The 119683-nt window shown below is 46.4% G+C and overlaps 3 protein-coding genes across 4 annotated transcripts; all 3 read right to left on the bottom strand.

The window, feature by feature from the left end:
• Nucleotides 1-16714: 16714 nt before the first annotated feature.
• Nucleotides 16715-26604, bottom strand: Psma4 (proteasome 20S subunit alpha 4). Its single transcript, XM_070042798.1, has 9 exons — nt 26497-26604; nt 24837-24862; nt 24549-24591; nt 23799-23961; nt 22663-22740; nt 21725-21813; nt 20764-20894; nt 19441-19564; nt 16715-17097 (listed from the first exon to the last, which is right to left on the bottom strand). Exons 2-9 carry the CDS (start codon nt 24837-24839, stop codon nt 16943-16945), a joined length of 786 nt encoding a protein of 261 aa, XP_069898899.1. The 5' UTR covers nt 24840-24862; nt 26497-26604; the 3' UTR covers nt 16715-16942.
• Nucleotides 26605-29222: 2618 nt separating this feature from the next.
• Nucleotides 29223-39542, bottom strand: Hykk (hydroxylysine kinase). Of its 2 annotated transcripts, none has more exons than XM_070042796.1 (5): nt 39486-39542; nt 35261-35611; nt 34836-34975; nt 32474-32657; nt 29223-31537 (listed from the first exon to the last, which is right to left on the bottom strand). In XM_070042796.1, the coding sequence occupies exons 2-5, from the start codon at nt 35604-35606 to the stop codon at nt 31053-31055; spliced, it is 1155 nt and encodes a 384-aa protein (XP_069898897.1). In that variant the 5' UTR covers nt 35607-35611; nt 39486-39542; the 3' UTR covers nt 29223-31052. The 2 variants fall into 2 exon arrangements, with proteins under 2 accessions (XP_069898897.1, XP_069898898.1); XM_070042797.1 differs by lacking the exon at nt 39486-39542 and adding an exon at nt 39089-39356.
• Nucleotides 39543-42479: 2937 nt separating this feature from the next.
• Nucleotides 42480-93528, bottom strand: Ireb2 (iron responsive element binding protein 2). The gene is made up of 22 exons (XM_070042795.1): nt 93395-93528; nt 91254-91343; nt 77395-77560; nt 74136-74273; nt 72261-72479; nt 71666-71735; nt 70503-70686; nt 68877-69016; nt 65368-65539; nt 64276-64373; nt 59887-60003; nt 58260-58419; nt 57346-57481; nt 55198-55282; nt 54676-54832; nt 54274-54398; nt 52556-52660; nt 52320-52462; nt 49994-50141; nt 49783-49905; nt 46168-46353; nt 42480-45587 (listed from the first exon to the last, which is right to left on the bottom strand). The coding sequence occupies exons 1-22, from the start codon at nt 93411-93413 to the stop codon at nt 45477-45479; spliced, it is 2892 nt and encodes a 963-aa protein (XP_069898896.1). The 5' UTR covers nt 93414-93528; the 3' UTR covers nt 42480-45476.
• Between the last annotated feature and the right edge of the window lie 26155 nt (nt 93529-119683).

Here is a 119683-nt window from a genome sequence, read left to right as displayed (position 1 = left end):
GATCATGGTTCAAAGCCAGCCAGCCCAGGAAGACACATCTATGAGATTCTATCTCAAAGGAACCACCGAAGGAAGCCAGAATTGGAGCTTTTGTTCAAATGGTAGAGCACCAACCTTGAGTATAAAAACTCAGGGATAGCACTAATGTGGAGTTCAAGTCTCAGGAACGGCACACACACACACACACACACACACACACACACACACACACACACACACACACACACACACACACACACACACACACACACACACAAAAGCACGAGGTAGATCTAGATTAGCCACCTCAGAAGGGCAGCTGTGACTCCAGGTCTGACACTCGTTCACGATGCCATCCATGGATATGATGTGCAATTGCCTGAAACATGGGCAATGCCCACCATGTTGCCATCAATTAATGTGTGTGGGTATTAAGGCCTTCATCTGCCCCAGATGCTAAGCAACTCTGCTGGAGATTGATGCTGACTCCTGGAATTGGGTCTCAAATCCCACTGGACCTATACTGTAACTCATTTCCTCCGTCCATAATTGATTAGAAGGCTTCATTTGGTCGAATAGATTCAAGGCAAATTATGTTTAAACCTTTGTGACAGAGCGTGCCACAGAGTTTTCACAGAAAGTTATGGAGTTGACACCTTTAAAATTCATTATGATCATAAATTTCATTCCAAGCTTCCAACTCCATAAATCTGTTAAAAAGCAAAATCTGGCTACAAAGAATCTCCATGGCACCAGAAGCTGGTGGCTCACGCCCGTAATCCTAACTAATTCAGGAGGCTGAGATCTGAGGATCTCAGTTCAAAGGCAGCCCCGGCAGGAAAGTCCATGAGCTTCACCTCCAATTAACTATCAAAAAGTGGAGGTGTGAGCCGGGCGCTGGTGGCTCACGCCTGTAATCCTAGCTACTCAGGAGGCTGAGATCTGAGGATTGCGGTTCAAAGCCAGCCCGGGCAGGAGAGACTGTGAGACTCCTATCTCCAATAAACCACCAGAAAACCGGAAGTGGCGCTGTAGCTCAAGTGGTAGAGCGCTAGCCTTAAGCTGAAGAGCTGAGGGACAACGCCCAGGCCCAGAGTTCAAGCCCCATGACCGACAAAAAAAAAAAAAAAAGTGGAGGTGTGGCTCAATAACTGAGCACTAATCTTAAGGAGAAGCTAAGGGATAATGCTCTGATTTCAAGCCCCAGTACTGGCATCACACACATACACACACACACATTCTCAACAGCAAATTTCATCTAAGGCTCCAAATGCAGCCAGGAGAATGGAAACAAGATCCAATGAAATTGATCTGTTTAAGCAGGGCTTAACTAAGGGAACCACAGGGAAATTTTGCAGAAGATGTTAACAAGGGGAGTCATTAATTAATTTCTGCACAGGAATAAAAAACAGCACTGAGGGCTGGGAAGGTGGCTCAGTGGTAGAGCGCTTGCCTTGCATGCATGAGGCCCTGGGTTCGACTCCTCAGCACCACATAAGCAGAAAAAGCCAGAAGTGGCGCTGTGGCTCAAGTGGTAGAGCGCTAGCCTTGAGCTAAAGAGCTGAGGGACAGCGCCCAGGCCCAGAGCTCAGGCCCCATGACTGGCAAAAAAAAAAAAGAAAGAAAAACAGCTCTGAACCACAACACACTGCAAATTTGTATCGTGCTCTGAAGGTTTTATAGGCTGATAGGCACATACAACTCATCCTGAAGTGTTTGGGTGACATCAAAGGGTTTTTCATGAGCTGGGTGCCCATGGCTTATGCCTGCAATCCTAGCTACTCAGGAGGCTGAGATGTGAGGATCACAGTTCAAATCCAACCCCAGCAAGAAATTCCATGAGACTCTTATCTCCAATGAACAGCCAGAAAACCAGAAATGGAGCTGTGGCTCAAAATGGCATCACACTAGCTTTGAGTGAAAGAGCTCAGGGAGGGGCTGGGAAGTTGGCTCAGTGGTAGAGTGCTTGCTTTGCATGCATGAAGCCCTGGGTTCGATTCCTCAGCACCACATAAGCAGAAAAAGCTGGAAGTGGTGCTGTGGCTCAAGTGGTAGAGCACTAGCCTTGAGCTGAAGAGCTGAGGGACAGTGCCCAGGCCCAGAGTTCAGGCACCATGACTGGCAAAAAAAAAAAAAAAAAAAAAAAAAAAAGAGTTCAGGGAGCCGGGCACCAGTGGCTCACGCCTGTAATCCTAACTACTCAGGAGGCTGAGATCTGAGGATCAGGATTCAAAGCCAGCCTGGGCAGGAAAGGCCATATCTCCAATAAACCATCAGAAAACCGGAAGTGGCACTGTAGCTTAAGTGGTAGAGCGTTCACCTTGAGTTGAAGAGCTGAGGGACAGCGCCCAGGCCCAGAGTTCAAGCCCCATGACCAAGAGCTCAGGGACAGTGCCCAGCCCTGAGTTCAAGACCCAGTACCAAGAAAAAAAATATTATTTTCAAGAAAGGAGTTGAATAATCACTGAATGCCACGTAACTGTCAGTGGCAAAACTAGAATGAAATGAGCTCAGCCATGGCAAGCATCATTAGAACCCTGTCATATTCATAGTTACAAGAAAAGGGTTCTCTCTCCATAATTTAGAAACTTCAGTGAAAGACATAGTGTGTCATGTGTTTAGGTATTTTTCAAAGCCAAACAAATAATCCTCAACTGTTATATAAGCATTTTGGCAGGATTTTGCTCCCTTAAAGGGATTTGCTGATTGTCCACGGTGGCTAAGAGCAGTGGCCGCACCAGACTGGCATTTTCACACTGCTAGGAGACACTTACTGACCAAATGGCCATGTACACGGCTGCCATTGCTGGAACCACTACGTACAAATCCCCAACGCGGAATCTGTCCATCAGGCTTCCGGGGATTTGACCATAGGTTTTGTTTCTTGTGATAGACTCTTGCTGTAGAGCCCAGAATGGCTCAAATTTGCAAAGTCCTGCATGCTGGGATTGTAGGTATGTACCACTATACCCATACCAGAGTCTTCCTTCCTTCCTTCCTTCCTTCCTCCCTTCCTCCCTTCCTCCCTCCCTTTCTTCCTCCCTCCCTTCCTTCCTTCCTTCCTGAGCACTATCTCTCAGCTTTTTCTTTCAAGGCTGGCACTCAACCACTTTGAGCCACAGCTCCGCTTCCAGCTTCTTGGTGGTTCATTGTAGATAAGAGTCTCAAAGACTTTCCTGCCCAGGCTGGCTTCAAACTTTGAACCTCAGATCTCAGCCTCCTGAGTAATTGACTGACATTCATATCAGAGTTTTAACAATACACATGCATGCAAATGCCATGATTTTCTGTGAAGATGGTTTGTTTTGTTTTAGTGGAAGACTGAACAAAGATCCCAATGTAGCTTCAGCTAATGCTCTACCACTGACTCACACCCTGGCCCAAGGACAGGCTCCCGTACATAATCTCTCCCCATATTACAGTATTTTTTGAATCCTTTCCTGTCCTCATTGAATCTGATCTTTTTTTTTTTTTTTGGTCGGTTGTGGGGCCTGAACTCTGGGCCTGGGCGCTGTCCCTCAGCTCTTCAGCTCAAGGCTAGCGCTCTACCACTTGAGCCACAGCACCACTTCCGGCTTTCTGGTGGTTAATTGGAGATAAAAGTCTCATGGACTTTCCTGGCTTTGAACCATGATGCTCAGATCTCAGCCTTCTAAGTAGCTAGGATTACAGGTGTGAGCCATCAGTGCCCAGCTTTATTCATGTTTGTAAATAGTATTTTGGCATAGAAAGGAATTTATAGGGATTGGAGGTGTGGCTCAGTTGGTAAATCGCTAGCCATTGAGTGCAAGTGGCCGGTACCAACTTCAACTCCTGGTCTTGGACCTAAAAAATAAAGAAAAGATGCCTGTAATCCTAGCTACTTAGGAGGCTGAGATCTGAGGATAACGGTTCAAAGCCAGCCCGAGCAGGAAAGTCCACAAGACTCTTATCTCTAATCAACCACCAGAAAACCGCAAGTGGCACTGTGGCTCAAGTGGTAGAGCTCTTGCCTTGAGCTGAAGAGCTGAGGGACAGCGCCCAGGCCCAGAGTTCAGGCCCCACAAAAAAATAAATAAATAAAAATAAAGAATTTATAATTGTCATATTAACCTTGCTGATTGATGGAGAATATAATAAGCTAAACCAAATAATGTATCTATTTTCTTTTGCTGGTATTGGAGCTTGAATTCAGGAACTTACCCGATTGGTCAGCTTTATTTCTTTGATGGCTGACACTCAGCACTTGGGCCATAGCTTCAGGTCAGCTTTTGTGCTAGCTAAGTGAAAACAGTTTTGTCACTGGTATGCCCTAGCTAGCATTGATCCCCATCCTCACTTCTCAATTTCCTGAGTAGCCTTGATTACAAGAATGAGCACCCAACCCCAGCTGACAAATTTTTCTTTTTTCTTTCTTTCTTTTCTTTTCCTTTTTTTTGTCAGTCATGGGGCTTGAATTCTGGGCCTGGGCACCGTCCCTGAGCTCTTCAGCTCAAAGCAAGCACTCTACCACTTGAGCCACAGCACCACCTCTGTTTTTTCTGGTGATTTATTGGAGCTAAGAGTCTCACAGACTTTCCTTTCCACGCTGGCTTCGAACCGCCATCCTCAGATCTCAGCCTCCTGAGTAGCTAGGATTAACAGGCGTGAGCCATTGGTGCCCAATTTACTAATTTTTTTTTAACTATTAAAACTGACCTCACTGGACACTGGTAGCTCACGCCTGAGATTCTAGTAAACTCAGGAGGCTGAGATCTAAGGATCACGGTTCAAAGCCAGCTAGAGCAGGAAAGTCTCTGTGACTCTTACCTCTAATGAACTAGCAGAAGTAGAGCTGTGGCTCAAGTCATAGTGTGCTAGCCTTGAGTAAAAAAGCTCAGGGACAGAGCCGAGCCCCTGAGTTGAAGCCCCAGTACCAGAGCGCATGCATGCACTTGAGTGCATGAGCGTGCACACACACACACACACACACACACACACACACACACACTCACGCTCTAAATCATACTAGCCACGCTCATCACATCTTGTAATTCCATCTTCTGATTGCCCCTGCATTACTGGCACCAGCGAGGCAGCAGCTGCATCTGTTTTATTCACTGATGTGTGCCCAGTCCATTGAACACATGCAACACACTAAAAATACTGGCTGGATGAATAAATGAATATTAATTAGGTAGCCCAGATTTGGAGAGCCAGTGAACCAGAAAATGAGCTGTGGGGCCAGGGTTCCACATAGAGACTCTGCCTTGAAACCCACACCTCTCATTTGCTAAATTCAACATAAGCTCTTTCTAATCCTCATTAGCAATCTATCCCACAGGCCCTGAAAACCCTGCTGTAATAGAGATAAAGTCTGTGGATGCTTAGTACGCAGCCCAAGTGTTCTACAGGGCTAGCTATTATTACTTACATGGCAATTATTCGCTGGTATGAGTGTGTATATGTGTACGTGTGTTGGTACTGGGGCTTGAACTCAGAGCCTGGGCACTGTCCCTGGGCTTTTTCACTAAAGGCTGATGCTTTACCATTAGAGCCACACCTCAATTTCTGGCTGTTTTGTAGTTTAATTGGAAATAAGAGAGTCATAGGCTTTCCTACCCAGGCTGGCTTCAAATCACCATTCTCAGATCTCAGCCTACTAGCTGCTGGCTGATAACTTTTTTTTTTTTTTTTTTTTTGGTTGGTTGTGGGGCTTGAACTCTGGGCCTGGGCACTGTCCCTCAGCTCTTCAGCTCAAGGCAAGCGCTCTACCACTTGAGCTACAGCGCCACTTCCGGTTTTCTGGTGGTTTTTTTAATTGGAGATAGGAGTCTCACGGTCTCTCCTGCCCGGGCTGGCTTTGAACCGCGATCCTCAGATCTCAGCCTCCTGAGTAGCTAGGATTACAGGCGTGAGCCACCAGCGCCCGGCTTGGCTGATAACTTTTAGGAGTTATGAAACTCCCAAAGGAAAAATGGGTGGTGCTCTGGAATTGAAATAGGGTGCAAGGGAGGGAAATTAGGAGATCAAAGAACAAGAAATAGTAGGAATTAAAAATAAAGATTGTCATCTGCAAGTGGTGAGGCCTGATGAGTTGTCTTTTTATTGACGTAGTTGTTGGCTTTTCTCTTCTCTAATGGGGTCAAACTGAGCTAAATTCAGAGCCAGCAGCATCTTTAAGTCTTCCATTCATCACTTCTGTTATGGTGTGGTAACCAATTCTGCTGTGAACCTTTAAACTGCAAAGTTAATTAAAGATAAAAATGGATGCTTGGCGCTGGGCACCACTGACTCACGCCTATAAAGCTAACCACTCAGAGGGATGAGATCTGAGGATCCCAGTTCAAAGCCAGCCTGGGCAGGAAAATCCATGAGAGTATTTTATCTCTAATTAACCACCAGAAAATTGGGAGTGGTGCTGTGGCTCAAAGTGGTAGAGCACTAGCCTTGAGCAAAAGAAGCTCAGGGACAATGATCAGGCCTTGAGTTCAAGCCCCAGTACTGGCAAAAAAAAAGCCAGGAATGGAGCTGTAGCCCAAGTGGTAGAGAACTAGCCTTGAGCAAAAAAACAAAAAACAAACAAACAAAAAAAAACGATAAGGGATAATGCCCAGGCTCTGAGTTCAAGCTCTAGTACCAGTACCAAAAAAAAAAAAGGATGCTATTGATTTTACTGTTGAAATTAAATGCAATTTTCACAGATTAAAGGAAGGAGAACAAACTATTGATAAGGTATTAAAATTTAATTTTCAGAAGAATTTTTCAAAAAGGCAAGGTCCCTGCAGGGCGCTGATGGCTCACGCCTGTAATCCTAGCTACTCAGGAGGCTGAGATCTGAGGATCATGGTTCAAAGCCAACCTGGGTAGGAAACTGTGAGATTCTCATCTCCAATGAGTCACCAGAAAACCAGAAGTGGCGCTGTGGCTCAAGTGGTAGAGCACTCACTTTGAGCTGAGGAGCTCAGAGACAGCACCCAGGCCCTGAGTTCAAGAACCATGACTGACAAAAAAAAAAAAAGAAAGAAAGAAAAGAAAAAAGAAAAGAAAAAGTCCCCTGTCAAAGATCTATTTCATTGGCTGCCATGAAAATACAAAAGTTCCAGCATATTTTAATAGACAGAGATTTGGAAAGAAAATTAACTGATCCTATTTTTATCAGATAAGAATAACTAAATAGTAGTGCATGAAGTCAGATATAAATTTGTAAGCCTTATGTAAGACTTGGCTGTGTCCTAATATAATTTAATAATGGTATGTATACCACAATGACTCTGCCCCAATCACTCACAAAAAAAAATAAGGAAATTCAGCTACAAAACAATTAATTATAATATATCCTGGATAATTAGCTCTCATTAAACAACAAAGCCACCGCGCCACTTCCGGCTTTCTCTGTGTATGTGGTACTGAGGAATATAGAATCCAGGACTTCATGCACACACACACACACACACACACACACACTCTCTCTACAAATATTATTTCCAAAAAAATATTATTTCCACCTTCAGAAGGTACAATATATTATCCTGTATCCTCTAAATGTTGACATATTTCAGTTTTTATGTATGTGCTTATAACTGGACCAGTCCTGGGGCTTGAACCCTTCAGCTTTTTTTTACTCAAGGCTGGTGTTCTGCCACTTGAGCCACAGCTCCACTTGCAATTTTTTAGTGGTTAAATGGAGATAAGAGTGTCATGGATTTTGCCAGGCGCTGGTGGCTCACGCCTGTAATCCTAGCTACTCAGGAGGCTGAGATCTGAGGATTGCGGTTCAAAGCCAGCCTGGGCAGGAGAGACCGTGAGACTCCTATCTCCAATAAACCACCAGAAAATGGGAAGTGGCGCTGTAGCTCAAGTGGTAGAGCGCTCGCCTTGAGCTGAAGAGCTGAGGGACGGCGCCCAGGCCCAGAGTTCAAGCCCCACGACCGACCAAAAAAAAAAAAAAAAGAGTCTCATGGATTTTATTCTGCCTGGGCTGGCTTTGAACCATGATCCTCAGATCTCAGCAAGTAGCATAGCTGTATTATAGACGTAAGCCACCAGTGCCTGGTCATTGACAGCTTTATCTGAGCATGACAAATCCCACCATGGAAGAATTTTTCTTTTGAAGACAAATCTGGATTTCTGTAGCTAAAGTTCTTCAGAGATTTGCAAATTACAGCCAGGCATCACTTAACACCAGAAAAATGTTCTGCAAAGTTTGTCCTTGGATGCTCTCATTGTGAGACTGTTCAGAGTATTTACATAAGCTGGCATCTCTGACTTCACAGTGTGACACAGTCCGTGGGGTAAGCATCCAGGGCTCAGCCCATTGTTAACTAAAGTGTGGGCATCTGGGATGCCAGTGGATTGAATACACCAAAAGCTCAATATTAGCCAGCAGGTGCAGGCTGCTACCTGTCATCCCAGCTACTCAGGAGGCTGACATCTGAGAATCTCTGATCAAAGCCAACCCAGGGAGGAAAGTTCATGAGACTCTTTTTTTTTTTTTTTTTTTTTTTTTCATCTGTCATAGGGCTTGAACTCTGGGCCTAGGTGCTGTCCCTGAACTCTTCTGCTCAAGGCTAGCACTCTACCACTTGAGCCACAGCTCCACTCCCAGTTTTCTAATGGTTAATGCCCAGGCTGGCTTTGAACCGTGAACCTCAAATCTCAGCCTCCACCCGGCTGAGACTCTTATCTCCAATGAACCACTTCCAAATCCTGAAAGTGGAGCTGTGGGTGAAGTGGTAGAGCACTAGCCTGGAGTCCTAAGCTCAGGGATAGCACCCAAGCCCTGAGTTCAAGCCCTAGGCCTGGCACCAAAACAAAAGCAAAACCCTAAACATTTATATAAATAGAATTTGTAAGGAATATGTATTTGTGTTAAGTCACTTGGGTGACATTTCTTATAAATTTAAATATGAAAAATAGGCCACATAATATATTTATTTTGACATTACTGGAGGTTTGAACTCAGAGCCTCTTGCCTGCAAGTCAAGTATTCTACTACTTAAGCTATGAGACCAGCTCTGCTTTTACTTTTTGTTATTGGTGGTGATCATGGGGCTTGAACTCAGGGCCTGGGCACTGTCCCTGAGCTCTTTTACTCAAGGCTAGTGTTCTACCACTTTGAGCCACAGCACTACTTCCAGTTTTCTGGTGGTTTATTGGAGATCAGAGTCTCAGGCTGACTTTGAATAATGATCCTCAAATCTCAGCTTCCTGAGTAGATAGGATGACAGGTGTGAGCCACTTGCATAACACATTTACTTAATTTTTAATAGTATCTCATGCTTTTTGCTGCCAGACATGAACAGCAACCCCTCTATCCAGACATCCTGTGTAGTTAGGAATACAGGCATGAGCCACTACACAGAGCTTTTTTTTTTTTCTTTTTTAAATAAGGGTTCACAAAACACAATGGCAGGGGCTGGGAAGGTGGCTTAGTCGTAGTGCGTTTGCCTAGCATGCATGAAGCCCTGGGTTCAATTCCTCAGTACCAAATAAACAGAAAAAGCCAGAAGTGGTGGCTCAAGTGGTAGAGTGCCAGCCTTGAGCAAAAGCTCAGGGACAATGCCCAGGCCCTGATTTCAAGCCCCAGGACTGGCAAACAAACAAAAACACAGTGGCAAATAGTTCTGTGCACCAGACAGAATTTAAATATTCTTGCCAAATATATAGCCTAAACCTGTGACTTTCTAGTCTAGACATGATAGATATTTATAGACACTGCAATACATACCTAGAGTGACTCCAAAGTACAAATTACATCAAGTATAGACCACAAATGTCCCCAGTGTTTACAACTCCACACCAGAAATGTCATCTTAGAATTTAACTCACTGATTACCATTTGTTGCCTAATTATTTCCAGTATCAAGTAACATTATGAAATTATGATCTCAAAAGCACAAAAAAGCTAGGCATCCATGACTCACACCTGTAAATCCTAGCTACTCAGGAGACTGAGATAAGAGGATTGCGGTTCAAAGCCAGCCTGGGCAGGAAATTCTGGGCAGGAAATTCTCATCTCCAATGAGCCACCAGAAAACCAGAAGTGGTGCTGTGGCTCAAAGTAGTATAGCACTATAGCCTTGCGCAAAAAGAGCTCAGGGACAGTGCCCAGGCCTTGAATTCAAGTCCCACAACCAACCCAAAAATAAATTAATTAAATAAAATTAATTTTGCTCCCACATATAATTTCTAAATTACCTGATAGCATTTTCAGAGAAGATAAAACCAAAATGGAGCTGCTTTTCTAAGATGGGTTGAATCTTATGCCAATTATCCACTTCCCTGATTTATTTAGCTAAGGGTCTCTTTGTGACCTAGCTTCATTTCCCATGGAATCCTAAATGACATCCAAGTCTCTACATAAAAAATAAACGAGGCCAAATGAGCAATCTCTTAGCAAGACAAAAAAAAAATTCTCTTGGAGGATTAATGTATGGCATTGATTGCTTCAGAGAATTCATTTTTCTTAATCTAATTCTAAACCACTTGACCCACGGGTCTTGAAATTGGAATTTTGCCAGGCATGGGGGTTCAAGTTTATAATCCTACTCAGGATACTGAGATCTAAAGGCCACAGTTCGAAGCCATGTCAGGCAGAAAAGTCCATGAGACTCTTATCTCCAATGAACCACCAAAAGGCTGAAAGTGGAGCTGTGGTTCCAGTGAGAGAGCTCCAGCCTTTAGTGAAAAAGCTAAGGGACAGCGTCCAAGTCCTGAGTTCAAACACTGATACCAGTACCCATGTGTGTGTGTGTGCACGCGTGCACGCATGAACACACCACATGCACACACACAATGCAGATACTAAAATGAGAAAGTATTTATGACACAGGGGACAAAGAGCTATCTTAAGAAAAACTCATAAATATATTTTGGAAAAGTCCAGCACTGGGATAGATAAAAGGAAGATAAAGAGTACCCACAAGAATGCAAATCAACACAGCCTGGCAGAAACGGAGTGGCATCTGACCTGGGTTTGCCCCTATGTGGAATGTTCAGTGTTAGAGTTCTTTCCTACCCAGAATATATCTCTCCCCTCTCCCCTTCCCCCTACCCCGTCCCTCTTTCCTTCTCCTCTCCCCATTCCCTCCTCCTCCCCCTCCCCTTCTCCCCTCTCCTCCCTACTCTCTCCTTGGCTTCAGATGACTTCAGCAGTAACAAGGCAGATACTTGTTCACCAAAAAAGAAAGAAAAAGAAAAAATCGGAGTACTGGTAGCAAGCCAGTAATCCTAGCTACTCAGGAGGCTGAGATCTGAGGATTGAGGTTCAAAGCCAGCCTGGGCCAGAAAGTCCTGGAGAGTCTTATCTCCAGTTCACCAGCAAAAAGCTAGAAGTGGAGATGTGGTTCAAGTAGTAGACTTGAGAGTTAAAAGCTAAGGGGAATGTGAGGCCCTGAATTCAAGTCCCAGTCGCCAAATAAAACAAACAAGCAAGGGGGTGTGATTCAAATGGTTGAGCACTTGTAGCACAAGGTCCTGAGCTCAAACTCTAGTACTGAAGAAAAAAAAAAAAAAAAAGAAATACTGATCCTTAGAACTACCAAGCACTGGTGGCTCACACCTATAATCCCAGCTACTTAGCAGGCTGAGATCTGAGGATCAAGGTTCAAAATCAGCCCATGAAGAAAAGTCCTGAGACTCTTAGCTCCAATTAACCACCAAAAAGCTGGAAGCACAGTTGTGGCTCAAGTAGTAGAGTGCCAGCCTTGAGCAAAAAACTCTCAGTCCCTGAGTTCAAGCTCCAGGACCAACACAAACCAACCAACCAATGTGTCTTCTGAGTGGATTGTAACTAGTGTGAATTGGACCCCACATCTACCTTTGTTCTTTCTCCTTCCTCCTTATTTCATTAGCATCCTCAACCATAACCATTTGCTCATCCTCATCTTTTATAAGTATCTTCCTAAATTATTTCTCCCTGCTTCTAGTCTTCTCCCACCTAATTCAACATCTGGACTCTCATTGTGTTTTTGCTTGTGCGTGTGTGTGCTGGTCCTAAGGCTTGAACTCAGGGCCTGAACACTGTCCTGAGCTTTTGGTTCTCAAGGCTAGCCTTTTACCACTTGAGCCATAGCTCCACTTCCAGCTTTGTGGTAGCTGATTGGAAATAAGTATCTCAGCAGGGCCGGGTGCCGGTGGCTCACGCCTGTAATCCTAGCTACTAAGAAGGCTGAGATCTGAGGATTGTAGTCCAAAGGCAGCCCCGGAAGGAAAGTCCACAAGACTCTTACCTTTAATCAGCCACTGGAAAACTGGAAGTGGCACTGTGGCTCAAGTGGCAGAGTGCTTGCCTTGAGCTGAAGAGTTCAGGGACACTGCCCAGGCCCAGAGTTCAAGCCCCACAACTGAAAAAAAAAATTTTTTTTCATGTACTTTCTTGCCCAGGCTGGCTTTGCACGTTGAGCCTCAAATTTCAGCCTCCTGAGTAGCTAGGATGACAAGCTATCAGTCCAGCATCACTGTTTTAAGTGTTATATTAATTGCTTTCTCATTCAAAAATCTCAGTGGAGCCCAGTGCTAGTGGCTCATACCTGTCATCCTAGCTATTCAAGAGCCTGAGTTTTGAGGATCGAGTTTCAAAGCCAGCCCAGGCAGAAAATCCCCATGAGACTCTTATCTCCAATGAACCACTCAAAAACTTTAAAAGTGGTGCTATGGCTTAAGTGGTAGAGCACTCGCCTTAAGAACAAAGAGGCTCAGGGACAGCGCCCAGCCCCACAACTGACAAAAAACAAACAAAAACCTCAGTGAAATCTGCACTGGAGAACTGGATGGCACCGGGCTGTCACGGCCTCTCCTCTTCTGCCAGTCTGAGCTCGAGCTATATAGACCCAGCCCATACAACTCTCTGCCTGTCCTCACAGCATTTCCTGTCCAGGCTGGCTTTGAACCGTGGTCCTCAGACTGATCAGCTTCCTGAGTAGCTAGGATTATAGATATGAGCTACCTGCACCTGGCCAAGAAATTCATCTACTGTATTTTTTCCCCCAGAATGTGAAATCTTTTTGTACTGCCAAAAAATAAAAATGCCTTTACAGAACTTCTGAAGTGCTAGACTATAGAAATTCCAGCTCTCTACTTATTTTCTGATTAAGAAAAACACCAGAAGTAAAAACCTGATTTTTTTTTTCCTTTTATGGCTTATTTTTAAAATCATGACTTGAAAGTCACCAAAATGAAACCATCTTAAGACTTCGATTTTTTTTTTTTTTGACTCAGGATTTAAAATCAAATGCTACAAAGTTCTGGTGGCTTCTCCCTGGGATTATCCCAGCTACTCATAAACCTGAGATCTGTGGACCACAGTTCAAAGCCAGCCCAGATAGAAAAGTCCATGAGACATCTATCTCCAAGTAACCACCAAAAAGTTGGAAGTGGAGCTGTGTGTGGCTCAAGTGGTAAAGCACAAGCCTTGAGTGAAAAAGGTAAGGGACGTGCCCAAGCCCTGAGTTCAAGCTCCAGGACCAGCGCGCGCGCATGTGCACATGCACACACACACACACACACACACACACACACAGACACACAGAGGATTTAAAAAATAAGCTATTTTGTTTCCAATTTAGTTGTCAAAGTACTTTTGAACTGGTAGCACACACCTCCTTATGAGCGAGCACACATTTACTCCCAGTGAGACCTCTTTCACCTGGAAACATAGCTCTGTCACCCGGGTGAAAGTGTGCAACAGAACTTAGGGAAAACGGGGTACAGCAAATTCTAGGCTGAGCAGACAGCTCCGCAATGGAAAAACATACCATAGCTCCCATCTACCTTTTTCTTTTCTACCCAGTATGAGTTTCACAAAAGGGTGAATGTTAATAACTGTCCTTTTTTTAAAAAAGTACTTACTTTTGTAGGTCACAGGGCTTAAGCTTAGGTCCTGAGGGCTGTTCCTGGCTTTTCTGCTCAAAGTCAGCCTTCTACCACTTTGAGCCACAGCTCCACTTCGTTTTTGAGTCCTGATTAGCGATAAGAATCTCACATTTTCCTGCTCCAGCTGGCTCCAAATTGTGAACCTCAGACCTTAGCCTCCCAAATGGCTGGGATTATAGGCATGAGGCACCAGCACCTGGCCATGAACAGAATTTCTGTACTAGGACTTGGCTATTGAATGCAGGCCCAGTCTGTCCTGTTCAGAAGCTATGGCCATAGCTCAAGCGAGGACCACAGTGTCTCAATGCCCTGGTGCCTGTGGTGGTGAATGGTTAGATCCTGGGCAGGAAATGGAGAGAAGGCCAGCAGGACTTAGGGGTCACTCCTCCACCTGCCTTACTTTCAGGGGTAACAAGATTGAAGGAAGTTTCCTTCAAGATGTACAGCCAATCCTTCTGAGAGCAGGCAGGGCCTAGTTGGGCAATGAGGGCAAAGGCCTCTTCCACAGAGGTTCCATATCCCTGAGCAGACCTGTGTGCATACCCCTAGACACCCCATATCACAACCCTGAGCAGTACCCTGTGCACACCCCTACACACCCATAACCACAGCTCTGAGCAGTCACGCACACAGGCCCCCGGGCATTATGTCATGGCCAGTTGTCCCTGGAAGAGTTGCATGTGAATAGCAGGCTGATTGAACCCTAGAGCTGTGCTCAGGCAAGTGTGTGTGTATGGGGGGTGGGGGGGAGCATGAGAGGGATCAAAGGATGCATGTGGAGCTGGTGCAGGCGCGGGGAGCCTCTGATTGGGCCTGGGGATGCTATGGCTGCAGGATCTCCAATGATCTTGCCATATAACTCTCCAAGAGACCTTATTCACCCCTGCACCACGTGCCCCAGGCGGTGCCCTCCTTTGGGACCCCTTCTGTCTGGCAGGAACCTTTTCCTTCCATAAACTTTTGCTGTTTTACTTCTGTAGGTCTGTGGATTCATTCTTTGAGACTATGGAGACCAAGGACCTGATCCAGGAGTTGCAGTTTTTCAGTATCACTCACTCAGATTATCAATTTGAGGATTTGCCTCCTCATAGAAATGTCTTTGTAGGCTGCCACATGTGGCTCATGCCTGTAATCCCAACTACCCAGGAGGCTGTGATGTGGAGATCATGGTTCAAAGACAGCCAGGGGCAGAAAAATCTTAAGATTCTCATCCCCAAATAACCAGAAAAAAGTCAGTAGGAAAAGTATGGCTCAAGTGAGAGCAAGACAGCTAAGAACGCAAGAAGCTTTGTTCAAGAGGGATACACATGTACATATATCATATATGTGTACAAATGTGTATATGTTCTTTAAAATTCTTGCCAGTCTTGGGGCTTGAACTCAGAGCCTGGACACTCACTGTCCTTGAGCTTTTTTTTTTTTGTCATTCCATCTCCAGTCTACCTTCCCTGCCATGGAGATGGCTTTTACTGCCTGTAATGCCAGTGAAAATTTGGGCATTTGTTTTTTTTTTTTTTTTTTTGTCAGTTGTGGGGCCTGAACTCTGGGCCTGGGCGCTGTCCCTCAGCTCTTCAGCTCAAGGCCAGCACTCTACCACTTGAGCCACAGCACCGACTTCCGGTTTTTCTGGTGATTTACTGGAGAGTCTCAAAGTCTTTCCTGCCTAGGCTGGCTTTGAACTTCAATCCTCAGATCTCAGCCTCCTAAATAGCTAGGATTATAGGCTTGAGCCGCTGGCACCTGGCTGTCCTTGAGCTTTTTTTGCTTAAGGCTTGAACTCTATCACTTGAGCCACAGAGCCACTTCTGGCCCTTTCTGTGTATGTGGTACTGATGAATCTAACTCAGGGTTTCATGTATGCTAAGCAAGCACTCTGCCACTAAGCCACATTCCTAGGCCTGTGAGACTCTTTTTTTATTTTTTGGTCAGTCGTGGGGCTTGAACTCTGGGCCTGGGCGCTGTCCCTGTGCTCTTCAGCTCAAGGCGAGTGCTCTACCACTTGAGCCACAGTACCACTTCCAGTTTTCTAGTGGTTTATTGGAGATAAGAGTCTCACGGACTTTCCTGCCCAAGCTAGCTTTGAACCGCGATCCTCAGATCTATCTCAGCCTCCTGAGTAGCTAGAAATACAGGTGTGAGCCACTGGCGTCCTGCTTATTTTTTAATTGTGAAAATACCGTACAGAGAGGTTACAATTACATGGGCAAGATTGTGAGACTCTTATCTCCAATAAACTACTCAGAAAAATCTGGAAGTGGTGCTGTGGCTTAAGTGGTAGAATGTGAGCTGTGAGCAAAAGCAGCCCAGGAACAGAGCCTAGGCCCAGAGTTTTCAAGCCTCAGGACTGGCAAAAAAACAAAAACAAAAAACCAAGCTGGAGATGTTGCTTAGGGGTAAACCTTTGGCATAAGGCCCTAGGTTCAAAAGCCCCACACTGGGCTTCATGCCCAGATAGTTGAGCTCAGTAGGTCTGGGGTGGAACACTCCATCTGCAATTCTAGCCAAGCCCTTGCTGCTGCAGAGGCTGCTGCTCTGTGCGCCAGACTCTTAAGTGAGCAAAGTTCAGCTGTGGGGCTCTCTTTGGCCCTGGTCCTTGCTCTCCACAGCTCTAACCCCCACATCCATCTTCTTTGTGGCTTAGGCCGCGGCGCACAGCAGCCTTGGTGCCAGCAGCCAGGGCCCAGCAACCTCTCATACATCCATGCTGTTTGCGAGGCCCACGTGCTGTTCTCAGCCAACCTTGGCAAGCAGGACAGGGATGGGCAATTGCTCCAGAAGGGGGAAACACGCACGCTGTGGAAGCGCCAGCCACAGTGCACCTGACACACGCAGCCAATCCCAGGCTCTTCCAATGCTGGGGCCGGAACTAATAGTTATCCGACATTTCTCTTCACTACTCCCATTCCATTCTTTCCAAGTTTTATTCCAAAAAAAATAAGGGTGAAAGAGTAAGGTGTCCATAAAGAATAAGTCATCATTTACAATTAGTAATCAACTAGACAAAACACCAAGGCCCCAACTGGGCGCACCATGTCCTGTTTGCCCAACGCCCAAGTCTGAACAGCCGCCGGGCGGAAGATGCTATTTTTACCCAGAAGTAGAATGTGACAGAGTCACAGACCCCAGTCCTCTATTTGTCCTTTTCCTTTTGCTCCTTCTCCTTCTTCTCCCGCTCAGCCTTAGCTTCTTCTTCCTCGTGTTTTTTGATCAGCTGTTCCACCTCCTTTTGTTTGAGAACTCTGATCACCGTCTTCCCATGCTCCCTGGTGAGCGTGGCAATTTCCACTGCAAACAAGCACACACATCACGTGACACACACATCACAGGCCACAAAGCTCAGTCTACTCACCTTACGCTGAGCCTTAACTACTCTGCGTGTTTATGATTAATATGATTAATATTCCCATAGGTACCTTTTTTTATTTCAGTCTGGGACTTGAACTCAGGGCCTGGGTGTTGTCCCTGAGCTGCTTTTGCTTAAGGCTAGTGCTCTATCAGGAGTCACAGCTCCTTCTGGCTTTTTGGTGGTTCATTAGCGATAAGAATCCCACTGTCTTTCCTGCCTGAGCTGGCTTCTGTGATCCCCAGATCTCAGTCTTCTGAGTAGGATTACAGGTGTGAACCACTGGGTCCTGGCTTCATAACATCTTTTCCATTTTTACCTCAATATTTTCTCCTCACCCATGCCAACTTTCTCAGCAACGATTCTCTCTCCCTTAGATGTGTAGTCAGCAGCAGCTCTCTCACAGACTTGTTGTGAGCAGTGCTGACAGAAGGAACCCTCATCTCCTTAATGGAACCCACCCATGCTTCGCCAAACCTTCTCCCAGTAACGGCACTTAACCCTTCATGGGCTTTTCAGACCACTGGCAAGAAAGGAAGTTTCCAGGGCTATGGGCAAGAAAAATCACCTGAAACCTGCAAGGGAGGGATTTCTGGTGTGGGGAAACAGAATGGGGGCTTCCTTCATGGAAGAGGGCAACTTTTTTGTTTGTTTGTCCAAGACCAGGACTCAAACTTGGTATCTGATGCTTTTGTTCACTGGGTGGTGCACCACACCACATGAGCCACAACCCCAACCCCAAGTGGACAACTTTTTTTGTCAGTCATAGGGCTTGAACTTGGGGCCTGGGCACTATACCTAAGCTCTAAGCTCTTTTGGCTCAAGGCTAACACTCTACCACTTTGAGCCACAGTGCTACTTCTGGTTTTCTGGTAGCTAATTGGAGATAAGAGCGTCAGACTTTTTTTTTTTTTTTGGGGGGGGGGTCCGGTCGTGGGGCCTGAACTGTGGGCCTGGGCGCTGTCCCTCAGCTCTTCAGCTCAAGGTTAGCACTCTACCACTTGAGCCACAGCGCCACTTCCGGCGTTTTTCTTTTTGCTTATGTGGTGCTGAGGAATCGAACCCAGGGCCTCAGGCATGCAAGGCAAGCGCTCTACCACTGAGCTACCTTCCTAGCACCAAGAGCGTCATAAGACTTTCCTGCCCACACTGGCTCTGAACTGAGATTCTTCTAAAAAAATAACTTTTGACCCTGGGAGTGAAGTAACTCTCCACTAACCCATTTGTTCATTAACCTCAACCTTCTGTGCATTACAGGAGATCATGATTTAAACTGAATACTACTTAACATAAGAGATGAGCAGGGGCTGGGACTGTGGTTTAGTGGTAGTACTTGCCTAACATGAATGAGGCCCTAAGTTCAATTCCTTTGTACTAGCTACTGAGGAGGCTGAGATCTGAGGATTGTGATTTAAAGCCAGCCCATGCAGGCAAGTCCGTAAGACTCTTATCTTACCAAAAAGTAGAGCTGTGGGGCTGTGAAAGTGGCTCAGTGGTAGAGTGCTTGCCTTGCATGTATGAGGCCCTGGGTTCGATTCCTTAGCACCACATTAGCAGAAAAAGCCAAAAGTAGGGCTGTGGCTCAAATGGTAGAGCACTAGCCTTGAGCTGAAGAGCTGAGGGGCAGGGCCCAGGCCCACAGTTCAGGCCCCACAACCAACCAAAAATAGTAGAGCTATGGCTCAAAGTGGTAGAATGCTACTCTTGAGAGAAAGAGATCAAGGACAGCATCTAGTCCCCAAGTTCAAGCGCTATAACGAGAAAGAGAAAGAGAGAGAGAGAGAGAGAGAGAGAGAGAGACAGAGAGACAGAGAGACAGAGAGACAGAGAGACAGAGAGAGGGGGGGTATATGTAGCAAAGCAGGGAAGTTTCTGAGGACTCATGGTGAATGTTCCATCTTGGACAGGATGGAGTATATATGGCCTACACATACACACACAGCCATGCATGCATTCTTTGTCACACACATAGAAGCATAGGTTGATACAAGGTCTTGATTATCTACTACCTGGGACAGGGTCTCTAGGCTTTTGCTCACCAGTACTAACGGAATTCAGGCTCAAGTCCTAAGCTGTCCACAGGGTACTGGACTGTGGTTGTACAACTCTATCAGGGCTCCACTTAAGCTCACTTAGGGAGCAGGTGCAGTGCCACATGGCTCATAAGCGCTGCTACAGAGGAGAAGGGCAACACGGCAGACAGAGCTCCGTGCACTTGATCACCCTCACTACGTCATTGGTTCCCTGGCTGATCTACTGGGAGAGGGCAAGACAATGGGAGTTACCTTTTTCAGCAGACAGTTTACTAACATCCATGGTCTTATTCAGCACTTTGATGGCCAAAGCAAGTGCCGACTTCAGAGTCATTTCCCCCTCTTTGTAGTCTTGTTTTAACATCGACACAGCTGCCTAGAAAACAAGGAATCAACACAGAGATTTTTCTTCAACTTTTGCATATGTTAAGTAATAGATCTGTCTAAAAGAACAACATATAAGCCGGGCGCCGGTGGCTCACGCCTGTAATCCTACTCAGGAGGCTGAGATCTGAGGATCATGGTTCAAAGCCAGCCCAGGCAGGAAAGTCTATGAGACTCTTATCTCCAATAAACCACTAGAAAACTGGAAGCGGCGCTGTGGCTCAAACGGTAGCGCGCTCTCCTCGAGCTGAGGAGCACAGGGACAGCGCCCAAGCCCAGAGTGCAAGCCCCACGACCGACCAAAAAAAACCCCAAAAAACAAAAACAACACCTGTTCAATGTGTATCCAATGAAACCAGGAAAACTGAGAGAAGGAAGGTTGGGGAATGATGGGGAGAATGATGAAGGGTGACAGCGATGAAGACACAGTATATTCATAAACTGATTTGATGAGTGGTAACTCCTTTGTACAACTACTTAAGACAGTGAAAATATAATTTAAAAAAAAAAAAAAAAAAACATGCTAGGCACTGGTGGCTCACCTTTGTAATCCTAGCTACTCATGAGGTTGAGATCTGAGGATCGTGGTTCAAAGCCAGCCCAGGCAGGAAAGGCTATGAGACTCTTATCTCCAATAAACCACCAGAAAACCGGAAGTGGTGCTGTGGCTCAAGTGGCAGAGTGCTTGCCTTGAGCTGAAGAGCTGAGGGACAGAGCCCAGGCCCAGAGTTCAAGTCCCACAACTGACAAAAAAAGACAAATGCCTACTTTTTCACTGGCATTGCAGGCAGTAAAAGCCGTCTCCATGGTAGGGAAGGTAGACTGGAGATGGAGTGGAATGGGGCATGGATACTCTGTGAAGGAAAGCTTTTGTGTGCAGATACTGAGGTGGAACTTGGGGCCAGAGCACTGTCGCTGAGTGTTTGTGTTTACTATTTGAGCCACAGTTCTACTTCCAGCTTTTCTGAGTGGTTCATTGGTGATAAGAGCCTCAAGGACCTTCCTGCCCAGGCTGGCTTTGAACCATGATCCTCAAATCTCAGTCTTCTGAGTAGTCAGGAAGACAGGTGTGAGCCACAGGCATCCAGGACAACAGAAAGCAGATAGTGTCCACGGCATGGAAGCTGTGTAGCGATGATCACTGCGGTCACACCATCTCTACTCGGGTTTCAGGGCGGCAGACATACTCACAGCACTGTTATTTCCAATGCATGTGGCTTTCCAGCCCCCGTAGTTCCCACTGGGGTCACTCTGATACAGCTGGAAGCCATAGTGCTTGTCCCAGCCGATGTAGAGCAGTGAGACACCAAAGGGACGCTTGCCTGAAGAAAAGGGAAAGAAGCTGAACACCAGCAACCTGAATTCAGTATCCCATTAGCCACTGGAGCTGAGCTGGTGTGGCTAAAGCCTCCACTGTGAAGTTAAGCTGCCTGAGCAGCTTTGTGCTCCCAGACTCCACCTGTTTCTGGGATGCAGACCCAGCCAGAAGGACATGAGGACACAGAAGCTCAGAGCTGAATCACACTATGATGAAGAAACAATTTGTTTCCAGATTTGAGAACGTTACTTTGGCCTTTCAATTTCCTATTAATAAACTATATGGTGATTCACATGTGGAAAGAGATTTGTGGGGCCTGTACTCTGGGCTTGGGCGCTGTCCCTCAGCTCTTCAGCTCAAGGCTAGCGCTCTACCACTTGAGCCACAGCACCACTTCCAAGCTTTTTCTGCTTAAGTGTGCTGAGGAATGGAACCCAGGGTCTCATGCATGCAAGGCAAGCGCTCTACCACTGAGCCACCTTCCCAGCCTTCTTTTCCCTGTCTTAAAGAGGTTATAATTCCTCAATTTTTTTTTTGTGCCAATCATGGGGTTTGAATTCAGGACTTAAGTGATGTCCCTTTGCTTTATTGCTCAAGGCTAGTGCCTTGTGCTTGAGCCACAGCTCCACTTCAGGCTTTTTGGTGGATAATTGGAGAGAAGAGTCTCACAGACTTTCCGTCCCTAGTTGACTTGAAACTGTGATACTCAGGGGCTGGGAAGGTGGCTCAGTGGTAGAGCGATCTCAGCCTCCTGAGTAGCTAGGATTACAGGTGTGAGCCACCATGCTTGGCTGTTTGTGGTGCTTACAAGAGTATTTCTAAGAAGCGCAATACCTCCAAACTGCGTGTAAGCCTGTTTGATATCACATAGTGCTGTAACCAACTGCTCACAAGGAATCGGCTCTTGATACTGTAATAAATACCTAGGATAAAGAGAACAGTATGTGAGTATTTTCTAAAATACACACACCTAAGGAATATGCCCTCTGAAAACAAATCTGTCATGAGGACAGCTGAATGGTCACTTGGAACTTGACAAATATCTACATGTTCCAGTATCCTTACAGTAAATAATAGTTTTTGTTTTGTTTTTTGTTGGTCATGGGGCCTGAACTGTGGGCCTGGGTGACATCCCTGAGCTCTTCAGCTCAAGGCTGGCACTCTACTACTTGAGCCACAGCGCCACTTTTGGCCTTTTCTGCTTATGTGGTGCTGAGGAATTGAACCCAGGGCCTCATGCATGCAAGACAAGCACTCTACCACTGAGCCACCTTTCCAGCCCCTATTTCATTAATTTTAAGCTTTTTAAAAAATCATACTTAAGTAGTTGTCCAGAGAGGTTACCACCAGCAAATCATTTTATTAATTACAATACAACTTCATCAGTGTAATAACACTGATCAGTAAATAACATTTTAAGTTTATGAAAAAAAATTCAAATCAACAGGATTTTAAATCAGTTTCATCCCCATAGAAAAAATGAGTTCTGGGCTGGGAAGGTGGCTTAGTGGTAGAGCGCTTGCCTCGCATGCTCAAGGCCCTGGGTTCGATTCCTCAGCACCACATAAGCAAAAAGAAAAAAGCCGGAAGTGGTGCTGTGGCTCAAGTGGTAGAGCGCTAGCCTTGAGCTGAAGAGCTGAGGGACAGCGCCCAGGCCCAGAGTTCAGGCCCCACGACCGGACCCCCCCAAAAAAAAGAAAAAAAAGAAAAAATGAGTTCTTTCTCTCATAACAGCTGGTGTCACACCATCAGTCACGCTGCTGCATCCATACCTTTGAGCGATGAGCCTCAGTTCGTTGGTCAGAACATTAGCATCAGAGGTGATGCCGGCCACACTGCACGCCATGTCCCTGGGAGGAGAGAGGACTGATGTTTAACAGGGAAGGGGTTAATAGGGGGGTCAACGTCAAGGAGCACAGGAACTATTAGGATTTCACCAAACTTGTTTAACAGAAGCAGCTAAAATCCCAAGTTTTATCTTGTGTGTGTGTTCCAATCTAGACATCATCCACTGTCACAAAGCCTAGTGAAGCCTGTGGGCTGCTGAGCAGGCTCCAAAGAGTCTCCGTACTAAGTGCCAAAGGCTCCAGTGACCAGCTAATGACCAGCTTTCCCCTGCTGGCCAATGAAGGTGGGATTTTCCAACTTTCCATTAACTGCAAAGTTTGTACACCCAAACAGGATAGAAATCCTGTACGACTGGGGGTAGTTGGCCTATGCCCAAACTTCCAACAGCTCTCTTCTTTGGTAAAGATTTGGTGTAATTCTACATTTCTAAACAGCCTTTCTAAATACTTCAAGGGCCTGCTATATGCCAGGCAGTCATTACATTCATTTTATAGTATTTAGACTTAAAAAAAAAATCACCCTGAGAATCTGTAAGGCCTAAGTCAATAGCCAGCATAAGCTTACATAGCATATATTGGGGAAGCCCAAATCTGAACTCAAATTTAAGGTTCACCAGGTGCTGGTGGCTCATGCCTGTAATCCTAGCTACTCAGGAGGCTGAGTTCTAAGGATCACGGTTCAAAGCCAGCAATCGATTCCTCAGTACCACATGCACAGAAAAAGCCAGAAGTGGTACTGTGGCTCAAGTGCTAGCCTTGAGCAAAAGAAGCTCAGGGATAGTGCCCAGGCCCTGAGTTCAAACCCCAGGACTGGCAAAAAGGAAAAAAAAAAAAAAAACTACATACTTACATTATAATAAATACTCTGAATAAGTAAAAAAGGATTAACACAGAATACTGAGCCTCAGTTTTCAAGCAAAATAAAAGCATAACAAGTTTTCACAAGTAACAATAAACTGCTCAATTCCACCTTGTCACCCACAAGAACCCTGCCCAAGCATGCAGATGCCATGTTTGGGAGAGAGTAAAACAGTTAAAACTCCTTCCCACCTCTCACTTACTCATTGAGTTTGTAAATTTTTTCGGAAAAAAAGACTTCATCGAGAAGCTTGTGGATGTTGCGTCTCTCTGCAGCAAGCAAAACACCATCATTTGCCAAAATTCCCAAGCAGGTGCCTGCATGTCCAATGGCTTCCATGGCATATTCAACTTGATATAAGCGACCTGCAAAACACAGCGGTGAAGGAGCCTGGGCTCCTCTGTGCTCCTGCCCCACTGTCCAGAGAAAACCAGCACGGCTCCAGCCACAGTCCCATTCAGTTTCCTTATGCATGAGAATAACCCTAACATCCCCCAAAATGTATATAGATTTCCCTTCACAAAAGTCTAACACTTTAGCTGGGAACTGGTGGATCACCTTATAATTCTAGCCACTTAGGAGGCTGAGATCTGAGGATGAAGGTTCAAAGTCCAGGGCAGGCAAGTCCATGAGTCTCTTTATCTCCAATTAACCACCAGAAAGACAGAAGTGGTGCTGTGGCTCAAGTGGTAAAGTGCTGGCTTGAGCTGAAGAGCTCACGCCCATAGTTCAAGCCCCATGACCAAAAGAAGAAAGGAAGAAAGAGAGAGAGAGAGAGAGAGAGAGAGACAGAGAGAGAGAGAGAGAGAGAGAGAGAGAGAGAGAAAGGAAGGAAGGAAGGAAGGAAGAAGGAAGGAAGGAAGGAAGGAAGGAAGGAAGGAAGGAAGGAAGGAAGGAAGGAAGGAAGGAGGGAAAGTACTTTAGGCACATAAAGCACTTTTAATTTTTTTACCTTCTGGAGAAAATATAGTGGTTCTGGAATCATATCTTCGAGACTGCAAAAGAAAAAGCATACAAGTGATTGCTACATACTGAATACCAACTTGTAAAAGCCCACAGATCTTCTAAGCCACAAAGCGTATCTTGGGGCACAGAGTTCAGCCTGGGGGAGGAAGCTGATAAGGAAGAAGACATCATTCCTGTTTCTTCTTCCTTCCAATCCAATTTTCTCATGCAAGTCTGTTTGCTGAATACAGCAATATTACTCATTAGGAAAAGTTTATGTGTATTATCAACTCACCATTGTTTCTTAACTTTACAAAATTCCTGCAAAAAAAAAAAAAAACAGAACCATCAAAATAAAATTCACACACACAAACAAAATATAACTCACGATTATTTTCTGGTTCAGGATAACCCACTTCTAATCCCAGCTACTCGGGAAAGGGAAGAATAGAGTATCATAGTTGAAGGCCAGTTTGGATAAAAGTCTAAGACCTTTTCTGAAAACTAAGGCAAAAAGGGCTTGGGGTGTGGCTCAAGTGGTAGAGAGAACATAGCACTAGGCCCAGGACCAGCACCAAGACCAAAAAGTGTTTCCTGACTTCATTCGGCTGACTTTTAACTCAGCACCTGAAAAGTGCCAGGAAGCATGCTCCATGGTAGAACATCAAGACATAGGTAAATCCAATCCTTACACAGATTGTATCTCTTTCCTTTTAGGTCTGAGACTGAACTTAGAACTCAGTATCTGACTCTCATTGGTTAGCGCTCTACCAACTGAGCCACACCTCCAATCCCCAGGCACAGATTATAATATGGAAAGAGGCATCCATTGTGTGTGAGGTGGAAGAGGGATGGAGACAAAGGAGCTCTTTTTTGAGAAACTGATACAAGAAATGAGAAGACCAGAGACACAGGAACAAGCTGAGAACCCTCAGGTACACAAGAAACAGGGGGAAAGAAAAGCAAAGGATACCCCAGCCAGAGGAGCACGTGGGACCCAGCTCAGGGGGGCACGAAGCACGCCCACGGCTGAAGTTTGGCCCACGGCTGAAGTTTGACGCAGGGTGCTAAGCTTGGGGAAGGGGGTGGGGAGGTGGACACAGGCGACATCAGCTGGGGCAGCCTTTCTTAGTTCAGCAAAAAAAAAAAAAAGACAATCCTGAGGGCCGGGGCTATGGGACCCTCCCAAAATTGGGAGGACCAAGAATCAAGCCTGGAAAGGTAAACACCAGTGTGCCCAGCTTGGTTGAAACCAACCAACCAACCGAGGGCTGGAGGCCTGGCAGGGCTGGATGGAGGCCTGGCAGGGCTGGAGGGAGGCCTGGCAGGGCTGGATGGAGGCCTGGCAGGGGTGGAGGGAGGCCTGGCAGGGCTGGATGGAGGCCTGGCAGGGGTGGATGGAGGCCTGGCAGGGCTGGAGGGAGGCCTGGCAGGGCTGGATGGAGGCCTGGCAGGGGTGGAGGGAGGCCTGGCAGGGCTGGATGGAGGCCTGGCAGGGGTGGGCAGAGCGCTGGCCCAGGAGTTCGAGTCCGGATGGGGGCCAAACAACTACTGAATTTCACCTCTAAATGTCAGGGGGCCCCGTCCGGCCCCAGGGCCGTCGGGACAGAGGAGAGGCAGGCGGGGTGGGGGGGGGGGGCCCGCGGGGCGGCGCTCGGGGGGGAGGACGGGGGGGGGACGGAGGGGGGACAGGCACGCTCCCGTCTCCACGCCCGGCACCATCGCGGATCCACCGGCGTCTCCAGCGCCGGCCTCCCGGGGACAGGAGCCCCGCTGGGCCCTCGGCCCGGCCCCGCGCGGGTCGGGAAGGACGGCGGCCCGTGGGGCCCAGCGCAGGCCCGGCCGTCCCCGAGTCATGGCGTCCGGGACGCCGCGCGGGCCGGCTCGCGCTCCCCGGGGGGAGACAGCCACCACGCCCCGCGGAGCCCCCACACACCCGCCACCGAGACGCTCACCCAAAGGGACAACGGCGGAGGACCGCAGACCCGGGCGTCGGCCGCGGCGCTCGCTGCTCCGCTCAGGAGGAATCACTACGGCGGCCGGAAGACCCGCGACAAAGATGGCCGTCGCGCACGCGCAGAAGCGCCGGTGGGCGTGGCGGCGGAACACGGAAGTGGCCGTGGGGGCGGGGCCGGCGGCCCGAGCTCAGGCCTGGCCCCACCGAGGCCCGCACCCTGCTCCGAGCTCAGGCCTGGCCCCACCCAGGCCTGGCCCCACCGAGGCCCGCGCCCTGCCCCGAGCTCAGGCCTGGCACCTGCTGATATCGGTTATGTTGTGCTGGGCCCTGGGTCTTGAATGCAGGGCCTTGAACTTGGTCTCCCTCCCCGCCTCCCCCCCCAGCACACACGCGTGCACACACACACACACACACACACACACGCATGCACACACGTACGCACGCGCACATGCACACATTATGCGTGCACACACACGCGCACGTACACATACACACGCACACACATGCGCGTGTGCACACGCGCGTGCACACACGCACATGCACGCACACGTACACGCACATGTACACACACGCACACAGCGCAGCTGAAGCTCTACTGCTTGAACTACGCCTCCGGTTCTGGCTTTTGTGCCATGAGAGACTCTTGGATTTACCTGTCCGTGGATGTCCTCACCATATGACACAGGACTCCAGGCTTCACACTCAGGAAGACCAAAGGAGGACGGCTCTTAGGAGAGGGACACAAAGGCCCCACGCCTGTGTGCCTCTGATCGTGTAAAATAGTATGGATTGATGCTCGACCAGAAATGCACTCATTGCCTTTCTCATGCAACTGTAACCCCTCTGCACAGCATCTTTATGATTTAAAAAAACAGATTTTCTTTTCAGGTTCTAAGCAAAACAAAACATAATATTTATTGAAATGAACTCCAGGAAATGCAAAGAAGTGGATTTTTTTTCTTTGTTGCTGTTTTTTTTTTTTTTTTCTTTTCTTTTCAACTCAGGGCCTGGGCACTGTCCCTGAGCTTCTTTTGCTCAAGGCTAGCACTCTACTGCTTGAGCCACAGCACCACTTCTGGCTTTTTTCTGTGTATGTGGTACAGAGGAGTCGAACTCAGGGCTTCATGCATGCTTGGCAAGCACTCTACCACTAAGCCACATTCCCAGCCCATCTTTTTGTCCCCTTCGCGTATCTGTCTTGGGAGTGGTGGGGTGGAGAAATGGCACAGAGGGATGAAGGGTGGGCAAATGCAGCAGTGGTTCTCACTGGACACTGTGGAAAGTGAACTACACAACTGTGGGAAGGGAGTTGGAAAAACAGGAGAGATCCAGGGAAGAGGGGACAATGGTCCAAAAAGAAATGTAATCCTTTTGGGCACTGGTGGCTCACGCCTGTACTCCTAGCTACTCAGGAGGCTGAGATCTGAAGATTGCAGTTCAAAGCCAGCTCAGGCAGGAAAAGTTCGTGAGACTCTTATCTGCAATGAACCACCAGAAAACCAGAAGTGGTGCTGTGGCTCAAGTGGTAGAGTGTTAGCCTTGAGCTGAAGATTTGCGTTCAAGCCCCACCATTGACCAAAAAAAAAGGGGGGGGAGGAATGTTCTCCTTGCCTGATTTATGTAACTGTAACCCTTGTGTCCATCACCTTTATAGTAATAAGAAAAACAATTTTTTTTTGTCAGTCATGGGGCTTGAACTCTGGGCCTGGGCTCCGTCCCTCAGCTCTTCAGCTCAAGATTAGCACTCTACCTCTTGAGCCACAGTACCACTTCTGGTTTTCTAGGTTTATTGGGGATGAGTCTCACAGACTTTCCTGCCCAGGCTGGCTTTGAACCATGATCCCCAGATCTCAGCCTCCTGAGTAGCTAGATTACAGGCATGAGCCACCAGTGGCTGGCTAAAAAAAGTTTTAAAACTTGGTCCTCACAGCCTCTTGCCCATCATTTGTTAAGTATATAAAACAATCATGACTAGGCTCACTTTTGTGTGTGTTCATTTTGGTCTCTGCTTCTGAATGTTATTTCCCTTGTTAGTATCAAAATGCAGTATTTTATTTTTGCTGAACTGGCCATGTTTGTTCAATACCTACCTGTCCTTTCCAATCTTATTTTTATTTGTGCCAGTTCTGGGGCTTGAACATAGGGCATGGCTGCTGTCCCTGAGCATTTGTGCTCAAGGCTGGCACTTTGCCACTTGAGCCACTTCTGGCTTTTTTGGTAGTTAATTGGATATAAATAGTTTTACAGGCTTTCCTTCCCTGGGCTGGCTTCTAACCATGATCCTCAGATTGCAGCCTCCTGAGTAACTAGGATGACAAACATGAGCCACTGACACCGGCTCTACTTCGTTGTTTTTTGTTTTTGTTTTCTGGTAGTTTATTGGAAATAAGAATCTCATGGACTTTTGTCAGGACTCGCTTCAAACCACGATCATATCTCAGCTTCCTGGATAGCTAGGATTACAGGTGTGAGCTACCTGGCTTGGCATATTCTCATGAAGTCTTTACAACTAATCATGAGACAAGTACCTTGATCTTACAGAAAAGGAGACTGAGGCATTAGAAATATTAAAAAGGGGGGCTGGGAAGTTGGCTCAGTGGTAGAGCGCTTGCCTTGCATGCCTGAGGCCCTGGGTTCAATTCCCCAGCACCACATAAGCAAAAAATAAAAAATAAAAAAATAAAAAAATAAAAAAAAAGAAATATTAAAAAGGTACAATGCAAGTAGAGTCAGAAAGATGTAATTTTGGAAAGTATAGACAGGCTGGCAGGCAGAATCATTACTTACAGAATCATCACTTATTCATACACATCCAATAGGTAACTATGGACAGGGTGTTTGAGTACTTAGGCTTCCAGTGTTATCTACAAAGAATGGGTAGTTCAAACTATAAGAATGAATAGCATGTAGCTGGATCCAGTGGCTCATGCCTGTCATCCTAGCTAGTCAGGAGGCTGAGATCTGGGGATTTCAGTTTGAAAAAAAGAAAAAAGAAAATGAATAGCATGTCGTAGTACACACCTATAATCTCTGCTACTCTGCAGTCTAAAGCAGAATGATCACTTGAGCCCAAGACTTTGAGTCTAGCTCAAATAATTTAGACTTCCTGTTTCAAACGAAACACAACAAAACCCTAAATATAAGCAAACAGCCATTTACTAAATTATACTGAGAGCTGTTAAGAGGAATCAGTGAAGGAAACAGTGGTATAATTTAAACCAATTATAAAGATAGTTTTACTGACTTTATATATTCATACACACATACACATATATTACAGAAAAATGAAAAATATCTGGTAGGGGCATGCTGGATGTGCCTGTAGTACCAGCAGGGGGATGCTAGGCTAGGAATGTGAGACCAGTCTGGGCAATGTAGTGAAACCATGTCTCAAAAAAAAAAAAAAATCAGCAGAGGGTCCTTTCTGGGATCAGCCTGCACACTTTTCCTTTGGTGCCAGTCCTGCTGGGGCTTGAGCTCAGGGCATGGTTGCTGTCCCTGAGTTTTTGTGCCCAAGGCTAGTGCTCTACCAGTTGAGCCACAGCTCCATTTCTGTCCTTTTTGCTGGTTAAATGGAAGTTAAGAGTCTCAGGGACTTTCCTGTCCAGGCTAGCTTCAAACTGTGATCCAGCTTGAAAATTTCTTCTATTTAGGCAGCTTTCCCTTGCTTATAGTAGAAGCATCTGTCTTTGGAGTTCCAGAGTCTGAGTCTGCTTCCATCTCAAGTTTTTGGTTGTTTTTTTTTGGTTTGTTTTTTTGTGCCAGTACTGGGGCTTGGACTCAGGGCCTCATGTTCATTCTTATTTGGCTTTCTTTCCCAAGGTTGGCATTCTACCAATTTGGACAACAGTTCCACTTCTGGCTTTTTGGTGGTTAATGAGAAATAAGCATCCCAAGGACTTTGAACTACAATCCTCAGATCTCAGCCTCCTGAGGAATTAGGAGTACAGATGTGAGTCACTAGCACTCAAGTTATACTCAAGTTATACTCAAGTTTGAACAGTAATCATGAGAGATGACTTGAAGATCTTACAGGTTTTATGTGCTCCATGAATATTCACAATGAATCTTCCCTATCGATGCAGGGGAAAAAGTTCCTTCACAAATTTTGACTCGGTCCTATTGAGGTGTGTGTGTGTGTGTGTGTGTGTGTGTGTGTGTGTGTGTGTGTGTGTGTGTGTGTGTGTGTGTGTGTGTGCTGGTATTGGTGTGTGTGTGTGTGTGTGTGTGTGTGTGTGTGTGTGTGTGTGTGTGTGTGTGTGTGTGTGTGTGTGTGTGTGTGTGTGTGTGTGTGCTGGTATTGGAACTCAAGGCCTGGGTACTGTCCCTTAGCTTTTTCACTCAAGGTCGGCACTCTATGTCCAGCTTTTTGCTGGTTAGTTGGGGATAAAAGTCTCTTGGATATGCCTGCTTAGGCTGCCTTCCAACCAAGATCCTCCTATCTCAGCCTCCAGAGTAACTGGGATAGTAGCTGGGATTACAGGAGTGAGCCCTGGAGCCCAGCACCCACTGAGTGTTTTGTTGTTGTTGTGTTTGTTTGTTTAATCATCCAACTTAATGTGAACTTTGATCCAGTCCTGGAGGGGGGAGCCCAGATTCATAAGACTTGGCGGTCTGAAACCAGATCTCTTCTACAGCTTGCTGGCCTATATCAAACATCAGTTGCAAGTGCTTCCACCCTGTTTTGGCTGTGATCATGAGGTATTCTTCATTCTCTGGGTGCAGCTGGCAGGAGTGGGCAGCCATAATGAGGGACTGGCTGAAGCGGCTGCAGACAAGGAGGAACAAAGCACCCCGTTCCACGGCTGTCAGGGGGATGACACTCTCAAACCCAGCGAGCACATGGCCTCCCACGTGCAGGGGGTTCTGGCTCTCGATCATCATGTACATGATGGTGATGGCTGCTTCGAACACGTAGTACCCGAAGCTCATGTCACCAAAATCCAAGACGCCCGAGACTTGGTACGGGGTATCGCCGAAGGGCACTCTGCTGGGCTCCACTAGAATGTTGTGATCATTCAGGTCGCCATGATTAAGACCTGCCGGTGGAGAAAGCATACGAGAACAGTTCAGTTCACTCTGTTCCGTTCCCCCCCCCCACACACACACCTTTTTTTCTTAGTGCCGGTTGTGCAGCTTGAACTCAGGGCCTGGGCACTGTCCCTGAGCTCTGTTGCTCAAGGCTAGTGCTCTACCATTTTGAGCCACACAGCACCACTTCCCATTTTCTGGTGATTTATTGGAGATAAGAGTCTTAGGATTTTCACTGTCCCAGGCAGATTTCCAACCATAGATCCTCAGTTCTCAGCCTCCTGAGTGGCTGGGATGACAGGTATGAGCCACTAGCACCCAGTGGCATTTTTGGGTTTTTTGATCATTAACTGGAGATAAGAGTCTCAGGGAAAGCCGGGCGCTGGTGGCTCACGCCTGTAATCCTAGCTACTCAGGAGGCTGAGATCTGAGGATCGCGGTTCAAAGCCAGCCCGGGCAGGAGAGACCATGAGACTCCTATCTCCAATAAACCACCAGAAAACCAGAAGTGGTGCTGTGGCTCAAGTGGTAGAGCGCTCGCCTTGAGCTGAAGAGCTGAGGGACAGCGCCCAGGCCCAGAGTTCAAGTTCCACGGCCGACAAAAAAAAAAAAAAAAAAAAAAAAGAGTCTCAGGGAAGCTGCTCACGCCTATCATCCCAGCTACTCAAGAGGCTGAGATCTGAGGATCGTGGTTCAAAGCCAGTCTGGGCAGGAATAGTCTGTGAGACTCTGATCTTCAATAAACTACTCAAAAAACTCAGAAATGGTGCTGTGGCTCACGTGGAAGAGCACTAGCCTTGAGCACAAAGAGGCTCAGAGACAGTGCCCAGGCCCTGAGTTCAAGCCCCAGAACCAGCAAAAAGGAAAGAAAAAGAAAGGAAGGAAGAAAGAAAGAAAGAGAGAGAGAAAAAAAGAAAGAAAAGTATTAAGGATGGCAAACTCACACTCTCGAAAATGACTTAATCTGGGGAGGATTTCCTGCTTGAACAGCTGGATGACTTGCTCGACAATCTCCCGGTTTCGGTTGTGGCCCAGGGCATCCACAAATTTCTCCAGAAGAGGAATATTCTTCAGATTCCAGATGAAATTCTCCCGGTGGAGGAGACTCAGTTTGGGGTGATGAAATGTCTAAAGCCAAAGGAAGAAACAGCTTCTTGATAGACATTCAAAGTCACCATCATTGGGATCTGCTAGGGGCTTAACTCTTCACTTCAACGCCAGCTTCTCTCAAGGACATTGACCTACCCGATTTATAATAGGGCAAATGCAACCAGGCATGGTGGGGCATATCTGTAATTCCAGCACTCTGGAGACAGAGGTGGCCTAGGCTACTTAATGAGCCTTAATGTCTCACTCAGGGACCTTTAGCCACTCCTACTCTACTTGTACCTCTTCTGGTTACTCAACTCTAACCACATTTGGCCACCTGCTGGAGAAGCCTCAGGGCCTGGCCCTGGTGGTCCTGTCTCCCGTATCCGCCTAGTTAATGTCCTGCATTTCCACCAGGCCTTTTATTCAAAACTGCCTCTCCTGCAGCAGGTGCTGGGTGCCAGTGGCTCACTCCTGTAATCCTATCTATTCAGGAGGCTGAGATCTGAGGATCACAGTTCAAAGCCAGCCCACACAAGAAAGGCTATGAGAGTCTCATCTCCAGTGAACCACCAGAAAACTGGAAGTGGCACTGTGGCTCAAGTGGTAGCTTGAGCTGAAGAGTTCAGGGACAGAGCCCAAGCCCAGAGTTCAAGCTCCACGACTTCCACGACGACCACCACCACCACCAACAAAAACCCACAAAAAAACAAAACTGCCTCCATGCAAGGACTTCCTAATCATTCCAATTAAAATTCCAGCCATTGGTCAGAGCCCAGTGCTCACACCTGTAATCCTACTTATTCAGGAGGCTGAGGTCTGAGGATCGTGGTTCGAAGCCAGCCTAGGCAGGAAAGTCCATGAGACTTTTTTTTTTCTTTTTGCCAGTCCTGGGGCTTGTACTCAAGGTCCCAGCTTCTTTTTGCTAAAGGGTAGCCCTCTACCACTTGAGCAACAGTACCACTTCTGGCTTTTTCTGTGTATGTGGTACTGGGGAATCAAACCCTAGAGCTTCATGCATGCTAGGCAAGCACTCTACCACTAAGCTACAGACTCTTTGTATTTTATTTTTGTCGGTCGTGGGTCTTGAACTCTGGGCCTGGGCACTGTCCTTGAGCTCTTCAGCTCAAGGCAAGTGCTCTACCACTTGAGCCACAGCGCCACTTCCAGTTTTCTGGTGGTTAGTTAGAGATAAGAATCTCATGGACTTTCTTTTGTTGTTGTTGTTGTTGTTTTTTGGGTCTGGTCGTGGGGTCTGAACTCTGAGCTGGGCACTGTCCCTCAGCTCTTCAGCTCAAGGCTAGTGCTCTACCACTTGAGCCACAGCACCACTTCTGGCTTTTTTTTTCCTGCTTATGTGGTGCTGAGGAATCGAACCCAGGGCCTCATGCATGCGAGGCAAGCACTCTACCACTGAGACAACTTCCCAGCCCTCATGGACTTTCTTACCCGGGCTGGCTTTGAACCATGATCCTCAAATCTCAGCCTCTTGAGTAGCTAGGATTTACAGGCATGAGCCACAAGCACCCGGCTAGTTTTTATTTTTTATTGTTGGTTGTGCCCTTGAACTCAGGGCCAAGGCACTGTTCCTGAGCCTCTTTGTGCCCAAGGCTAAGACTCTATACCACTTGAGCCACAGGGCCACTTCTGGTTTTGAGTGGTTAATTGGAGGTAAGAGTCTAATGAGGGGGGCTGGGAAGGTCGCTCAGTGGTAGAGCGCTTGCCTTGCATGCCTGAGGCCCTGGGTTCTATTCCTCAGCACCACAGAAGCAAAAAGAATAAAAGCCAGACGTGGCCCTGTGGCTCAAGTGGTAGCGTGCTAGCCTTGAGCTGAAGAGCTGAGGGACAGCGCCCAGGCCCAGAGTTCAGGCCCCACTACCGGACCCCTAAAAAAAATAAATAAATAAAAAGAGTCTCATGAGGACTTTTCTGTGGGAGCTGGCTTTGAACCTCAATCCTCAGATCTTAGCCTCCTTGAATAGCTAGGATTAAAGGCAAGAGCTGCTGGTGCCCAGCTAGCCCCAGACTCTTATCTCCAATGAGCCATCAAAAAGCTAGATGTGGTGCTATGGCTCAAGCGGTAGAGTACTAGCCTTGAGAAAAAGAGCTCAGGGACAGTGCCCAGGTACTGAATTCAAGCCCTAGCACTAGCAAAAAAAAAATGAATGAGTCAATAAACAAAAATCCCTCCTCAACCAAAAGGATCCCGAATCTTACCTCCAGCGTTTTATCCAACTTGGCAGCTAGTCTTCCAATTTCATACAACAACGGGGGGCCAACAGGAACTTCGGCAATGGGTCTGCCCGGGAGATACGTCATCAGCCTCACCAAGTGGTTTTTGATTCCAGATCCACTGTCTAGACACACAAAATGACATATTCTGTCAACTCTCTTGATCAGTTTTGGGGCTTGAACTCAGGGCCCACTTCTGGTTTTCAGGTGGTTAATTAGAGCTAAGAGTCTCATGGCCTTTCTTGTCCAGGCTGGCTTTGAACTGTGATCGTCAGATCTCAGCCTCCTGAGTAGCCAGGATTACAGGCATGAGCCACTGGTGCCTGGCTAGGAGTGTGATTTCTACCTGTGGTCAAAATGCAGCCATGTGATTGGACAAGAGCTGTCCTGGTGAGCCAGTGGGCTCTTACCAATGGACATGAGGAACATGGTGCTGTCCTCTTTTGTGCGGCACACGGAGGCGGTGGGGAAGCCAGCTGCTTTGAGGAACATGATGATCTCATTCTGCATTTCAATCAGCTCGGCGTTCTTGCTGCATTCCGTGTTGCTTATTTTGAGGACATACTCGAGGGGCCTGTCCGCACCATCTTGGGGGCGTGAAATGTGAATGTGGAAGTTCTGGTCATCATAGCTGGGAAGTGGCTGGATCTTGGACACTTTGAACCCAAACACAGACTCTACCAGTGCAGAGGCCTGTGGCTCGGTGAATGTGGGCTTGGCGAGGGCCGGGGACGGGTGCGCATCTCCACTTGACATTATACCTGGCGGAAAACAAACGAGAAGCAGAAAAGGAGGCAGAGAAGAAAGGGACTGGTTTAAATGCATTCTCTCAAGACACCAGTATTTCTCTATACTATTTTTGGTGGTTGTTGTTGGTCATGGGACTTGAACTCAGGGCCTAGGCACTGTCCCTCAGCTCTTCAGCTCAAGGTGTGCACTCTACCACTTGAGCCACAGCGCTACTTCTGGCATACATTGATTGATTGATGATTGATTGATTGATTTAGTGGGTTGTGGACTTGGTGCTAATGCTCTATCACTTGAGCCACGACTCCACTTCTGGCTTTTTTTTCTCCTGGTTAACTAAAGGTAAGAGTCTCATGGACTTTCCTGCCTGGCTGGCTTTGAACTGAGACTCTCAAATCTCAGCCTGAGTAAATAGGATTAAAGAGGTGAGCCTTCCATGCCCAGCTTTTATTTCTTTTTGTTTTGGTCCTGGGGTTGAACTCAGGGCCTGGGTGTTGATACCTGAGCTTTTTTGCTCAAGGTTAGCAATCTACCACTTGAATTATAGCTAAGATTACAAGCAAGGGCCACTGATGCCTGGATCGTTGTTTCCTTTTTGACAATAATTTCCCACCCTTAATTTTAACCACAGCATTTGTTGTTTTCAGAAGCAAAATTAAGCTGCCCAGCCTTTGTTGACTAAAGATATTGTTACAAAGTCTAAAGGTTTTAAAGCCATTTTTGCACCTGCAATATATGGGAACCAGTATATCCTGTCCAACTGTTTGGGACGTAAGACTTTTAAAGGAATTTTAGCCAGGTGTTACTGGCTTACACCTGTAATCCTACCTACTCTCGAGGCTGAAATCTGAGGATCACCATTTGAAGCCAGGCTAGGCAGGAAAATTCCAAAAGACTCATCTCCAGTTAACCATTAAAAAAGTAAAAGTGGTGCTATGGCTCAAAATGGTAGAGTGCTGGGGCTGGGAAGGTGGCTCAGTGGTAGAGTGCTTGCCTTGCATGCATGAGGCCCTGGGTTCGATTCCTCAGCACCACATAAGCAGGAAAAAAAAAAAGCCAGAAGTGGCACTGTGGCTCAAGTGGTAGAGCGCTAGCCTTGAGCTGAAGAGATGAGGGACAGCGCCCAGGCCCAGAGTTAAGGCCACGACTGGACCCCCAAAAAAAAAAAAAAATGGTAGAGTGCTAACCCTGAGCAAAAAAGCTCAGGGATAGCACATAGGCCCTAAGTTCACACCCCATGACCAACAAAAATAAATAAATATAAACTGGTTTAAGGCCTGGATTCATTTGTAAGATGAACTGAAGTATTAACTCCTAGAGGAAAGCCTGAAATTAAATTTCACTTCCCAAAGTGCTAAGGATGAGAACAATTCTGAATTTGATAGAAATTATTGGTGTGTGTGTGTGTTGTGTGTGTGTGTGCACATGTGCGCACGCGTGTGCATGCACTAATACTGAAGCTTTAACTTAGGGGCCTTGGGACTCTCATTTAGCTTTCTTGCTCATGGATAGTGTTCTACCACCTGAGCCATGCCTCCATTCTGGCATTTTGCTGGTTAATTAGGATGGATTCTCAAGGACTTTTCTGCCCCTAGCTGGCTTCAAATCTCTTTCCTCCAGGTCTTAGCCTTTTCAGTAGCTAGGGCTACAGGTATGAGCCATCAAAGCCTCATTGAATGATTAGCTGGTAAAGTTGAAAGGAACAGAGGTTAATCTCTCTCTGATTCAGAACATTTTCCTTATGTGCAGCTCTAGAAAAGCCCTGTTTTTGCCAGGCACTTGTGGCTAACACCTGTAATCCCAGCAACTCAGGAGATCTGAAGATCCTAGTTTGAAGCTAGCTCAGACAGGAAAATCCTTGAGATTCCATCCCCAATTTATCAGCAAACTGCCAAGACTCTTATCTCCAATAAGTCAGCAAATAGCCAGAAGTGGAGCTGTGGCTTAGCCTTGAGCAAAATAGCTCAGGGACAGTGCCAGAGTTCAAGCCCCAGGCCTGCATTGTTAGCAAAGTCAATATGACCAACCAAAAAGTTGCCAAGGGGGAGAAGTATGTTATACTTAAGTTTCACTGCAGTTCCCAGACCACTGAAACTTTGATTAACCACTTTATAATAGATTATCCCCTAAATGTCTTTTCAAGCTCTGATAACAAACTGCTCAAATTCTCTTTGGGGGCTCTAACAGGCCTTCCCTCCACCCCTTGAACCTAAAGGACTCTAAGTCATACAAGCCATGACACAGAATCGATCTGCTCTTGATAGTAAACAGGGGGCTGGGCGCTGGTGGCTCACGCCTGTAATCCTAGCTACTCAGGAGACTGAGATCTGAGGATCGCGGTTCAAAGCCAGCCCAGGCAGGAGAGACTGTGAGACTCCTATCTCCAATAAACCACCAGAAAACTGGAAGTGGCGCTGTAGCTCAAGAGGTAGAGTGCTCGCCTTGAGCTGAAGAGCTGAGGGACAGCTCCCAGGCCCAGAGTTCAAGCCCCACGACTGACAAAAAAAAAAAGAAAGTAAACAAGGGGCTGGGAAGGTGGCTCAGTGGGAGAGCGCTTGCCTTGCATGCATGAGGTCCTGGGTTCTATTCCTCAGCACCACACAAGCAAAACGAAAAAAAATCCGGAAGTGGCGCTGTGGCCCAAGTGGTAGAGTGCTAGCCTTGAGCTGAAGAGCTGAGGGACAGCGCCCAGGCCCAGAGTTCAGGCCCCAGGACCGGACCCAAAAAAAAAAAAAAAAGTAAACAAATACACAGGAAGAAACAGGAACCACGATCTCTGGGCAAAGCTTGGAATCCTAGGTAGTCAGAAGGCTGAGATCAAGGTTCAAAGCCAGCCTGGGGGGAACAAATCTGTGAGACTATTATCTCCAGGCAACCAGCAAAAAGCCTGGAGCTGTGGCTCAAGTAGTAGCAAAAAAAGCAAATCAAGGGCTGGGAAGGTGGCTCAGTGGTAGAGTGCTTGCCTTGCATGCCTGAGGCTCTGGGTTCGATTCCTCAGCACCACATAAGAAAAAAGGAAAAGCCAGAAGTGGCGCTGTGGCTCAAGTGGTAGAGCGCTAGCCTTGAGCTGAAGAGCTGAGGAACAGCGCCCAGGCCCAGAGTTCAGGCCCCACAACCAGACCCCCCCCCAAAAGAAAAGCAAATCAAGAGCATGAGGCCCTGAGTTCAAGTCCTAATATTGGCACAAGTGCGCCCGTGCACACACATACACAATATGGCAAGAGGAGGAAGGATCCAAATCCTACAGGTTTGCTGGTTTTTCTTTCTTGCTCTTGAAAAACCCTCAGGAACCAAGAATTTCCAACTTCAAGGTTGGTGTCAGCGCTCACGATCTTTGATCTTTGTCCCGCTCTCAGAGCCGGGGGGCGGGGGGGGGTCGGACCTTCACCTCTGCACTTGGGGCCACAGATGGAACCAGAACCCCTCAACATTCTTCCCTCTCTCCCCGGGGCCAGTGAACCAACTGCAGCTCGGCACCTCTCTCAATCTACCTTTCTTCTGCAATCTTCTGCTCCGTGCATTCAAGGCTGGGGAACGCGAATCGAACGCTCCACGCCTGGCCCATGAGGACCCCAAGGTTGTCTGCACCCCAACACTCCAGGGCCCATCCAACTCCTCCAGGTGGGGCTCAGGGGCGGATCTGCAGGGACTCTAACCTCTCCAGTCCCAGGCTTTCCTTCTGGGGTCCCAGCCCCGCCACTGACTGCAGCGAGGGGGACGGGGCCGCCAGGTCCTCCGCGATTGTGGGGTGCAGCGGGGTGCTGAGGAGACCCGAGGCACCCGAGTGCCCGCCCGAGGCTCTCTGCAAGCCTCCCGGCTCTCGGGGACGTCCCCCACCCCGCGGGACTCGGAGGTCGCCTCTGCCTCCCCCTGCTGTGCCCGGCTCACCCGCCACGATCCGACGTCCAGGTCCGAACCCGCGGTGCGCCGCGCAGCGATCCACCCGCCGCCGCGCACTCAGGTAGAGTAGGAGGGGCTGCGCCCAGCCCCGCCAGCGGCGACTTCTGATTGGCTCCTCCCAGCTCCGCGCCACCCAATCAGCACGCACTACTGCAGGCCAGGTTTGGATTTAACGCCCCGGACTTTGCCCAGCCCCACCCCCAGCGGCTCCAAAGAGAAATTCAGAGGTGAGGTTTCTCATTGGCTTACTGCAACCGAAGCCCCACCTTTTCTAGGCTAGTACCCCAATCAGAATCCGGATACCTCGTGCGTGATTGAAACTCTTGCCTTTCGATTGGCTGCGCGAAACTTCACTCGCCGGCAAGCAGCCATTTAGAATTCTTGGGGCCCATGAGTGGCACCTCTCGGTTCCGCCCCATCCACACCAGAGGTGGCGGCGACTTGGACCTTCTTGGCCTTGTAAAGTGTCCAAGTGTCCCAGCGTGGAACTCCGTGTCCTGGCTTTATTCCTACTCTCCGGTGTCTTGGAGGACACCTTCGGAAAGGGCGGCTTTCCAGCCAAGCAGGACCTCTTGATTGACAGGTCAGAGCTGTCTCCACTGCGGGAATTCTGCTTGACAGATCAGAACGCTCTTTCTACTGCGTGGTTTGATTGACAGGTCAGAACGCTGGCTCTAAGGCCTGGGCTCTGATAGGTCAGAATGTCTCTTCGGTGTGGTTTGATTGGCTGATTGGAACGCTCTCTACGGTGTGGATTCTGGACATCCATCACTGATGGCCTGCAATTTGGTCTCTATTTTGTGTCGGTGTTTCCACATTGCACCTGCTCTTTTTTCCCCTCTGTAAGGACACAGCAGGCTATGTACAGTCACGATTATTTATGGGCTTGGATGATTTTCCCAGCCTCCATCAGCCACCTGCCTTATGTGGTGGCTGTGTGTAATTTCGGCACTGGGGAGGGAGGCTAAGGCAGGAGTATCTGAAGTTTGAGGCCACCCTGAGCCACATAGCAGTACCTCCTCTCAAAGAGTGTGTATGAAAGGGCTGGGAATGTGGCTTAGTGGTAGAGTGCTTGCCTACCATGCACGAAGCCCTAGGTTCGATTCCTCAGTACCATATAAACAGAAAAAGCCAGAAGTGGTGCTGTGGCTCAAGTGGTAGAAGCTCAGGGACAGTGCCCAGGCCCAGAGCTCATGCCCCAGGACTGGCAAAAAAACCCAAAAGGGTATATGTAGCCCCACCACACACACACACATACCTCTTGAACCTTTTAAATCATCTTTCTGCACTTTGCATATGGTTCTTCTCTGCTTCACAAATAGCAGGGCTGGGGCTGGGAAGGTGGCTCAGTGGTAGAGTGCTTGCCTTGCATGCATTAGGTCCTGGGTTCGATTCCTCAGCACCACATAAGCAAAAAGAAAAAAGCTGGAAGTGGCGCTGTGGCTCAAGCGCTAGAGCACTAGCCTTGAGCTGAAGAGCTGAGGGACAGCGCCCAGGCCCAGAGTTCAGGCCCCATGACTGGACCCCCCCAGCCCCAAAGAAGGGCTATCTTTCTGCAGCGCCAGGGATGACATACTGAATTCCCTCCTTTAGGTCTTCAGGTAACTCTGATAGCCCAGGCAGCACCTTAATTCTCCCCACTTTCCCACACTATTCCACTTCTATTCATGGTTTTTCAATGAGGATTAAAGAAATTTTAGAGAAAGGACTAGACCCCCAACTGTCTCCTTTGGTATGCATTGGTACTCCCTGGAACTTCTTCACAAATATTGTACTTTTGTCAGGTGTGGTGGTGCATGCCTATAATCCCAACTATGGGAGATAGGAGTCAAAATGAACACCAGGAAGCAAACACATTTTGTCTGACAGGTGGGTTTAATGGGAAGTGAGGACAGAGGAACGGACCGAACGGTCAGTGAATAGTCAGACTTAATGTACTTAAATCGAAGTAGAACTAGGTGGGAAAGATGGTATAGGTGACATTGATCAAAAAGCATTAAACTTATAAATTGACATATTGAATTGAAACCCATTTGTGCAACTACATTATTTTTTTTAATGCCTTTCTTGGGGAGGCGGTACTAGGGCTTGATCTCAGTGTCTAGGTGCTGTCAAGCTTTTATGTTCAAGGCCAGTGTTCTATCTCTTGATCCACAGCTCCACTTCGCTTTTTGCTGGCTAATTGGAAGCAAGGGTCTCAGGACTTTCTTGCTGGGCTGGCTTCAACCTGATAACCTCAGATCTCAGCCTCCAGAGTGAGCCACCAGTGCCTAAGGCTGTCCAATTAAGAAAGGATCCTGCCTTAGGCAACGTTAATCTCAATTAGCGGAGGGAACAGAACACTCCTTAATTTAGCTCAGACTTCGCTTCCCTATGTTTTCCCACACCAGTGTCAAGCTTCTACATTCACTCCCAGGAACAGAAGGAAGCGAGAGGCCTGTGTACCACGGAGGGCTGTGTACGTCACACAGCCTGCAACTAGACTGTCTGAACATTTAGACAACCAGGAGAAATTTCTGGATGCCATTTCATTTCTTTACAACTTCCAATGTTTTCTTTTTTAATTACTACAAAAAAAGTATTTTGTGGGACTTGCTGGCTCATGCCTATAATCCTAGCCATTCAGGAGGTCAAGATTTAAGGATTGTGGTTTTCCCAGGTGGGAAAGTCCATTGGTTAATCTCCAGTTAACCATCAAGAAACCCGGAAGTGGACCAGCGGATCAAAGTTGTAGAGCATTAGCCTCGAGCATAAAAGTTCAGGGACAGCAGTGAAGCCCTGAGTTCAAGCCCCAAAGCCCATGACCAACCAAAAAAAAAAACAAAAAAAAAACAGGCAGCAGGGAGGAGGAGGGAGGGAAAGTGGGAGAAAAGGGAGGAGGTAACAATGATCAACAAGAAATGTACTCAATTAATTATGTAACTGTAACCCCTCCCTATGACATCACCCTTACAATAAAATTAAAAAAGTCATACCCAGTAAGATGTGATAATACAATTCTCTTTATTAAAAATAATTTACAGCATCAGTAACATATACACAATTGTCATCAACTAAACTTTGCCTCCAATATATTTCTGTACAATACTTAACATTATCGAACTTCAAACTGTTACACTGTTTTGTTGGCTTTAAATAAGAGACAACAATTCATAGTTACTTTAGAGAGATACAGAGATGGTTCAGAGCCAGACTACATACGAAATGGATGGCAACATGGGCACTGTGGCCCTGAAGGGACAAGAAACAAAGGCCACATATATCTCCTCCCCTTTCCACATCCAAGCAAACTAAGCCAGATCACCTTCCAGTGACTTCTAAACCTAAGGTCAAAGGCAAGGGGACATGTAAGTTCCCCGATGTCCAGAGCTCCTGCTTTTATCATTTACCATCGAAAAGCCTAAAGCACCCAACACTGTGACCCATAATATGATGGGATGCGTTCTCAGCTTCTACAATCCCTGCCACCTGGATGAAGGAGTTCTGCCACCTCATTCAAGTGTCAGCATGGAAACAGGACACAATGGTGACCGTCATATTGGGGAGGAGTACTGTGTAAGTAATACAGACAATTCAGCGGCTGGGTGACACTGCCACCCATTTCATTTCATTTTACTTCATTTCATTTCATAGGAGTAGCAAACCCTAAAGGTTTAAATATGGTATTCAGCATATTTGTGTGCGTTGGTTCTGGGGCTTGAGCCACATCTCTACCTCTGGCTTTTTGGTTGTTCAGTAGAGATAAAAGTCTCCCAGACTTTCTTGCCTGGCCTGGTTTTGAATTGCGATCCTCAGACCTCAGCTCCTGAGTAGCTAGGATTACAGGTGTGAGCCACCGCACCTGGCATACTTTCTTAAAAGGTAAAATGACCTTTTGGGCTGCACTTGAAGTTCACAATTCTGATCTGTTTCTCCGTGTGCCTGTTGGACTTCCTTTTTACGTCAGGTTATTATTTTCCTATATCATGAAATCATCCAGCTCCAAGTCAACAAAAGGAGCAAAGTAAGACAAAAACAAAGAAAAAACAAACCGCCTGTTTTTGTGGCATGTGACTGGAGGCACAGTTAGAAGGCATCCACATTGGGAAAAATGCTTGGACTCTCCTTTCCTAGTTAAAGCCAGGCTTCTCTGCTTTAGTTCATTTATGAGCAAGACACTAACCAGACTATGTTTCTGCAACATGAGACTTGCTTGTATGATGATGACTGGGTTAGGCAGACTGGAATGTCAATGGCTGTGTGGATCAACTGATTATCACACTGTCGTACCATTACCCAACATCTACAAACAGCATGCCTTCAAAACCATACAGGTATTTTCTCCCCTCACACACTGTGCGATTACCATTTCTTTAAAGCATATCAGCTTATAACATTCTCCATCCCTAGCTCATGTGTCCAAAGTTAAAATATGCCCAGCATCCAACAAGAGCACAATACGACGGGAGTGCGAGAGAAAATATTGATGAAAAGATTTGAAGGACAATTGCTTTGTCAAACTTACTGTCTAAATACATATTTGCAAAGTATTTTCAAATCACGGCACGAGTGATTATGTGCATATTCTCAGTGTCCTTCACTTCCTGGTTTGTGAGTATCTGCATTTTAGCACAAAACAAGTAATTTCTTATTCTGTGCATTGAAAGCTACCTCTGAATTGCAGCAACTATGAAAGCTCCACATGGTAAAGATCATTCTAAATGGCCTTTTGCTACTAATAAGCTAATTTCTTAGAAAAGTATAGGACCTTCTGAGATGATCAAATCTTGTTTTATGAAAGGATGCCCACACTGTCAGGATGCTGCTGTGGCGTGGGATCAGACTGGCACAGGGCTCGGCCCTGAACAGAAGCAACGTCACTGCTCTCTGGCCAGCTGTGGTCAGCCCTAAGCAAACTGCAACAGCCATGAATCCCGGACAGGAAATCAGCTCACATCACTGAGAGATTACATTTTTTTTAAATGCATAGGGGCAAGCACCCATATCATGAGGTGTGGACTGAGAAATCTCAGAGGAATCAGGTAAGCATTGAAAGACACAGGGTTCTCCTCCAGCATCCACCAAAGGGGGGTGGGGGAGAACTCAGTGATAATTCAATCAGGTTACAGAAGTTACAGCATCACAAGAAATGAGCAAAATAAGCTAAAGCAATGAGCAGGATGTGGCCTGTGCCTCATCAGTGAGCACTCAGGGCTGCATCTTGTTCATACTTTAGCACATGACACACACACACACACACACACACACACACACACACACACACACACACACACACACACACACACACACACACACACACACACACACACACACACACACACACACACACACACACACACACACACACACACACACACACGACCATGGTCCATCTTCAGATGTGGAGGGACTGGCTGCACGGCACAGAAGATGGCGCCCTGGAACAGACTCAAACCGGTGGAGTTAGGCCCGGGTAAACCTGGCTTTGGACAAGTTAGGAATGCCCACTGTGCTCAGCTCCATTCTGCCAAAGAATTCATACACTCAAGTCCATCTATGTAAATCACATTCCAACTTCCAGAACTTCCCCGTCTAACCAGGCTTCTATTTCATTCTGTAAGTAATGGGACAGCAGTACAGCTTTACAGGTGCAAAACAAAACAGACAACTTCAGGAAGGTTACTCATATAAGAATTTCCAACACAAGGTCCAATTCTGCCTTTTATTTACAAAATGGTCTGATAAAATACCCCCACCCATACTTACAGGCTCTTCCACAACACACATCACACGTTGATTTCAGCAGTGTTAATAGCACCATTCGTATAGTATTTAAAAAGATCGCTTTTCAGTCACTATATTGATCACAATCACTTACGTCCAGGATGAGTCACCAGGACACTGGACCTGCTGTGGCGCTGTCGCAAGGACCCCTGGGGCCGGCATGAAAGACTATCTGCAGTTACCATCACCCGCGCCTGGCATGGCGGGGAGAAGATACTAGGAGAATCTCCGTGCCACAAAGTTTAATAATCCTCCATGTTTGAACAAGGTTATTTCCACATCATTTTCAAATGAAGCAATCACGCTGAATACCTTTCCAGTGCTTGTCTTGAAACAAAGAACATATATATGAGTGTCAAGATTTCCAAGGTACAGTAATCATTTGTCTTCATAAACATGATCATGATCTGGCCCTATTTTGCCCGACTTTCCTGAGTGTAATTTCAACTTTGATTGCCTATAACCTTTCTGTGGTTTGAAAAACACCCAAGGTGTCTCACAATGGCTCCTCGGCTAAGTAGAAAGACAGGTGTTTCATCCCTGATCCTAGAGAGCAAGTATCATGTGACCTAGAAAACACTACCAAAGGGTTAGCTTTGGACCAATCAATGATAAGCACTCATTACATCAATGCCCACCATCCATCCATCTCCTCCTTTTCCCTGATGCTGGCCGGTGGAAAGGGAAGCCAAGAGTCCCCATGCACCCTCCTCATGGCCTGAGCATACAGAGAATGCTGGCTAGACGCACACTTAGATTAAGGCCAGAGGAAGCAAAGCAACATACACTACCAATGGTGCACATGACTGACATTGCTATGCAGTTACAACTGCTTCTTCCTCAGTCTCACCCAGCCCGCCCTCAGAGAACCAAAGCATGACTGTGCATGCAAGAATTTCCAAGGTACCTTCATGTTCAATGCCATTCCAGGAGATAGCTCTTCAGGAAACGTCAAGGAGAAGGTCTCCCTGCCAGACAGCCCCAGGGAGTCTGCATTCTCTCCTGGAAGGAACTCCAGTGGGGCTATGCCCATCCCAACCAGATGATCTTTGTGGATTTTTTCATAACTTTCAGCCAAAACAGCTTTCACACCCTGTAACCAATGTGCATTTTACTTCTTCCACTTCTGAAAGTTGATTTAAGCATTTTACTTTCTCCAAACCCTTTGGACACACTGTACCACTCTGTACGCTGGCAGTATGGCAGGTACTTACAGAAGCCGGCCCACCACACAGAGCTCCCTAAGAGGCCCTTCCTTTGGCTGTCAGGGCCCTGGGGATTGCCTCTGAGCCCTGGTGGGTGTGATATACATGGCCACTGGAACCCTCTCTTGAATGCCACTTCAAGAACACTAGAGGGGATCAGATGAGAAAATTCTCTAAATACTTAGAAGAAGCAGGTGCTACACTTCACAGGGATGTTGAGCATGTAGAAGGGTTTGCTCAAGTTCTGTCACTGGACGGTGGTTCCCTCCCTTGTTTCCCAGTTTCCACACTAAATCACAGCTCTGTGAGGTCCATCCATGAGACACATCCATAGAGGAGGTCTGGCAAGGATTTCTTGTGGTATAACAGGGTCAAAGAAGGGAGAGACTGTCTCCTGTTCTCAATGCAGAAAATAGGAGGTAAAGCCTCAATATGGTGGAAGCTATCTGCAGCTTTAACTGGGCACTGTTCTTGAGCTTCTTTTGCTCAAGGCTAGCACTCTCTCAGCTGAGCCACAGCCCCACTTCTGGCTTCAAATTGCAATCCAAAGACTTATCTCAGCCTCCTGAGTAGCTAGAATGACAGGTATGTGCCACTTGGCACATAAATCAGTTTTTAAGAAAAGTCTAAATGAGTCAGGTGCCAGTGACTTACGCCTGTCATCCTAACTACTCAGGACGGGGAGATCTGAGGATCAGGCTTTAAAGCCAGCCCAGGCATGAAAAGTCTGTTCAGACTCTTATCTCAATTAACCACCAGAAAACTGAAAGCAGCGCTGTGCCTTAAGTGGTAGAGCACTTGCTTTGAGCTGAAGAGCTTAGGGACAATGCCCAGGCCCAGAGTTCAAGTCCCATGACCCACCAAAAATCAAAACAGAAAAAAAAGGGGGCTGGGAAGGTGGTAGAGTGCTTGCCTTGCATGCATGAGACCCTGGGTTCAATTCCTCAGCACCATATAAGCAGAAAAAGCCAGAAGTGGCACTGTGGCTCAAGTGGTAGAGCGCTAGCCTTGAGCTAAAGAGCTGAGGGACAGTGCCCAGGCCCAGAGTTCAGGCCCCATGACTGGCAAAAAAGAAAAAAAAAAAAAAAAAGAAAGAAAAAAAAGTCTAAATGACTAGGCTGTCAAGAGCAAAACTCCACTGTAAATAAACAGAAGGTTTTAAAATTAAAGGAGCCTAGTCCAATAATTAATGAAATACTTAGAATTACTATCTCAGAAAGATAATACCTGGCTTACAATTCCTGAGAACTGACATTTTAAGGAAGAGACAACGCCTCCTAAAAGAAGGTGGCAGACAAATCAGCCAACGACAAATGCTGGAGGGGATGTGGAGAACGAGGAACGCTATTACACTGCTGGTGGGAATGTACACTTATACAACCACTTTGGAAAGCAGTCTGGAGGGTCCTTTAAAAGCTAAAGATTGACCTCCCTTACGACCCAGTCATACCACTTCTAGGCATCTACCCTGAACAGGAACCAATATACAAGGACACGTGCACCTCCATATTTATTGCAGCACTGTTCGCAATAGCTAGGATATGGAAACAACCTAGATGCCCCACCACAGATGAATGGATCCAAAAATTGTGGTATCTATACACAATGGAATATTATGCAGCCATTAGAAATGACAAAATAATGGCATTTGCAGGGAAATGGATGGAGCTAGAAGGAATCATGTTGAGCGAGGTAAGCCAAGAACGAAGAGACAAACAGTACATGGTCTCCCTGATAAGTGGATGATAAATCCAAAATGTTAGGTGATATGACAAAACTAACAGGACTTAAGAAACAAAGAACTCCCACTCATCTGGTTGAACCACTACCAAATATCTCCATGCTGCTGATCACATATATGGTATATAACATGTGAGCACCATTATATATTACAGACTGTGATAGACAATTTGCTCCAGGAAAGTTAGAATGAACTTGTGACTTTAAATGAGCATCATTATTCCACAATACTGTGAATTTCCGGAAATTAAGTAATCACTTAATCACAATCAAAAAAAAAAAAAAAAAAAAAAAAGAACCTCGGGGAAGGGAGGGAGGGAGGGGATGGTAGGGGGAAAACAATGGAGGGGGTAACAATGTTCAAGAGGAAGTGTACTTATTACCTCACTCATGTAACTGTAACCCTCTGTACAGTATCTTTACAATTAAAAAAAAAAAAAAAAAGAAGGTGGCAGAGGCCTGCACTCTGCTTCTTGTGCATGTGGAATGTCAGCAAGTGCAGGTGCCCACCACCCTACCACAAAAAGGAAATAAACAACAACAACAAACAAGCAGTCTAAAGAGAAGCATCTTCTGCTAGACAACTGGCAGCAGAATCTATTTGGAGGTGAGAAAGGTAAGACTCAGCCCATTACCTAAGTCTCTTAGCTGCTAATGGAACAAATAAGAGAAAATACAACAAAACCAGGCAAGCAAAACTATGAATGGGCACAAATAATGACTATAATGCAACAGCTTAAGAATTCTTCTTTCAGGGGCTGGGAAGGTGGCTCAGTGGTAGAGCACTTGCCTTGCATGCATGAGGCCCTGGGTTCGATTCCTCAGCACCACATAAGCAGGAACTATCCTTCCAGTGGCAGAGAAACTAGTAAACTGAAGCACATGCCCCAGGGAAAGTCCTTGGCTTGACTTGTGCAACCAACTCCTAAAGGTGTCATGCATACAGTTGCATGCATGCATCTCATGCATAAACTTAAAACTGTGGGCCAGCAGCCTTGTGTGTGCCAGCCTGCCACTGCTGCTCTGAACTCCCAACTCTCTGAGCCCCGCAGAGCCAGAATTTCTTCAACCACGTTTGCTCTGGAGCCACTCAGCTCAGCCGCTGTTTTCCTAACGATGGGCTTTCTATTAAACTCCTTGTTACTTTACTTCTGTGTGTGTCTTTATTTAATTCTGTGCTTGAGACTCCAAGAATCTAGAATTAGAATATCTGCCTGCACAGCTACTAGTGGTAATTAAATGAATCCTCACCTAAGACTTACAGATGTAACTATGTGAGTACAAAGATTATTTAACATTACTGAACTGAAACTCTCAATTATGAGGCCCAAATAATTGCAAAAAAATTCAAATAAGCAAAATAAACTCTGACAGGATGTTCCTGACAGAGGAAGAAGGCAATTTCTTTGAAGTTGTGAAGATAATCAACCTCCCCTAACCCCGGCCCTTTTTGATAGCACCAAGTAGTTGTGCAGGGAGGGTTCACTGCGACGTGTCACATGTGAACCTTGCTCAGACCCACTCCTATTGTCCCTCTCCCCACTCCTCATTGGAAGAAAATGAATGTGAAGACATACCAGTAAATACGGTCCTTTGGCGGCCCAATCTCTTGAATTCCCCGAACCATACTTCTTTCCTGCTAAAATAATCAGTGGGATACCTTCTTTTTGGTACAGTTCTGCAGCTTCAAATACATCCATCTGTAGAGGTAAGCAGACACACAAATCCTTAGCACAAATGCAGATCGCCAGAACCAGGCATGCCCCAATCACCAAGCGCCTGCCTTACCGTGTGTCCTGATGGAAAATGGATTGTTTTGGGAGCTGGCTTTCCAATAAACTTATTAAAAAGCTTGATGTTTGCAAAAGTGCCTCTTGTCATCACGGCATCATTGCCTCTCCGGGCTCCGTAAGAGTTGAATTCACGAGGGGTAAGGCTACAAGAAAGTCAGGGAAGTGTTCATTGTAGGTGGGAAGTAACCACACATTACTGAATTGTAAAACCTATCTGAATACTTCTTTATTGCTATGGAAACTTGCCCCAGGTCTCCAGCCCAGGACCACTGGGGCCTCTTAGACATGCCCTGCTCACTTATTCACAGAGCCAGCTTGTAGGCTTTTACCTTTTACCTGAAAGCTCTATCACAAAGTCACACCCTCAGTTAACTCCTTGGAAAGTATTAGGTGCTCAAATTAATATCTAAGTACAATTCACATGCATTCAGTTATTTGAAGCCTCTTATAAAACCTTTATGTTCCATTTCCATTTTTCCTTCCTTTTAGTTTATCTAAAGAAATTTTAAAAAGCCAGGTGTCGGTAGCTCACGCCTGTAATCCTAGCTACTCAGGAGGAGGAGATCTGAGGACCACAGTTCAAAGTCAGCCCAGGCAAGTAAGTCCATGAAGTTCCTATCTCTAATAAGCTACTCAGAAAACAGGAAGTGGTGCTGTGGCTCAAGTGGTAGAGCACTAGCCTTGAGCTGAAGAGCTCAGAGTTCAGGCCCCACGACTGGACCCAAAAAAAAAAAAATTTGCTTCTAAAACCAGTTGTTTATCTAGACTCAACTCATTTTTTTTTTTTGGGGGGGGTTGTGGGGCTTGAGCTGAAGAGCTGAGGGACAGTGCCCAGGCTGAGTTTAAGCCCCACAACAGACCAAAAACAAAAAAAAAAAGAAAGAAAAATAATAATAATTTAAAAAGCAACATAGAAAAAGCCAGAAGTGGCACTATGGCTCAAGTGGTAGACTGCTAGCCTTGAGCACAGAGAGGCTCAGGGACAGTACCCAGGCCATGAGCTTAATCCCCAGGACCGGCAAAAAAAAAATAAAATAAAAATAGCAAGCCACGGGCTGGGAAGGTGGCTCAGTGGTAGAGCGCTTGCCTTGCATGCTTGAGGCCCTGGGTTCGATTCCTCAGCACCAGTTAAGCAAAAAGAAAAAAAATCCGGAAGTGGCGCTGTGGCTTAAGTGGTAGAGCACTAGCCTTGAGCTGAAGAGCTGAGGGACAGCGCCCAGGCCCAGAGTTCAGGCCCCATGACCGGACCAAAAAAAAAAAAAAAAATAGCAAGCCAGGTGCCAGTAGCTCACACCTATAATTCTAGTTATTTGTGAGGCTGAGGTTGGAAGATGATAGTTTGAAGACAGCCAGGGCAGAAAAAGTCCAGGAGACTCTGATCTCCAATTAACCAGTAAAAAGCCAAAAGTGGAACTGTGGCTCACATTTTAGAGAGGACCTTTGAGAAAAAGCTCAGGCACAGTACCCAGACCCTGAGTTCAAGCCCCAGGATTGGTACCAAGAAAAAAAAACCCAAACTGAAAAATAAAAATTTTGCTTCTAGGGGCTAGAAGGTGGCTCAGTGGTAGAGCACTTGCCTTTCATGCCTGAGGCCCTGGGTTCGATTCCTCAGCATCACATAAGCAAAAAGAAAAAAGCCAGAAGTGGTGCTGTGGCTCAAGTGGTAGAGCGCTAGCCTTGAGCTGAAGAGCTGAGGGACAGCGCCCAGGCCCAGAGTTCAGGCCCCATGACCGGACCCCAAAAAAAAAAAAATTTGCTTCTAAAACCAGTTGTTTATCTAGACTCAACTCATTTTTTTTTGGGGGGGGGGAGGGATTGTGGGGCTTGAACTCTTGTCCCTCGGTTCTTCAGCTCAAGGATAGCACTTTACCACTTGATCCACAGAGCCACTTCAATTTTCTGGTGGTTTATTGGAGATAAGAGTCTTACAGACTTTGCTGCTCAGGCTGGCTTTGAACCCATGATCCTCAGATCTCAGCCTCCTGGGTAGCTAGGATGACAGGCATGAGAGACCAGTGCCAGGCTACTTTTTTTTTTTGAGATAAGGCCTTGCTGGTCTCAAACTTACCAGCCTCCTGCCTCTGCCTCACAAATGCTGGAATTAAAGGCAAGAGCCAACATATAACTCAATTTAAATAGCAATTTAAATTTCTGAACTTATAAGCAAAGACAGGTCCAATGGGTGCCCCCTAGTGCCTCCTTAGTGATATGTACTAACAAACAAATGTGGGAGACAGCGTGTGCCACTGAGGAAGGATGGCAGGCAGTGCTGGTTCACCCCCGCTTGCAGAGAGGGCCAGATCAGGCAAGCAGACACGTACCCTCTGTTTGTCAAGTACTTGGCAGCTGCACTGCTCCGTGCGATGCTCCCAGCAGGCGATATGTGATCGGTTGTGACACAGTCCCCCAAATACAGCAAGACGTGAGCATTCTTGATAGGCCGGACGGCAGCAGGCTCTTTGGTCTACAAGGAAAAAGTTCAAAGAAGTCTGAGCTCTGCACAAGGGTGTTTAATCTGTGATGATCTTTTAAGAGATCAAGCAACAGTAGTACTTACAAGCTTGTCAAAAAACGAGGGACATCTGATATAAGTTGACTTCAAGTCCCACGGGAACAAAACGGAGTCGGGGGCTTCTAGAGAATTCCACCGCTTGTTTCCCGTCTGCAAATATGATTCAGGCAGATAAACCCAAGAAAAGGTAAAAAAAAATCACAAAAAAGACTTAGGAAGACTCTAGGTAAGACTGAAATATTAGGTTTCCTCATCTACTTAGAGGGCTAAGGTAGTGAATTCTATTATCTACATCGTTAACATTCATACCTACTCAGGAGGTTGTGATCTGAAGATCACAGTTCAAAGTAAGAGCAGGTAAAAAGTCACTGAGACTTTTTTGTTGGTTGTGGGACTTGAACTTGGGGCCTGGGCACATTCCCTGCACTTTTTGCTCAAGGCTAGGGTTCTACCATTTTGAGGCACAGTGCCATTTCCAGTTTTCTGATGGTTCATTGGAGATGAGAGTCTCACAGACTTTTTTGCACAGGCTGCTAACTTGTCAATCTGAGCCTGGTGTGGTGGTTCATCTGAGCCCTTGGAGACTGAGGCTGGAGGATGATAGGGTTAAAACCAGCTTAGATTATAAAATGACACTATATACTGAAATGAAAAAGAAAAAAAACATCAAAACTCCTACAATCTACTTTGCAAAATTGATACAACTGTTTTATGCAAATTATCCCAATTAAGTCTTTTCCATAGGTCTTTACTTTTTTTTGTTTTCCCTGTCAGTTGTGGGGTTTGAACTCAGGGCCTGGGCACTGTTCCTGAGCATTTCTGCTTAAGGCTAGTGCTCTGCCACTTTGAGCCACAGCGCCACTTCTGGTTTTCTGGTGGTTCACGGAGATAAGAGTCTCACAAGAGACTTTTCAGACCTGGGCTGGCTTTGAATGAACCATGATCCTCAGATTTCAGCCTCCCAAGCAGCTAGGATTACAGGCATGAGCCACCAGTGCCTGGCTGGTCTTTTTAACATGGTGTGCTCTTTACCTATTTTCTTGATAGCACACTGTGTGAAGTTTGTGTTTTGTTCAATGATACACTAGAACACGTAGAGGCATCTGGCACATAGTATGACTTTAAGTGTTTGCTAAGTAGGTGCTTTTTTTGCCTTCATATTTCCAGTTTTAAAAATTAAAACTTTGAGCTAGGTGCCAGTGGGTCCTGCCTGTAATTCTAGCTAAACAGGAGCTGAGAGCGAATGACCACAGTTTGAAGCCAGACCAGGTAGAGAAATCCAAGAGACTTTCATTTCCAACTAACCACTACAAAGCTGGAAGTGGAGGTATACAAAGTGCTAGCCCTGAGTGACAAAGCCAAGGGAGAATTTGAAGCTGAGCTAAAGCCCAGTAATGGTACACAAGCACACCCACACCTATTTCTGAAAAGATCATTGATTTCTAGAAAGGCAAAGTGCATAGGCAGGAAATTGGTGAGACGAAGATTTCAAGGTTTGCTGTTATTTCCTGTGAGGGAAATTTCTATGAAGTGTGCCCTCTACTTAGTCATAGCACCCAGTAAGGAAAGTGAATGACATCAATTCTAATACACTAAGCCATTCTCTTTGTATTTAGCAATTCCAGATACAAAGTGCTATTACTAAGACCCATGTATCCAAACTAATGTCATTTAACTTTTTATTCTATCCAGAAAGATTCATGATAAAAAAGAAACCACCTACAACATTCTTAAGCTCTTGAAGAAACAGGCCAGGTTCTTACCTCTATCTTCCCTTTCAGTGCTTTAAACATGGACAAAATAACATGTTCTTCTTCTATCCGTTGAACCTCTTCTCGACTAGGCCAAATATCACGCAGGTAAACATCCTTGCCAGTAGGATCAGTCCCTGGTTAAGAGTTTGACGTGATATTGAGTGTTAGAATACGCTCCTTCAAAATGCTTATGTCATTTCAAAGACATACAACAGAACCAAGGAAAGGCTCGACATCATGTACAGGCATCAGCCGCCACAACAACAGGTATCTGCTTGCTTTATGTCCTTCATTGGGATGTAGAAATTAATGAGAAAACTAAGAACTTCTGGGGGAAAACTGTACGTGAGTGTATGATCTACTTACACACAGATATATTAAAAATATATATATTTATATATGGGAGCATACCTAAAGGCTCTGTCTGGAAATCTATGTTCACTGTGCCTGCCAGGGCATAGGCCACCACCAGTGGGGGAGAGGCAAGGTAATTGGCACGGACGCAATCACAAAGACGGCCTTCAAAATTTTTGTTTCCGGATAAAACCCCACAGGTAACCAAATCACCCTGAAAAACACAACACAAACAAAAACGCCACACACATAAATACACTTGATTCACAAGCTCATACAAACTTGGATAATCCTATGTAAGCAATCTCAGTATTATAGTTCTGTGAATAAGATAAGAAAAGCATACCACTAAGTTTTAGGTACAGAAACTACAAATCCTACACATAGCTAATAATTCCTTTCATTAATAAGGAATCATTCCAGAAATGTAGAAATGATTCTTCAAATCATAGAGACTCAGAGTTTAGTCTTTCCAAGAGGTGCAATAACTAGAGAAACATAAACCCATCAATATGTATTTCTTGTAATCTAACAAGACAGTTTACAATCTGTGCTCCATGCTAGGTGATCACACTTTACCTGTTTCACTGCATTTAGAACTGCTTCTGATAAGGGCGCTGTGTTCCCCACACAGGTTGAACATCCATAGCCAACTATTTCAAATCTGTGTTTTCAAAAAGGACAACATGATTACACAGAGCACAACGATGAGATTACTCCAAGACTGTTCATGGCATACAGATTATTAACCTATATCAGGTGTATACTAATTTCACCATATGCTTAGAATTAGCATGCTGAAACACTCACTGGCCAACTATGTGTATTACATCACTCAAGGGAACTCTTCAAATACAACATACTAAGAACATAATATAACCTTCTAAAAATAATCATGCCCAGGTGCTGGTGGCTCACACCTGTAATCCTTGCTACTCAGGAGGCTGAGATCTGAGGGTCGTGGTTTGAAGCTGCCCTGGGCAGGGAAGTCCCTAAGACTCTTATCTCCAAAATAACAATCAAAAAGTCAGAAGTAGAGCAGTAGTTCAAGTGGTAAGAGTGCTTGCCTTGAGCAAAAAAGCTCAGGGACAGTGCACAGATCCTGAGTCCAAACCCAAGGACCAGCATTAAAAAGAGAAAAAAGAAAAATCTTTCTTTATTAAATCATTTTTTTTTTTTTTTTTGGTGAGTCTTGGGGCTTGAACTCAGGGCCTGAACTGTCCCTGGGCTTCTTTTTGCTCAAGGCTAGCAATCTACCACTTGAGCCACAATCCCACGTCTAGCTTTTTCTGTTTATGTGGTACTGAGAAATCAAACCCAGGGCTTCATGCATGTTAGGCAAGCACTTTACCACTAAGCCATATTCCCAGCCTCAAACAAATTCTATTAAGCAAACCCAAAGGCCTTGTTTAATATGCAAAGTACCCAAGTATTGGCTGGAACAATTCCATCAAAGACTCACCAAAAAAACAAAACAAAACAAAGTAGGCACTATAATAAAAGTGAATGTTGCTGGGCATTGGTGGCTCATGCCTGTAATCCTAGCTACTCAGGAGGCTGAGATCTGAGGATCGAGGTTCAAAGCCAGCCCAGGCAAGAAATTCTGTGAGATTCTTATCTCCAATAAACCACTCAGAAAAACGGAAGTGGCGCTGTGGCTCAAGTGGTAGAGCACTCATCTTGAGATGAAGAGCTGAGGGCAGCGCCCAGACCAAGTTCAAGCCTCATGACCAACAACAACAAAAAGTGAATGTTACCTTTTTCTACTCATTAAGCCTAAGAAGATACCCTACCAAAAATTCCAATACAAAACATTGTAAGCAAAATCTAAACTACCTTTAGCTGCAGTTCAAAAAGCAAAAAACAAACAAAAAAAACCCCTAAAATTTATCAAGTTTTCAAAGAAGCTAATAATTTATGTAAGAAAATATGTTCCAAAATATATACTGAAAATATAATTAGCACCATCAATTAATTTTTTTTTTTTGGTTGGTCGTGGGGCCTGAACTCTGGGCCTGGGTGCTGTCCCTGAGCTCTTCAGCTCAAGGCTAGTGCTCTACCACTTGAACCACAGTGCCACTTGCAGCTTTTTCTGCTTATGTGGAGGAGGAATTGAACCCAGGGCCTCATGCTTGCAAGGCAAGCATTCTACCTTAACCACCGTCCCAGCTCCAATCAATTTTTGACTATGTTAACAAATACAAGCCAGGCATCAATGGTTATACCTATAATCCTAGTTACCCAGGAAGCTGAATTTGTCGTGCACACGTACACAAAACACACACACCGAAATGTACGTTGCTTTCTCTACATTTAAGGGACAACTCATGTATTATAGACAATCTTACAAAATCCCAATTAAGACAGTTTAGTGTTAATAAATGCAGCCAGAAGGTTTTCTTCTTTTCTGAGCTGTATACAGAATGCATGAGGAGTAAGTGCTCTGAGACACCACTCAGACACTGAGGCTATGGTTCAGTGTTTATTTCATTGTCTGTCATGTATCTTCTCTAAGGATCCTGAAGTGAGAGATCATATAAATCTGACTGCCATGTCCCTACAGGGCCTCGCATACTTCTGTTTAGTGAAGAGGCCTCAGAGACACCATGGAAATGGCAAACTACTCCCACCACAGCATGCTGCTTCTTTCCATCTTCTCTTGGTTTATGAAAGGCCTGTTAGGCAGCACAGAACCAATGTCAATAGCAGTCACGTGAAGCCACTTACCCCAGCTTACTAAGATAGGGCAGCACACCACTTGAGCTGAGGTAGTGAGTCACCATGCCACTGCCTGGAGACACGCTTGTTCTTATGTATGGCTTCACACGCAGCCCAGCTTCCACAGCCTTCTTAGCCAAAAGACCTGCGCCACCAACAAACAGGACTGATTAGAGAGGTGACTTCCTTTCTTCACGTTGGGAGTAGAAAGCAGAAAGGAGAAAGGTCTATTGACCAGACTGGATGCTAAGCCCAAAGCCTTAAACATATCTTCATCATTTTGTCTACTTTCAACAATGGATTCACCTCATTTAAAACAACTTGAAATTATAGTAGATGTGTGCTAACCATTATGTCAGAAAACAAGGACGTGTACACACAATAAAGACACTGTTGACTGGGATATGAAGCCAGACACTAGTGTCTCACACCTATCACCCTAGCTACTCAGGAGGCTGAGATCTGAGAAGCAGGGTTCAAAACCAGCCCAGGGAAAGAAATTCTGTGAGGGACCCCCCCCCCTTTTTTTTTCAGTTGGGAGGCTTGAACTCAGGGCTTGGGTGCTGTCCCTAAGCCTCTTTGTGCTCAATCACTTAAGCCTCAGCTTCCAGTTTTTGAGTGGTTAATAGGAGATAAGAGTCTCCTGGGAACCTTTCTGCCCAGCCAGCTTTAAACCATGCTCCTCACAGATCTCAGCTTCCTGGGTAGCTAAGATTACAGGCGTGAGCCACCAGCACCTGGCTCTGTGAGACTCTCACCGCCAATGAACTACCAGAAAACCAGAAGTGGCGCTGAGGCCCAAAGTGGTAGAGTGCTAGCCTTAAGTGAAAAAGCTCAGGGACAGCGCCCAGGCCCCAAGTTCAGGCTCCACAACCAATATAACCAAACCAAACCAAACATGTAGCCCCCAAGGCACTGCTTACCTGCAGCAAGCATGACAGAAGGGTTGCAGTTATTGGTGCAGCTGATGACAGCCGCAATGACCACCGACCCGTGAGACAGCTTATACTCGCTTCCTTCATAATCAATGCACATGACGTCATTTTGTTTCTCAGCAGCAATTTGGAAGCCTCTAAATCCAACCTACCAATGTGCATATGAAGAGAAGATAAGTAGTGCGGGCTTGTATAGGAAATGCAGGTAGAAAACAAAGCAGATACCCGACATGGGGGAATGGCCTTTTGCTGCTGTTTCTGAGCCACACAGAAAGTCCTGACACTCAGTAGTCCTGACTCAGCAAAAGCCTAGTCGGATTGGAGTCTCGTAGTTTCACACAAAACCTTCACCCCTGAATCCAGCCAGCTGGCTCAGAACCCACACCTTACTTGGTCCATCCCTGCCTACAGTGACTCTCATGACACAGTACAGACTATTCCTATCTGAAGATCTGTTCCAAAGCAATCCTATCCGCAGCAGAAGTGAACCACGGTGGGCCACGGGTCAACAGGTGCTGAGAGGGTAAGAACTACACAGCAGTCTCTGCTCTGCTTTATTTCTGTATGACTTTTACATTTTCAACATAAAATGCCAAGAACCAGGCACTGGTGGCTCATACCCAGAGGAAGTTGAGCTCTGGGGACCCAGGTTCAAAGCCAGCCCAGGCAGGAAAGTCTGTGAGATTCTTATTTCTAGTTAATCAGCAAAAAGCTGGAAATGAAGCTATGGTTCAAGTGGTAGAGTGCTAGTCTTGAGCAAAAGAAGCTCAGGAAGAGCATCCAGGCCCTGAGTTCAAGCCCCAGGATCTGCACTAACAAGCAAGAGAAGGGGGAAAAAAAAGCCAAGAAATTATAAAAAGAAATAGTCTGAAAAGAAAGCTGACTTCTAGAATATAGAAAGTGGTAAGATTAGGGGCATGACTCTTAAGTAGGAACACAACCTCCCAAAAAGCAGTCGCTTCCTACTCATTTTCGTGTGTCCAGTGATGAGGATCAGTGTGCCAGTGTGTGTGTGTGTGTGTGGGGGGGGGTCACAGGCCTCTAGGGCAGAGCTGCCTAACTTGGTTCTCTGTTGCCCAGTGCAAGAGCCACAGCCACACAATACTGAACAGCACTTGATATCAGACTACTCAGACTGAGAAACTATTAATTGTAGTTAATTTAAAATTTAACATAAGTAGCTGGGTGCCAGTGGCTCATGCTTGTAATCCTTGCTACTCAGGAGGCTGAGAACTGAGGATCATGGTTCAAACCAAGCCCAGGCAGCAAAGTCCATGAGACTCTTCAATAAACCATCAGAAAACTGGAAGTGACACTGTGGCTCACGTGGTAGAGAGCTCGCCTTGAGCTAAAGAGCTGAGGGACAGCGCCCAGGCCCAGAGGTCAAGCCCCATGAGTGACCCCCCCCCCAAAAAAAAATGTTAAGTAGACACAATCACCTGATTCTCATAGTGGAACTGGGAATAAGGCCCCATCAATGACTGACCTGTCCAGCAGATAGAAGGGTGAAAAAAAAGGCCACTGTGTGTGTCAGAGCTATAAAAATTATGGCAGAAGACTGATTTACCAAGACTTAACACAAGCACGTTCAAACACAAACAACAAAAGGACTCACCTTTTCATTTAGGCAAGCCTGGAAATCACTTTTCATATCCGTCACTGCGACTCTGTCCTGAGGTCTTTTGGGACCACTGACAGTTGGAACAATTGAGTTTAGGTTAATCTGTATCACCTAGAAAAAGATAACAGAAAGAGAAGGAATGAAAATTTCTCCATACAGATTCCCATTCAAACAGTTCTTTCTAAAAGCACAGTGAATATACTCAGATTCAATGCAGTGTTTGAATGGTAAAACAAACCTGTTAAAAGTTTGTGAATGATACCATGAAAACACCAAACTAACAGATCAGTGTATAATCAAGCTACACCACCAACTGTAAGACCCGGATGAAATTTGTGACTCCCCCAACGCAAACACTGCCGGCAAGTGTGCACACTGTGGGACTGAAGTCAAATCAACAGAGGGTGCTGTAAGGACACAGAAGGAAAAGGCTTGCCTTTTTCTGAAAGAGACCAATTACTTCTACTTTCCTTTAATGGAGCTGGCAACCCTTGTCTTTGCCTCAGTCTATACTAAGAAGTTTCTTTGAAAACAAAAATCTGATTGTTCTGATGGATTTAAGTCTATTTCTTTATAGGGCCAGGGTTGGGTTTTTCCTTTTGGTATTAATTTATTTTTATCAGTCATGGGACTTGAACTTTGGCCCTGGAAGTTGTCCCTGAGCTCTACAGCCCCAGGCTAGCACTCTACCACTTGAGCCACAGTGCCACTTCCAGTTTTCTGGTGGTTCATTAAAGACAAGAGTCTCACAGACGTTTCTGTCTGAGTTGGCTTTGAACTGTGATCCTCAGATCTCAGCCTCCTAAGGAGCTAGAATTACAGGCATGAGCCACAAGCACCTGGCTCAGTAATTTTTGTTGTTGTTGGTGGTGGTGGTGTGTGTATGTGTGTGAGTGTTTAACAGATATGATTTTGCTTAGACAGGCTGATTTAAACTTACAATGCCACAGGCTCCCAAGTGCTCGCATTACAGGTGTGCACCACAATACTTGGTGAGATTTCTTTTTTTTTTTTTTTGGTCAATCATGGGGCCTGAACTCAAGAAGTGGTGCTATGGCTCAAATGGTAGAGTGCTAGCCTTGAGCTGAAGAGCTGAGGGACAGCGCCCAGGCCCAGAGTTCAAGCCCCACAACTGACCAAAAAAAAAAAAAAAAAAGAAAAGAAAGAAAGAAAGAAATAACTGCTTTGATTATAAAGGAAGTTTAAGGCCATGTAACTGTAGCTTTTTAATGATGGGACTGGGGAAAAAAGTGTCAAATCTGATGTAGGAATCATTCAAACTGAAATTTGGGAATACAGGGGGAATGTTGTAGTACTTTCTACCACAAAATAAAATTTAAATTTCATAAAGTATTATAAAACTACAGCCACAGAAGTCTATATAGTGGCCTAGATGGGTAGTCAAGAGCAGAGCACCTGCCTAGCAAGTGCTCTGGGTCCAATCCCAGTATTGTCAAAAATAAAACAAATAAAACAGCATAGTGATGGGGAGGCAGCTGATTAGAAACTGTCTTGCCATGAATGGTGTATCCAGGAAGGTGAACCACTCAGCCTCGAGGAGGTAAGATCAAGAGAATCTCAGTCCAAGGACAGCCTGTCAGACAGTTTCCGGCCAACAATTTGTTGGGCATAGTGGCTCATGCTTGTAATCTCAGTCATGTAGGAGGCACAGGTAAGTAGGTCACAGTACAATACCAGCCCTGGGAAAAACACAAGACCCAGGCTGGGTATTGTGGCTCACATCTGTAATCCTGTTCAGGAAGCGGAGATCTAAGGGTTGCAGTTCATTAACCAGCAAAAAGCTGGAAGTTGATCCTGAACAGAGTTCCAAGGTCATAACAAATTGGAGAGAGACTCAATAAATGGGACTACATTAATATAAGAAGTTTTTGCACAGATAAAGAAATAGCAACCAAACTAGAATGAAAGCCAACTAATTGGGAAAAAATATTTACCAAAATATATCAGACAAGGGTCTCATATCCATTATATACAGGGAACTCAAGAAACTAATCCCTCACAAATCTAACAAACCAATCCTTAAAGGGGCAAGGGAGCTAAGGAGAGACTTCTCAGAAGAAGAGATAAAAACAGCAAAGAAACACATGAGGAAATGTTCATCATCCCTGGCTGTAAAGGAAATGCAAATAAAAACAACCATGAGATAGCACCTTACCCCATCAGAATGGCACACATCCTAAAGTCCGCCAATGACAAATGCAGAAAAAAAGGAGGGGGATGCAGAAAAAAAGGAACCCTACAGCATTGCTGGTGGGAATGTACACTTATTAAACCACTTTGGAAAGTGGTCTGGAGGTACCTCAGAAAGCTAAATATCGACCTCCTCCCCTATGACCCAGTCATACCATTCCTAGGCATCTACCCTGAACAACAGGAGCCAGTATGCAAGGACACATGCATCTCCATGTTTGTTGCAGCACTGTTCACAAAAGTCAAGATATGCAAACAACCCAGATGCCCCATTACTGATGAGTGGATAAAAAAATTGTGGTACCTATATACAATGGAATATTATGCAGCCATTAGAAAGGACAAAATAATGGCATTTGCAGGGAAATGGATGGAACTAGAGTAAATTATTTTGAGCGAGATAAGCCAAGAACAGAGACAAACGGCACATGGTCTCCCTGTTATATGGATGCTAAAACCAAAATGCAAAGAGATATGACAAAGTAAACAGGACTCCAGAAACAAAGGAAAGCCACTCATTTTGTTGTTGCTAAATGACTTCATGTTCTTGACCATATATATATATATATATATATATATATATATATATATATATATGCACACAATGGAGGGAAGCCAGGAGGTGGGTGCAGAATAAGTGGGAAACGGACCAACATACAACAAAGGGGCCCATCAGCTGCACTGGACATAGAAGAAGAGAACTAAACAACCAAAAGACGGTGATGGGAAGGGAGGAATGACAGGGAAAGGCAACAGCTTACACTAAGCAAAAGGAAAGAAATGTAAACATCACCTGATGTGGAAGAAATAATTGTATTTCAAAGCTCATAGAATTCACAAACTTTATAGACTATGATAATGACAATTTGCCTCATGAAGGTTAGAATGTGTTTGTGACTTTAAGTATCACTATCTCACAATACTGTGAAATTTGTGAACTTTTTGTAATCACCTAATTTCAATTAAAAGAAAAAAGAAAAAAAAAGTGAGAGAAGGGATGGGTTAGAAGGGATGGGTGACAATGTTGTCAGATATCTTGTATTCATATACTGTTTTGTAGAATGGGAACTTCTTTGTACAACTACTTAGAGATAACTTTTTTAAAAAAATGTGCCAGGTACCGGTGGCTCACACCTGTAATCCTAGCTACTCAGGGGTTGAGATCTGAGGATCTTGGTTCAAAGCCAGCCCGGGCAAGAGAGTCCGTGAGACTCTTATCTCCAATAAACCACCAGAAAACCGGAAGTGGTGCTATGGCTCAAGTGGTAGAGCGCTATCCTTGAGCTGCCTAGGCCCAGAGTTCAAGCCCCATGACAGACCAAAAAAAAAAAAAAAGTTAAAAAAAATCTGGGGGGCTGGGAAGGTGGCTCAGTGTTAGAGCACTTGCCTTGCATGCTCGAGGCCCTGGGTTCGATTCCTCAGCACCACATAAGTAAAAAGCCGGAAGTGGTGCTGTGGCTCAAGTGGTAGAGCGCTAGCCTTGAGCTGAAGAGCTGAGGGACAGCGCCCAGGCCCAGAGTTCAGGCCCCACGACCGGACCCAAAAAAAAAAAAATCTGGAAGTTGAACTGTGGTTCAAGTGGTGGAGGAGCAGGACATTGCCCAGGGCCCAAGTTCAAGCCCCAGGACTGACACACACACAGACACACAGACACAGACACACAGACACACACAGACACAGACACACACAGACACACACAGACACACACAGACACAGACACAGACACAGACAGACACAGACACAGACACACAGACACACACACACACACACACACACACACGGCTCAATCTGAAAAGCAAAAATAAAGGGCTGGAAGAGTGTGGCTCAAGTGGCTGAGTACTTGGCCCACAAGTGCTAGGCCCTGAGTTCAAACCCTAACCCTTAAAAAAAAAAAAAGAAACCTAAAAAGTCACTAATAAAATCAAAATAATGGATTACAAATAACAACTCTTAAGCAGTATCAAAAGCTAATTATTAAGTATTTACAATGTACCTAAAACTGGTCTATGAGGTACACATGAACACAGAGATGAAGAAACTGAGGCAAAAAGGTTAGATAAACTGCCAAGTTACTCAGCTGGTGAGTGAGCCCGTGGCCCCAGGACCCAGACCCCAGGACAGGTACCAGATCTCACACTCTGAGTCACCTCGAGGTGTGCTACTGGCACACACCTGTGAGTATTCAGGCTCAGAAGAACTCTGGTCATTCCTAAACAACTTCACAGCTTTCAGGTATTTTTCCACAGACTCAAGTTTGGTTTTGTCAAAACCTATAAAAGAAGAAACAATAATGAAGCAAGCGTGAATTTCTCTCTCCACACAGGAGAGTTTTGCATTTTACAGGGCCTATTCTTTCCAGGGCTTAATATGAACCATCATCCATTCTGCTATTTGATTAACTCATTTATAACAATGTGCCCCCAAACTGCAGAGTACAGAATGCATCTCTGAAGATATAGCTCTGATTAGAAAATAAACAGCTCAACGATAATATCTTCACACAAAAAGGAGGAACAAAAACATGGACTGGCTTTATGAAATATCAACAGTCAACAGGAGAATGGTCAAAGATCTTAGTCAACCAGGCTACAAAAACACCTTGAACTGGAACCTTCTACTGTTGTTAACAAAAGTATGTGCTTCTAACTCTTTGGAAAAGACTGATGTCCAAACTTCTGCCTGGTGGCTCCCTGACTCATGGTTACAGCAGAGGACAGCTGAGAATGTACCTAAGTTCACTTCCGTAAGGAAAATTCATCACTGGCCCAGCACCACTGGCTTGTGTCAGAAATCCATACTATTCAAGAGGCTACAGTCTAAGGATCTCAGTTTAAAAGCCAGGGCAGGAATAGTCCATAAGACTCTTATTTTTAATGAAACACCAAAATGCTAGTAAAAGCAAAAGCTCAGGGACAGGGTCCAGGCTGAGAGTTCAAGTCCTAGTACTGGCAATGGCTGGCATACATGAGCACATGCACACAAAAAGAGACAAGAGTATTTCATAGTTGAGTGGAGAATGTGCTCAGAATGACTTCCACACTGGGGGGCAGGGAGGGAGGCAGGGATCCTTCACTGTGGGAGACAGGTCAGGTGAGGATTAATGGATCACAGGGGGCTGAGTTTTAAATCTGCAGACATCTGATGTCACTGTTTCAAAAGAAAGCCATAGTATGAATATTAGATAATGACATTGTAATTTATTATATTGTCAGTCAGGCACACTGGATATACAGTATGTTTGTTCCAATGATTGCACACTCTTACCTGTATGTTCTAAGTGTTTCAATGTCACATTGTCAACAGGGAAAAAGCTGAGGATAGCACCATATTCTGGACACATGTTTGCTATGGTAGTTCGATCGACAACAGATAACTGTGAAACTCCACTTCCGAAAAACTCAACGAACTTTCCAGCCACTCCTACTTGTCTGAGGTGCTTTATAGATAGGCAGAAAGACACAAAGTTAGCAATAACAGGAGGAACATGGATTTCCTAGAAACTATATCCAATTTTTTTTTTTTTTGGAGGGGGTCAATCATGGGGCTTGAACCTTGGGCCTGGGCGCTGTCCCTCAGCTCTTCAGCTCAAGGTGAGCACTCTACCACTTGGGCCACAGCACCACTTCCGGTTTTCTGGTGGTTTATTGGAGATAAGAGTCTCATGGAGTTTCCTGCCTGGGCTGGCTCCGAACTGCGATCCTCAGTTCTCAGCCTCCTGAGTAGGATTCACAGGCATGAGCCACCAGCACCTGACCAAGATCTAATTTTTAACTAATACCAAGGACAAGATCTTTCATTCTTCCTATCAAATACTCTAGTTTCACAGGCATTTTGTAAGAGTTTTTAGTAGAGTTGTCCAATGTCATTGTTAATTGGGGCAAAAGTTCCAGAAGGCTGATTCATGTGTCAATGACTGAGTCAGGGTACCCTAACTTCTCATGTGTTCTCATTCAATTGGAAACTTTTTCCTTTCTTAGCAGCCCCTCACACAAAGTTGCTCAAAACCACTGGTGGCCTCTTAGATTTAGTGAGTTAGTACTACTAACGATGAGACTGAAGTTATGCTAAAATGATACAACCATAAATTCTTCCAATTGCAGCTACAAGACAAAATATTTAAGACATCATTACCGATAAATTCCGTTTTGGCAAGACTTACCATGATTTTAAACTCTTTTTTTTTTCTTCCGGGTTTGTAGTGGGGTTGAAATCAGGGCCTGGGTACTATCCCTCAGCTCTTTTAGCCCAAGGCTAGCACTCTACCACTTTGAGCCACTTGCACCACCTATGGTTTTCTGGTGGTTAATTGGAATTAAAGAGTCTCATGGACTTCCCTGCCCTAGCTGGCTTCAAACTGCGATCCTTAGATCTCAGCTTCCTGATTAAGAAGATTATAGGCACCTAGCTACTGAGGAGGCTGAGATCTGAGGATCACAGTTCAAAGCCAGCCTGGGCAGGGAAGGAAAGTTCGTGAGACTCTAATCTGCAATAAGCCGCTAGAAAAATGGAAGTGGTGCTGTAGCTCAAGCGGTAGAGCACTCGCCTTGAGCTGAAGAGCACAAGGACAATGCCCAAGCCCAGAGTTCAAGCCCCACGACCGACCAAAAAAAAAAAAAAAAAAAAAAAAAAAAAAGGATTATAAGCATGAGCCACCAGTGCCTGGTTTAAACCTAATTCTGTACAAGATTACTCTCAGTAGCAAGTTAATACACACAAATAATCATCTTTTCTAATTAGTAAAGAGGTCTCTAACTGACATGGGGAAGGTGCAAGTGAGGTAACAGAGGTAACAGAGAGAAACAACCCTCAACCAACGAGTAAAATTCAATCCCAACATTTTAGAGGCAGCTCAGAAACACTTTGCCCAAACTCATTTTTAAAGATGTAGAAACTCAAACATTAAAGATGTCCTTTTCTAGTTGTGGTTTTATACTTTGAGAAAGAAAAACCTAGATCACAGATACTAAGCCAAATGCTGTCTTCATATTATTAAGAGAATGGGACCTCAAAAGAAATAATAAGCTAGGCGCAGGTGGCTCACGCTGGTAATCCTAGCTACTCAGAAGGTTGAAATCTGAGGATAGTGGTTCAAAGCCAGCCCGGGCAAGAAAAGCCCAATTATCTCCAATTAACCAACAGAAAACCAGAAGTGGCACACATAATAGGTTAAAATTTTAATCAGCTAAATACCAGACAAAAACATCACTAAGGAAAAACCATCACGAGAGGTTTAAAAACAGCATTAATTTTTAAAGGACATTGGAGGATATTTCTTTTCCTTTAGGAGTAGTCCTGCCAGCAATTCTCACATTGACTTGATGATCTTTGGCATGACTTCCCAGATCAATCACTGCTCTGGGATGTCTTTTTCCTACTTAAGAAGGAGGATCAGGGTGGGAGAGGAAGGACAAGAGTTGGGGAGGTGGGGAAGAAAGGGATGATAGGGAAAAAATAAAGGAGGTTATAACAGTGCTAGATAGGAACGGACTCATTACCCTGCTCATGTAACTGTAACCCCTCTGTACAGTTTCTTGACAATAAAAAATATATATTAAGAAAGAAAAAGCCAGGTGCCGGTGGCTCACACCTATAATCCTAGCTATTTAGGAGGCTGAGATCTGAGGATCATGGTTCAAAGCCAGCCCAGGAAGCAAAGTTCGTGAGACTCTTATCTCCAATTAACCACCAGAAAACTGAAAGTGGCGCTGTGGCTCAAGTGGTAAAGCACTAGCCTTGAGCTGAAGAGCTGAAGGGCTGAAGGACAGCGCCCAAGCCTGGAGTTCAAGCCCCACAACCAACCAAAAAAAAAGGAAGAAGGATCAATATTAACTGCTGAGAGGGATGTATTACCATTTTCTTGCCCGGTGGGATATCCTGAAAGCCTTCAGATCAATGATCTAACCAAAAATTCTGAGAAGCTGGAATCCTAATTGTAATTTTGTATGGAACACTTCCCACATGTAGTCGTTTTTAAAATGGGATTTACAAGTCCCTCGAGCTCACACATTAAAGGCATGATGCTGGTTTTAAAAGTTCAGAGCAAAGGGCTTCTACATGATACTTCAAAGAAAAGTTCAATCAATAGATAAAGTTGACATGTCTCTACGGTCCCTATTTTTGAAAGCATTATTTAATAGTGTACTGGTTTTGAAAGGGCAAATAATTCCATTAAATATTAAAGGAGTGGCAAAGACACTTTTACAGAATATGGCATTTTAAAAATTCACATGACGGGCTGGGAAGGTGGCTCAGTGGTAGAGCGCTTGCCTTGCATGCCTGAGGCCCTGGGTTCAATTCCTCAGCACCACATAAGCAAAAAGAAAAAAGCTGGAAGCGGCGCTGTGGCTCAAGTGGTAGAGCACTAGCCTTGAGCTGAAGAGCTGAGGGACAGCGCCCAGGCCCAGAGTTCAGGCCCCACAACCGGACCAAAAACAACAAAAAAAATTCACATAGTGTATAGTTATCTACTGAGTAAGTACTACAAAACAGTTCAGTGGACTTTGCTTGATAGCCTGGGTTAGTTCAGGCCCTTCAGCTTCTCAGAATTAAAATAGCAACAACCCCCATCTCAGAGGCTTATAATGGAATAGATGCACTGGCGCATTAAATGAACAAAATCAATTTCTCATACTTACTACTAAAATTCAATGTTGTACTTGCAGTTGCTATGATAACTACGGAAGCCCTAAACCGAAATCCTTGTTCTTCTGGCTCCTCCCCTTAGATAAAAGCAATGTCCTGTAAGTCACAAAAAGACCTCAGCTCACACTCACCTTTGTAATGCCAAGAACAACATCTATGGATGTCACGAAAGGATTGCACGAGCCAGTGAGCTCACACCCAACCACCTCTGGTAAAGTAAGAGACACGGGCAGGCCAAGCATGACCGCTTCTGTTTCAATGCCTCCCACTCCTGGAGACAGACAAGACAGTACATGAGCCGAAGGCACGGAGGAGGACTGAGTCAGCTCCGTAACCCTCACACAGAGCTATCACTGCTAATACTGCGTGTCCTGAACCCATGCCTTCCCAAAGAGACTCTTCACATGAATCAAAAATTAATGCTTTTATCCTTATTAAAATTTCTAAACACACAGTGTATAGGGTATAGATTAGGCATTTTTGTACTCTGCTCACAACACAGATATAGTTGGGTGCTAGTAGCTCACATATATAATCCTAGCTACTCAGGATGCTGAGATGTGAGGATCGTGGTTCCAAGCTCGCCCTAGTGGGAAAGTCCATGAAAATCTTACCTCCAATTGACTACCACCCTATCACCACCACCACCATCACCCCCCAAAAAACCCACACAAATAGAAATGGAGCTGTGGGTTAAATGGTAGAGTGCCAAACTTCTGGAAGAAAAGCTAAGAACAGTGCCTAGGCCTTGAGCTCAAGTCCTAGTACTGGTATCAAAAAGACATGTATGAATATTGTCCAGTTCACTTTAAGCTTAGTCTAATATAAACAAAAATTAACTATTATAACACTGTAAAAGAGTAAGCAAAGGTGGGTGCTGGTGATTTATGCCTGCTATCCTAGCTACTAAGGAGCATGAGATTTGAGGATCATGGTTCAAAGCCAGCTCAGGCAAGAAAGTCCATAAGACTCTTGTCTCCAATTAAACACCAGAAAACCAGAAGTGGCACTGTGGCTCAAAATGGTAGAGCACTAGCTTTGAGCGAAAAAGCTCGGGAATAGCACCCAAGCCCTGAGTTCAAGCCCCACAACTGACAAAATGAAATAAAATAAAAAGAGTAAGGCTGGGCACTGGTGGCTCACACCTGTAATCCTACCTACTCAGAGGCTGAGATCTAAGGATCGTAGTTCAAAGCCAGCCCAGGCAGGAAAGTCTGTGAGACTCTTATCTCCAATAAACCACCAGAAAACCATAAGTGGCGCAGTGGCTCAAGTGGCAGAGCACTAGCCTTGAGCTGAAGAGCTCAGGGACAGCTCCCCAGGCCCAGAGTTCAAGCCCTATAACTAACAACAACAACAAAAAAAGAGTAAGGAAGAATAGATCCTCAACTCAAGTGAGAAGTAAAGGCTCCCAGGACGCCATAAGCACATCTGGAGGCAGGATTAATAGTGGCCGCATTCCAACAGCAGGATAAAGGAGTGCTTGTGGAAACCACAGGGAAAGAACACCACAGCCCATTCAGGGAAGTAGAGTATGAGCCTCTACAATGGGTATGGGTGAAAGCATGTATGCAGGGTGCATGCGTTCCCCACAAACACTCTACCACACACCCGACACTTGAACTAAGGGTTGTTGCTGTTATGATTGATGAAGTAACAGAGCTTCAAAGAGGCTACACAGACTGTCCACTTACTCCTCAATAATGTTCTAGACTTTGGGTCCCTACAGAAATGAATACACAAAGTTGTTTACTTACCCCACCCAAGAATCCCCAAACCATTGACCATGGTGATGTGAGAGTCTGTGCCAACTACGCTGTCAGGGAAGAGGAAGCCCTTGTCTTCACAAACCACTCGTGACAGGCATTCTAAGTTCACTTGGTGAGCAACTCCAGTTCCAGGTGGTATGACAGCCACATTCTTAAACACTCGTGAGCTCCACTGCAAATTGTAATGATTTCAGAAACACTGGGTATGAGTTTGTTACCCAGATACAAATACTGACACTAATATAAATATAACATTGGCAAAATATATTAAGTATACATACAATGTATTTATATAGACAATATATGCTTATATAGACACTAAAATGTTAAAAATAATCAATATAGCCAATTTAAAGTTTATAATACATCCTAAAATGGAAAACATATACTCAAGAAGGCTGAGATTGGAGGATTGTTGTTTAAAGCCAGCCTGAGCAGGAAAAGTCCATGAGACTCTTCAACTTAACCACCAAAAATTCTGCAAGTATACTGGGCGCCGGTGGCTCACACCTGTAATCCTAGCTACTCAGGAGGCTGAGATCTGAGGATCATGGTTCAAAGCCAGCCTGGGCAGAAAAGTCCATGAGACTCTTATCTCCAATAAACCACTCAGAAAACCAGAAGTGGTGCTGTGGCTCAAGTGGTAGAGCACTAGCCTTGAGCTGAGGGACGGCGCCCAGGCCCAAAGTTCAAGCCCCATCACTGACCAAAAAAAAAAAATCTGCGAGTAGAGCTGTGGCTCAAGTAATACAGTGAAAAGGCTAAGGAACAGAGTCCAGGCCCTAAATTCAAGCCCTAGTTCTCACATTCATACACACACACACACACACACACATACACACACATAGATACCAACATGTATACTGAGCCTATGCCTTTCATTTTGTTAACTATTAAATTAAATTAGGTCAAAAGAACCTGTTCAAATAGTCCATATAAATGGTAGTACTCAGCTCTTCCAGCTTCTTGGGAGCAGGAAGGTGAGCAGCGGAACTCCAGGCTCATCTGAAAGAAGCCAGGATTTCCCCCCTTTACACATAGGAGATGGGGGAAGACATAGGAGTGCTTCCAGTAAGATTACCAAAAAGCCTTTAAAACCCCAAGTCTACATATAAAACTGTACCATGTCAATACAAATCCATCTCTTATACCTTAAAAAATTGAAGTCTTTCTCGATTTCTGCCAAATTCAACTTCTTGATTTTTTAACACTGCTTCAGGTCTAAAAGAGGAAAAGAAAAGAAGAAAACGTGTATCAGAACAAAGACGTACCTTGCTAAGACTTGACCCTTATGCATGAATAGACAAGTATTAAAAATCATGGGAAGGACAATTTACTAAATTTCTTTTTGAACAGGAAGCTCTTTCTGATTTACACAATACCTACACAGCCACAGAAAGGAGTTATTTCACCAGGTATAACAAAGCCAGTTCATGCAAGTGCCAACCAGTTAGAACTATACTAACACACACTGTTGTGAGAACAGAGGTGAGATGGTAATACAAGTAAAATGGCAAACTGTGTTGCAATTTTTGCTGCTAGCAATAGCAAAGTATTCTGGGCACTAAGTAAGCAGTCTCACCCACTTGTTTCATAAGGAACAGATACAGAATAACTGCTCCACAGTCTATACAACACAGTACATCCATGTGAAATCATTGCAACAGGTATTGGACAAGAGAATGCTAACTTCCTTCACTGAAAAACAAGCTGGCACTAATGAATACCAACAGAAAGCATTCATACTCAGGCACTGGTTGCAAATGAAAAGGACACAGGATGGGTGTGTTCTCGATCTGTGAAGAAAATGTTCCTGAGGTTCGGCTTAGCTCTCCAGAATCGCATGGTCCTCGGCAGGGAGTCTGGCCTCGACACGGAGGAGGCTTCCTGGGTGCTCGCAGTGGAGAGAGCTTTCCTGCCTTCTGTAGGTCACCACCTCCAGGATTGGGTGCATTTTGTATTGCACTGTTACCCCAAAAGGAAACAAAATAAAAAACATTTACAAGTGACAGAAAACTTGGCTCTTCAACAAACTCTACCTGGGAGTAACTGATGTTCCAAGGCTCATATCCATCATTTAGTCCAGATGCCAACAGCAAATTCAAAGCACAGGACCACAGTGTAAACCCCTCCTGGGTTCTCATGTAAGTCAGTACTATTCAGCTACTCCAGAGCACATGGAAAAATGCTGATCCAGGGGCTGGGAAGGTGGCTCAGTGGTAGAGTGCTTGCCTTGCATGCATGAGGCACTGGATTCGATTCCTCAGCACTATGTAAGCAGAAAAAGCTAGAAGTGGTGCTATGGCTCAAGTGGCAGAGTGTTAGCCTTGAGCTGAAGAGCTCAGTGGTAGCACCTAGGCCCAGAGTTTAGGCCCCACGACAGAGGAAAAAAAAAAAAAAAAAAAGAAAAAAAATGCTGATTCATACCAATGGCAATCAGTCTTCTGTAGCTTGCCCTTGGTGAAAGGCCCCAGAAATACTAAAAACTAAGTTGGGAGATGGCGGCTCACACCTGTAATGCTAGCTACTCAGGGAGGCTTTGATCTGAGCATCACAGTTCAAAACCAATCTGGGCAGAAAAGTATGTGATAATCTTATCTCCAACTAACCAGCAAAAAGCTGAAAGTAAAAAGGTGTAGCTCAAGTGGTAGAGCACCAACCTTCAGCATAAAAGCCCAAGCCTGTGGGTGCAGGTGGCTCACGTCTGTCATCCTAGCTACTCAGGAGGCTAAGATCTGAGGATCACGGTTCAAAGCCAGCCCGGGCAGGAAAGTCCATAAGACTCTTATCTCCAATAAACCACTCAGAAAACCCAAAGTGGCATTGTGGCTCAAGTGGTAGAGTGCTAGCCTTGAGCTGAAGAGCTGAGGGACAGCACCCACTGAGGCCGAGTTCAAGGCCCACGACCGACAAAAAAAAAGCCACGAGCCCAAGCACTAGTACAAGCAAAAAACAAAAAACTTTTTTCAGTGGAAAGAACGTAAGAGCTTTCGTAAATGCATGGTTTTTGTTCTTTTTGTTTCTGTTTTTTGTTTTTGTCAGTCATAGGGCCTAAACTCTGGACCTGGGCACTGTCCCTGAGTTCTTCAGCTCAAAGTTAGGGCTCTACCACTTCAGCCATCACACCACTTCTGGTTTTCTGATGGTTAATTGGAGATAAAAGAGTCTCACTGATTTTCCTGCCCAGGTTGGCTTTAAACCACAATCCTCACATCTCAGCCTCCTGAGTAGCTAGGATGACAGGCGTGAGCCACTGGGGCCCAGCTTAAATGCATGGTTTTTAACCACCAATTTAAGACAAATCTTTAGGGCTGGAGAAGTGGCTCAAATGGTAGAGTTCCAGTTTATCCCCAGTATCTCAAATGAAAGAAAAAACTTAATTCAGATATTGACTCAAATCACAGCTCCTGAGACTGTCCACTTTTATCAAATATGGTGGCAGAAATACACAAATATGAAACCAGTTTTAAACTCAGATTGAGTCCAGAAAGTCTCACTAACCTAAACCTTTCCACCAATTTTCCATGCCCCTAGTCAGTACCCATGCAGGCGGTCCCAGGGCGAGCCTGCCTCTGTGCCCTACCTCTACACTAGCCACTTCCACACCCTGAGAGACAGTACCATTTGCTGAAGTCTATCTGTAAAGAGTGGTCAACCGTGAGGTCAGTTGGACAAGCAGGGTGCACTTTCTTAGGGTCTCCGCCAAGGGTTTTCACTGCTTCTCGCATAGCAGCAAAATCCACCATAGCTGGTATTCCACTGAAAAATAAGTACCAAGTAACAGTTACACAGTTGCTGGTATAGAAGCTTATTATAAAATGGCTAACATAGTGGCTCTGTGGCTCAAGTGGTAGAGTGCTAGCCTTGAGCAGAAGAGCTGAGGGACAGCGTCCAGGCCCAGAGTTCAAGCCCCACAACGGACAAAAAAAGAAAAGAAGAAAATGGCTATCATGTACACACTCATTTTAATTTTTAAAAAGTACCTCTTCTTAGTTTGGATTCTTTGTTGTTGAGAGGGAAATTACTGGGATTTGAACTCAAGGCCTCACACTTAAGGCAGGTAATTCTACTGCGTAAGCCATATATCAAGACCTTTACATGTTATTTAGCACTTTATCTTGCATTTTTGCTTTGGCCAGCCTAAACCATAATTTTCTGACCTACACATACCACAAAGTAGGGTTACAGAAGCATATCACCGAACTTGACTTATTTTGTTGGGATAGGGTCTCACTAAGTTTTTGTCTGGGCTGTTCTCAAAGTATAGGTAGTCCTTTAAATTGAATCTCCCAAGTAGCAGGGATTACAGGCGTAAGATACCAAGCCTGGCTTCATTTGTATTCATTTCTGATCATGTACTTATGCTCTAAAGGAGGATGGACTCTGGTGTAATGAAAATTAACATGAAATATTATCTGAGAACTTGAGTACTCTGGGGTGAATGTCCCCCAAATAACAAAACATATCATCTTTATCTTCATTTTTTTTATTCTTCTTAAGCAATCATACAAAGGGGTTTCAGTGTGACAGTCTGTGAGTATAATGCATCTTGATCACTGTCTTCCCCCATCTCTCACCCCTCGTTACCTGGTTCCATTTTACATATGTAATGGAATATTATAGCTGCATTCACTTATTCTTCATTTCTCTACTCATCTAACCCCAAAGACGTGATTTCTGTAGACGTAAGTAATCATCGAAGGACTGCCTGCAGAATTCTTTCCTTTTGTGTTCAAGTTTTTCCTATTGTTTTCCTTTTCTTCCTTTGAGACAAGATCTTACTACATAGCCTGGGTTAATCTTGAACTCCTCATCCTCCTGTCTCAGGGTCCTGAGTGCCCTCCACTCCACCCCACCCTGCTCCCCCCGCCATTCCTGCTTGCCTTCCAGTTTCTGAAGCTCTTTCCCTTTTTTCCTAGGTGGAGGCTCTTTTTCCCAAATGCTTGTATGTTGCCTCAAAGATACCCACCCTTGTTTTCCACTCTACATACACCTCTCCATACATACAGCTTACTACACAGCAAGGATGAGCAGCCTTCAGTGTCGAGCTGTTGCCATACCAAAGCTCAAATACTAATTGCAGAATACTCCCTGAACTATTACAGTGGCAGCATTATGGACACATGGAGCAGGGCACGTGAACCAGACTCTGATGGGTGACGGGACTGGCTACCCAACCCCAGGCGCCTTCAAAACCTAGCTTATGCTGAACTCTTCTAATAAATAATCTCTGGACACCCAGATCAGACACTCTTCCAAGACCCTTTGTACTTTATCCTACATGGGATGGAAGCCATGTGGGTGTGGAAAAATGGTGTGACCCACTCAGCATTTTTAACTAGGCCCACCATCTACTGTGTAAAGAGTAGACTGCAGATGTAAACGTGGAAGCAAGGATACCAGGTAAGAGACTACTGCAGCAGTTACCATCTAGGCAAGAGCAAAAAGAGCAGGGAACCCTGTTCATGCCTTTAATTCCAGCTACATACAAGATGGAGATAAGGGAAAATCACAGATTGAGACCAGCCAGGACAAAAAGTTAGAGCCCATCTCAAAAAACAGGTCAATAGCCGGCTACTGGTGGCTCATACCTGTAATCTTAGCTACTAAAAAGGCTGAAGATCTGCAGGAAAGTCTGTGAGACTCTTATCACCAATAACCCACCAGAAAGCCAGAAGTGGTGCTGTGACTCAAGCGGTAGAGCACTAAGCAACAGCATCCAGACCCAGAGTTCAAGCCCCATAACCAACAACAACAACAAAAAAAACCAAACAAACAAAAAACAGGCCAAGAGTGATGGCACATGCCTGTATTTTTTTTTATATTGTTATAAATAAATAAATAAACCTAAGATGGCCCCTTTTGTTTACTTGCTGAAACTATGGAATAGTCTTTGGACAAGCCACAAATAACGGATTCTATGAAGGCCTGTTGACATGCCTGTATTTCAAACTCCACAGATGTTAGGTGGCCCTGGGACAAAAATGAAGATATCTTACCCTAAAGATAATAAAACAAAAAAGGTGTGGGCATGGCTTAAGTATCAAAGTACCTGCCTAGCATGTTGTGGGTTCAATCCCCAAACACCAGTACAGCCACAAAGAGAAAGAAAAAAAAGGGAATCAAGAGAGATGAAAATGGAACTAGAACCAGTGTGACAGTGATGAAGATGATTAGAAATATTTGGAGGGGGTGGAGGCTACAATGCTTGATAAGAAATGTACTCATTATCTTGCCCATGTAATTGTAATCCCTCTGTACAGTATTTTCATAATAAAAAAAAAGAAAGAGGGCTGGGAAGTTGGCTCAGTGGTAGAGTGCTTGCCTTGCATGCCTGAGGCCCTGGGTTCGATTCCTCAGCACCACATAAGCAAAAAGAAAAAAAAAGCCGGAAGTGGCGCTGTGGCTCAAGTGTTAGAGCACTAGCCTTGAGCTGAAGAGCTGAGGGACAACGCCCAGGCCCAGAGTTCAGGACTCACGACCGGACCCAAAAAAAAAAAAAAAAGAAAGAAAAAAAAAGAAATATTTGGAGAGGTAACACTGACAAAATTGCTAACTGTCTGGTTACAGGGTATTAAGAGAAGGACCAAGATGATTCCCTAGATTTCCAGCACAGAAGACTTAGAAGGACAGGTGATATGTGTGAGGCTGACTATGACGAGACCTGGGTTTGAGAAAGTTGGTGTCTGTGGGGATGGCCACAGACCATGGAGGAGAAGGCGCTTCAATGTCACAGACACAGCTACCTATTCTCAGTGCAATGCTTCTATTCATAGAGGGTGACTCCTCTCAACTGACATGAGCCAAAATCAAACATTAGAGATTATATTTTTCAAAGACATCATGAAATTCATTCATGAACAATGAATGCATCACTCACGTGAAATCCTGGAGAAGGACACGGGCAGGGAAAAGGGGCACTTCAACATTGCGCTGTTTGGTTTTCCAGTCTAAAATGTTCATGACATCTTCCCTTTTCATGAAAAAGCCATCACAGTTTCGCACAGCAGCTTCCAACAGGACCCGTATTGAGTAAGGCAGAACATCTGGTTTAAGAGAAAATGTTACAATTAGGAAGAGGTTATTTACGTGTATCTATGCACTGTAAAAATTACAACAGTGGGAGAGAGCAAAGGAAGGAGGGACATTGCCCCCCAAAAGAAGTATACTCGTTACTTGACTTAGGAAGTGGTAACCCCTCTGTACAACACCTTAATAAAAAAAATTGTATTTTAGAAATTATAATAGCAGCCAGGCGCTGGTGGCTCATGCCTGTAATCCTAGCTACTCAGGAGGCTGAGATCTAAGGATCATGGTTCAAAGCCAGCCCAGGCAGGAAAGTCTGTGAAACTCTTACCTCCAATAAACACTCAGAAAACTGGAAGTGGCACTGTAGCTCAAGTGGTAGAGCTCTAGCCTTGAGCTGAAGAGCTGAAGGACAGCGCCCAGGCTCAGAGTTCAAGCCCCACGACCGACAAAAAAAGAAATTATAATAGCAAAGAGATAAAAGGCTCTATTCTCCCATTCATTTTTGGATAAAAAAAAAAATGTGGTACCTGCCAGGTGGCTCGTGCCTGTCATCCTAGCTACTCAGGAGGCTGAGATCTGAGGATTTCTGTTTGAAGCCCCCCTAGGCATTAAGTTCCCGAGACTCCCATCTCCAATTAACTACCAGAAAACCAGAAATTGAGCTGTGGCTCAAAATGGTAGAGTGCTAGCCTTGAGCAAAAGAACTCAGGGACAATGTCCAGGTCCTGAGTTCGAGCCCCAGGACCAGTTAAAAAAAAGTGGTACCTATGGGGCTGGGAAGGTGGCTCAGTGGTAGAGTGATTGCCTTGCAAGCCTGAGGCCCTGGGTTCAATTCCTCAGCACCACATAAGCAAAAAGAAAAAAGCCGGAAGTGGCGCTGTAGCTCAAGTGGTAGAGCGCTAGCCTTGAGCTGAAGAGCTGAGGGACAGCGCCCAGGCCCAGAGTTCAGGCCCCATGACCGGACCCCCCCCCCAAAAAAAGAGGAGGCAACAATGCTTGATAAGAAATGTATTCGTGGGCTGGGAAGGTGGCTCAGTGGTAGAGTGCTTACCTTGCATGCATGAGGCCCTGGGTTCGATTCCCAAGCACCACATAAGCAAAAAGAAAAAAGCCGGAAGTGGCGCTATGGCTCAAGTGGTAGAGCACTAGCTTTGAGCTGAAGAGCTGAGGGACAGTGCCCAGGCCCAGAGTTCAGGCCCCATGACCGGACCCAAAAAAAAAAAAAAAAAAAATGTATTCGTTATCTTGCTCATGTAACTCTTTTGTACAGTATTCTCACAATAAAAAAAAAAAAGAGTAATAGAGTGGTACACAATAGTCAAAGTAAATTACATGCTTGTTTTGAACAATCAACAATCACAATGAAAACCCTTACTGTATACAATTAATATATCCTTCAAAAGGATAATCATTTTCCATGAAAAATATGAAGTTGCACAGTACAACAATCTTTCACTACATGGACTTGATGGGATTTATAGCGATAATAAACAATTTATGAAAAAATAAGCTGTACTATTTGTGGGTGGAGATTGGAGGGGAAACTGGGAGAAAGCAAGGGAAGGGGTAACACTGTCCAAATGTACTCTTTACCTGACTTGTCACTGTAACCCCTTTGTAATTTATAATAATAATTTTTAAAAAACTATCGATGAGGTATATGGAAGAGTATAAAAGATTGGTTCAAACTTACTAAAGTCCAAAACTGAAAAAAAAAAAAAATCAAGAAAAAGCAGTAGAAGCAAGACTAATAATACGGAAAAAATTACTAAAGAGAACAGCTAAGAAAACTGAGGAGGCCGGGCGCAGGTGGCTCACACCTGTAATCCTAGCTACTTAGGAGGTTGAGATCTGAGGATCACAGTTCAAAAGCCAACCTGGGCAGGAAAGTCTGTGAGACTCTTATCCCCAATTAACCACCAGAAAACCAGAAGGGGCACTGTGGCTCAACTGGTAGAGCGCTAGCTTTGAGCTGAGCAGCTCAGAGACAGTGCCCAAGCCCTACAACTGACAAAAACAAAAGCAAAAACAAAAACCTGGGGGGTAGGACAAGAGGCTGATGTTTTGGCTATATTTCTGGTGGCATGTTTGTTTGGTGTGATTTTTTTTTTTTATAAAATACCTCCTACTGTTAGTTTCCCCTGTGTGCCTTTATTTCTAATGTTCTTTGTTCTATATAAATTGTCAAATTTATTATTTTTTTTATTTTTTAATTGTGAAAATACCATATAGAGGGGTTAAAATTACATGAACAAGGTAATGAGTACATTTCTTTTTTTTCTTTTTTTTTTGGTGTGATTTTTGAGACTGAGTCTCCCTACATAGCCCAGGTTGGCCTCAAATTCATGATGCTCCTGCCTCAGCTTCATGAGCTGGGATTACAAGTGTGTGTGCACCACCACGTGCAGCTTGGTCCAAGTTTTTAGCTCTTACCTTTTGAAAATTAAAAGGAAATCATCAAATAAGAATGGTATGAAAACAACAAATAGAAACTAGACATTTTTCATTAAGAAGCACTATTACAAACCTGTCTAAATGTGGGCTATACAGACCTGTAATCCTAGTTACCCAGGAGGTAGTGAAAGGGTATGGAGTTTGAGGCTGGCCCAGACAAAAGCCTGGGACCCTAACCTGAAAAATAAACTAAAATGCAAAAGGTCTGGGGCGAATCTCACAAAACACGGTGTCTACCTAGCAAATGTAAGGCCAAGAACAGACGAACCAGTACCACCAGAACAGACAAACAAAAAAAACTCTAAAATTGCAATGATAATGATAGAGACCTACTGAAAAGAAAGATGCAAATTAATACATGCCACGAAAACAACCACCTAATTTCTTATTTCACCCCTTTGTAGCCAAGTCTCCAAGATGGCACCAGCAAAAATTCTCACTTCCCACTTATTTATGCTTCACCGAATCTGCTCTGAATTAGTTCTACTTGGGCAACTAGTGAGAGTATGGCAGAGAAGACAATGTGACATCCAAGGCCAGGATAGAGAAGCAACCGGGACTCAGTCTTCTCCTCTTGGACTACTCGCTCTCTCTGAAGAGCCAGCAGCTCCTTCCTATGAGGCGATTGAGCATTACAGAGGTGCCCACACATGGCAGAACAGAGGCCTTTCCACAATCAGCAAGCACCAAACTGCTGCCAGCTGCATGAACCCAGGTTAGGTCGGCAAGTGACTGGAGCTCAGCTACCAGGTGTGTGAGGTGACCTCATGCAGGATGGTGAGCCAGAATGAATGACTCAACTAGATCTCTGTGGAATTCCTGACAGAAATTGAGATAATAAATACTTCAGCTACACAACTTTTGGGCTGCTGTGCAGTTACTAAGCTCCTCTAATAAAATCCGGCATTACTTTTTTAGGACCCATTCAAGAGCAAGTACTGGGTCAGCTACTTTCTGTCATCTGATTTAGGCCCAGCAGTAGATGTTCAGTATGACTGTAATAGGAAGACTGCTGGCAAACGTGCTAGCATGGCCACAGATGCTTGTGGTTCTCTCTCTCTCTCTCTCTCTCTCTCTCTCTCTCTCTCTCTCTCTCTCTCTCTCTCTCTCTGTCTCACACACACACACACACACACACACAATATTAGCTCTAAATCCATTCTGAAGCCGGGCGCTGGTGGCTTACGTCTGTAATCCTAGCTACTCAGGAGGCTGAGATCTGAGGATCGCGGTTCAAAGCCAGCCCGGGCAGGAAAGACTGTGAGACTCCTATCTCCAATAAACCACCAGAAAACCGGAAGTGGCGCTGTAGCTCAAGTGGTAGAGCGCTCGCCTTGAGCTGAAGAGCTGAGGGACAGCGCCCAGGCCCAGAGTTCAAGCCCCACGACCGACCAAAAAAAAAAAAAAAATAAATAAATAAATAAATTAAAAAATAAATAAATCCATTCTATAACAGGTACAAAGTTCAGGACAGTCCTTAATCTCTTTCTTCCTTCCCATGTTCCCCACAGCTACCTACAAAGACACCATCTTGGCTGTTTTGCTTTTTCAGCTGATATACCCCAGATCTATTTCTTGCCTCAAGAATTTGCTTACTTTCTAATTCCCTAAGTTTATCGGTCACATTTTGCACATCTGTACCTTGCCCTTTCCAAGTGTAAATGCAATCATTTTTTAAAGTAGATTGGCCAAGTTGTGCCACCACATCACGAGTCAGTTTTGGAATGCTTCCACCCACTCCACAGCCCCCTCACGCCCTCGCACTGCTAACACTCAGCTTCTCTCTTGCGATCCCAGACAATCAGTGCACCCTCTGCCTACCAGGTCCCTTGTATGATTCAACCTTTGCATGAAGGTCCCTGGCTTTTTTCACTGAGCATGCTTTGAAGGACTCAGAGCATCCTCATATATGCCAAGGTAGGTAGCTAGGTACGGATAAGTTGGAGCATATTCAGTAATCTCTTTCAATTTTTTTTTTTTTTGGGTCCGGTCGTGGGGCCTGAATTCTGGGCCTGGGCGCTGTCCCTCAGCTCTTCAGCTCAAGGCTAGCCCTCTACCACTTGAGCCACAGAGCCACTTCCAGCTTTTTTCTTTTTGCTTATGTGGTGCCGAACCCAGGGCCTCAGGCATGCAAGGCCAGCGCTCTACCACGGAGCCACCTTCCCAGCCCCCCTTTCAATTTTTGAATAATACTCCATTATATACTAAATTGTGCCTATCCACTGACCCTCTAGAAGGACTGTTGCTAATTTTCACTATGATGAATAATACTCTATAAGATCACTGCTTATAAATCTTGTGTGGATGTTTTCATTTCTTTTGGATAGACTTGTTGGGTCACACTGTAAGTATGTGTGTGTGTATGTGCGCCCATGTGTGCTGGTGCTAGGACTTGAACTCACACTGTAAGTGTGTGTGTATGTGTGCTGGTGCTAGTGCTTGAACTCAGGGCCTGGTCATTCTCCTGTAACTATTTCACTCAACACTGGTGCTCCACTACTTGAACCACACCTCCATTTCCAATTTCTTTTGCTGGTTAATTACAGATAAGAATTTCACAGACTTTCCTACTCAGCTGGGCTTTGGACCTTGATCCTCTAATCTCAGCTTCCTGAGTAGTTAAAAATTACAGGTGTAAGCAAGCCAACAGTGCTGGGCCCTTTCAGTATTTTTGCCAGTCCTGGGGCTTGAACTGAGGGCCTGGGCACTGTCCCTGAGCTTCATTTTGCTCAAAGCTAGTACTCTACCTCTGAGCCACAGTGCCATTTCTGACTTTTTCTGTTTATGTAGCACTGCAGAATTGAACCCAGGGCTTCATGCATGCTAGGCAAGCAATCCACCACTAACTCACTTTCCCAGCCTGACCTTACAGTTTTTCAGAAACTGCTAAATTGTTTTCCAGTGTGTGTGCTTTCCAGTTGTGGGGCCGGAACTCTGGGCCTGGGTGCTGTCCCTCAGCTCTTCACTTCAAGGCTAGTGCTTGAGGCACAGCACCACTTCCAATTTTCTGGTGGTTAACTGGAGAACAGAGTCTCATGGACATTATTGCCTGGACTGGCTTTGAACCTCAATCCTCAGATCTCAGCCTCCTGAGTAGCTAGGATTACAGGCATGAGCCACCAGCACCCAGTTCAGCTATCTTTTTGATCAGGAACTCAGTGGAAGAGTTAACAAGTGGCTCCTGCTTTCAGAAAAAGACATCCAGGATCCTGGCACTGCAGACCCCATTAGTCTGGACTAAATGGATACTATTAGCTGGGTGCTGGTGGCTCACCTGCAATCCTAGCTACTCAGAAGGCTGAGATTTGAAAATCGAGATTCAGAACCAGGCTGAGCAGATAAATCTGTAAGACCCCAATTAACCAGCAAAAAGTAGCCCAAGTGGTAGAATACTAACCTTGAGGGAAAAAGCCAAGCCAGAGTATGAGACCCTGAGTTCAAGTCCAAGTACCCATACCAAACAAATTAACAAAACAAAAACAAAAAGAAAAAGCAAAGCTGAGTGCTGGTGCCTCACACCTATAAACCTAAGTATTCAGGAGGCTGAGATCTAAGGATTGGGGTTTGAAGCCAGCCCAGCCAGGAAAGTCACTCAACTGGTGGTACCTCTGGTTCCTGTAAGCTCTGGCCTAACAGTTTTTCACAAGCATAGGTTTTCAATTCACAAAGTGGGTTCATGCCTCTCATCCACTCATAGCAGGCAATAATGCCTAGTAGTGTGGGTAACTGTGTAGATAATGATAAGCAAAATCTTAACAAATTCTAGTAGTGTTCTTACTGCTACATTCAGCTAGGAAGACACTGGTACTGAGTGGGGGGTTGGTCCTGGAAGCAGAAGACAACGATGGGAGTGTCCTCACTTAGAAGACGAATAAATCCCCCATGAGAGTATCAGGACTATTACAGGTTCATCAACCAGCATTAGAAAACTAAGTAAGACAGAAACACTCAAACTCTGGAAGCACAGTTACTCCTTACCTGCTAAAAGCCTTAACGAGATGGAGGTAACTCTGGAGTCCAGATTGGGAAAAGAAGGCTCATGCCTGTAAGTCTAGCTACTCAGGAGGCTAAGATCTGAGGACCATGGTTTGAAGCCACACACACACACACACACACCCTGAGGACCATGGTTTGAAGCCACACACACACACCCCTACCGAAGTCATTGAACCAATCTGGGCAGACAAATCTGTGAGACTTAGTTCAAGCACCAACACACACACACACACACACACACACACACACACACACACACACACACACACACACACACACACACACACACACACACACACACACACACACACACACACACACACACACACACACACACACACACACACACACACACACACACACACACACACACCCTTAGCTATTCAGGAGGTGGAGATCTGAAGTCGGAGGCTTGAGCCAATCTGGGCAGACAAATCTGTGAGACTCTTACTCAAGATCCTGCTGGAACTAAACCAAACCAAACAACCAAACCAAAACTCTCCTAAAAAATTGAGGTTTCCCTTCAGAGGTGGCAAGGCAGGATGTTTTGTTTTTCTGCAGTACTGGCTGGAGATGGAACTCAAGACCTTGATAGACAAACAAACCTTGATAGGGCCTTAATAGATCATGACAGGCAAACACTGTATCACTGAGCTATGCTTGCAGCCCTTATTTGTCTTTTGTTTTGTTTTTTGAGATAAGGTCTCACTATGAAGCTAAAGCAAGCTTTGAACTAGCTATATAATCCAGGCTTTATCAACTGAACTCTTGATACCCCTGTCTCCGCCTTCTAAATGCTGGGATTATAAGTGTGTACCACCATGCTTAGCTGTAAGTAGGACTAGATACAAAGTTCTGGCTCCATTTCAGGAGAGGGCAGTCTGGTGGTTAGGAAAGCAGCCCAGAAGAGAAAAGGGGTATAGGAGACATAAAGGGGGTCTGGGAAGTGTAGCTGTGGCTCAAGTGGGAGAGCACTAGTCTTGAGTGGAAAAGCTCAAGGACAGTGACCAGGCCCTGAGTTTATGCCCCAGGACTGACACAAAAAGAAAGAAAAAGAGAGGAGAGGGGAGGGGAAGGAAAAAAGGAAAAAGGGAAGGAGACAGGGAGGGGAAGGGGGGAAGAAAAGAAGAAAAGAGAGGAAAGGAGGGAAGGGAAGGGGGGAGGGAGACAGACAAAAACGAGTCTGGGCTTTATACTAGGTTAAAAACAGCTACCCTCTAAATGAACATTTACTATCTCCCCCTTGCAACTTGTTCATTCATGTCTCCATGATGTATGTCTTTTACTTCTCCAGGACTAACCACCCTCTATCATATCCTTTGTTCAAGAGCAATATGACCCACAGTATAACACCTGCTTTCACTGTATTTGATGTCGGTATAATTTGTGGAGGGGAAGGGGAAAAACAAGTTGTTTAAATAAGGATACAGGTGGACCCGTTGCAACAATGAGAAGTACAAGTCGTTATGTCGAAAACAAACTTTACAACTTTGGTGGTGGGGGGGGAAGATTGGGTGGGGGGCTGAGGGGGAGGATGGGAAGAGGAAACAAAGGAGGAGGCTACAATGCTTGATAAGAAATGTACTCATTATTTTGCCCATGTAATTGTAACCCCTCTGTACAGTATTTTCACAATAAAAAATAAATAAAAAATTTTTTTAAAAAGAGCAATATGAGACTCTGCTCCTATTCCTGACAACAGAGATGATAGGTAGAGGCTCAAATGCTGAAAATGACTTTCAGACTCAAAATGTGCATTTCAAGTCAGGGTGGTAGAATATCAAGCTGGGCAGCTCCACAGCGCTGAAAAGGCACTGCCCAGGAGGGAACCAAGAAGGATCAAAATGTAACCAACAGATCTGGGAGCGTGTTTTAGTGGGAGAGTGCTCACCTAGCAGGCATGAAGCCCTGGGTTCAATGCCTCAGTGCCACACACACAAAAAAAGCCAGAAGTAGCACTGTGGCTCAAGTGGTGGAGTGCTAGCCGTGAGCAAAAGAAGCTGAGGGACGGTGCCCAAGCTCTTAGTTCAAGCCCCAGGACTGGCAAAAATAAAACAAAACGTATGTTTTATCTATGATATGTCCACCCCCACACCATGAGTCTAAATTTGGGAAGCAAAAAGATGGCAGTAAAAAACAAATCAAGAGCCGGGCGCTGGTGGCTCACGCCTGTAATCCTAGCTACTCAGGAGGCTGAGATCTGAGGATCGCGGTTCAAAGCCAGCCCGGGCAGGAGAGACCGTGAGACTCCTATCTCCAATAAACCACCAGAAAACCGGAAGTGGCGCTGTAGCTCAAGTGGTAGAGCGCTTGCCTTGAGCTGAAGAGCTGAGGGACAGCGCCCAGGCCCGGAGTTCAAGCCCCATGACCGACAAAAAAAAAAAAAAAAAAAAAAAAACAAATCAAGAAATGTGTGCAAGCCTCTCCCAACCCCTTCTCTCCCTTTTCTTTTTCCAACTATAAAAGATACAAGGCTAAAACAACCACATTAGGGGCTGGGAAGGTGGCTCAGTGGTAGAGTGCTTGCCTTGCATGCATGAGGCCCTGGGTTTGATTCCTCAGCACCACATAAGCAGAAAAAACCAGAAGTGGAACTGTGGCTCAAGTGGTAGAGTGCTAGCCTTGAGCTGAAGAGCTGAGGGACAGCGCCCAGGCCCAGAGTTCAGGCCCCATGACTGTCAAAAACAAAAAACAAAAAACAAAAAAAACCACATCACCTTCTATAAGGTGTATGTGGTCACTGACATTCTACTGGAGGATTTCTTGTTTTGCCCTTCCTGTTCGGAAGACACAATACATATTCCTCAGCCAAAAGAATAAAAGCCAGGGCTGGGAAGGTGACTCAGTGGTAGAGCGCTTGCCTTGCGTGCTTGAGGCCCTGGGTTCAATTTCCCAGCACCACATAAGCAAAAAGAAAAAAAGCCGGAAGTAGTGCTGTGGCTCAAGTGGTAGAGTGTTAGCTTTGAGCTGAAGAGCTGAGGGACAGCGCCCAGGCCCAGAGTTCAGGCCCCACGACCGGACCCCCCCCCCCCAAAAAAGAATAAAAGCCAGGGCTGGGAAGGTGGCTCAGTGGTAGAGTGCTTGCCTCGCATGTTTGAAGCCCTGGGTTCTATTCTCAGCACCACATAAGCAGAAAAAAATGGAAGTGGTGCTGTGGTTCAAGTGGAAGAGCACTATAGCCTTAAGCTGAAGAGCTGAGGGACAGCACCCAGGCCCAGAGTTCAGGCCCCAACATCGACAAAAAAAAAAAAGAATAAAAGCCAAATGAAGCATGGTGGCACACTCATAATCCCAGCACTCAGGAAGTAGAGGAAAAAGGATTCGAATTTTAGGCCAATCTGGGCCATATATCCAAAGTCTCAAAAACCCATGACCTAGGTAGGGGATGTAGTTCAGTGGTAGAGCACTTACCTATTAACATGAGCAAGTTTTTGAGTTCTAATCAGGAAAAAAAGAAAAAGAAAAATGGAAGCCAGGTACTGATAGTTCAAGTGTGTAACCTTAGCTATTCTGAGATCTGAGGATCCTGGTTTGAAGCCAGCCTGGGCAGGAAAAGTCATAAGACTCATTAACCAGAAGTGAAGCGTGGCTCAAGTGGTAAGAGTGCCAGCCTTAGGCAAAAGAAGCTAAGGAATGTCACCTAGCCCGTATGTTCAAGCCTCAGGACTGGGACAAAAAAAAAAAAAAGGGAATAGGAAAATCTAGATCCTAACTAAAATTGATGATACACAGTCCGAGCCTGTTCATCTTAGACTCCTACCTATGTCAAAAACATGACTCAAAAAAAAACAAAACAAAAAAACAAAAAACCATGACTCCCTGTTTGTCAGTCATGTGCAGCCGTTTCTCAGTCTTGCATAGCTGTGGGCATTCCTTACAGGTTGGTACTTAGAAAAGTAGTGCTCAGCCAGGCACTGATGGCGCATGCCTGCACTCCCTGCTACTCAGGAGGCTGAGATCTGAGGATTGAGATCTGATGCCAGTCCAGCATGAAAATCTATGAAACTCTTATCCCCAACTAAGCACCAAAAAAGCCCAAAGTGGAGTTGTGGTTCAAATGGTAGAGGGAAAGCCTTGAGCAAAAAAGCTCAGAAATAGCACCAGGCCCTGAACTCAAACCCCATGACTAGCACCACACAAACAACAAATAAACAAGAAAAACTGGGCTGGGATGTAGCTCAATAGCAAAGCACTTCCCTAGCAAGCTCAAAGTCCTGGGTTCAATCTCCAGTGTCAATAAAGACAAGACCAGCCAGGTGCTGGTGGCTCATGCCTGTAATCCTAGCTACTCAGGAGGCTGAGATCGGAGGATCATGGTTCAAAGCCACCCTGGGCAAGAAAACCAGAAGTGACACAGTGGCTCAAGTGGTAGAGCGCTAGCCTTGAGGTGAAGAGCTGAGGGACAGAGCTCAGGCTGAATTCAAACCCCACAACCACCAAAAGAAAAAAGGAAAAAGAAAAGTTAAACAAAAAATGGTTCTCAATTATCTTCCCTTCCCAACATACATAGGATAGAATGCATTCCCCTCAATAACAGTATTCTTTCTGGCTGTGATTCTCAACCTGACAGGTATCAGAAGGTGAAACAGGCAGTGAATTCTGTGACCTGGATCTTGGTGGTGACCTAAGCAACATCTTCTTGGAAACACATCTGGGACACCACTCAACCCAGTCCTTCCAAACATGTAACAAGAACCTTTTGTTTTGATGCTAAACAATCAAAATGATTCTTCCTTTGAAACTCAATTCTTTTTTTCAAATGCTATCCCCCTTAATTATAAAGAAATAAATAACTATTGGGCTGGGAAGGTGGCTCAGTGGTACAGCGCTTGCCTTGCATGCATGAGGCCCTGGGTTCGATTCCTCAGCATCACATAAGCAAAAAGAAAAAAGCCAGAAGTGGCGCTGTGGCTCAAGTGGTAGAGCGCTAGCCTTGAACTGAAGCTCTGAGGGACAGCGCCCAGGCCCAGAGTTCAGGCCCATGACTGGACCCAAAAAAACAACAAGAAATAAATAACTATTGACAAACCTCTTATGATAATCACTGTATTAAAAAACAAAACAGGGTATTGATTACACACCAAAAAAAATAGAAGTTTTAAGGCTGGGAAGGTGGCTCAATGGTAGAGTGCTTGCCTTGCATGCATGAGGCCCTGGGTTCAATTCCTCAGCACCACATAAGCAGAAAAAGCCAGAAGTGGCACTGTGGCACAAGTGGTAGAGCGCAGCTTTAAGCTGAAGAGCTGAGGGACAGTACCCAGGCCCAGAGTTCAAGCGCCATGACCGACCAAAAAAAAAAAAATGTTTTATGTTTATTACACTCATGAAATTCCAGTAACTCTGAGAGTATGCACAGATCATTCTGCACAGTTTCACAGATATTCATGTCACCTTATTTCCCATCATCAATAACTCTTTCTAATACATTTTAGTTGTTTTTGACTCCCTACAAATTCCCTGAATTGGGAAATATAGGTCATCTTCAAACTGGCATGTTTCTACAAATTACTAACACAGGAAGTATTTGTACCTAAGTTCAAGATCACCTTGATGGTGGAGGTGTAGCTCAAGTGGTAAAGCACTTGCTTTGCAAGCATGAGACCCAGGGTTCAAGCCCCAGTACTCCTGACCCCTAACACCCATCTTTACATGTGCTTTTTCTACTTACTAACCTATGAAATTTGAGTTTTTAAAAACCCTTCCAGCCAAGACTCACTAGATATCTGGGAGAAGGAAGACAAAAGACTTTATTGTGTGTGTGCCAGAGCTTGAATTTAGGACCTGGGCACTGTCCCTGAGCGCCCTCCCCACCCCCCCCCCAGACTGTCAATCTACCACTTGAGCCACAGTTTCACTTGCAGCTTTTAGTGGTTAACTGGACATATGAGCCTCAACAGGCTATCTTGCCCCAGCTGGCTTCAAACTATGATCCTTAGATCTCAGCCCCAAAGCAGCTAGGATTGTAAGTGTGAGCCACCATAGCCTAGCAAAGACCTTTCTTTCTTCTTCTTTTTTTTTTTCCATTCATCGTGCTTGGACTCAGAGTCTGGGCACTATCCCTGAGCTCAGTTCTGCTTAACACTGTGCTCTACCACTTTGAGCCACCATGCCACTTCTGGTTTTCTGGTGACTAACTGAAGATGAGAGTCTCATGGATTTACCTGCCTGATCTGGCTTTGAACTGAGATCTTCAGATCCCAACCTCCTGAGTAGCTAGGATTAAGGCATGAGCCAACAGCAGCCAACAGATCATATGATTTCTTTTTTTTTTGGTCGGCCATGGGGCTTGAACTCTGGGCCTGGGCGCTGTCCCTCAGCTCTTCAGCTCAAGGCGAACGCTCTACCACTTGAGCTACAGTGCCACTTCCGGTTTTCTGGTGGTTTATTGGAGATAGGATTCTCACAGTCTCTCCTGCCCGGGCTGGCTTTGAACCTCGATCCTCAGATCTCAGCCTCCTGAGTAGCTAGGATTACAGGCATGAGCCACCAGCGCCCGGCTAGATCATATGATTTCTTGGACCTTGACAATGCCTACCACTAAAAGATATCTCTGAATGCACAGACACACAAATACTATACATATAAGTTTATAATATTTAAATTCATAAAAACATATAGAAAGCTACTTATGACATTAAGATCTAAGGACTCTAGTTTAAAGCCAGCCCAGGCATACAAATCTGAGACTCCTATCTCCAATTAACCAGAAAAAAAAAGAAGTGGAGGTGGCTCAAGTGGTAGAGTATACCAGTCTTTTGTGAAAAAGCTTAAGTGAGAATGAAAGGCCCTGGATTCAAGCCACAGTTCTGGCATAAGCAAGAGCATACTTACGCGTACACACATACACGGACATATATACACACACTAACTGTAGGGCTGTTTGCCTGAAGAGTAAGAGAAACAATTACATAGAAGTCTGAATAATAAGGTTTTCTTTTAAGGTTATTCATTTCTCTGGGGAAAAATATTATGGTTTAACTTAAAATTTTTCTTTTTTGATTCAAGACTAGGACTCAAACTTGGCACCTGATGCTTTCACTCACTGGCTGGTGCTCTACCAAATGAGCCACACCTCCAATGCCTAAGTTAGGACTTTTAAATGAGAAATAAGTGGATAAGCTTGTATCAAAAAAAGTTGGCAAGGATATGTGCAGGTACCCCTGTTTCAACATGGTGGAAATAAATTTCAAAGGTCCTTCTAGCTCAGGCTGACAGTTACTAGACACTAAATAAACCCAAGAAAAGGCAAAGCTACATTACCATACTTGGCGCCTCCAAGTTTAGGTACATTGAAGAACTTCTTAGGTGATCTGTCATCTAATGTTTCAATAAGGTACTCAAAGGCATATCCTGGAAAAAAAAAATCATGCTTTATTAAACACAGCTACAAAGTATATTAACTCAAAGTAAAGACACCTGGAAACTTGTCCAAGAGAACTTGCTGCAAATGGGTGAAATTAAAAGTACATATAAGAGGCTGGGAAGGTGGCTCAGTGGTAGAGTGCTTGCCTTGAATGCATGAGGCCCTGGGTTCAATTCCTTAGCACCACATATGCAGAAAAATCTAGAAGTGGCACTGTGGCTCAAGTGGTAGAGTGCTATCCTTGAGCTGAAGAGCTGACGGACAGAGCCCAGACCCAGAGTTCAGGCCCCAGGACCAGCAAAAAAAAAAAAAAAAAAAAAAAGCTGTGGCTCCTTCAGTGATAAAGTTATGGGCCAGTAACCACACCGAGTTTAAGCCTCAGTACTAGTATACACACATCACATATGGCCAAGTGTCCACCATATTAGGACAGTATAGTTCTGAACCATGACTTTGTGTATGTGTGTGTGTGCGAGTGTGTAATGTACCAGGGCTTGAACTCATCTCTTAGCTTTGTCACTAAAAGCCAGTGCTCTACCACTTGAGTCATAACCCCACTTCTAGCTTTTTGCTGGTTAACTGGACTAGTTGGGTTCAAATTGAGATCTGTCTTCAGAGTGGCTAGGATTACAAGCCTGAGCCACCCAGTCCCTAGCTGAACTACAACTTGTCAAGTAAAAAGTGGTAATAATCCACTAGTACAATATATTTAAATGCACGAGAAGAGACAATAATGATAATCTAAACAATATACATGGCATGGCTTAAAGATATCCCCTGAAAATTGAGTAAGGACAGACAGAACAATTGAGATAACAATGTTAGAAGGATTAAAAAAAAATAATCTATCGATTTTTACAGAGCACTGAAGAACAGACCAAAACAAACAGGTTCTCAGGTCTCAAAATTGAACATTAAAAAAAAAGTAAAAGCAAATTCTCCTCACGAGATAGGGGTCTCATTTGAATGTGTCCCTGCTCCTAAGGGGAGGTAGGGAGACCTTGCGTTTGAAAAGAACATCCCAATCTTTTGTGCAGATCTGCAGTGGGTGGGCAGGACCCTCAACTCAACAACATTGGTTAACACTTTCATCCAAAATGAGAAGAGATGAGCATACTCCACTCTCGAGAGCGGACAGGGGTGGTTTCTGGGTTTGTTGGGGGGAAAGAGTGAGGGACAGAGAGGTAAATGGAGGCGGTTCAACGCTGCCAATAAACGATCTGGGCAGCCGGCGGCTGAACGCTCAGCCTTAAATGGGCGCCTCACTTCGCTTTCCAGAGGCACAGACAGAGGGAGGGGCCGCAGACTGCTCCGTGCAATCCACAAATAACGGCCTGACGCTCAAACAAGGGGCCACAGCCCCCACCACACCCCCACGGCTGACATCCGGGGTGCGGGCGGGCAGAGGAAGATGGTGGGCAGGCATCTCCCTGTCCCCGTGGTGACTGACACGGGCCGGAGTCGGGGGCATCAAGCGGCGACCCCCAGGGAGGGCGGGTCGAGGACCGAGGCGGAGGCCAGGCCCCCGCGGCCCAGCATTCTGAAGAAGAGTTCGAACCCTAAAGGCCTCAGCGCCCTGAGGGGAGCCCGAACCCCCCAAGGCCCGGGGTGCTGAGTGAGGCCCAGCGCCCTGAGGGCAGCCCGAACCCCAAAGGCCTGGGAGCCCAGTGGGGCTCGGCGCCCTGAGGGGAGCCCGAGCCCCAACACTGAACCCCGAAGGACTGGGTAACGAGTGAGGCCCAGCGCCTTCAGGGAAACCCGAACCTAAAGGCCTAGGCGCCCAGTGCGGCCCGGCACCCTGAGGGGAGCCCGAACCCCAGGCCGCGGCGCCCCGAGGGGAGCGCCAACCCCGACCCCCAAAGGCTCGGGCGCCGAGCGCGGCCCGGCGTCCTGCGGGGAGCCCGAACCCTCACGCGGAGCCCCGGAGGCCCGGGCGCCCAGCGCGGCCCGGCGCCCTGCGGGGAGCCCGGACCCCCAAGGCCCCGCGCCCGCCAGGCCGCTGCGGCCGAGGGACCCACGCAGGCAGCCCCGCACCGACCTGCACCGGGGGCGTCCATGGCTGGGGACCATATTCCCCCGCGGGGAGGGCGGCGGGAGGAGGGGAGCGGGCCGGGAGGACGGGAGGAGGGAGGCGGGCGGACCGGCGAGGGTGGACGGAAGGCAGCAGTCTCGTGCGAAACACCGCGAGAGCTGTTAGAACGGGTCCCAGGTCGGCGTTCGCGGGATTTGACGCCTTACTCCCGCGAGATCTTCAGACCAGGGGAAACAAAGAAAGGGAGGGGGCGGAACCCAAGCGGTTCCCTGCGCAGTCGCAGCCGCTCGGAAGGGGCGGGGCGGGGACGCTTCGAGGGGCGGGGCTCTGTGGGCGTGGCGCCGTGCGTCACTAGCTCCGCCCCCCGGAGCCTCCCGCCAGAGTCTCCAGGTTCTGAGAAAGAGTGGCGGCGCGTCTGAGCGGAGTCTTCCGGACTGAGGGTCTCGGAACCCGAACTCCTAGGAAGAACGGCTAAGGAGGACAGGATTCTCTGAGCCAGGCCGCAGGCTAAGCAGGGGTTTGTGGGGTGTCGCCCTGATGAGCGCAGAGAAGGCGCTGGACGAAGTGTTGAAGGAGTGATTTTTTTTTTGTCTGTGGTGGGGCTTGAACTCGCGGCGGGGGTGCAGCGCAGGAGGGAGAGGCCCCAGGAATCAGGCGTGAGCCCAGAGCATGCTTTTCCCTAAATATTGTCGTTATTTATTTATTTATGTATTTAGTGCTGGTCCTGGGGCTTGAACTCGGGGCCTAGGCGCCGTCCCTGAGCTTTTTCACTCCAGGCTGGTGCTCTACCACTTGAGCCACAGCTCCACTCCTGGCTTCTTGGCGGTTCATTGGAGATAAGAGTCTCAAGGACTTTCCTGCCCTGGCTTCACACTGCGAATGTGAGGCCCTGGGTTCAAACCCCAGTACCAGCACAAGGGGGAAAACAAAACAAATTATCTGCACTTTGCATGTTTCTTCCCACTCTTACCAATCTCCAGTTTACTTTTCGCTCCCAGAAAGGCCTGGGGTCCTGGACAGTGGAACCACTGCTTGCTTACATCACATTTCTCAATCCCAGCTTTGCCCGCAGCACTCCTGGTACTGACCCATAAGAACTTCCTCATGGAGGAGTGTTTGTCTTCTGAAATTCCAGACTATATCTTTCTCCCTAGGGTGCCCTATCTTAAATCTCCTCTGCTTGCCCCTTCCTCCATCCATCCATTAAATGTTCAAATGTTCAAGGCATAAATATGCTTCAGAGCCAGGTGCTGGTGGCTCACACCTGTCACTCTAGCTATTCAAGAGGCTAAGGTCTGAGGATGACTGTTCAAAGCCAGCCTGGCCAGGAAAGTCTGTGAGACTCTTACCTCCAATTGATCACAGAAAAAGCAGGAAGTGGAAATGTGGCTCAAGTGGAAGACTGCTAGCCTTGAGCAAAAATGCTCAGGGAATAGCACCCAGACCCTGAGTTCAAGCCCCAGGACAGGCAAATAAGTAAATAAATAAAAGCTCAGGGACAGGGCCCACATTCTGAGTTCAAGCCCTAAGACCAGCACTAAATAAATAAGCTTCAGAGCTGGGCGCTGGTGGCTCACACCTGTAATCCTAGCTACTCAGGAGGCTGAGATCTGAGGATCGAGGTTCAAAGCCAGCCCAGGCAGGAGAGACCATGAGACTCTTATCTCCAATAAACCACCAGAAAACCGGAAGTGGCGCTGTAGCTCAAGTGGTAGAGTGCTAGCCTTGAGCTGAAGAGCTGAGGGACAGCGCCCAGGCCCAGAGTTCAAGCCCCACGACTGACAAAAAAATAAATAAATAAGCTTCAGGGCTCAGGCCTGATTCCTCTTCATTTCCCCTAGTCCAGTGCACCCTCCCCTCCTTTGGCTGGAGATATGTTTATTCTTCTTAGCCTACCTGACATCCAAAACCACCTAAATCCAGAGGTGTAACCTGCCTGGCACCTGCTGGGCACTGCCAACATCCCATAGGCACCCCAGATACAAAATCGCACTGTTGCTGGGCACTGGTGGCTCACGTCTGTAATTCTAGCTGCTCAAGGAGGCTGAGGTCTAACACCCAGGCCCAGAGTTCAAACCCCACAATCAACGAAAAACAAACATACAGAGTCTCACAGTTTGCCCTAAAACCCACAGTCAATTTTGTATTGCATCCATCAGTGAACTGCTTTGCCACTTGACCACTGCCCAAGCCATGGACCAGCTCATTTTCCATGTGTTCACCCTTTTTTTTTTTTTGGTTGGTGCCCAGGCCAGGCACTGTCCCTCAGCTCTTCAGCTCAAGGCTAGCAATTTACCACTTGAGCCACAGTGCCACTTTCGACTTTTTCTGCTTATGTGGTGCTGAGAAATCGAACCCAGGGCCTCATGCATTCAAGGCAAGCGCTCTACCACTGAGCCACCTTCCCACCCTCACCTTCTTTCTTTAATATCCACACAAGCCCTGTGCTCCAACTTAGAAATTCCACTATTTCTTCACTTTTCTGGCTAGTACTCTGCTGCCACCCAGGGCTAGCTGACAGCCACCGCCTTCTCAAAAAGACTAGGCTGGCCGGGTGCTGAGGGCTCACACCTGTCATCCCAGCTACTCAGGAGGCTGAGATCTGAGGATCTCAATTAGAAGCCAGCACTCTTATCTCCAATGAACCAGCAAAAACCCAGAAGTGGAGCTGTGGCTCAAATGATAGAGCCCCAGGCTTGGTCAAGAAAAGGAAGTAAGAATATGAGGCCCTGAGTTCAAGTCCTAATACCATCACACATCCAACAAAAAAGACTCTAGCACACAAGGACTCTCATCATCTGTTTGTTTGTTTGTTTGTTTGTTTGTGCTGGTTCCGGGGCTCAAGCTCCAGGCCTGGGCGCTGTGAGTTCTACCTCTTGAGCCACAGCTCTACTTCCCGCTTTTTTGGGGGTGGTTCCTTGAAGATAAGAGTCTCATGAACTGTTTTTCCCAGGCTGGCTTTGAACTGCAATCCTCCACTCTCAGCCTCCTGAATAGCTAGGATTATAGGTGGGAATTGTTGGTTCCGGGTACAATCTGTTTTAAGATAATGCAACTAACATTGAAAAGGATGAAGTAACTCACCCTAACTCAGCCACTGAGTTAGGATTTTAACTCTGATCAAATGGATGCATGAGCTGTTGTTTAACTTTGACAATCTGGTGTTTACCGCAACTGTTCATTCATACCCTTCCACACACTGACATTTTAGGGAGAACAATTTCTCTATACCTCTGTGCAATATGGCAGTTTCTGTTCTCTCTCTGTGTATGTGTGTGTGTGTGTTTGTGTGTGTGTGTGTGTGTGTGTGTGTGTGTGTGTGTGTGTGTGTGTGTGTGTGTGTGTCTGCTGGTCCTAGGATTTGAACTCAGAAGCTGTCCCTCAGCTTCTTTTGCTCAAGGCTAATTCTCCACCACTTGAGCCACAGCTCCACTTCCAGCTTTTTGGGTGGTTCATTAGAAGGAAGAGTCACAGACTTTTCTGCCCAGACTGGCTTCAAAACACGATCCTCAGATCTCAGCCTCCTGAGTAGCTGGGATGGCAGATGTGAGCCACCAGTGCCCAGCTACTTTCTGTTCTTTTCTGGAACATTCTACCGTGCAATGCACCACTCCAGCCTTCATTCTGGTTTGTTTGGGTGGTGGATTTTATTTTTCAATGCTAGGAAATCACTTGTTACGTAGCCTAGCTATCCTCCAATTTGTTCCTCCTGCTTCTGCCTCCTGAGTGCTGAGATTACAGGTATGCTTTAAAATGCCCAGTTTCAGTTTGTTCGTTTATTTCCTACAGGAAGTCTGTAACCATCTCTCTACCCTAGTCTAAATTGAAAACATAATGAAATGATTCCCTACCTGCTTTTTTTCTTTCTTCCTTTCTTCCCTTTGTCTCTTCCTTCTTTCTTCCCTCCCTCCCTTCTTTCCTCCCTCTTACTTAGTTCAGGGGCTTGGACTCAAGGTCTCACTCTCTTGCCTAGCTTTTTCTGCTCAAGGCTGATGCTCTACCACTTGAGCCACACCTCTACTTCCAGCATTTTGTTGGTTAGTGGGAGATAGGAGTCTCATAGGCTTTCCTGTCTGGGCTGGCTTGGAACTGTGATCTTCAAACCTCAGCCTCTTGAGTAACTAGGATGGCAGGTGTAAGCCTGGCTACTTTTAGCTTCTGAATCATGCCATGGCCTGTTTTTTATGAGAACCTCCTCTTGTTATATGAGCAAATAAATCCCCTTTATAGAGAGTTCAGAAGATTTATAGGAGTCATTAGTTCAATCTGACCTCGGCAATAGGTCCTAACAGACCAGACTAAAAATGGAGTCACTCATGTTACAGATTCACACTAGCAGGAAATAGTTTCAAGAGGTCTTGACAGGGGAGGGGGATAAGGGGCAGGGGCGGGTTAAGGGGTGGGGTCAGAGAGGGGGTGTAGCCAGGGTAATGTAGGATCCTGACTAAGGGGCACAATGTGCCCATAGCCTGAAGCAGGCCCGTTGTGGGTAACTAGATAAGAAAATCCCTTCTGCTTTAACTGGATAAGAAAGCAAATTTAAACCTGACAACTCCATTTTGTTCAGAATTTGCTTTCTTCAGCCCCTTTTTAACTCCTAAGTTTTTCTGCTCAGCACATCAATACTCTATATATAGGTAGATATACTCTATATACATGTAGATATAGGTATAGATAGATATAGGTGTGTGTGTGTGTGTGTGTGTGTGTTGGGTCTAGGAATTGAACTCAGGGCCTAGATGTTGTTGCTTAGCTTTTTCACTCAAAGCTTCTGCTTTTTGGTGGTTTATTGGAAATAAGAGTCTCATGGAGGACTGGGAAGGTGGCTCAGTGGTAGAGCGCTTGTCTTGCATGCATGAGGCCCTGGGTTCAATTCCTCAGCACCACATAAGCAGAAAAAGCCGGGAGTGGCGCTGTGGCTCAAGTGGTAGAGCACTAGCCTTGAGCTGAAGAGCTGAGGGACAGTGCCCAGGCCCAGAGTTCAGGCCCACGACTGACAAAAAAAAAAAAAACTTAAAAAATAAAAATAAAGGGCTGGGAAGGTGGCTCAGTGGTAGAGCGCTTGCCTTGCATGCTTGAGGCCCTGGGTTCGATTCCTCAGCACCACATAAGCAAAAACAAAAAAGCCGGAAGTAGCGCTGTGGCTCAAGTGGTAGAGCGCTAGCCTTGAGCTGAAGAGCTGAGGGACAGCGCCCAGGCCCAGAGTTCAGGCCCCACGACCGGACCAAAAAAAAAAAGTCTCATGGACTTTCCTGCCTGGGTTGGCTTTGAACCACAGTCCTCAGATCTTAGCCTCCTGAGTGGCTAGGATTACAGGTGGACTTTCCTGCTGGGTTGGCTTTGAACCACAGTCCTAAGCCTCCTGAGTGGCTAGGATTACAGGTGTGAGCCACCAGCACCTGGCTCCAGTTCTATGTTTTGCTGGTTAATTAGAGAGTCTTGAGGACTTTTCTTCTTCAGTTGTCTTTGAACCTTGATCCTCTAGATCTCAGACTCCTGAGTAACTAGGCTGACAGGTGTGAGCTACCAGTACTATGCTTCAGAAATCAAGTTGTTGTTGTTGTTTTGCGAATCCTGGGGCTTGAACTCAGGGCCTGGGCACTGTCCCTGAGCTTCTTTTGCTCAAGAGTAGCACTCTACCACTTGAGCCACAGCTCCACTTCTGACTTTTTCTGTGTATGTGGTACTGAGAAATTGAAGCCAGAGCTTCATGCATGCTAGGCAAGCACTCTACCACGAAGCCACCATTCCCAGCCCAAGGACTCAGTTCTGATGAGATTAAAAGGCGAAAACTTGGGCACCTAAGCCCAGAAGGGTCTTCCAGATGACCAGAGTCCTATGCCAGGAGCCAGGACAAATGTTCTGAAGAGAGAGGGAGAGGGAAGGGCATGGAAATCTGGAAGCAATTTGGGAAGCTGTGGAAGGCATATTCTATTTAACTTAAATATTTCAAAAATACTTTGAAGCCAGGCGGTGGTGACTTCACCTGGCATCCTAGCTACTCAGGAAGCTGAGATCTGAGGATCGCGGTTCAAAGCCAGCCCAGGCAGGAAAGTCCGTGAGACTCTTATCTCCAATAAACCACCAGAAAACTGGAAGTGGTGCTGTGGCTGAAGTGGTAGAGCGCTCGCCTTGAGCTGAAGAACTGAGGGACAATGTCCAGGCCCAGAGTTCAAGCCCCGCGACGGACACACACACACACACACACACACACACACACACACACACACACACACACACACACACACACACACACACACACACACAAAACCACCTTTGAAATACCACAGAGAATGTGAGAACCACCTAGGTTTGTTGTTCTTGTTGTTGGCAGTCCTGGGGTTTGAACTCAGGACCTCATGATTGCTAGCCAGATGCTCTAGCTCTCTAGCCATACCTTCTTCAGCCTGGCCTGCCTAGTTGAAGGCTTTAAGTACTGCTGGAATTCCCACAGTGAGTTAACCAATGACACAATAGCCAGAGCAGGAATCAGAAACCAGATTTGGGGGTGATCTGTACCCTCACTGCTCTAAGGACTTTCCCCTGCTGTTCTTCTGCAGGTGAGTGATTTGTGTCCCCCTAAATATCTGGGAGATCCAGGAGTTACAGCCTTGGGTTGCTGTGTGGTTCAGTGGCTGGCAGGGGGCAGCAACACAAAGCATTGTTCCCTTGGAGACACAGAATGGGGACAGAAGATCTAACTGTAACACAGATACAGAATTTAACAACTGCAGGGCACGAAGTTCTCAGCTGAACCCTCCAGCAGGGCAATAACAGACAACATTCGATTTCACCTGCACCACACTCAGATGGCCCTTTCAAAGCAGCATCCTGGCAGGCTTGGTAGATACTTATCCACAATAACACTGCAGTGACTTGTCTTTCAGATCTGAGGTTGAGCCCTGCCTTTGCCAGCTGTTCATCTAAAGCCAATCAAGCTAAACAAAGAAAAAAAAACTGACTTTTCTAGGTGTCCTGAGCCTGTCTTCCAACAAACTGCTCTTCCCCTGCTGAGATGATATCTATCATCCTTAAGGTAAGGAGTCGTGACACATGCCTGTAATGCCAGCTGTCCGAGCAGAGGTAAGGGAATACCTTGAGTCCAGGCTGGTGAGATCATCAGCTTTGGTGACACAGTGAGGCTTCATCTCACACAGAGCAAGTTGGGCACCAGTGGCTCATGCCTGTGATCCTATTCTGACCTGGGTTCCAGTCCTGACTTTGCTCTGTGTCTTGGGAAAGTCATTTACCCTCTCTGAACTTCTCTTTTCTTTTTACTTCCCCACCCCCCCCAAAGATTGATACCAAGATTTGAACTCATGGCTTCAGGTTCCTGTTTGGCTTATTTTACAGATCTGGCTCTAGGTTGGCATTTTGCCTGCCTACCCCCTTCTTGTGTCTACAAAGACTGAGTAGGGAGCTCAGATAATGACTTTGTATGTGTGTGTGTGCATGCACATGCGCGTGTGCATGTGCACACACACATGTGCGCACACACTAGTCCTGGGCTTGAACTCAGGGCCTGGGTGGTGTCCCTGAGCTTGTTTTGTTCAAGACTAGCTCTCTACCACTTGAGCCACAGCTCTACTTTTGGCTTTTTGCTGATGCATTAGAGATGTAAGAGTGTCAAGGACTTTCCTACCCAGGCTAGCCTCAAATTGCAATCCTCTGGTCTCAGCCTCCTGAGTAGCTCGGAGGACAGGCACTCTATTACAATACTTTTATGTTGAGAAACTGAACCACTAAGGTGTGAAGCTAAACAAACAAACAAACAAAAGATGTCACCCAGGTACCCGTGGCTCATGATTGTCATCCCAGCTACTTCGGAGGCTGAGATCAGAGGACTGCAGTTCAAAGCTACTCAGTCCCTGAGATCCTTATCTCTAATAAACTACCAAAAAAGCCAGAAGTAGCACTGTGGCTCAAAGTGGTCGAGGGCTATTAGCGTTGAGCAAAGAAGCTCAGGGACAGCACCCAGTTCAAGCCCCAGGCCTGCAGCAGGGGGAGGGGGGTAAGGAGGACAGGGGGAAGGGGGGCGGCGGGGGGCAGAGAGGAACCAGATGCCAGGTGGCCCCAATGCCCAAGGGCTCCAATGTCCGGGTGGAGAGTTTGGACTTTGGCCTTTGGTTCTTGGACTGAAGGATTGGACAGGAAAGTAACTGCAATAAAAGTTGGTGTCTGGAAACCCAGCGAGGCACAGGGGATGGTATTGAGTGTAATCCCGGCCAAATGGGGCGGGAGCGAGGGGAGGGGGGGAGGAAAGGGAGGGGGGAACTCAGCTCTCATCCTTTCCCTGCAGCTCTGGGTGGGTTTCCCAGAATCCTCTCTGTGTGTCATGACCACATCACCATGTACCCAGAGACAAAGCTGGGGCTCAAACCCAGGGCTTGGAGCTCTTGCTTGGCCTTTTCACCCAAAACTGGGGCTCTTCCACTTGAACTATACCTGAAGTTCTTCCACTTGAACTATACCTCCACTTCTAGCTTTTTGCTGATGTATGAGAGAAAAGAATCTCAAGGACTCCCCCCCCCCCCCCCCCCCGCCTCCCGCAGCCTGGTTCTGAACCTCTGAGCCTGAGTCCTCAGGTCTCAGGCTCCCCGAGTAGCTGAGATTACAGGTGTGTGCATCAGCATCTGGTGAAGACCCAACTTCCTGCTTTGGTAACATACAGAGATATTCTGGCTCCTGACAACAGGAGAGAAAAAGCGTGAGCTCATGGGGCCTGTCGGCTAGCCAAGGTTTATCCTCCCTGGAGCTGTGGAGCTCTCTGCCACAGAGATTTCTAGAGCCTTCTCTGTCTAGGTTCTGCATTTGTTCAGCTTGAAAAATGTTCCACCTTCCACCCTCTCAGTGCCATATAACCACACCCGCAGCAAGGGCAAACCTTTCTACTTGGAACACTTGTTTTTTGGTATGTGCTGGTACCACTTGAGCCACAACTTCATGCTGGGTTTTTGCTGGTTCATGGGAGGTAAGAGTCGCCTAGACTTTTATGCCTGGGTTGGCTTGGAACCTCAATCCTCAGATCTCGGCCTCCTTGAGTAGCTAGGATTACAGATGTGAGCACCAGCGCCTGGCTCTAGTTTTGTGTTCTGAGATCAAACTGAATAAGTAGTCTCCAGTGTCCACTGCAAGGCTAAGAGATGAGTTTTACATCAAAAGCAAGGCCGTGTACAGGTGAGAGAGCAGAGAATCGGGTATCTGTGGCTCACACCTGTCATCCTAGCTACCCAGGAGGCTGAGATCTAAGGATCACAGTTCAAAGCCAGCCTGGGCACGAAAGTCTGTCAGACTCTTATCTTCAATGGAGTTCTGGCTCAAGTGGTAGAGCACCAGCCTTGAAAAAAACAAAAGGCTCAGGGACAGCTCCCAGGCCCTGAGTTCCAACTGCAGTACTTGCACAGAAACAAAAAACAGACAAAAGAATAAAATTCAAAAGAGATTGAGGGCTGAGGGCAGCTGCTTCCAAATCCTGGTGGAAGGATGAAGCCCTTTTCCATGCTTTAGCAAGACAAGAGGCTGAGCTCATCTGCAAATCCCAGGCCACTGAGAATCTGGAAAGATCAATTAATTCAGAATGGGTTTTATCTCTAGCCTGTTAAATCAGCTACCAGAGGAAATCACCAGCAATCTGGGGCTGAAATCATCCTATGTCCTGAAATCATCCTTATGTCGTGATTGAACCCAGGACCGGCTTGCAGTGACCAACAGCTAGCTAGTTAGTCTCATTATCCCACTTTTGAATCAAGGGTCTCTAAAGGTCAAATACCTACTTCCCTGCCCCCTTGCCCCCCCCAAACCAGCCGAAGTGAATTCATACCTTCTGTAGCTATTATTTGCAGGTTCATAGGCTCCTTAAAATCTTTGTCAAAGTCAGTTGCCAGTAGCTCATGCCTATTATCCCAGCTACTCAGGAGGCTGAGATCTGAGGATTCAAAGCCAGCCTGGGCAGGAAAGTTTGTGAGACTTTTATCTCCAGCAAACTAACAAAAAGCCAGAAGTAGCAGGCACTGGTGGCTTATGCCTATAATCCTAGCTAGAACCTAGATCTAGATCTCAGGAGGCTGAGATCTGAGGATCATGGTTCAAAGCCAGCTTGGGCAGGAAAGTCCATGAGACTCTTTTTTTTTTTTTTTTTTTTTTTGGTCAGTCGAGTTACTTCAACTCTGGGCCTGAGTGCTATCCCTCAGCTCTTCAGCTCAAGGCAAGCGCTCTACCACTTGAGCCACAGCATCACTTCCGGTTTTCTGGTGGTTTATTGGAGATAAAGAGCTTCACAGACTGTCCTGCTCGATCCTCAGATCTCAGCCTCCTGAGTAGCTAGGATTACAGGTGTGAGCCACCGGCGCCAAGCCTCCATGAGACCCTTATCTCCAAGTAACCACCAGAAAACCAGAAGTGGCACTGTGGTTCAAGTGGTAGAGTGCTAGCCTTGAGCTGAAGAGCTCAGGAACAGTGCCCAGGCCCAGAGTTCAAGCCTCACAACCTATTAAAAAAAAAAAAAAAGCCAGAAGTAGAGCTACGGCTCAAGTGGTAGAGGGCTAAACTCGAGAACAAAGGCTCAGGGCTCTGAGTTCAAGCCCCAAGACAGGTGCCCATGTGCATTTACATGCACACACGTGTGTACACACACGCACGCTCACACACACACACACACACACACACAAACTTTGTCATACACTAGGTGGCTCATGCCTATAATCCTAGCTACTCAGAAAGCTGATCTTTGAGATCAACGTTCCAAACCAGCCTAGGCAGGAAAGTCCATGAGAATCTTATCTGCACATAACCCAGAAAAAAGCTGGAGGTGGAAGTGTGACTTAAGTGGAAAAGCTAAAGGGCAGCACCCAGCCCCTGAGTTCAAACCCCAGCACTGGTGTGTGTGTGTGTGTGTGTGTGTGTGTGTGTGTGTGTGTGTGTGTGTGTGTGTGTGTGTCTGTGTGTGTGTGTGTGTCTGTGTGTGTGTCTGTGTGTCTGTGTGTCTGTGTCTGTATCTATCAGTGATCTCAAAAGCCCAACTCAGCCAGGTGGGTCACACCTGTCATCCTAGCTCCTCAGGAGGCTGAGATCTGAGGATGGTGGTTCGAAGCCAGCCCAGGCAGAAAAGTCCTCATGAGACTTTTATCTCCAATGAACCACTCAGAAAATTTAAGTAGCACTGTGGCTCAAAGTGGTAAAGTGCTAGTCTTGAGCAAAAGAGCTCAGGGACAGCACCCAAGCCCTGCATTCAAGCTTCATGACCAACAAAAAACATCACGACCAACAAAAACAAACAACAAAAAGCCCAATTCATCTATTGACTGTTTGGAAAACCTAATTAAGGAGTTTCATTCTCATTTTGGTTTTATGTATGAACTGAATGTCAATGAATTTGGTAAAGAAAAAAAAAACAATGAGAGGCTGGGAAGGTGGCTCAGCAGTAGAGTGCTTGCCCCTCATGCAAAAAAACAATGAAAGGTACCAGTAGTTCACACCTGTAATGGCAGCTACTCAAGAAGCTGAGATCTGGGGCTGGGAAGGTGGCTCAGTGGTAGAGCGCTTGCCTTGCGTGCCAGAGGCCCTGGGTTCAATTCCTCAGCTCCACATAAGAAAAAAGCCGGAAGTGGTGCTGTGGCTCAAGTGGTAGAGTGCTAGCCTTGAGCTGAAGAGCTGACGAACAGTGCCCAGGCCCAGAGTTCAGGCCCCACGACCGGACCCAAAAAAAAAGAAGCTGAGATCTGGGGATCATGGTTCAAAGCCAGCTTAGGTAGGAAAGTCTGTAAGACTGTTACCTCTCATGAACCACTACCACCAACAACAAAAAAGCCAGAACTGGAGCTGTGGCTCAAGTCATAGAATGCTAGCCTTGAGCAAACAACAACAAAAACCAAAAAGCCTAAGGGACAATACCCAGGACCTGAGATCAAGTCTCAGTACTTCCTCTCTTCACCCCCTACCCCCTGTAAATTGATCCCAGAGCTTGTTTACTCACAAGACCTTTTGGTTTTCTTTTTTAAAAAATAGTTGCTTTATTTGTTTTTGTGTATGAGGTACTGAGGAATCAAACCCAGAGCCTCAGCGTGCTAGGCAAGCATTCTACCCACCAAGCCGCATTCCCAGCCTGAGCTTTCGGTTTTCTGTTTTGCATAAATATTATGGACTGTACACAGCTGGGAACTGGGCTCTGGGAAGGCTCTCTTCTCCCGGGAAGGCCCGTGGTGGGGCCGCGGAAGGGTAAAGCCATTCCTGGCAGGGTGAAGCACTAGCAATTTACACAGATAATGGCAGAGGACAGGACAAAGCCAGCACACCAGCCATTCCCTCCGTGGCCCTGGGACTTGAACTCTGAGCCTGGGTGCTGTCCCTTGGCTTTCTCTGCAGCTCAAGGCTTTTCCTCAACCACTTGAGCTGCAGCTTCACTTCCAGGGCTTTTTTTCTGGCTCAGTGGAGATCAGAGTTTTATGGACTTTCCTGCCAGGGCTGCTTTTGAACTGCAATCCTCAGATCTCAGCCTCCTGAGTAGTGAGCCACCAGCCTGGGGCTCTCATTTATAAGCACAGGAGGGGATGTGAGGCATAAATGGTTAAGTAGCTCACTGGAGATTGCACACTATAAGATTTAGAGGCCTGGGTAGGTGGCTCAGTGGTAGAGCACTTGTCTTGCATGCATGAGGCCCTGGGTTCAATTCCTCAGCACCACATAAGCAGAAATAGCCGGAAGTGGCACAGTGGCTCAAGTGATAGAGTGCTTGACTTGAGCTGAAGAGCTGAGGGACAGCGCCCAGGCCCAGAGTTCAGGCCCCATGACTGACCAAAAAGAAAAAAAAAAGATTTCAATGCAGACATCTTGATGCCCTGTTGCCACAGTGAGCGTCTCTCCAGCCCAACCCCTCAATCCCCCAAAAAGATACCCCCAATCTGCCTTACCCATCAACCCCGGGTGGCAGAAAGGCTTGGGCAAGCTTTGCTGCTGGAGAGGAAGGCAGGAGGAAGGATTTCAGTCCTGCAGATATTAATTGGCAATCTCTGCGGGACATCTGAAGGGACCTGGGCTTTATTATTTGCATATTCATGTTGTGGTTGTATATATTAGCTTGGGATGCTTGGCTGAAATGCCTCTGCTCTGCTTTGGGATTTGCAGCGAGAGTTCTACTATAAAGCAAGTGAAAGGGACATTCTAAAGGTATTGGTTTCAGCCTGGGAATATCTTTGTCTTTTGTTGTTGGTGGTGGTCTTGGTGCTTGAGAGTTCAAGCAGAGTTGGGCCTGGGTGCTGCTCAAGGCTGGCCTTCTACCACTTGAACGACAAGCGCTACTTCTGGTTTTCTGGTGGTTCATCAGAGATAAGAGTCTCCCAGACTTTCCTTCCTGGGTTGGTTTTGAACCACAATCCTCAGATCTCAGTCTTCTGAGTAGCCAGGATGATAGGTATGAGCCACCAGTGCCTGGCTGTTTGTTTTGTGTTTTTGTTTTGTTTTGTGTCAGTATTTAGGCTTGAACTCAGGACCTGGGTACTATTTCTTTTCTGTGTGTGTGTGTGTGTGTGTGTGTGATGGGGCTTGAACTCTGGGCCTGGACACTATCCCTCAGCTCTTCAGCTCAAGGCAAGCACTCTACCACTTGAGCCACAGCGCCACTTTTGGTTTTCTGAGTGGTTTATTGGGGAGAAGAGTCTCACTCTCACAGAGTTTCCTGCTTGGGCTGGCTCTGAACCTTGATCCTCAGATCTCAGCCTCCTGAGTAGCTAGGATTACAGGCATGAGCCACCAACGCCTGGCCTGGGTACTATTTCTTAGCTTTTTTTTTTTTTTTTGGCCAGTTCTGGGCTTGAATTCAGGGACCAGGCACTGTTCCTGAACTTCTCTTGCTCAAACCTAGCACTCTACCACTTGAGCCACCGCGCCACTTCTGGTTTTTCTGTGTATGTGGTACTGAGGAATCGAACCCAGGGCTTCATACATGGTAAGCAAGCACTCTGCCAGTAAGCCACATTCTCAGCCCTATCTCTTAGCTTAACAAAATTTTTTTAAGCTCAAAGCTGGTGCTCTACCACTTGAACCACACCTCCACATTTTGCTTTTTGCTGGTTCATGGGAGAAAAGAGTCTCGCAGATTGCTCTGCCTGAGGCTGGCTTCAAATCTAGAATTCTCAGATCTCGGCTTCCTGAGTAGCAAGGACTTCAGGCTTGAGAGCTGGATGCCCAGCTTAAGGCCAGTCTCATTTGTTAGCAGAAGTCCCGCCCCCTCCTGTCACTCATCAGTGCCCCACTCTCCTTGGTTTCTCTGGACAGAACGTGAACCTTTGTCTCTCCGTGAGTCTGTGAGGTCCCCCCCTCTCCAGGGGCAGGAAGAATGACTGCTGGACTGCTTATCTGCCCAGCCCACCCTTGCCACGTGCTCTGGGCGTGGGAGCACATGTGAAGAAGCCATCGATCTTCACAGCCACATTTCCTGGGAGCAGCTGCATCCACGCCGGTCCACGCCAAGCTGAGGACAGCCTGGCCTGGGTCTGCTGCTGTGTGGCTCTGTGTTTCATTGTCACCTGTGCCCAGCTGTCACTGTCCTTAGCCATCCAGCCTTCCATACCTGGCCAAAGCTATCCAGCCACCTATGTGTGGCCTAAAGCATCTCAGGTACTGGAATGCAGGAGAACTTGCTGAAGATTCCACATATGCAAGGCCTGAGATTCTGCCTTTTTTTTTTTTTTTAATTGGTCGTGGGGCCTGAACTCTGGGCCTGGGCGCTGTCCCTCAGCTCTTCAGCTCAAGGCTAGCGCTCTACCACTTGAGCCACAGTGCCACTTCTGGTTTTCTGATGGTTTATTGGAGATAAGAGTCTCACAGACTTTCCCACCTGGGCTGGCTTTGAACTGGGATCCTCAGAAGTCAGCCTCTTGAGTAGATAGGATGAAAGACATGAGCCACTGGTGCCCAGCTATCATCATTATTATTAATTATCATCATCATCATCATCATCATTATCACTATTACTATTTTGGTGCCAGTCCTGGGACTTGAACTCAGGACCTAGGCACTTTCCCTGTGCTCTTTTGCTCAAGATTAATGTTCTACTACTTGAACTACAACTCCACTTCTAGTTTTCTGGTGGTTCATTGGAGATAAGTCTTGTGGACTTTCCTGCCCAGCTGGCTTAGAACCGGGATCCTCAGATGTCAGCCTCTTGAGTAGCTAGGATGAAAGACGTAAGTCACTGGTGCCTTGCTATTTTGATTGTTTGTGCCAATATTGGGGCTTCAACTCAGGGTCTTGCACTCTTGCTTGGCTTTTTTCACTCAAGGCAAGTGCTCTACTACTTGAGCCACACCTCCACTTCTGGCTTTTGGGTGATTCATTGGAGATAAAAGTCTCAAAGACTTTCCTGCCCAGGCTGGCTTTGAACCAAATTCTCAGATCTCAGCTTCTTGAGCAGCTGGGATTACAGGCGTGAGCCACCTGGCTGGTCTCTGTATCATAGCTGAGCCCTGGCCTGCTGTGTTCTGGGGGGCACCTCTCCCTGCTTTGGCCACAAGCACTGGGCAGCCCGAGGCCTGGTAGCTAAGCGGGGCCCAGGGGAAGCAGGAATCAGGGAGTCAATTAAGTTTCCATGGACACAAGGCACTGGAATTCGGGCGCCTGCTCCCTCCCGCCTGGAATGGGTTAGTTTGACCTTCTAGATTGATTAACGAGGTCGTTGTGTAATGCTTTGTTTAAAGGGACCGTTTCTGGACTGTCAGCTCTGCCTGCCTGCTCCCCAGAGCTCCGTTCTGCCCAGCGTTCCCTGCACGTCCAGGGCTGCTAGGTTGTTCCCAACGGCCAGGACATTTTTTGCCCCCTCTGAGATGCTCAGGGACAATGCCCTTCACCTGTCCAGGCCAGTCCACCAAGAGAGGGGAAGAGATACCAGTCTGCACTCAGAAGGCAGAAGGAGGCTGCGATGTGGGTTTCTAGGGGAAGAGCTATCTTCCGCATAGAAGCAACAGCAAGTGCAAAGGCCCTGGGGTAGTGAGTTGTAAGGTTGGTATGATCAGAGTCCAGCCAGGAGGTGGAAGGACACTGAGTGCAGAAAGAATAAAAGCGCCCAAGGAAATGGGTTCCAGAAGCATGTAGCAATCCTATTATGTAATCAGAGGCGCTTGATGGGCTGGTAGACAGGAAGCCCCGTCAGTACTGGCATCTGCTGCCAGAGGGCCTGGGGTACCCGTGCTCTCTTGGTAGGGTGTGAGGATGGCACCTCCTTGTGGTGCAAAGTGGAACCCCTGTGTCCTGGGATCCTCCCCCTCCCCCCCCAGGGCCAGGGCAGCCAGCTGGAAATAGGAAAGACGTATGGTGAAGCACACGTGTAATCCTGCTACAGGGAGAGAGAGGTCAGGAGAATTGTGGTTTGAGGCCAGCTCAGGCCAAAAGTTATCAAGAACCCCCTTTCCCCCCACGCATACAGCCACGTGCTGGTGGATTCATGTCTCAGCTACTCTGGAAGCTGAGATAGGAGATTACAGTTCAAAGCCGGCCCAGACAGGAAGAAAGTCTGTGAGACTCTAATCTCCCAGGAACCAGTAAAAAGATCAAAGCTGTGACTCACATGATTAAGCACCAAGCTTGAGCAGAAAAATGCTAAAGGGTAGTGCCCAGGCCCTGAGTTCCAGCCTCAGTATTCGCATATACACATAAAAGTTTTCAAGACCCCCATCTTCAGTCACAAGCCTGGTGTGGTGGCACATGTCTGAGGTCAGCCTGGCATGAGAGATCCTATCTGAAAAAGAACGGAAGCAAACAGGACTGGGAGAATGGCCCAAGTGGGAGAGTACCTGCTTTGCAAGCATGAAACTCTGAGTTCAAAGCTCACGACTGCCAATAAATAAATATAAGCAAATATTTACTATACATCATGTTTATTCTAACCAATTCACCGGTTGGGAGCTCAAGCAATCTGGTTCTAGACTTCTCAACATTTTATTTGTTTGTTTGTTTGTTTTTGTCGGTCGTGGGGCCTGCACTCTGGGCCTGGGTGCTGTCCCTGAGCTCTTCAGCTCAACCCTAGTGCTTTACCACTTGAACCACAGCCCTACTTCTGGCTTTTTCTGCTTATGTGGTGCTGAGGAATGGAACCCAGGGCCTCAGGCATGCAAGGCAAGCGCTCTACCACTGAGCCACCTTCCCAGCCCATCATTTTTAATTTTTGTATCAGTTCTGGGACTTGAAAGCTCAGAGCCTTGGGTTCTGTCCTTCAGCTTTTTCATTCAAGGCTGGCACTCTACTACGTGAACCATACTTCCACTTGCAGCTTTTGGGTGGTTCATTGAAGATAAGAGTCTCACAGAAGCCGGGGACTGGTGACTGACACCTATAATCCCAGCTACTCAGGACTGAGATCTGAGGATCACGGTTTGAAGCCAGCCCGGGGAAGAATAGACTGTTAGACTCTTACCTCCACTACTACTCAGAAAAGGCCAGAAATGGAGCTGTGCTCAAGTAGCAGAGCATACACCTTGAGCACAAAGAGGCTCAGGGAAAGAGGTTCATGGAATTTCCCGGCTAAGATGGCTCTGAACCATGAACCTCACATCTCAACCTCCTGAGTAGCAGAGATTACAGGCCTGAGCCACCAGCACCTGCCTGGCTTCTGAGCTGACATTTCTCTGACCTTCTCCCTTTTGCAATTGAGTTCCATTAGAGATTCTTCTCTTTCTAACAACCGTAAAAGACTACAGTGTCCCAGAGGACTAGGGACAAAGTGTCCCCGGCTGGCATGAGACCCTCTTCTGTCCTGGCCTTTGGCTTCAGGGTTTGGGGATCCAGGCTGGGCATGTCTCCCTGGGATTGGCCACAAGCATGCAATACCCTACTCCTCCATTTTGCTTTGCTGGCCTCTCTAGCCTCATCTGGAAAGAATAAAGGCACAAAAGAAAAGACTGAGGGCCCCTAACGCAAACCACGTGTGGAGCGGGAAGGGAAATGGATGGGATTTACAGGACATTCTGGTGTCGATTTCCAGCAGCCACGTGTGGTTAGAGAGCTAGGGCGGGTGTTTTCCGGAAAAAGGGACTTTCAGGGTCAGATGGGCCCCAGGACCACGCCTGGATCTGCTGGCAGAGAGAGGCTCTGACCTGCTTCTGAGTCTCTGCAGATGCGCTGCATGCATGGACAAAGACATTTTAGAAATTACAGCTGACTGGGCACCGTGGCTCATGCCTGTAGTCCTGGCTACTCAGGAGGCTGAGATGTGAGGATCACAATTTGAAGCTAGTCCAGGCAGGAAAGTCTGTGAGACTCTGATCTCTAATCAACCACCAAAAAAAAAATAAAATAAAATGCAGAAGTAGAGCTGTGGCTCAAATGGTAGAGCATCAGACTTGAGTAAAAAAGTATGGGGACAGTACCCCAGGCCTTGAGTTCAAGTCCCTGTATATACACTCTGTCTCTGTCTGCCTGTCTCTCTGTCTCTCTGTCTCTCTGTCTCTCTGTCTCTCTCTCTCTCTCTCTCTCTCTCTCTCTCACACACACACACACACACACACACACAGAGGTCTCTTGGATTTATCTGTCTGGGCTGACTTCAGACTGTGATTTTCAGATCTCAGCCTCCTGAGTAGCTGGGGTAACAGGCGTGAGCCACTGCACCCAACTTCGCATTGTACACCGCTCTCATTGTATGCCTTCGCATTTGAGATGTGCGGTACTTACTTTGTGCGTTCTTTCTTTCTCCTGCTTAGCATCCATCTCTCTGCCCACACTGCATTTCATGAGGACTGAGGGAGAGAGAAGAGGGAGGGAAGGAGGGAGGGAGAGAGAGCCCTTGGGAGGCTCTTAGCAGCCCTGCAAGGACCATAAATTCAAAAGGTTGCAGCAGACATTTCCTTGGCTGTCAGTTCTAGCTCTATGATTTCAAAAGCCTTCTTCACACGCACCAATTGCACTTGGTAAATCATCCAGTGTACCAGGTCACAGCATTACTGGGAAAATGACAGCTCTGGAGAAATTGTCTCTGCGCCTCTTTCGGCCTTGCATGAGAGGAAAGGAATGCAGTGGGGTTCATTTCTTGTCTTTTTCTTGTTGATCCTGCAACTTGAACACAGGACCTGCGCACTGTCCCTGATCTCTTTTGCTCAAGGCTACCATTCTACCACTTTGAGTCACGGTTCCACATCTGGTTTTTTTTGTTTTTTGTGTTGTTTTGTTTTGTTTTTCTAGTGGTTTATTGGAGATAAGAGTCTCAGGGACTTTCCTGCCCAGGCTGGCTTTGAACCACGATCCTCAGTTCTTAGCCTCCTGAGTATAGGATGACAGGCATGAGCTACCAGCGCCCAACTTAATCATTCTTTTTTAGTATTTTTCTTCTTGGCAGTAAGTTGGGTTTTGAAGTCTCAGGCCTCATGTTTGCTAGGCAGGTATTCTACTACTTGAGCCATGCCTCCGGCCCTTTTCACGTCAGTTCTTTCTTAGCTGGGGCCTTGTACTGTTTGCCCCAGGGCTGGCCTAGACTGTAATTCTCCCATCTACACCTCCTATCTACACCTATCTACACTTCCTATCTACACCACTAGCTGGGATCCCAGGCAGACATCCCGACACTTGGATTCCTTGTTGAGATGGAGCTGTCACTCACTTGTTTTGCCCAAGTTGTTATACTCTGGCCTCCAATCACAATCCTCTGAATGTCTGCCTCCCAAGTGATAGTTAAATTTAAATAGCCACATGCAGTTAGTGGCACTCATGCTGGACACGGGGATTCTAGAATTGTGCTAATCATAATGTTATTTTAACAAATAAATAAAAGCAGCTGTGTGGGCTAGGAATGTGGCTTAGTGCTTTTCTAGCATTCATGAAATCCTGGGTTTGATTCCTCAGTACCACATACACAGAAAAAACAGGAAGTGGTATTGTAGCTCAAGTGGTAGAGTACTAGCAAAAGAAGCTCAGGGACAGTCCCTAGACCCTGAGTTCAAGCCCTAGAAGGAAAAAAGAACAATGGAGAGAAAGAGATTATAAATTGTCCGACCTTTCAAATAGAATTCCCTCCATACTCAGTTAGACAATTGGAGTTTTACTTTGGACTCAAAGCTAACAGATTTTGTGTGTGTGTGTGTGTGTGTGTGTGTGTGTGTGTGTGTGTGTGTGTGTGTGTGTGTGTGTGTGTGTGTGTGTGTGTGTGTGTTGGTCCTGGGGCTTGAACTTAGAGCCTGGGTACTATCTCTGAGCTTCTTTTGCTCAAGGCTGGTGCTCTATCACTTAAGCCATAATTCCTTTTTTTTTTTTTTTGTCAGTGATGGGGCCTGAACTCTGGGCCTGGGCACTGTCCCTCAGCTGTTCAGTTCAGCCCTAGTGCTCTTAGCACTTGAGCCACAGTGCCACTTCCGGCTTTTTCTGCTTATGTGGTGCTGAGGAATCAAACCCAGGGCCTCATGCATGCAAGACAAGCACTCTACCACTGAGCCACCTTCCCAGCCCTCCATATTTTATTTCTTTATTTTTTAAATGTGTGTGGTTAATTGAAGATAAAGAGTCTTACGAAGCTGGGCACTGGTGGCTGATGCTTGTAATCCTACCTACTTAAGACGCTGAGATCTGAGGATCATGGTTCAAAGTCAGTCTGGGCAGGAAAGTCCCTGAGACTCTTATCCCCAATAAACCACTCAGAAAACTGCAAGTGGTGCTGTGGCTCAAGTGGTAGAGTGCTAGCCTTGAGCTGAAGAGCTGAGGGACAGTGCCCAGGCCCAGAGTTCAAGCCTCATGAGCAACAACAACAACAAAAACCCAAAAAAAACCCGCGATCCTCAGATCTCAGCCTCTTGAGTAGCTAGGATTACAGGCATGAGCCATGGCACTCTGCTAACAGCTTTGACTGCTATATTTTTTCTTTACCTGATCTATGCAGGTGGTAGTGATGTGGCCCACCAGCCCCCGGCCCTTTGCATGTGCCGCTCTGCACCCTGACATCAGTCATGTCAGGGCCACGCTTCTGGAATGGCTGTTGGAGTTCTTTAAGCCGGGACACCATTGCTAACTTTGATTTTTTTCCCCCCCTAACAGACCATGTTCTGGTGTCATGAAATGCATGCTGCATACTGATGCAATTTAATGTTCAAGCTAGCTAGGAGAATGTTTTATTTATGGGGGAACTTTACATCTGCTAGGGAGATAAAGTGCATGCAGAATGATCTTTCTCACGTCTGATTGATGAGAAGCCAGCTGCTCTGCCCATGCCCCATGGGGGGGAAAATCGAGAGGGAAGTGAGGAGCAGGGCAGGGAAAGGAGGTTTTCGACTTGCTAACCTGTGGAAAGATGTCTGTTCTTTTTTTTTTTTTTTCCCCAAGATGGGGATTTGAACTCAGTAACCGACGCTTTCATTCATTGGCTGGTGCTCTACCACCTGAGCCACACCTCCAACCCCATGCCTGATGAAAAGATGGAACAGGAGTCACTCTTCTCCTGGAATCACATTTTTGTTGTTGTTGGTGGTGGTGGTGGTTGTCTGGCTTGAACTCTGGGCCTGGGCGCTGTCCCTCAGCTCTTCAGCTCAAGGCTAGCGCTCTACCACTTGAGCCACAGCGCCACTTCCAGTTTTCTGGTGGTTTATTGGAGATAAGAGTTTCACCAACTTTTCCTGCCCAGGCTGGGCTCTGAACCATAATGCTCAGATCTCAGCCTCCTGAGTAGCTAGGATTACAGGCATGAACCACCGGTGCCTTGTTTTTTTAAGTTCTAAAGAGACTGTAGATAATCATAATTCTTTGAGGGAGGGGGGTCTTAGTACTCCTCACACCGCTTGTCCTTATCAGCTTGAACCTTCGTGTCAATCAACAAACATTGAGCTTCTACCATGTGCTATACATTGTTTTAGGTCCTGAGGCATATATATATATATATATATATATATATATATATATATATATATATACATACATATACATACATGAAGGAAATCAAGGACCTTGTCCTTAAGGATCTTGAGTTCCAGTTTTGAGCAGGGACATAATTTCAGGAACTGAGAAGGAACTGGGTCTAGTGGTACCTATGGATCATCCCAGATACTCAAGAGGCAAGAGAATGGGAAGATAGGGGCTGGGAAGGTGGCTCAGTGGTAGAGCGCTTGCCTTGCATGCCTGAGGCCCTGGGTTCAATTCCTCAGCACCACATAAGCAAAAAGAAAAAAGCCAGAAGTGGCGCTGTGGTTCAAGTGGTAGAGCACTCGCCTTGAGCTGAAGAGCTGAGGGTCAGCACCCAGGACCCAGAGTTCAAGCCCCATGACCAGACCCAAAAAAAAAAAAAAAGTTTGAAGCCAGCCAGGGTAAAGAGCTAGTGAGATCCCATCTCCACCAATAACTCAGTCCTTGTGGGGCACACCAGTAATTCCAATTATTTAGGAGGTATAGGTAGGATGAGCAAAGCCCAAGGCTGGCCCCAGGAAAATTATCTCAAGACTCTATCTGAGAAATAACTAAAGCAAAAAAATAAAAATAGTTGGGAGCCAGGCTCATACCTATAATCCCAGCTACTCAGGAGGCTGAGATCTGAGGATGGTGGTTCAAAGCCAGCCCAGGCAAGAAAGTTCATGAGACTCTTATCTCCAATGAACCACCAAAAAGCCAGAAGTGGAGCCTATGGCTCAAATGGTAGAGTGTAAAAAGCTAAGGAACAATGTCCAAGCCCTTAGGTCCAAGCCCTGAGTTCGAGCCCCAGAACTGGTACAAACACAAACAAAAGAAAATGCCCAGTAGGAAGTTGTGTGACTTTGGAGCTGTTGGGAAATGGTCTGGAGATGGCAGCGGCAGCCACAGGGACAGAGCCAGTGCCTAGAAGGACACAGCAAGCATCAAAAAGAAGCCACGGAAAATGACCCTGGCACAGCACAACTGGAGGCCCGGGGCTGGTCCTTCATGCCACGGGTATCCTGAAGCCAGACTCTGGTGGCTCCCACCTGCCATCCCATCTACTCAGGAGGCTGAGATCGGAGGATCCTGGTTTGAAGCCAACCTGGGCAGGAAAGTCCATGAGACTCTTACCTCCAAAGAACCAGCAGAAAGCCAGAAGTAGAACTGTGGCTCAAGTGGTAGAGCACCAGCCTTAAGTGAGAAAGCCAAGCAAAAGTACAAGGCCTGGCTGGGAAGGTGGCTCAGTGGTAGAGTGCTCGCTTTGCATGCATGAGGCCCTGGGTTCAATTCCTCAGCACCACATAAGCAGAAAAGGCCAGAAGTGGCACTGTGGCTCAAGTGGTAGAGCACTCACCTTGAGCTGAAGAGCTGAGGGACAGCGCCCAGGCCCAGAGTTCAGGCCCCACGACCAACAAAAAAAAAGTACAAGGCCCTGAATTCAAGACCCAGTAAGGGGTTTGTGTGTGAGTGTGTGTGTGAGTGTGTGTGTGTGTGTGTGTGTGTGTGTGTGTGTGTGTGTGTGTGTGTGGAGAGAGGAGAGAAAGAGGCCAACCATCCCATTCCCCTCCTCCACGCTCCAGCACTGGTGTTTAAGTATGGTCACCTGAACTCCTCAGTGTCTGAGATCCTCATAATCTGAGGGACAAACCCAAATTCCACACCCGCAGTGGCCTCAGGCTCCTGCCCACCTCTCCTTGAGACATTCTTCAGATCTTGGGGTGTCAGGGACTCCCCGCCCCCGGCCACCCCTGGCTTTCTATCTGCTCTCTGCTCTGCCTGTGACACCCTTTCTGTCTCCCGCTCATGGTGTTTGGATCTCTTTGTGTGTGTGTGTGTGTCAGGCCTGGGGCTTGGACTCAGGGCCTGGGCACTGTCCCTGAGCTTCTTTTGCTCAAGGCTAGCACTCTATCCCTTGAGCCACAGTGCCACTTACTGGCTTTTTCTGTGTATGTGGTACTGAGGAATCGAACCTGGGGCTTCATGCATGCGAGGCGAGCACTCTACCACTGAGCCACCTTCCCAGGCCCCAGCCCCTGTGTCCTGGGCGCAGCCTGGCCTGTGTCCACGGGGCCTGGGCCCAGCCACGCCTGCGCAGAGCGTAGAGTTTGCCTCCCAGGGTCTGCATCAGGGGCCTGGGGTAACTGGGTGACCGTGGGCAGGATGGGGGGACCCGGAGGTGACTGTGGCTGGAGTACTGTGTTCACTGTGACCCACTGCCCAGTGCAGGACCTGGCCATCGCGGGGCCCCAGAAACACACTTTTGAGGGGACTCAAGTAAAGCAGATTATGGCCAGGCCCTAGTGCTCACGCCTGTTATCCCAGCTGCTCGGAAGGCTGAGATCAGAGGATCCCAATTCAAAGACAGCCCACCACGGAAAGTCTACGAGACTCCTATTTCCAATTAACCACCAAGAGAGCCACAAGGCCAGCTGTGGCTCAAGTGGTAGAGCACCAGCCTTGAGTGAAAAAGCCAAGGACAGAGTGAGGCCCTGAGTTCAAGGCCCATAGCAACACATTTCCCCCCGCCCCACCCCCACAGCCCCACCCCCACAGCCCCCTTTGCCATACAAGGTAAGGTTTACAGGGTCTGGCAATTAGGGTGTAGACATCTGGGACACCATAGCCACCTGGCCCTTTAATCTCTGCCATCAAGATATCATCCCTTGGGCTGGGAAGGTGGCTCAGTAGTAGAGCACTTGCCTTGCATGCCTGAGGCCCTGGGTTCGATTCCTCAGTACCACCTAAGAAAAAAGCCGGAAGTGGCGCTGTGGCTCAAGAGGTAGAGCGCTAGCCTTGAGCTGAAGAGCTGAGGGACAGCGCCCAGGCCCAGAGTTCAGGCCCCACAACCGGACCCAAAACAAAAAACAAAAAAAGATATTACCCCTTGCCGGGTGCTGGTGGCTCACACCTGTAATCCTAACTATTCAGAAGCTTGAGATACGAGGATTGGGGTTTGAAACTAGCCTGGGCAGTAAAGTCCAGAAGATTGTTGTTGTTGTTGGTCATGGGGCTTGAACTCTGGGCCTGGGCGCTGTCCCTCAGCTCTTCAGCTCAAGGCTAGCGCTCTACCTCTTGAGCCACAGTACCACTTCCAGTTTTCTAGTGGTTCATTGGAGATAAGAGTTTCACAGACTTTCCTACCCAGGCTGGGTTTGAACTGTGATCCTCAGATCTCAGCCTCCTGAGGAGCTACCCCCCATCAGCCAAGAAATTCTTATCTCCAATGAATCACCAAAAAAGCTGGAAGTGGAGCTGTGATTCAAGTGGGAGAGCACCAGCCTTGAGTGAAAAGCTCAGGGACCTCACCCAGGCCCTGAGTTCAAGCCCCAGGAGACACACACACACACACACACACACACACACACACACACTTACTCACACACATATAGAATCACCGCTAGCTGAGCGGTATGCATGACCTATCCCACATCTCTGATCAGTGTTTGAGAGAGACTGCGTTCTGAGAATTGGGATCAGAGGGAACAAGGGGAACTTTCACAAAGCCACTCCCCTCCCCCAAATCTCAGCTTTTCTGTTGACAAAATGGCAGGGCAGTCAGGGAGGAGAGCATCTGGAGGGAGAGCCGAGGGGTGCTGGGTGACTTGTTTCCAGCAGTTACTCAGCAGCTCACGCATACGCCGGCCACACAGGCCGCTCACACAGCCTTTCTCCAACAATGAGCCATACTCTGGGCAGCAGCTTCATATACTGTTTAAAACAAAGAAAAGAGGGGCTGGGAAGGTAGCTCAGTGGTAGAGCACTTGCCTTGCATGCTTGAGGCCCTGGGTTCGATTCCTCAGCACCACATAAGAAAAAAGCCGGAAGTGGTACTGTGGCTCAAGTGGTAGAGTGCTAGCCTTGAGCTGAAGAGCTGAGGGACAGCGCCCAAGTCCAGAGTTCAGGCCCCACGACCGGACCAAAAAAAAAAAAAAAAAAAAAACAAAGAAAAGAAAAGAATTGCTGGATGAAGAGTTAATGGACAGCGCCAAGGCCCAGAGTTCAAGCCCCACAACTGTCAAAAAAAAAAAAAAATTTGCTGGATACCAGTAGCTCACACCTTGTTATCCTAAGTACTCAGGAGGCTGAGATCTTAGGATTGAGTTTTGAAGCCAGCCCAGGGAAGAAAGTCTGTGAGTCTCTCTCTCTTTCTCTCTCTTTTTTTTTTTTTGGTTGGTCTTGGGACTTGAACTCAGGACCTAAGCATTGTCCATGAGCTTTTATGCCCAAGGCTAGCATTCTACCACTTTGAGCCACAGCACCACTTCTGGTTTTCTGGTAGTTTACTGGAACTAAGAGTCTCAAAGACTTTCCTGCCTGGGTTGGCGTTGAAGCACGATTATCAGATTTCAGCCTCCTGAGTAGGTAGCTAGGATGATAGAAATGAGCCACCAGCGTGCAGCTTAAAATACGTTTGTTTGTTTATTGTCGGTGGTGGGGCTTGAACTCAGG

The sequence above is a fragment of the Dipodomys merriami genome, unplaced genomic scaffold (genome assembly GCF_024711535.1).
Source record: "Dipodomys merriami isolate MVZ:Mamm:240054 unplaced genomic scaffold, mDipMer1.0.p SCAF_33, whole genome shotgun sequence".
Classification (NCBI taxonomy): domain Eukaryota; kingdom Metazoa; phylum Chordata; class Mammalia; order Rodentia; family Heteromyidae; genus Dipodomys; species Dipodomys merriami.
The sequence above is the reverse complement of the archived record's forward strand: the minus strand, read 5'-3'. Positions and strand labels throughout refer to the sequence as shown.

Bases quoted from the DNA above. Each gene is read 5' to 3' on its own strand.
- Psma4 (XM_070042798.1), bottom strand. The intron at 20,895-21,724 runs GTATTGCGCTTC...CCTTTTCTTCAG, and splicing joins GGCTTACACGCAGTTTGGAG to GCAAGCGTCCCTTTGGTGTC. The intron at 19,565-20,763 runs GTGAGTATGTCT...CTTGTTTTCTAG, and splicing joins GCATTGGAAATAACAGTGCT to GCAGCTGTGTCGATGTTAAA.
- Hykk (XM_070042796.1), bottom strand. From the start codon at position 35,606: ATGTCAAGTGGAGATGCGCACCCGTCCCCGGCCCTCGCCAAGCCCACA. The intron at 32,658-34,835 runs GTAAGATTCGGG...CTTTGGCTTTAG, and splicing joins AGTTGGATAAAACGCTGGAG to ACATTTCATCACCCCAAACT. The intron at 31,538-32,473 runs GTGAGTTTGCCA...CTCCACCGGCAG, and splicing joins ATTAAGTCATTTTCGAGAGT to GTCTTAATCATGGCGACCTG.
- Ireb2 (XM_070042795.1), bottom strand. The intron at 70,687-71,665 runs GTATAAGAGATG...TACAATTTGCAG, and splicing joins AAAGACTTCAATTTTTTAAG to TGGAGCTCACGAGTGTTTAA. The intron at 58,420-59,886 runs GTGAGTCCTTTT...GCACATTGGTAG, and splicing joins AGGCTTGCCTAAATGAAAAG to GTTGGATTTAGAGGCTTCCA.